At 34.7% G+C, this 142,881-nt stretch overlaps 16 protein-coding genes and 1 non-coding gene across 20 annotated transcripts; 10 read left to right on the forward strand and 7 right to left on the reverse strand.

The window, feature by feature from the left end:
- Window positions 1–4,658: 4,658 nt before the first annotated feature.
- On the reverse strand, window positions 4,659–5,964 carry LOC125223767 (WUSCHEL-related homeobox 4-like). Its single transcript, XM_048127060.1, has 3 exons — window positions 5,639–5,964; window positions 5,080–5,379; window positions 4,659–4,972 (listed from the first exon to the last, which is right to left on the reverse strand). The coding sequence occupies exons 1-3, from the start codon at window positions 5,876–5,878 to the stop codon at window positions 4,823–4,825; spliced, it is 690 nt and encodes a 229-aa protein (XP_047983017.1). The 5' UTR covers window positions 5,879–5,964; the 3' UTR covers window positions 4,659–4,822.
- A 10,657-nt stretch (window positions 5,965–16,621) lies between these two features.
- On the reverse strand, window positions 16,622–21,121 carry LOC125221948 (eukaryotic translation initiation factor 5B-like). Its single transcript, XM_048124298.1, is given in 11 exon segments — window positions 16,622–16,912; window positions 16,995–17,114; window positions 17,357–17,914; window positions 18,020–18,079; window positions 18,161–18,337; window positions 18,428–18,518; window positions 18,605–18,705; window positions 18,782–18,889; window positions 18,976–19,741; window positions 19,743–20,890; window positions 20,996–21,121. Coding segments are annotated over 10 exon segments (2,952 nt in total). The 5' UTR covers window positions 20,648–20,890; window positions 20,996–21,121; the 3' UTR covers window positions 16,622–16,846.
- A 2,761-nt stretch (window positions 21,122–23,882) lies between these two features.
- Window positions 23,883–24,495, reverse strand: LOC125221949 (ethylene-responsive transcription factor ERF011-like). Its single transcript, XM_048124299.1, has one exon. The coding sequence runs from the start codon at window positions 24,405–24,407 to the stop codon at window positions 24,042–24,044; it is 366 nt and encodes a 121-aa protein (XP_047980256.1). The 5' UTR covers window positions 24,408–24,495; the 3' UTR covers window positions 23,883–24,041.
- A 9,067-nt stretch (window positions 24,496–33,562) lies between these two features.
- On the reverse strand, window positions 33,563–36,122 carry LOC125218548. The gene is made up of 2 exons (XM_048120232.1): window positions 35,079–36,122; window positions 33,563–34,337 (listed from the first exon to the last, which is right to left on the reverse strand). Exons 1-2 carry the CDS (start codon window positions 35,923–35,925, stop codon window positions 33,844–33,846), a joined length of 1,341 nt encoding a protein of 446 aa, XP_047976189.1. The 5' UTR covers window positions 35,926–36,122; the 3' UTR covers window positions 33,563–33,843.
- Window positions 36,123–37,299: 1,177 nt separating this feature from the next.
- On the forward strand, window positions 37,300–38,617 carry LOC125218627 (30S ribosomal protein S20, chloroplastic). The gene is made up of 3 exons (XM_048120338.1): window positions 37,300–37,497; window positions 37,584–37,750; window positions 38,256–38,617. Exons 1-3 carry the CDS (start codon window positions 37,353–37,355, stop codon window positions 38,490–38,492), a joined length of 549 nt encoding a protein of 182 aa, XP_047976295.1. The 5' UTR covers window positions 37,300–37,352; the 3' UTR covers window positions 38,493–38,617.
- An 11,489-nt stretch (window positions 38,618–50,106) lies between these two features.
- On the forward strand, window positions 50,107–57,142 carry LOC125223090 (kinesin-like protein KIN-4A). The gene is made up of 26 exons (XM_048126063.1): window positions 50,107–50,510; window positions 51,155–51,301; window positions 51,418–51,567; window positions 51,654–51,907; window positions 52,100–52,287; window positions 52,367–52,491; window positions 52,599–52,635; window positions 52,742–52,833; window positions 52,957–53,067; window positions 53,222–53,335; window positions 53,435–53,522; window positions 53,604–53,716; window positions 53,800–53,898; window positions 53,990–54,103; window positions 54,217–54,333; window positions 54,416–54,496; window positions 54,598–54,669; window positions 54,839–54,932; window positions 55,020–55,051; window positions 55,138–55,235; window positions 55,359–55,457; window positions 55,532–55,753; window positions 55,842–56,004; window positions 56,084–56,230; window positions 56,311–56,619; window positions 56,703–57,142. Exons 1-25 carry the CDS (start codon window positions 50,385–50,387, stop codon window positions 56,536–56,538), a joined length of 3,111 nt encoding a protein of 1,036 aa, XP_047982020.1. The 5' UTR covers window positions 50,107–50,384; the 3' UTR covers window positions 56,539–56,619; window positions 56,703–57,142.
- A 488-nt stretch (window positions 57,143–57,630) lies between these two features.
- On the forward strand, window positions 57,631–59,144 carry LOC125219682 (uncharacterized protein At4g06744-like). Its single transcript, XM_048121726.1, has one exon. The coding sequence runs from the start codon at window positions 57,855–57,857 to the stop codon at window positions 59,040–59,042; it is 1,188 nt and encodes a 395-aa protein (XP_047977683.1). The 5' UTR covers window positions 57,631–57,854; the 3' UTR covers window positions 59,043–59,144.
- A 6,755-nt stretch (window positions 59,145–65,899) lies between these two features.
- On the reverse strand, window positions 65,900–67,428 carry LOC125217830 (probable WRKY transcription factor 7). Its single transcript, XM_048119379.1, has 3 exons — window positions 66,770–67,428; window positions 66,569–66,694; window positions 65,900–66,300 (listed from the first exon to the last, which is right to left on the reverse strand). Exons 1-3 carry the CDS (start codon window positions 67,387–67,389, stop codon window positions 66,147–66,149), a joined length of 900 nt encoding a protein of 299 aa, XP_047975336.1. The 5' UTR covers window positions 67,390–67,428; the 3' UTR covers window positions 65,900–66,146.
- A 7,715-nt stretch (window positions 67,429–75,143) lies between these two features.
- On the forward strand, window positions 75,144–78,917 carry LOC125218504 (phosphoacetylglucosamine mutase-like). The gene is made up of 9 exons (XM_048120183.1): window positions 75,144–75,256; window positions 75,350–75,693; window positions 76,146–76,265; window positions 76,547–76,689; window positions 76,795–77,037; window positions 77,453–77,868; window positions 77,954–78,129; window positions 78,205–78,301; window positions 78,499–78,917. Exons 2-9 carry the CDS (start codon window positions 75,370–75,372, stop codon window positions 78,651–78,653), a joined length of 1,674 nt encoding a protein of 557 aa, XP_047976140.1. The 5' UTR covers window positions 75,144–75,256; window positions 75,350–75,369; the 3' UTR covers window positions 78,654–78,917.
- A 5,081-nt stretch (window positions 78,918–83,998) lies between these two features.
- LOC125222345 (low-temperature-induced cysteine proteinase-like) lies at window positions 83,999–86,537 on the forward strand. Its single transcript, XM_048124877.1, has 5 exons — window positions 83,999–84,480; window positions 85,028–85,263; window positions 85,333–85,473; window positions 85,564–86,013; window positions 86,134–86,537. Exons 1-5 carry the CDS (start codon window positions 84,039–84,041, stop codon window positions 86,233–86,235), a joined length of 1,371 nt encoding a protein of 456 aa, XP_047980834.1. The 5' UTR covers window positions 83,999–84,038; the 3' UTR covers window positions 86,236–86,537.
- A 3,403-nt stretch (window positions 86,538–89,940) lies between these two features.
- LOC125224512 (extensin-like) lies at window positions 89,941–91,438 on the forward strand. The gene is made up of 3 exons (XM_048127921.1): window positions 89,941–90,093; window positions 90,228–90,668; window positions 91,186–91,438. The coding sequence occupies exons 1-3, from the start codon at window positions 90,036–90,038 to the stop codon at window positions 91,293–91,295; spliced, it is 609 nt and encodes a 202-aa protein (XP_047983878.1). The 5' UTR covers window positions 89,941–90,035; the 3' UTR covers window positions 91,296–91,438.
- A 3,691-nt stretch (window positions 91,439–95,129) lies between these two features.
- On the forward strand, window positions 95,130–96,928 carry LOC125223417 (mannose-P-dolichol utilization defect 1 protein homolog 2-like). 3 transcript variants are annotated; one of them, XM_048126551.1, is made up of 8 exons: window positions 95,130–95,392; window positions 95,553–95,706; window positions 95,799–95,871; window positions 95,964–96,030; window positions 96,138–96,197; window positions 96,290–96,350; window positions 96,432–96,473; window positions 96,633–96,928. In XM_048126551.1, the coding sequence occupies exons 1-8, from the start codon at window positions 95,252–95,254 to the stop codon at window positions 96,734–96,736; spliced, it is 702 nt and encodes a 233-aa protein (XP_047982508.1). In that variant the 5' UTR covers window positions 95,130–95,251; the 3' UTR covers window positions 96,737–96,928. The 3 variants fall into 3 exon arrangements, with proteins under 3 accessions (XP_047982508.1, XP_047982509.1, XP_047982510.1); XM_048126552.1 differs by having other exon boundaries at window positions 95,799–95,865; XM_048126553.1 differs by lacking the exon at window positions 95,799–95,871 and having other exon boundaries at window positions 95,954–96,030.
- A 569-nt stretch (window positions 96,929–97,497) lies between these two features.
- Window positions 97,498–101,501, forward strand: LOC125219457 (pentatricopeptide repeat-containing protein At5g16860). 2 transcript variants are annotated; one of them, XM_048121433.1, is made up of 4 exons: window positions 97,498–100,135; window positions 100,783–100,845; window positions 100,964–101,107; window positions 101,410–101,501. In XM_048121433.1, exon 1 carries the CDS (start codon window positions 97,510–97,512, stop codon window positions 100,051–100,053), a length of 2,544 nt encoding a protein of 847 aa, XP_047977390.1. In that variant the 5' UTR covers window positions 97,498–97,509; the 3' UTR covers window positions 100,054–100,135; window positions 100,783–100,845; window positions 100,964–101,107; window positions 101,410–101,501. The 2 variants fall into 2 exon arrangements, with proteins under 2 accessions (XP_047977390.1, XP_047977389.1); XM_048121432.1 differs by lacking the exon at window positions 101,410–101,501 and having other exon boundaries at window positions 100,964–101,247.
- Window positions 101,502–101,813: 312 nt separating this feature from the next.
- On the reverse strand, window positions 101,814–103,871 carry LOC125223834 (F-box protein At1g47056-like). The gene has a single exon (XM_048127130.1). The coding sequence runs from the start codon at window positions 103,670–103,672 to the stop codon at window positions 102,104–102,106; it is 1,569 nt and encodes a 522-aa protein (XP_047983087.1). The 5' UTR covers window positions 103,673–103,871; the 3' UTR covers window positions 101,814–102,103.
- A 2,013-nt stretch (window positions 103,872–105,884) lies between these two features.
- LOC125185772 lies at window positions 105,885–106,023 on the forward strand. The gene has a single exon (XR_007170271.1). It is a non-coding gene; the product is annotated as a small nucleolar RNA Z247 (small nucleolar RNA).
- Window positions 106,024–121,759: 15,736 nt separating this feature from the next.
- On the forward strand, window positions 121,760–123,234 carry LOC125219927 (cyclin-D3-1-like). The gene is made up of 4 exons (XM_048122020.1): window positions 121,760–122,256; window positions 122,345–122,546; window positions 122,631–122,761; window positions 122,847–123,234. Exons 1-4 carry the CDS (start codon window positions 121,852–121,854, stop codon window positions 123,066–123,068), a joined length of 960 nt encoding a protein of 319 aa, XP_047977977.1. The 5' UTR covers window positions 121,760–121,851; the 3' UTR covers window positions 123,069–123,234.
- Window positions 123,235–128,269: 5,035 nt separating this feature from the next.
- LOC125218280 (probable carbohydrate esterase At4g34215) lies at window positions 128,270–129,343 on the reverse strand. The gene is made up of 2 exons (XM_048119917.1): window positions 128,688–129,343; window positions 128,270–128,598 (listed from the first exon to the last, which is right to left on the reverse strand). Exons 1-2 carry the CDS (start codon window positions 129,255–129,257, stop codon window positions 128,410–128,412), a joined length of 759 nt encoding a protein of 252 aa, XP_047975874.1. The 5' UTR covers window positions 129,258–129,343; the 3' UTR covers window positions 128,270–128,409.
- Between the last annotated feature and the right edge of the window lie 13,538 nt (window positions 129,344–142,881).

Here is a 142,881-nt window from a genome sequence, read left to right on the forward strand (position 1 = left end):
TTCATTAATTCACTCGATGTTTGGGGCCCAGCACCTTTTTGCGGGCGGGATCTTAGATCTTGCTTAGTTTTGTTGATATTTTTTCATGACTTAGGTATATTTCATGAAACAAAAATGCAGAGGTTTACATATACATTTTCACACTTTTTTAACCTTATCAAAACTCGGTACGATCTTCTATAAAAATCTTGAGATCGGATAATGGAAGGGAATTCGTTAATTCGGCCGCCAAAACAATTTTTTCAAGAAAATGGTCGGTGCATCAAACTAGTTGTGCCTACACTCTGAACGAATGGTGTGAAGAAAAAATCGTTCCCTGCACAGAAATGACCCATTTTCCCCATGCTCATTGAATCAAAAGCCCCAAAACACTTCGGCCCAAAGCCATTGCCACACCGGCCCCCATCTCTTGAAACGAGATTACCTGAAGTATCTCGAAACACACCAAACGCCACTCCAAGCCCTATCCTCATCTTCACAAAATTCCACCACCTTTAACTCTTGAGCCGCGAGTCTTTGGGTGCTAGTTTTTGTTCATACCCCAAAACATGAACGAACCAAACTTTCTCCTTGTGCAATTAAGTGTGTCTTCGTGGAATATGGGATAAACCAAAGGGGTATAGGTGCTTTGATTAAAACGATTGAATGTTTGTTACGATGAATTGCAATTTCCTTGAAACCGAATACTTTTATACCCACCTTAGTAAGTACGGGGAGAATAGTAGTAAGGATCCGCTAAGTTGGATATCGCGCCGTACGACGCCAAGTAATCGAAGTGGGCCTAACGACGGCGATAGCGGTCCCGTGAGCAAGTCTCGAAGTAGAACGTCTAGTTCTGAAGGTGACACTCTGACCAACTACTTCCCGTTGAGGAGGCTATCCAATGTAAGTATTGATAACCTTGTTCCTCCGATTTCCTTTACTGCGATGGTGTAAGTGTGGAGGAAAAAAAGAAGACCACTGTTGTAAAAAAACACGAGATGGAGACCTTAGTGAAGAAGTCGGGAAGGGATTGACCAGGCACGGGGGTACATTCTTCCACATCGGGAGAATAGGGGAGTTCCACCAAAAAGATATACACACGAGAGGATTAGCAAGGGAAGGCTCGCTACGGTTTGTTGCTTGCCTGATTACGAGCCGTCTGTGAAATGGCTCAAGCATTTGAGAAGGCCTTTGTATGAGGAGGAAGAGATCCACGGTCATGGGAAGAGGTATGCGGCATAAGCCTTTGGAGAGAGGCAATGCAAAAAGAAATAGATGCCAGCGTCAGGAACAACACTTGGGAAACGTGCATCTTACCTATTAGGAGACGACTGTAGGATGCAGGTGGGTCTTCACTATCAGAGAGGAACCCAGGGCGGCTCCGGTTAAGGGCGTACAAAGCACGGCTGGTCGCGAAGGGATATACTCGAGACATATGGGGTAGATTATTCGGAAACTTTCTCCCCGGTGGCCAAGATGAACACAATTCGAGTCTTATTGTACGCTGGTGGCAAATAAAGATTGGCCCTTTTGCATCGATTCGATGTGACGAATGCCTTTCTTCATGGTGAGCTAAAGAATAAGAGGTGTATATGGAGGCCCCTCGGGGATTCGCGACGAGACTTCAAGATAGGAGAAGGATGTGAAATTTGAGGAAAACTTTATATGGGTTGAAGCCGGTCCCCAAGAGTATGGTTTGGGAAATTCGCGGAGAATGATGATTAGTTATGGATATAAACGAGCAACTCAGAATCATACTAATAAGCATCTCAGAGAATCCAGTTCAACATGATCGAACCAAACATGTTGAGGTGGATAGACACTTTATCAAGGAAAACATTGAAGGAGACATTGTAGAGCTGCCATTTGTTCGCTCTTCTGAAGATCAGCTTGCTGACATTTTGACAAAGGCAGTCAACAAGAGGTTTTTTGAAGATGCTCTTTGCAAATTGAGTATTGGAGACCCCACTACTCAATTTGAGGGGGAGTGTTATAAAAGGAAAAGATATTAACTTGGAGGATAAGAAACACATTAGCTTGGTGCCTAAGAAATATATTAGCTTGGTGCCCAAGAATACTTGGAGCACAAGTTCCACCATATTTAAACCAAATACTCTTCATTAACTCTATTTATACGTCTCCTCCCACAATCTCAGCAATCCATCGTTACTGCAGTCTTCTTCCCTTCAGTGAAGGTAATTCTTTCTTCTTCCATTGAATTTGAAAATCTGCATAACCGTAATCAAAATTCTCGAAATCTCAGTGTGGAGGAGAAACCCAGAGAGTTGTGATCTTTTTCAATACCTTCTCTTCTGCAAGTTTTGCTTCTTCTGCGAAAGTAATTTCTTCTCCTTCCATTAAATTTGAAAACCTCCATAGCTGTTGATTCCAAAAAAATTCGACATTTACAGTGGGAAGGCGAAATCGAGAAGGAGTGATTTTGTTAATACCTTTTACTGTGCAAACTTTCTTCCTCCCAAAGGTATTTTCTTTTCTTCAATTCCATGGCATGAATGCACAATCACGGTAGCTCACTCACAGAAAATAATACAACTCTTAGAAACCTTTTGAGAGACCCTTTCATGTTCAAGCCCCGATCTTTAGTGCAGTAGAAGATTTAGTTTCCCAATTCCTTTGAGTAACTCTGTATTTAAATAAGTTGGTTGAATAAAAAGAGAGAGGGACAGAAAGAATATATATATATATATATATATATGTGCGTGATGTTGAAAGTTTTGTTCAAATCTTTTAAATTTTTATATATACTGTGATGGATGGAATAGGCATGTACAGTTGAGTATGCATATTTATAAATCCTTTATTTGGTTTTGCAATGGAGAAATGATTTTTTTTTCTGTGGGAATGAATTTTGGGGAAGACGACTTGTACTGTGTAATGTGTTTTTTGTTTCCTTTTGAAAATGTGTGGAATTGAGTATATTCTAATTAGTATATATATGCTAAGGCCTTTTAGTTAGGAATTAGGATACCTTAATTAATTGGTTTGGGTTAGGAGTATTTTTTTTTATAGTTCATTTGTTTAATGGCTTGGGCCATTTAATTCACTTACAAGTGCCTTTAATTAAATAGATTTGTGTTGGTGTTCGGAATATAGTGTAGGTACGTGGATTTGCTGGGAGTATATGTACTGCCTTCATATTTTCTTTGTTTTGAGTAATTTGGGAAATATGCGTAGGTGGTAGGAAGTATATGTACCTTGTTTTAATCCTTGTGTTATGTATTTGGCTATACTTGATTTGAGCAAATTGGATTTAATTTGAGAAAGTAGAATTAGTCTTGGGTATGTACGCGTATGGTGGCTGGAAGCACATTTTTTTTAAGCTACTGTTTCTTTATTTTGTTTGCATGTGTTTGTTTGGAACAGTGAATTGATTGGAATGAGTTTGGCTTTTTAAGAAAGAATGAAGGATAAATTGAGCATACACTTTTAGGATGCGCTAAGTTTATTATTTTGCAAAGTCTAATTTTGCGTGTCATGGTATTTTAAAAAAGGGTGAACTTATGCACGTTGTTGCGGTTGGAACAGAAAGGGATTGAAGAGTAAGCTTTCGAGGTGGGCTTTACTTTTAAATAAGGACTCTATCCTAAATATTTTTACTATGTGAAAGGAGGTGAAAAATGTTTATCTTGCCATGTTTTGTATTTGAATGAACCATATGTCGTGTCTTCATACTCGGCATTTTCCGTGTCTTGAACGCTTCTGCTAAGTGTCTTTTCTTTAGAATTGTTTTAGAATTGTTTTAGTATTGAGAACCTAACTCTTTTCAAAATTGTTTACTTTCTAGTCTTTATTTCTTTAGAGTTTAGTTGTAATGATACTATGTTGTTTTCTAAGTCATTTCAATTTATTAAATATTTTGGTTAAAGATGTGTGTTTTCCCCTTTCTTACCCACTTCTTTAATCGTCCCCTAGTCGCGATCAACCGTGTTTTCTATCCTTAGAAAATACTGGCGTGACAAATCGTTCAAAATTTAAATAAACCAAAATATTGAAATTTAAGAGAAAGTTAAAAATTGGTAATGGATGCTTAATTTGGGATAGGGAATATCAGGCCCATTAATTTATGGGCCTTTGCCGCCGAAAACACATTTATAATTGTTTCTTTCCACAATATAGTTTCCCATAAATTAATTTATGCATTATAAGAAATCATCATTTCTTGGATAATCAAGGATAATAGGAATAAACATATTGGCTTTTATTATGTTTTAATTATTAAATAAAAATTTATAATAATGTATTTTGAAAATTATATATAAAATACTCCAGATATACTATCACGGAAGATAATTTGTATTGTATGGTTACACTTACATCTAAAGCAATTTTCAAGTGCGTATTATTTTAGACTCATTTTGTGACTTATATATACAAAATGCATGTTGTCACCATATTGCTTGGAGAAAAATCAGGATCGACTAAAAATTCCCCACAATAATATTAGTGAAAATACAAAAATCGTCCTCAATTTATAGTTAGAATAATTTAATCATGTACTTATAATATGTGCAAGTTTTAATAATTTAGTTGACTTAGTAAAACGGGGTCCATTTTTTTATTGAGTTTAAATGTTAAAATGCTACTACTATAGAAAGATGAGACAAGTACGTTGTAGACAGATGAAAAGAATTGTGACAAATTGTTGACAGACGAACGGAGTAATTATTCATAATTGATCATCACAAAGAGAAGATTTCCTTCATATTCAAAGAAAATCAGAGATAAAGAAGCTACACAGATACCATCACCAATAGAAACTGGATCAATCGAAAGCAAGTTACAAAAAAAGAAGATTAAATTAAGTTAAATTCAACACTAATTAATCCGAACAATAATCCCTGAATGAAGATCTCCCTTCGGGGTGCAAAGGAAAAAGCTTCAATGTCCTATCTCCCTTTTCCTCTTCTCTACAATATTTGCTCACTTCATCGAAAACGCACTTCCTCTTATAACGATTATTCTCCTCTTCCTACATCAATAGTATTTCATTTCATCAGTACACGTCACATTTAAATAAAACTTATTAAATATTTCATTTCATCAGTACACGTCATGTTTATAATTAATTCGACGTACCTTATTTATTGGCGACGATAGGAAGAGGGAAGAAGCGGGAGGCGGGGGCGGTGTTCGGGTAGAAGGAGAGAGGCCGAGGCTAGTGCGCTTTTGCTTCTGCCGCTCGCGCGCTTTATGGTTTTGAAACCAATAAAACACGTTTTTGCCTTCGATCTTGCCGTATTTGCCGAGTTGCGCTGTGATCTGCTCGATTTGCTGTGTGTTCGGAGTTCTCATGCCGCTCCGGTATAGCATCTCGAGTATTCCGATCTGCTCCTGCGTCGGATTCCACCGCGTTCCGCCTGGCTGCGCCGCCTCTACCTGTACACATATATGCCTTAGTTTTCAACATGCTTTTGAAATATTGTTTTTTGTTTTTTTTTCACAATATTTCATGCCATATAAATTAGTACTCCTACCTTTAATTTTAATCAATTATTGAAATGAAAAAGGTATTGGGATTGAATTATTAATTAATTTATTTAAAGTGTTAGTGGATACTACCAAATTAGCAATGATGGGAGATTTGCCATGCACAATATTATAAGTGGACAATTTGATTAAATTAATTAATTACTACCTGAGATGATTCTTTCTTGTGAACTTCAACGTTTCTTGGACTACATTGATCGGGTTTTATGAAGCTTTTGAGGTCGAAGGAGGAGGCGGTGGTGGTGGAGGAGAGCGTGTCGGCAGCGGTGGTGGAGAGTTTGGGGGCGAGGGAGCGGAAGCGCTTGCAGCCGAGGGAGAGGGAAGGGGGGTCGTGATCCCAAATGAGTCCACGTGGCAGTTGATGAACCTTCATGGCTTGAATTCCCATGGAAAATTGAATTTTGAGGTATGAATTTTGATGCCAAATTGTGTTATGGTTATATAGAAGAAGGTGGTGTGAGAGAAGGTGAGGGGGAGGGAGAGAAAAAAGCAAAAAAATAAACAAAGGCTAAGAAGAGAAAAAAAAGTGGAGTGATGGTACTACTAGATAGATAATTAACCAAGACCAAATGATGAGGTGAGGTTGACTTATGATTTCCATGTTTAAAAAGAGAGATGGAAAAGTTGGGCTCTAGAGATAAAAAGGGGTTGATGGAAATTAATCCTTTTTCTAAAAGGTTGGGTAATTTACTAAAATATAAAGATTTAAAAAGTAAATTTGTCATAAGGATTCATGTGGTGTGGATGTACTAAAGAAAAGTGTCCATTATGTTAAAAGAAAATTAACAAATTCAAATATTTTTTTAACTAGCTAACCCCGCATACGAATTCATCTTCGAATGTATTAGACTTATGAATGTACGATTCAAGATTATATACATAGAAATATATCGATTATATATACTAATGAAGATTAATAATATCACATATGTGTGATGAGTCCATCTCCGATCATACTAGATTCATGCATGTACAACTCAAGATATACACATTACATACACTATTTTACTCACACAAGACACAACTAAACTATTGATTGATGGGGTTGGGTTCATTATTGAAGAGGCGTGCGTGTGGTGAATGAAAGGGGTATATGTAATGTGCGTGTGGTTGGATAGTCCAATCCAAGTTTAATTTTCTTGCTTTCATGATGAGGTGCCTCTCCCTCTCTTTTTTCTTTTCCTTTCTCTTTTTTTCAAACTTTTATCAGTGTAAAGTTGGAGGGAATGTGCTAAAGTGAATCCCACAATCCCAATAACTTGAAAATGCAAATGCCTTTGTTTTATTTCTAGTTGCCTTTTCGAGATACCAATATGTGTGTGTTTCAACAGTTAAATGCCGTCTTTTTAGTGTTAAAATTTGAAAATTATTTATCTTGGCTCTACAAACAATTTTTATTGGACCCAAATTCCCAATCAATTATATATCAACCTGCACCGTCAATGAATCCATTATATCTATTCACGTTGATCAAGAAATATATTTAATATTCCTAAAAAATAGATGGGCAGTTATAAAATATTTTCAAATTATTCATATTTCAAATGCCAATAGGCAATAAGCAGATATATGTTTAAAAAATAACAAAAAAAAAAAGTGGTTTGAGACACATAAATGTGACATGATTAGACAATTGTTGGAAAATGGTTGGATTAAATAAATAGAATGTGGAAAGAAAGGGACTATGTAAATTAATACTGCATGCACAAAAAACCATATAATCCAAAAAGTTGTGTATTTGTATCTTTCATCAGTCTGTTATTTATTGGGAACTGTTAGTTCCCCAAATAGTTTAAATCCACCAACTCACTTTCACAAGAAAAATACTAAAAAATGTCTTTCATTTTAGTACTAGTATATTAGAGAATAAGATCTTGCATGATTTTGTACATCTGGGTTCAACCTTCATGTACACAGTCGAACATAAATTATTTGATAAAGTATTGTGGATGATAGCAAACGCAAGTATCAACTATATAATCTATCAACAAAGTGTTATTAGTAATTTATTATACACTAAAAAAATTGTTAAAAATAGTACTTTTAATACAACTAAGAACACTAATTTGTATTTTTAAATATACTTCCAATGCTTGAAAACATTAAACACATCCTTATTATTGGTGTCCCAACTAAAATTTGAGAACGTAAATAGAAGCGTCCTAAAAAAAGAAATATTAAGTTTTAATTTAGGAATAATTTCTTTTGCATTCTAAATTGGTGCTATTTATTAAGATTTTCTATATAAATAATTGCATCTCTATTACATATCATACGTATGGTGTTAAAATGACAACCCCTCTTAAAGTGACACTGTGACACCACTTATACAAGAATATTATAAACGCTTCTACACAGCAATATTACAAACACTACACATCAATCTATAGATTGTTGTATAGTGTGTCGGATATTGCTGGACAAGAAAAATTGTTGTATAAAGAGCAACAAATTGTTGGCTGTCTTTTTCAGATTTTTTTTGCCACGTGACAACTTATTATTTGCCCACGTATATAAATAATTGGTCAGGAATGGTGGTATGATGTTATTTTAAGGGACGGTGACACCCTAAGATGCCCCTCGTACGATATTTTACCGAACAATGTGATGAGAATGATTAAGATAGTATGCTAGTTTGCGTAATATACATATTTTCAAATAATGTCAAATTCAAGTATTACTATAAATGCGCAAACGAACTTTTTAATTTTTGGAGGTGAATGCGGAAACGAGCCTTACTCTCTTAATCATATATCTATAATGAAATTATGCTATAGCTTTTTGCCGACTACCCAAATTGTGGTGTGCATTCGTTATTTTCCTTTTCATAACAATAACTAGTTTCCAATAAAAATTATACTGAAATTGCATAAACGAATCTAGTTTTTCTTGATCATGTGTCATTCCAAAATTATACTGAAATTGCATAAACGAATCTAATTTTTCTTGATCATGTGTCATTCCAAAAGGTTAATTTTTTCTCATCAAACCGAATATTAAAATCATGATGTTCATTTGACGATTTCCCTCAACAAACACCATTTTTTTTTAAATATTCAAATATGACTTTTCCGCATCGAAAATATGAAATAAAAAAAATCAAATTAAAGACTTCTGTTTGTAATATTCCATTATTTTCTATAAGTTTGATATATTCGTGTCATGTTTATAGACTCGTAAACATGTACTTCCCCTTTATATATTAAGAATCGAGGTGAAAAGCAGAGTTAAGACATAGTTTGTGTAGAAATTCATACGGTTCCACACTGAAGCCAATTGGTGACGGGTGGAGGTTCATAAAACTTATATAATAGTTTCAGTTTTATCTTTTTAAGCCAACTGCTTTTTCAAAATTTAGGCTTGGAAAGCCTTCAATTAATTTAGAACTTTTGAGCTCGATTGACATCTAAATTTTCTAATCTCGTACAAATTGAATATGCCTCAATTGCAAATAATGTTAAATGTGTCTGTATTGCTGAAGTGCAAAGATACAAAAAAGATTCGATATTAAAAAAACAATCATTTCTTTAATTATAACAAGAATTTGAAGAACGATGCTTGTGTTAAAATTATAATATCTTGTCCCACATCGGCTTGGTGATGATCCTAGCTTCTCTATATAAGTGTGGATAACCCTCCCCCTTATGAGGCCTTTTAAGGGGTGAGTGGCCCATTTCTAATATGGTATCAGAGCAGGGCCCAAGTCGATGATGGTTTATCTCTTTATCTCTTCTCTTGCCTACCCACGTGATGGAAGTCCGATGTGTCATTCCGGCCCACACGTGAGGGGGCGTGTTAAAATTCTAATATCTTGTCCCACATCGGCCCACATTGGTGATGATCCTAAACTTCTCTATATAAGTGTGGATAACCCTCCCCCTTATGAGGCCTTTTAAGGGATGAGTTGAAATTAGCTAGTGTGAGATGTCTAAAAACTAGGAGTGTGATTTAGAGGAATAATAATGAGTCAAAGATAAAGTGGGGCTGTAAGTTGGATGGCATGATAAATTGCCCCACTCAGTGGAACAAACGGTGGGATTCCATCATTACAAAAACAAACAAATTTTGCCATCATTTCTATCTCTCCATTTTTCTCCATTTCTATTTCATTACAGTATAAAATATAGTGAAGTTAAGAATTACGGATTAGCAATTATAAAAGCAGTTGAAAATATAAAACAAATGTTCTATCTAAAATTATACAAATTAAAAAATATATAAAAAAATAACAGCACACATCAAGACGTTATCCGTCAATCCTCATCCATCATAGTATTAGACACACCGCAGCTAAAAGGTTTGCACTAAAATATTGGAGTTACTACCAGGAGTTCTACCAATGAAGAATTCTCTTGTAATGAATAAAAATAATTTTAACTATGCTCCTTAAATGTTGTAATCATATCTTTTTTCAAGTTGAGCATCGTTAATGAGAATAAAAGGGATTTTTATAAAAAAATAATTCAAATCGTGATGTCATAATAATTAATGAAAATATATTGTTATTAGGTCATATATATACAATTATAGCAAACACATCCATTCTTAATTTTAATAAGAAAGAGATTTTTACTTAGAAGATAATTAGTGGATGAGGATATGGAAAATCTGGTTATAAGTAGTCCTCGTGGGCACAGGGCACTTAATTATATCCTTTTTTGAACCTAATATTACTATCATTAGTAATGACTAATGACATTGATTCATTAACTAATTATAGGGGTGTTATACTCCGTGTGAGTGATAGTTTTGAATTGTAGAGTTTGCTTTTAGGGGTGTTCGGTTGGCAAGACTAAATCTTATGATTAAATATGTATTATGTTTGGTTTATAATATTGACCCTCAACTTAATCTTAGATGGATAGTCTCATAATAATTAGCCATAGCCTCCCCCCTCCAACTAAAATAATCCCACAACTCAATTCTAGATAGATAGTCTCATGATTATTAGTCATGACAACCGAACGCTACCTTAGTATATTCATGAATATAATATAATACTCACTCTGTCTCATGGTACTAAGTGAAACACTACAATTAAACACGAGTTTTAGGAAAATAATAATTAAATTATTAATATAAAGAGAATAAAAAAGGAAGAAAATAAAATAAGAAAGATGTAGAAAAAAAATAAAATATTATTAGTAGAGAATGTGTTGGTCCCATCTTATTAGAGATAATGAGTTTCCAAAATTAGAAAATGAATACCTTTATTAGATGAACTAAAAATGATATAGTGTATGCGCTTATGGAACTGAGGAAATATATTATAGAGTACTTAGTCACACTAATATGAAAAAGAGTAATGCTATGCAGCCATAATGTGGCCAGCCACACAATGACATTTTTGTAAATAAATATAAAAGTCAATGCAATAAATTAATAGTAATAGTTAGTGCTAAGATAATTTTACTTAATTACCCTTTTCTCAATTTTTTACTTCAAATTTTAAATTTACAACATTCTCTCTCCATAATAATTTATGCACAATTTACGTCAAATTATATGCACAATTGTATTGGAAATAATCATATCATAGCTATTAACTAAGAGACATCACGATATATCATAAATAAATTGTGTTAATAAGTACTCCCTCCGTCCCATTGAAGATGACCCACTTTCCTTTTTGGTTTGTCCCAATCAAGATGACCCATTACTTAAAATGGAAACACCTTTATCTCTACTTTATTCCTTCTCTCTTACTTTACTCTCTCCTCTTACCACATAAAATATAACTGCATAAAATCCCATGCCGCCCAAAAAAAGGGTCATCTTCCTTGGAACGGAGGGAGTACTTAGTATGTATGCTTGCAATTTTAACATTAATTGTTTTTAAGTACATCAACAATGGGGATATATACAAAGGATAGCAATTACTGCACGTTAACATATTAATAAAGTTAAAAAAAATCAAAACATCAAATACATACATAAAATATAAATAAAAATTGTAAAATAATGGAGTAGATCATAAGTCTTGGAAAATCAATTAAACATTCTATTTCATCTTTTACGTGTATTTTTTTTTTCTTATTAGTGTCGTTTATTTTTAATTTTATGTTTTTCTTTGATTTTACATTGTGGTGTTATTTAATACGTGAAAATATTTGATCCCAAATTATTAAATAAATTTAAGATCAATAAAAATTCTTCGTCAAATTGAAGATCAATTCAAATCTCCAATCTAATCTAATAGGAGTACTAGATGACACCCAATTAAATCGAAAATCTACTCAGGATCTAAATTACTTAAATGAATGAAAATTAATTTGAATATCAAATTATACAATCGAAGTAATTAATCTTTAGTTACATTAAAGATCAATTAGAAATAAATAATTGAAGTTTAATTATAAGTAGATTAAGCATATTATTAAATTATAAAATATCATACTATAGTTATATAATATAACAAGCTGTTAACAAAATTATAATTATTGATAATACAATTATCATTGATAATTAATCTATAATAGTATCATAAATGTAGGATCATACTATACATGTAAAAATTGACACTGCATATTGTGTATATATTTTCACGTGAGATATCATTTATAGTTGATTCAAATTTTCAATTGTGAATTTCAATTTATATCATATTATATAATATTATATTAGAGAATCAATTGTAGTATATAGTATCATATTAATTGAGTTTGTTTATAACAATAAATATTCTTTGCTTGCAACAGCATATTGTATTCTTATTTTGTAAATGTAATATCACGTGGCTTTAAATGACAATTTACTTGGTACAATCCATTAAAAAAAATTAATTTTTTAAATAAAAATTATATATGATTTTTGAACTTAAGGATTTGATTTCCAAATGTCTTAAAATTTGTCTGACATAGACGACATAGACAAGAGTGCGTACTAGAAAAAAAATACATAAGGCGTAATTGCATGCTTATGTTATGGGCAATTGAAATTTTGGTTGATTTCTACTTAGTATCTCATATGATCTTCGGTTGAGGATTCAAATTGAAAGTAATTGAGTAACTGAGAGTTTCTATTGATTTGTGATTTTATTTTGAACAATTATGAATTTTAATTGATCATATTTCAGTTAATGATTTCAACTGATTGTTGAAGATTTCAACCGAACTTTTTTTTTTGTTATGGACTACACAATAGTACTCCGTGTCACAATTTTTTTATGAACCATTAAAAATTTCAGTTTATTTTATAGATATTTAATAATAAATTTTTATATATATATATATATATATATATATAAATACTTTTGATATTTACAGTCTTTCCCCAAAAAATTTGAATTAATTTTATAAAAAAATTTGTACAATACAATGTTTACACCTATTATTTATGAGTTATTTAAATATTAACTTTAAATACAATACTTTAAATTATTTCATTTATAAGAGAATCTAAATACACCATTACCAATTATCGAATTTATCATCATGAATATTCTAATTTTAAAAGTAATTTTACATATGACTAAATAAAAATTAATAATAGTACTCCACAAAGCAATAAATTAAAGTAAAAGGAAAAACTGAAAAGAAATCGACATAAAATTAAGAATTAAGGTGTTAAGTATTTAAAATTTTATATTTCCAAGAGGATTCAAATCATTTAATGACTTAGTCTCTTCATTGTACTACATTTATATGTAAGGGTATGTTCTCACAAATTTGATACTTTTAAGACTTACTAATTTCGAGTAAATCAGCATTGAGTGTAGAATTTTTTATTAATATTTTATGTTTTATGGCTGGCCACATTATGGCCATTTAGCATCACTCTACGAAAAAAATGTCAAAACCATGCCTTCTTGAATCTAGACCTAGTGTTGGGGAACATTTTTAACCTTGGAAGTTGATGGCTATTTTACTTCCATTGACCCATTTCAATTATGATCAAATTAAAGTGAATCCTCTAAACAATCATTACCTTGATTGAAATTTATCCCAATTAGATTATTACGTACCCTTTTATTTCTCCCAACAATGTAAAGAGGCCTCCTTTTTTCTCTCTTTCCATCTCTTGTTTTTATTTAACAGATAAAAGAAATGGAATGTTTGGTAAGAGAAAAAGAGGATAGCATGTTGCAACAAATTTGTCATGTCGTGTAAGGAAAAGTGGGTGCAAAAACTTGTTGCAGTGAAAAAAGGGGGTTATGTTTTGGGTGGTGTATTTGCAAATGCCTGACAGTCCAAACAAAAGGAATTTCATGAATTGATGGCACTCAAATAATTTCTAATTTTCTTTCGAATTCCAATTTTGTTATTACATTCATCTTTATTTTTTGGCTTTGCTTTTATTTGTTTCTTAATTTTTGGCGGGGATGTGAATCATGTGATGATGTATTTTGAGGTAGTTGGCTAGAAGTATTTAATTAGAATGATTAAGTTCGTGATTATTTGATATATAATGTTCTAAACAAAACTAAAGAAGTATATCATGCATTACTATCTCCGTTCCACAATAAGTGTCATATTTTACTTTTACTATAAGTGGTAAGTAGACCACACATTCCACCAACCAATTCTACTCACATTTTATTATAAAACTAATACTATATATAAGTGGCATCCATAATCCACTAACTTATTCAACTCACTTTTCTTTACATTTCTTAAAATTCGTGCTCACACTAAATGTGACACTTAATATGAGACGAAGGTAGTAATAACAGTTTTATATATAAGAAACAAAACTCTTGAGGTTGAAATAGTTGAAAACGTCAGCGACGGAATAGTATTTGCTGCTGAATATGGACAGATGCAAAGAACGGAAGTGAACCTTGACCATGAACAATTGAAGCGGAGATGACACGCCAAATGCGTAATTCAATAGTCCTCATGGGCCGACTATGGGTTGGTTAGCCCCCAACCCACCGAGACTAGCGAATATAGTAATAGTATAAGTTATAATTGCATTTTCTTTAAATTTTAATTGACTTTTTTCAAAATTCCATGTACGTACACTTTTATGTTATAGGTTATACTCCCTCTATCCCACAAGAATATGCACTCTTTCCTTTTTAGTCTATCTCACAAAAATATGCAATTTTCAATATTGGAAAGTCTTTTCTCTCATTAGATGGGCTCCATTTTCCACTAACAATATTTTAATTACTTTTTCTTTCTACCTCTCATTTACTTTACCAATTTTACATTAAACTCGTGCCGAACCCAAAGTGCATATTTTTTGGGACGAAGAGAGTATCCAGTACTGCACTATTTTTAAAATTTTAATATCCAATTAAAATTGCATATTAATTGACTTTAAAATTCGAAAAACATTTAACGAGGGAATTCTTCTAGGGATTTCAACCCCTTTTGTGGTATTATTGTTCCACTCATTCATTCAAAGAGTTAAATCTTGACCTCACCAAAGTCCAAATTGTTGCTTCTTTTCTCAACCCTTTTTCCTTTCATGTCCACTAACGACATTTAGCATTCCAATGCCTAGCTCTCCTTCTACATTTTCTAAGTGATCGCATGTTTTCTTAAATTATAGTAGGAGTACTACAATTCTCTATTATTTTTATGTACTAGTAGTATTTAATATCGCAATACGTACATCCGTATCAAAGAACATCTGTATCATACTGTAATACTGTATAAATAATTATACTACTCCATATAATCAAGTGAAAATATCATGATTTGAATTTATATGTACTTTCTCATAGCTTTTCTAATAGAATTAAACTCAAAGAAGATTTAATAAAACTAAAGTAAACTCAATTTACAGAAATTTAACAAATAACAAAAATAAGTACACATTTATTAAAGGTTATTACATTAAAATAGATGGGAATGACAAAGATCGAGAAATAAATGAACTAGCTATAAAATTAAAATTATGAGTAATATTTTAAAATACTCCTTCCAAATTTAAATGATGTTTAGGCACATACGCACTACTACTATTTTTTAACCACGAAACAACTTGAAACCCCTTGATTTTAATGCATAAAAAATAGGAGTATTTTATTCAATAAAAAGTAGTAGTAGTATAAAAATACTCATAATCATGTCAAAATATTTGTTATTAGATTAAATAATTATTGAGCTAATAATTGCATGAGATGTAAATGTGAGCCATCGTATGTCATATTCATGTAAAATATGATAAAATATTTGTATGCATATGAAAACTAGAGAGAGAGAGAGAGAGAGAGAGAGAGAGAGAGAGAGAGAGAGAGAGAGAGAGAGAGAGAGAGAGAGAGAGAGAGAGGCAAATAATTGAAGGGTGTGTAGGTTCCTTCCCGCCATGCACGGAGTCACGTGCTTGATGCCAGCTTGTAGCCACGTGCACTGTATCTCATCATTGCCATGTCCACTAATGCTCGAATTCTATGATTGCTAAACTTTGAAAAAAGAAATTCCAATCAATTAATTAATTTTATACTCCTACTGTATTACTCAAAAACATCATCATTACATAATTGCATACGTCCCCCAAATCTTTATTTTAAAAAGAATCATATAACTGGGCACATAACTGAATTCTCAGATATGTCGATCCAATAATTAGATTGTACGAACTTATAAGAATATATACTAAAATATGAAGAATAAATAAAAATGAATGAACGTTGCGTAATTGTATTTGCGCAGATCAAACGCGACCCGGATCTAGCTTTGTCCTGGCAAATGGGGAACGCAGAACATTGTTATAGTAAGAGTTATATATATCTACTAAATTTCTACATTTTTCTCATTTCTCTACATAATTCTTGAAGCTAAATGTTCATCTTGAATCAAGATTACTCAAAACTTGTCAATTCAATACTAAGGTGGTGTTCGATTTCCAAAATAAAATAATATCAAGATACAATCTAAGATTGAGTTGTGAGATTATTTTAGTCGCATGGAGTTAGCTTAGTTATGACTAATTATCCCATAATTATTCATCTAGGATTGAGTTGTGAGGTTGAATCTCATGAACCAAACACACTACAAATTCGATCCTAGATACAATCTTGCAAACCGAACACCTCCTATAAGTACGACGGTATATTTAAATAATGCAAATGGACAACGAGATTAAGAGAAAGATGAGAAGAGAAAACAAATCAATAATTAGTTCTCCATGCATGTATTAAGGCTAAAAACTTTGTAAAACGTCTTAGTTCAAACTTGACTGGTAACTAATTTTTGAAAATTTCCTTTTGAAGATCTAACCACTCTCATATGACCCTAGTCTAGTAAAGTCATTATGATTGAATTTCAATCCAAACAAAATCCATACTTCAAGAGAAAAATGGTGTGGTGAAATAAATGGAAACTCATTTCAACAATAGAATGCGCAATTGTGTAATGTTTGGTCTCGTTCATTCTGGTCGCTATCGAACTCCATTAGATTAAAATCATGGTATCCCGAACTCTTTTTTCAAATCCGTAAGTAATCTCACATCTTCGGGAGACACTTCATCCTGCACGTCAGTGAAAAGGAGTGAGGATATTACTGTTGATGGGGCATCGTGATAAATCTAGTAGGACCGAGAAATATCAGACCTTGTAGTAAGCTTTAAGCACATCAATTGAATGCCTTGAGATCTTGCTTTTAAGCAAGTCTTCCACCTCAAAATGTCTCCCTAACATTTTCTGTTGCTCCTCAGGGTTGCTGCCAATTATCTGCAAACAACATTCTTAATACACTACAAATTCAATATCTCATACCTTAATGGACACCTTTTGCCCTTTCTTGGCAGAATTAACAGGATTATCATTATTTTTAATAGATGCAACCCGACCAATTTCGAGAAATCCTCTCTTAGGGACACATATAGGTGTTCCAATCTGTATGAGTTTGGAAAAATATTGTGTATTAATAAGCAAAATATACTTGAATGCTATGTAAATTATAGTATGACTACCTTAGCAATGCCTTCAGCAACATCAACTCCCAAGATAATCGGATCTTTCGTATTGAAAACACAGTCTGGTATGATCTTGAGGACACAGGGGAAAACCGCATCCTTTGCAGCATCTCTCTTCTTTTCCAACTTGAAACTATCTATGTGTGCCTTGAATTGATCGAAAAGGTGGTATATAATGTCAGCAGTGAAAATTTTGACACCAAGTTCATCAGCATGTTCCTGAGCATCTGTTGCTACTTTAACATCAAAAGCCAGTATAGTCCCATATTCCTTTTTCTTCTCAAGCATGACACTAGCCTTCTTCACGTCCCTCTTGTGTACAGGACCGATACTTATAGTACTCACCGGTATGTTAACTGCCGGCGTCTCCAAGAAGTCCAGCAATGCTTCTAAAGACCCAAGTGTAGATGCCTGAACACACACCCCTTTACCACTTTTGCCAATCCTACTCATCACTTTATTTACATAGGCCATGGAAGATTCTTTGATATCCTCTATGTAATCATTAGGCCCCACAACATATAGACTAGCACCTGCAATAGCATGCTCAAGTCCCTGGAGGAAGAAATAAAGAAAGAGGGCAAATTTAGCAATATTTCAAGGCAACTAACATAACATAAGAACATTATATATTGCAATGAAAATGAGACAGTTAGTTACCTGTGCAGCAATCTTGATACATTGGGCAGCCTTGATTTCTTTGTGATGCAAATATGTTCCCTGAAAAGAAATATTGGAAATTTTAAATATGACAAATTTTGCAAAAATGCAGCAGGAGCAATAAATTACGCCAAGTTCCACCTTGACTCTGAGCTCTGTCATGGGGTGGGGTGTTAGCAATGCTCTAATTGAGGTAACGATTGGTCCCTGCATGCCACCAACAACTATTTGATCTCCTTCACGAAGCACGCCATTCACTAATACAATGTCGATTGTTGTCCCATGTCCTTCATCCACTTTGACCTCCAAAATAGTACACTGGGGGGAATTTTGAGGATAAAGGGTGAGAATTTCCATTTGAGTATCATTCATTCTCATTCTAAAGCAACAGTAGGCTAGGGAACAAACCTGCACTTCCTCGCTATATGTAAGCCTTTTAATCATCGTCTTCTGAGCCCATTGGACTAGCAGCAACAGTAAATCTGGGATGCCCTCTCCACTGTTGCCAATTACCAACAAGTCAGAAATTGCATAAACTTAGTAGTAGTAAACAAGATGGAAACATAAAGTAGCAATTAGAAAAACCTTTTGGCACTTGTTGGTACAATGTTATATGTTTCCCCCATTTCTTTGTTCTTATAATACAACTCGGTATTGAGGCCCAGCTCCTTAAACTGAGTAATAATCTGTAACGAAAACCGCAATAGATAAGAAATAAACCGGTGCTGAGACGTACTAGATAAGGCAAGAGATAAATATGACCTCAGTTAGCCTCCTGTTAAATTCAATCATGACATCTTTTGACTGTTGTTTGATTGCCTTTCCTATTGGTGCATTACGGCAAGTCTTCCACCCATAAAGTCTGTGAACCTACAGAAAATACCAAATGAAAACAGAGGAACAGCATGTGTATAAAGAACTCAACAATGCAAAGATACAAGGTGGTGACTACTCACTTTGTTCAAGGCAATTACAAAGTCTGTATTTCCACTTTTCAAAAGATTGAGTGACTCAATTGTCTGTGGCTGCAAACCATGCATTAGATCAACAATCAAAATTGCAATATCACATAGTCCTGATCCTCTAGAACGCAGCTTGGTGAAAGATTCGTGTCCGGGGGTATCGATCACTAACAAACCGGGGACATTGAGCTTTGCATCAGCTTTCAGGTGCTTTGTCCTCTCCCTTATATTCTCAGCAGGGAAATAGGTTGCTCCAATTTGCTGTGTAATCCCACCCGCCTCGCCTTCTTGGACGTGTGTACCTCTAATAAAATCAAGCAACATCGTCTTTCCAGCATCGACATGGCCCATAATACAACATATAGGAGACCGAAGGTTTTGTCCATTTCGAACAGGCTGATCATCAACAACTTCTGTTTTCTTCTTCTCTGCCACAGAGTTGTTTTGAACATCCACATTCTCCAATTTTGGTGGCATCACTTTCTCAACCAAGCCAATTGGCATATCCTTCTTAGGCAAGGGCTTAGATTCTGAATCAACTTCTTCATCATCAAATACACTTTTTCCTGGTAACATCAAGTCAGCTTCATCCCAACGTTTGGCATCCCACTCTTCATCATCTTCTTCATCATCATCAACTCCATTGTTGTCGACAACATCAGTTACCTCAACATTCTCTGCTTCAACAGAAGCCAACTCCAACACAACATCTTCTCGGATCTCTTTTGCATCAGTGCTCTCCCGATTAGATTGGTTTTTGGGGCTTTGATTTTTTCTTCTGGTACAGAGGTCTCCTGGCAGGCTCTCCAGTGGGTAGTTCCAATTTCGCATTAGCTAATATTTGATTCCTCATTGCCTCCAACCTCCTAGCCTCTTCCTTGTGCTTCCCAGTAAGAAGCTTCCCTTCTTGCCTTTTCTTGAGGAGCTTCTCCTTCTCCCTCTCCTTCTTTAAACGCTTTTTCTCTTCAGCCAATCTATCCAGTTCTTCTTGTCTAAGCCTCTCCTCTTCTTCTTTTCTCAATTTCTCTTCTTCTTCGCGTTTCTTCCTCTCTTCAGCCTCCTTCAGTTTAGCAAGCCTCTCCTGCATCTCCCTCACATGCTTCGAGACTTTCTTCCCACTTACTTTACTATTTGTATCTTCCGGTTTTTCTTCCGCAGCAGACGCCTTCTCCTCTTACTCTTTGCCCTCCTTTTTCTTCTTCTTTGATGTTACAGCCTCCACATGCCCCTCCTCTTCAGCCTTCTCTTGTTCGGCAGGTGGAAGAGGCACGCCAAGCTCAGCCAGGATCTTGTCCAGGTCCTCTTCTTCCTCTTGTAGATTTTTCCCACCTTTCTTCTTCTTCTTCTTCTTCTCTTTGTTTTTCGAAGCTACATCTTCCTTTTTACTCTTACAATCACCACCACATTCAACAATATCAGATGGTGCATCGCTTTCTTCTTCGAGCAATGTGGAACCGAACGATGCCTTCTTCGACTTCTTCTTTTTACCAGTAAAACTAATACCAACATCATCTCCATCTTTATCTCCGCACTCTTCCTCTCCATCAACCAATTCAAATGCGGAAATGTCATCATCTTTTTCCCCTCTTTCAACATCATCATCATCATCATCTTCTCCTAGCAACCCAAAAGCTGAAGCAACAAAACCACTGTTATATCCACTCATTTTTCCCTTTGCCTTCTTTTTTCCACCAAATTGAATTGCAGGAGCATCATCCTCTCTCCCTCCTCTGCAGAGACATTATCCCCTGCTTCTCCATCAACATCATTAAACGCCACATCATCTTCCATCGCCAACCCCTCCTTATTTGATTCAATTGCAGTGGCGCTCTTCCTCCCCATCGAATTACTTCAAATTGGTACTTTAAATTCATGAATCGAAGCCACGCAGGCAGATCAACACAAATCCCTGCATGCAAAAACCATATCACTTTCTGTTTTCAAACCAAAACAATTCCAAAATATCACACACAACAATTTCACAAACAATTATGAATAATCGCATACAACTCACCTCGGTTAATGATTGAGACAGAATGAAGCCAAATCCTCAAAATTAAACTAGGGTTTCTTACGGTGGTGGATCGGATGAGTGTGTTTATAGGCAGTTTAGTAAAATTTGGATTTATTCTTATGGTAACAGAATTTTTATTAAATGTCTCGAATTCAACTTTATAATTTATTAACCACAAGAAACGTAAGATTCACTTAACATGAGTATAAAAATTTTAGAAAAGAAGGAAGGTGAAACTGCAATTTTTATGAATTGGTGTCAATTTGGACTTGCCATTTTACGAAAGTTGCACGGTCCAGTTAAAAAGTGTTAACACATTTTTTATGAAATTTTAAAATTTTCAAAATATATATGGCAAACGCATAATCAATTGTCACTTCCCTACCATGTATCGATAGAATCCCTCCTTTATATTTCCAAATTTAAGACACTTGCATGTGAATTGTTTCCAAATATGCTAAATCTTTTTTAGTAACTTATTTTATATACTTATATTATTGTTATACGCATATATAATATAGTACGTAATAATTATTCTTATGGTTGAATTATTTTTCAAATATTTAATCAATATTCATATTTAATTATAATAATTTTTATGAATGAATTATTGTCATATAAAATATTTCATTCAAAATTGATATTCTATCAGCAAATCAAAAAATATACTCCAACACACAAGTGTAAAACTAATAAAGCCCAAAATTTGTTGGGGACAAGAACACTAACAAATTAGAGCTTATGTTTTAACCTCAAAATTATAATAACCCATTTAATAATCCTAGTCATACCAAGTAATTTTGATTATAATAACCCTTTTAATTATATTGTAATTTATCTTTCTTTCTTAAAATTTAATTTTATACTGTATAATACTATATTACAGGAGTATGATTTGTTCCAGCCAATTAAAATATATAATTATTTTACCATTTAATTTTACTGTTATCTCATTGTAAATTTAAAATTAGATTTCTTAACTGTAAATTTATGTAATCATTCACAATATTAAGAAATTCGTGATTCATAACCCCCCCCCCCCCCCCCCCCCCCCATATTGTCGTTCTGAATATAAAAAATTTAATTAGGATTTATCAATTTTTAACTATAATTTCAAATACGTTTTGCCTAAACTTGTAAACTCCTTGAAACGCAATAAACCTAAAGAACTTATTTGATGATCATGTGAAAATAATAAGACACTGTAAATAATTTTATTTAGTTACGTTATGTAACATAAAATGCCCCGAAATAAAACTTAAAGAATTTAAAGTGAAGAACATGATTGGAATACATTTTCGTACGTGGATAATTAAATATTCCATTTTTCTAGTTACGTGAAGGAAAGCGCCGTCCAAAATTAATTAAGAATAAGTGCCCAACCTAATCGGTCCCCCAAAACTAATATCAACGCATGTAGGAGTATTAATTTATTCATTTGACCCACTAATATTTATTTCATATATTGATTATGAATTAATGATCATAGTGATGGTTGTAAATTTATAATGTTGCTCATAAATAAAAATAGGATAGTGATAAAATTATATAATATAATTGAGATTATAATATACGAAAATAATAGAATCTGTTTTTATTTTAATTAGCTTTTCAATTACAATAAGAAAAATGCTTAGTATTTTTTAATATTTTTTCATATATGGAGATAAATGATTCTATTGTTATTTAAATTTTAATGTATAATATCTCAGGATGATTTGTTTTATGGAGTAAAATTTTTAACAAAAAAAAAAGAAGAAACAAGTGAGATTGAAACAAGCTAGGAAAATGAGTAAAGGAAAATTAGTCATGATATAATATAGGTACTACTGCTACGTGTTTAATTTGACACAGAGCTCGAAGCTTGGGCATGCTACTGTTTTACGTCAAGACCTAATATTAATTTAATCTGACGTACTAATAGATACTTATTCACTCCATAATTGTTTAATTTTGTTGTTATCCTTAAATAAAAGGTGAGATAAAACAAATGTGTATATCAGTAGGACCTAGGATTGGCGTGCAACAGGTGTCAGCTTAATGTTTTATAAATATATCAAATGGCAAAAATCATGTGCTACAACACTTATTTTTTAATTTAGTCAGTTTTATTATTTTTGTTTCTTTTCTATTTTAATTTATTCTGTGTTATTATAAATATATTTGTAGCCATGGTGAGGATAAGGCTCCTGCATATAAGCTTAATTTTATAGATAGGATCTTGATTTGAGCACATTATAATATTTATATGCTAGCATAATTGGACTTGGAGTGTTATAATGTCTAATGTAACATTATTTCCAAAAAACTAATGTTATACTAGTAGATTATTAATTTCCTTCCAAATTGGCATGCTCTTAATTCTTAAATTTGTTTTCGTCTATCCAAAATTGATGTTTCATTTACACAAATTACATTTCCTTGATTACCACTCTCATCTCTCTTACAAAATATTGAAACTCGAATTTCAAAAGTTCTTTATATTCCATCCAACAATAGTACGAAGGATATTCATTCAGAATACGTACTAGTCCACCAAAAAGAAGGATTGTAACTCTCTATCTTGTCAGAAAGCTCATCTCTTAAATACTCACCCTTATACGTAAAGATGTTGCTAAATTCTAAGTACTAATCAAATAGAATTAATTTAAAGAAAAAAAGTCACCGCCCACCTGCCTATCAACCTTCCAACAATCCAACCCATTCATACTCAATCAGGACCACTAATCTTTATTTGTATCTCATTATTTTTTATTGTATACTATTTAGAACATTATTTGAACTCATATCTATCTTCAATTTCTTAAAAAACAGATCTTAAATCTAAAACTGATTGGACCAATTTCTGCCATGCTATTTACTCAATGTAACAGTTTAAATCGAATAATAAGAAAACGACCAAAATCACGACTCACTAAATTAATTTCATCAAGAAACTAAAATTAAAAATACCTTGTCTATAATTAATTAGATTTACATCTTTTTGGTTTAAATCTTAAAACTAAAAACAAAAGAAAAAGAAAAGATGAAAAGCAGATAGCAAAAATCAATTCTCCTCCGATGATTCAGGAGTGGGAAACTCATTCAAATCGGGGCGGGGCGGGGCGGCGGCCTGCATCGCGTCGACTCGAGCGCCGACCTCGGTGGCCTTTTTCCTGATGGCGGCGGCGGAGAGGTCGTGGTGGCCGTACTCGGGGACGCAGTCGGGGAAGTTGAGGCGGGCGGTGGGGCCGCGGAGGAGGAAGACGGCGGTGTCGTAGGCGCGGGCGGCGGCGACGGGGGAGGAGTAGGAGCCCAGCCAGATTCTGGAGCGCTTGTTGGGCTCCCTGATCTCCGCCACCCATTTCCCCCACTTGCGCATCCGAATCCCCCGGTAGGGCTTCTTCTCCGCCGCGCAGCATACCCCTTCCATCGATTGGGGGAGAATTGTGATTTTGGGGGGGGGAATTGATTTAGGTTAGGGGTTAAATTGAGATTTGTGTGAGAATAAAAAGGGTGGGGACTGGGGATTATGATGATGGAGTCTTATTTATATGGAGCTGGAGAAGCTGGATTCGTGAATTACTATGTTTCATTTTTATTATTCATAATATTTTATGCTTTTTTATTTTGTTTTGTCAATCTAGTCCTTACTTTAAAAAGATTTGATGAAATATGCTCCATAACTTATACTATCCTCGAATGAGATTCAGTAAGTTTTAAAAACAGTGTGTATGGAACAATTAAATTATACGGTAACTCTAGAAATGGTAAAGTATAAAATTATGAGAAAGGGATAATTTAGGAGTAATTAGGGCGAATGAAATGAGAGCATGTGTGAAATTATAAATGTCCAATTGAAGAAATTGAATGTGAGAGTAGGCGGCGCAAGATGGTGGCTGACTAGCGGCGCTGCCGCCGCCAAACTATTCATTTCATTATCAAAATTTAACGCCGACATCGTCCTATCTCTCTTCTACTTTAATTTAATTCTTCTACAAAAATTACTACTAGAAGAAAATTGACATAATTTATTTTTGATTTATTTGGTTTACGCGAATATGATGACATGCATAATGCATTTTAACATACATAAATTAGATAAATAATGTAAAAATTTTATTTGAAATTATGACGTGGTGCGTACTACTTGAAATAAAACAGAAACTAGTACTTGGTTTTCAATAACATAGCGTGTCTTTACTTGTTTAGCCGACATGTTACATCCTCATTTGTGCAGTCTTTCTCTTTCACAACAAAACAAACTACTATTGTTCTCATCAACAATGATTTGTCCTTCACTCAAATGATATTTGTGGAATGGATAGATTTTAATGTAAAATTGCTGGAGTATAAAAATTATGATACACAGATTATCAGTTGAAAATATATAAATAAATAGATAGCCGAATATAGGACTGATATTACACATACGTTTAAAATAAATAAATTTTATTGTTAAGCAATAAGTTTTTTTTTTTTAAAGGTGAAAGTTGAGATGTTCGCATGCATTGAAGCAGGTAAAATAAAGATTAAACCATTTCACGTCACATTGAGGAAATCGATTTTGATTTGATCTTATATTAATATAATGTTTTTAACAAATTAATCTCTACCGGCTCTCAGATTCCATTATATTATTATTATTATTGTTTTTGGCTTGTCTTATCGAAAATCTGTTTTGTGGAGTAGGTGGATTCCCTGTTTGAATTGCATGTCATATTTATTTAAAGCTAATAACAATAGTGAACGTAAAATTTGAAATCAAATAAGATATTTTCAAACTACGCGCCACTCCAAGATTGATCGATTCTATGCTGCATGTATCGCTCCGCTGCTCGTCTTGGCGTTGGTCGGGCTCTCTCGAAATGGATGATCCCCAACCTGCACCTTTAGTACAATTAAAAATAATTAGTGATTGTGAGTGGCCTAAGAGCATTTCCACGGTGATAAAATATATGTACCTTTTTAGAATGTAATGGACTTCAATAATTAAAAAAGCAAACATAAATAACTACTACTAACTTTTTACCTTTTGTATCAGGAAAATGTAAAGATAAGTACCTCCTCAAATAAGAAAGCATAAAATTTTATGATAAAAAAAGAAAGATAAGTACCTCCTCAAATAAGAAAGCATAAAATTTTATGATAAAAAAAGAAATATGGTTATTTCTCTTTACCTTTCTATTTATCATTTTCTTTGGAGATGCTCTAACAACCATCATACCACTCATGTTTAGATTGCATGAGTACTCTTGCCCTTATTAAAGTTATTTTTTATAGTATAATTTTTTAAATTTATCCAATCCAAAATTTAATGTTAATTGTTATGTAAAGATCACATTAATTATCTAAATCATCTAAATATACTTTTAAAATGAAATAGTTAAAATTTTAATGTGGATAACCACGCTGTTTTAATGATAAAAAAATTGATTATTTATTTATAACTTGTTGACAATTGTGTGGAAAATCTTTTGAGTCTCGAGAGCAGATCTTACCCCACCACACAGTAATAATCACTTTTGAGTTTTGACTATTATTTTATTTGGCTATATACATAGACAGAAAATTGCTACGGAGGAGTACTATATTTTTGAAACACAACGTTATTTATGAACACAATATTGTCACATGCTGAATTAAGCATTGCTGTTAAATACAAGTACTAGTCAATTACAGATATAGAAATCCAAACTAATACAATTATACAAATATGACCAGTAATTGCAAATATTTGACTCGTTTCGCATACCTCACAAAAAGAAAATGTTACTCCCATTAAATTACTCAATAACCCATGTCAGTTCCATATTCGGCCTATTCCAGCTCCAAAAATAACCAATTCTAAGTTTACAACATCCCACCAATATAAGCCATTTGATATTAGTAATAGACGCCCCAGATTTTCACACGTCACCACTCAAATTGATGTTAAATATTTAGACTTCCATGCACGAAGGGTATAATTGGTATGCATATTAGGTTCGGTTATGGAAACTGCTGAATAGATGGATAATTATCTACTAGTTGGCAAGTTACAGTTTCCTAATTTTTTGGGTTGAAATTATATATTCCACGTTTGATAAGATATTATACAATCGTTATAAAAGTGTAAATGATATCTCATTTTTAATCAATAACAATTTATGTGTTACAATCGAATTATAAGACTTCTTTGATTGATTTTGAATCTTAAAAAAAGTGCTCACCATTTCTACAATTGTATAGGAATTTATGTTTCACAGTATTTTTTTGCAGTTAATGCAACTTTTGAAGGACCAAAGCAATAATATATTACCAACACAAATGCAATTTTGTACAAATGTACGTTATTGTCCTATTGAGCTAAAGCCCGTCAATTAACATTCGTGTTGTGACTTTACAATTTTTCTCAATTTTTATTTTCCGTTGTTATAATATTATGGATCTTTTCAAACAATTCTAAATTGAATTGCAATAAACAAAAGTTGCATTTTATAGTCAAAGCTTGTGGACTAGGAAATATATTCACACTGTCAATGCTTTCCTGATTGAGTCGTTGAATTATTATTTGTATATGTAATACAGTGAATGTACAAATAATTGCATCTTGAGCCACATGTCATTACATTGCATTCTATTATTCGCGAAGTGCATACATATATTTATTGAATGCACAAAGGATTGCATTCGATTCACAAATAACTGCATTGAATGATCAATCTTGCATCTTAAAATTCTACATAATTTTGCACAATAACTCGTCACAAATTACATCAATGTCATTGTACTTTCGCATTGTAAACCAAAAAAAGGATCATTATGCAACTAATAACCAAGTCTAGTAAACGGTAAAACATATCGTCCATTCAAAAACAATTTCAGCTAGCTTACAATACCGGACCAGTCTAGTCAAAACAAAATTGTATCCATCATAAACCGGCTAGCTCAAAAAATTGTGTCCATCATTTTCCCAACATCAATTTGCCCTTTCCTCTTCCCTTCCTCATAGCACCCATGGGTACGATGCATGATGTCCATCACCAGTGCGTTTGATCCCAAATAGCCGCGTTTTATGCTGATTTTCGTTGTAAAGTAGTATTGTAAAGACAACTCACTCTAAAGTATCTCAGTAATTAAGCACACTAGCAGATAGAATAAGCAAAACATTCAACAAATCAAGCAATGTCCACAATAGGTAATAATCAACTTGTCGTACCCAGAATAAGCATACTACAAGCCCTTCTCGTCTTCCTCATGGGGAAAAAGTTCCCGCGCATTCCATGTCCGATTCTTGAAGCGGAGGCGCCGAGCGAGAAATGCCCGTTCCGAATGCTTCTCCGATCCGGAAGTTCTCGCGAAGAGAATAAGATGGGATTGAGTTTCATGAGGGCAATTATGGTCAAAGGAGTTCCTAGTTCCTCAAACCATCGGAAGAAAGTAGAAAAACTCGAAAAATCTTCTAGTTCAAAGTAAGCAATCTTTTGTACTACAAAATAAGCAAACTTTCAGGGTAAAATTGTAAAAATTCTAAAACAAATTGAAAAAAAAGCACATGAGTCAGTCCATGACAGTAAGCAAGTTTCCGAATTCAGCAATGTATCTCAAAAATTAAGCACACTCTTGAATGAAATAAGCAAAGGATTGAACAAATTAAGCAATGTCCACAATAACCAATAATCAAGTTGTGGAACCAGAATAAGCATAGTTTAGCACAAAGTAATCAAACTGTTGTACGAAATAAGCAAATTTTAATAATAAAACTGCAGAATTGAGCAAATGATCAATCAAATTAAGATGCACAAATTAAGCATAGTGTCCAACAAATTAAGCAACATTTTGAATAGCTTATGCAAACTTTTCAATACACAATATTTCAAACAAAATAAGCACATTTAACAAGAAATGCAAAAATAAAAAAATAAAAAAAGTCAGCGGATAAAAAGTTGTAGGTATCAATTAACTAAATCGCACAAAATATGCAAATCATCGGTTGCAATAAGCAAAAAAAATACAGCATTAACCAAATACCACACACCAAGTTGAACAATCTACTTGAATTCTCGCAGAAATTTAAGCAACAACACCACAATATTAAGTGGATAACTAAATAAATTAAGCAATTAAACAACGCTACAAAAAAAAATACTCTTTTTTCACATGAAGTGAAGCAACAAACAGAAATTCAATGAACAAGAACCGAAACAAAGCAGGAAATTACCATTTCGCGAAGTTTCCCCGACATCAGGCGCAGGGGTGTTCGAAATTGCTGGTGGTCGGTAAATGGAAGAGATTCACGCTCTGTTCGCAAAAACGCGAATTTCTGCTTGCCGGAAATGTGGAAAACGGCAGGATTGGGTTAGGGTTTCGAATTGAGAAGGTGTTTTTTGAGGGTTTTTGAAGTGGAAAGCTGCAGAATTGAGAAATTAATGAATTGGAATGAGAGTGGAAATGTGTGATATTAGTTGAATGTGAGAAAAGATCGTGTATTGTTGATTGCAGAAATCCCGCGCATTCAATTTCGGAGAGTGGGTATAACATATGATCTGACTGATATACCCTTCAATGCAACTAAAATATTTCGAAATGCAACTTCAGTTAAGGCAATCATGACCCCACTTCTCTATATCTAACGGTTCATATAAGTAGGATGTTATAACTAGATAAGTATACATGGAGTGTAGTGCTCCCCTAGTGTTTCAATAACAAATCCAAGCTTATTAAGAATATTTATTTAGATTCCTCTGTTTCATCTAGGGACACAAATGGTGTAGTTGTTAATTCAAACCTTTTCATTTCCTCGCTCGAATTTTTAAATTTTGTGTAAAGTATTTTGAGATTTTTTTAATTGATTATCAAAAGTATTGGCATTGGAAGTTGGTTGTTGTTACATAATTATAATAGAATGCACAGCCTATAGAGTATAGATCCTCGTTTTAATCCCACAAATTCTGTTTTCTGAATGAATCACTAAAAATATATGACAAAAGTCATTATGTTTCTAAAATTTCTTCGAAATTATGAAAACTTTTCTAGCTATAATATTTACATGGCAACTTACATTTATGGCTCATTGCTTAAAGTAAAGATGTCGTTTTACGTGGCATAAGACATGTCAGAGAACATCTTTCGATATTGAACATAATCTAGAATATGGGGTTTTGCGGTACATTAGTGGTACAAATTATAAACTAATCAATAGTTTAATAGCATCACATAAAGTTAGATCCGAAATCCACGCATATTTTGGTGGTATTTTGGAGTAATATAGTAATTACTAAGTGTACACATTTTTTCGGAACGTTTATTTTCTTATAATAATGTTTCGGAAAACGTAAATATATTGTTTTTCGTATTTTCTTGTGAGAAGGAGAATATGTTGTTTACGGATTTGTGAGATATCTGCTACACAATATCTACGTATTGAGAATATAAAAATATCGATGAAAATGGGGAAAATGTTTTTTAATTGGATAGAGTAGTTATCGTATTTTTTGAACAATAGCAATACTCATGTCGGCAAGCATATAAAAATGAGAGGTTCACTTATTTTTCTTAATATTAAATGAGAAGAGCACCAATTGATTCTCACTCATGAAAGTAAAATGAAATTAAAAAAATAAATGATAGCCGTAAAACAATGTTGACATTGATGGCCCAATAATAATACAGAAGAAGCTAAGTTGCCAATTTCCTGCTCTATTTTGTGGACCATATATATATATATATATAGATAGATATTAATATGCCAAAGTCTGTATAGTAACAAATCTACTTCTAATTTCAAGTTCAAGAATGTGAATTTAAGTCATATATAGGGGTATCTAAAATAAAAATAATTTTAGAATAAAAATTAAGAATTTTATATATATAGTTCTTAGATAGTGAAGATCTATAATGAATTCATCACCTTATTGCATGTATAAATTTGCTGGAAATTATAAGCATTTTTTGGAAATCGAATCTAGGACCAGGAATTCATTCAAAAAGGTAATGAATCCACCGAATATCACTAGTAGTAATTTTTAATGAAAATGGTTTAAAGTTTATCATAAGATCTAATTTTTGGTACCTGAAAAAATCACGTCGTTCGAACATTAATTTTTTGTGTAAATCTATTTTTAAAAAGGTGTAAAACATTTTAGTATTTAAAAAATGTTGCTAAAAAGTCATGTCACATTCGCCCAAATAATAATAATCTCCTTACGAAAAAGATGAGACAGAAAGTCTTCATAAAGAAAAAAGATATTGAATTTGAAACGAACTAACATATTAAATGAATCTGGTTCGTCGACAAGTTGTACATATCCAAAGTTCTAATAATTTATTTGATGACCTGAATATTACCAAACACATTTCAAATTTTTATATTTTAAAATTAAATACTAGTAGCAGATTATTGCAGCAACAAGTTCAAATGAAAAACGACCATTAATTTTATCTTTTGTTTAAAATCAACAAAATGAAATATATTAAGGAGGGTGTGTTTAATGTCAACAAAATGAGATATGCTTAATCAAATCAAGTTTATTTAACAATAATATACGATCAAACTCAATAAATTTTGAATATTTAAATTTTGAAGACCTGGAATCGAAGTTAGAGACTGTCAGGATTGTCGGCGTCAGCAGTATTAGTTTGATATTGTCCGCTTTGGGTCAAGCCCGCACGGATTTGTTTTTGAGTCACTCCCAAAAGGCCTCAAACTAATTGGGATTAAACAAGAATTATATACACCTTCCAACTTCCTTCAAATGTTCGATGTGGGATAGGTTTGTACTAACAAGACAAATTCAAATGCTTAGAGTTTGAAGCTGATATTCTCTTTTTAATTTTACTATTTTTTCAATTATTTATTTTATTATTTTTCATATTTTTCTCTTTTCCAAACTCAAAAAAACTTACTAATTTTTAATCTTTATGCGTATATGGGATAAAAGATAAAATTGGGTAGGCCTATAAATTCGGGTACTCACGGGTACCCTCACCCGAAAATTCGGATACCCGAATCCGAAATCTCAAAAATATCATACCCAATACCCGACCCGTATGTGAATTCGGGTACCCTAATACCCGATGCGGGTATTCGAACCCAACTAATCGGTACCCATAAACCCGAAGTTATTATATTTCAAATTTATTCTTTTATATAAATTATATTGTAATGAGAATATAAATTATTAAAAATAAAAATAGTACTATAAAATAGACATTAGACAAATAGATACTATTTAATTTTAAAATAATTTTTTTTGGCATAAATTGAAACATAAAAGAGATTTAAATAATTTTAAGACATTAAATGAACATGTAAATGAAAAGGAGAAAGCATAACCATAGATTTTCAAAAGATAACAAGTAAGAACATAAATATTTATCACAAATACATAATTAATCGGGTTTAATCAGATATTAGTCGGGTACCCTAATACGAGTTTCGGATACCCTAAACCCGAAAAATCCTAACAACATTAACTACCCAAACTCGTACTCGAACCCATAATTTCAAATTTCGGGTACCCAAAATTCATCAGGTATTGGGTCGGAGTCGGGTAAACCCGAAACCCGTGGATTAAATTTGCATGCCTAAAATTGGGTGGCTAAAAATGAAATTTGAAGATGACAAAAGACAAAAAAAATGGAAAGGACAAAAAGAGGAGGCAATGTGTCTATCAGGAGAAGTTATGGAACTGCCGTCTTGCTAATTTGAGTCAACTTGGCAATTTAGATATGATGAGTGCGCAATAATTTTTTAGTCAACTCTACTATTAATTGCCATTTTTCTTCTGTTAAATGATTTCTTTATGAAATGGAGTATTACTTGTATTGTTGTTTTTTTTTATTTATATTGAATTGGGGAGGCCGAAAGGGTAGTGGAGATATTTAGACTTCCACATAATATATTATGCAATGTCTAATAAATAAAGAGGTGAATCGTGGTCCATAACATTAATTGATTGTAGTCCACAAAATATTTTACACCATAAAAGCATGAGATGAAAATGGAGGGACCATTAAAATATGATTTTTAAAATTTTTCTATCCTAATTTTTATTTAATGATAAATTTACAACCTAAGTAAACACACATTAATATACTGAAATCACTATCTTGTTTTCGTCAAAAACCAAAGGATAGAGTCTAATGTCATGTGTTACTATCTTGTTTTCTTTAAAAATTAAAAGATAAAGTCAAGTATGTATCATCTACGTATCTGTTATTATCTATCCCTATCCCCCACCTCTATGGATGGGGTACAATACATAAAATAATTATAGCATATATAAATAATATACAAACATAATTATCACATATAAATATTAATTTAAATTAAACATATCATGGATAAAATAATGCATCCATGTAATATTGAAAGCTACTATGGGCTATGGAAAGCAAACTAGTCCTTAATAAGCACACAAGTCCATATCATGGAGTGCTACTATATCAATTTAGAAATACTTATTACTCCTCCAGTCCTCCTTATGTAAAATTAATTAGTCCTGATTAAAAATCATATAGGTTACATCTAAACACTAGTCACAAATGAAAAACTGAATAGCAATTGAAGATAAATCCTAATAATTCATCTAGCTAAACACAAACTATATGGAATTCAAGTATTCAACAAATAATTGTCAGGTGTCTGTCATTTACAAGATCAAAACAAGATTTACAGTGACTAATAAATCCTCAAAAATATCAATCTAACCTTAGCTATTTATAGAACCTATAAAAAAAAAAGGGGGGAGGGTTAAGCACCCCATCAAATTTTCTCTCTTTATTTTTTAAAATTTTAAAATATGTCAAAAAATTTCTCCGCACCTCACCAAACTAATGGCTAACATTTTCTTGATGAGGTGAAGTTTGTGACACTGAAAAATGGGCTAGTGAATATTTGAAGAACTGTAGGGAGATCTTCCAGAACTTTCCAAGACAATCTCAAACAGATCACCCTCAGATTCTTGATCATATTCTTGCAAAGATTTGATGCTACTGACTGTGTTGTTGTTGCTCCTGGCTGCACTCCTCTGCATCCACAGTGAATCAATCCTCCCCATTGAGAAAAGCTCCTTGCTATCTTCATACCCTAGTGCAGGGGATGCCCCCATGAAGCAGGGGTTGGGACTCCGTTGCAGATTCGCGGGCCCGAAACTAAAAGGGCTCTGCCCTAGGTTCACCAGAACCACGGTGTCCCCATTGGCTGCCATGGTTGGGTAGAGGGGGGTGCAGTAGTCCTCGGTCTTGCAGTGGACTTCGTGGACTACTTTTGAGTCGACCGTGAAGAAAACCTTCCTCTGCCCCGGATTGTAGCCACATCCGACCACCTTGTCCTTCCTCCCCCAGTTGCCGGCCTCAGACTCTGCCACGAGTTTCGTTCCTGTATCGAGCCGAACATACATTGGAGATGAGAGGTGATATAAATAATTGATCATGGTGAAATACACATTGAAGTTTAGCATGCTTCATATTTGATTGTCACATTTGGTGGGAACTTGGAACTCGAATTGAAGAAATATGGGATTAGATTGAAGGGGGGCCTCCAAATTAAATACCTTGATAATGGTCAATCAAGAGCTTGAGTCAGGTCTTTAGCCTAAACACAATAACCTATAATCTCAATTGATATATTTATTCTAATTCTTGAAATCTCATTTTGTTTCACGCATAATAACAAGAGGCAACTTGCAGAAAATAAAAACCCATGAAGTTCAGTCAAATTATGGTTTGTCTCCATCTTAAAATATTAATCATAAAAATCATGAATTTTAAATGTGTTCACTATTGGTAAAAAAGTCCAGTTACCTATGTGCAATAAATTGTTAAATCCGTGCAATATATTGTTGCAATCTAGTCACCAATGTTTTCAACAATGCCATTGTCTTCACGACATCCTTTAACTCATTAGTGATGATGTCCACGTCTACAATTACATAAAAAGAATTCATCGTTTGATTTAAACTTGATGATTTTTTCAGTTATATTTCAAATTTGAGCATACTTAAACTATTTTTCTTTCAATATAGGCCGTATAAACATTTGCACATTCTCATTTTCAGAAAAAAGCACGGATTCTATGTTATATGCCTTGAAAAAAAGGTAATCGAGAGAGAGATTTTACCATCTAGAGAGAGAGAGCCGGTGGAATTGAAGGCAATGGAAGTCGGAAAAGTGCCGGGAAATCTAAACGGAAGAGGATTGACCCCTGTGAGCCCCACACACAGCAAAACACCTTCAGTTTTGGCGTCGTTTTTTCCAATTATACCCTCCTCGCCCTTCCTCCTCCTCTGGCTATGGCTGCTCGCGCCACCATTCAACGAGCCCGGACTGTTTTTCGCATTGAAATCCTCGTCGATCAGCTTAACCTTATCATCCCCTTCCGATCCCCCTCTCCTCTCCCTCCCAGCCTGCTGTTCCCGCGCGCCGCACGCCACCACCGTCACCTCGAAATACGCCTCCTGCGGGAACGACGAATTCCCCAAATTCGGCCCCGGCAGCGGCAGCGCCGCCCTCACCACCGCAATCGACGATCCCGCCGGATTCAGCCGAATTTTCTGCACAAAATCAGCCGATCCCTCGCAGACCTCCCACCCGACCTCGACGCCGCCGTTGCCGCACGCGCCGAGCAGCGACTTCACCGACGGAGACGATTTCACCACCGCGGCGAAGGCGAATCGCGACCAGCCGTTCTCGACGGCGTCGGTGACGAGAGAGGGGTGCTCCGACCAGCTGAACGCGCCGCCGCGCCGGAAGAGGTAATTGTTGGCCTTCCCCGCCGCGTCGAGGTGGTGGTGGTGAGGGCTGACTTGGTGAAGCCTGGCTATGCCGTTTTGCAGATTTTGACCTCTCTCAGCTTGATCGTTACGACGCTTTCTGAATCGACTCCATCGTTGAATTATTAAGAATAACAGGAGCGCTACGAATGCTGTAGAGACTGCTATGAGAGCTATGTGTAGCCATCCGATCATCTCGAAGTTCTTCACAGAAAATGAACTGAATTCAATTGATTCGATTCTTCAGTCGCAGATGATTTTGTTTTGGCTTTGATTGAACGCTAGAGCGCGGACTAGGAACGCTTCAACTCAATTCAACAATGAGTCTAGAGAGAGAAAGGAGAAGTAGAATAAATTATGGAAATATGCAAAGGTGGAAATCTTTGTTGTTATGCTGGAAAATGGAAATGGCTTTTATGTTTGTTTGCCTCTCAGAAATTAGGAAAATAAAAGGGAAATTGGTCCCTAATATCATGAACTTTGCCCAGATTTTGGTTTTTTTCATGAATTTTTAAATTAGTACCATAAATCATGAACTTTCAGATTGGTTTGGTATTTCCCCGATAATCCAAGATTTTTTAGGAAATTCCCTAAAATGTGTTCCTAGCGTTTGTGAAAGAGAGAAACAAGGTTTTGTGTTTTAATTTTTGTAGCGTAGCGTCACAGATGTGTGTTTCTAATTAAATTCTTTATGTTTTTATTAAATTTATTTTGTTTTCTTTATTTTTAGAGTCTTGTTTTGTCAAATAAAAGTAGTATTGTGTTTAATATTCTAAATAGTTATGCCAACATGACATGCCATGCCACTTATAAGAATGCTACTAAATAGGATTCAAAATGCTATATAAATTAGCCGGATTTTACACTTGATTCGCCGTGGGAAATACCAAACCAATCTGAAAGTTCATGATTTATGATACTAATTTGAAAGTTCATGGGAGAAACCACAATCTGAGCAAAGTTTATGATATTAGGGACCAATTTCCCAAAATAAAATGAGTAATCTTATTCTTCAAAATTGATAAATCAGCAATATTCGAAGAATTCGATTATTAAATTACCTTATTTTCTTAATATTGAATAAAACACATCAATTTTCATCTCTTTCACTCAGACACGACCTACATTTCTTTATCGACCATCCTACTTAATTAATGTCATAATCTGCATACAACACAGACATTTATTATATAGTCAATTCATTAATTAAAAGATAAGTTAAATTTGAAACTTCAATTTTTTTTTTCAAATATTAAAAATGGAATAGAATGTGAGAATGCGAATACTACTATTATTTGCTTTGCTGATGTGTATATATGTGGGTGATTATGGTTGGATAATTTTGTAGAGTCGTATTTTTATATTGGATTTGGATGGTATTGATTTTGTCAACCGAGTCCATTTTTATATCCAGCACATCTTTAACAATTTATTTATTCATATTGGGACAAAAGGATCAGTATAAAATCGAAGCCCAACATCAATAATTAAGCGAATTGGTTGGGCCGAGCCCAATAACCTTAGAATCAGATGAGAAACCTCATCTTCTTCTTCAAGAGATTTATCCTCTTCTCTCTTTATCTAATCCACAAACATCTTCACACGCGCAATCTCACCTTGGAATGGCTGCATCCATGGCGCATTGCGTTTCCTGCTACGGACTAACGGCCAAGCTGAATACGCTCAACCTCTCTACCGCTCCAAATGCTGCATTCAAGCCACTCAGCTTCTCGTCCAACACTTGTACCCTCAGTCTTTTCTCAAGAGGTGAGAGGTGAAGCACAGAATTCATGTTTTCCTCTCAATATATTGTCGAATCGTCTTTGATTTCCTTTTTCCTTTGATGAAATTAGGTTTGGTGTCGGTCTGCCCGGTGCAATTGAGCCCTAAACGGCGCTCGATTGTGTGCGAAGTGGGGACGAAGAAGGCGGATTCGGCGGCAAAGAGGGCTCGCCAAGCGGAGAAGAGGCGAATTTACCACAAGGCTAAGAAATCCGAAGTTAGGACCAGGATGAAGAAGGTTAGGTTACACTATCTCAATTCACCCCCTTCAATATCTGCTAATTGCTGTCTTGCCATATCTATGATGTGATTCTACTTGCTATGGTGGAATTTACACAAGTGCTGAGTTTTTTCAGCTAATTTCGACTAAATTAGGATATAACCTTGAGATGACTCAAAATTTGAATATTAGCTCAATTAGAATGTAATATAGAGCACAGCCACATCTATGCTTCAGAACTATTTATTGAAATTGAAACTGAAGGTAGAGGAATTGGTTTGTGGAATATGTTGGTTGTGGTCTCATGAGTTGAAGTTACAGGATGAGTATGTACTTTTGAGTTCGTTAGCCGAACCTTTTCATGGTATTGTTTTCGTAGTTTTGATGGTTATTACGTAATTTAAATGGTGGCGTTATCGTGTTCATGCTTAGTGTTTTGCTTATTTCTGCAATAAATTGCATTAGTTAGTTGACTTGGTTTTGGCAAATGTGGTTGTGATGTTGCTGATGCAAATCCTATTAGGTTCTTGAAGCACTTGAAGTTCTGGTGAAGAAGCAAGGGGTTGAGGCCGAGGAAATTCTCCCAATTGAGAAGTTGATCGCTGAAGCATACTCCGCAATTGATAAAGCTGTGAAAGCAGGAACCCTCCACCGGAATACTGGGGCAAGGAGAAAGTCCCGGCTTGCTAGGAGGAAGAAGGCGGTTGAGATCCACCATGGCTGGTACACGCCTTCTCCGTCTGAAGCCACAACGGTGTAATGTCCATTCCTTGTTTAGTTAATTTGTTGTATATCTCCAGCACGAAACAGTAGGTGAACTTTTCTCTGTTCTGCACTGCCTGTGTCTGATATGTGATTTAATATTAATTCCACCATTGTCACTCACGAGAAAATGAAAGTTTTGTAGTACTAATAATCTTTCCAAAGGATAAAAAAGATGAGCTAAATTTATCCATGCCTGTGTTAATTATTATACATGAATAAAATGAAATATAGTAGGAGTAGTACTATATCATTAATAATACTTAGGCAGGCTTTTTGGGCCTTTGGTCCGATTATGTTCCTGGCCTATTGTTTAAAGCTGAACCCAGTCCTAACTTGGGTAGGCTGACCTGCCCATTGGATCATACTCTATTTTAAACTTTTACATGCTCTATTTTATATGTAGGCAAATTTGAGAGCTCAAACTAATGTTTATAAATATAACAAGAATCATGCGATCTTCAATTTAGTTTTAGGGCTTGGCCCGATAACCGGATGAGGTTGGACTGGGTTTTGAATCTACGGCTACAATTTATCGATGGATTTACTGACCGATATTTAGAAGGATTTTGAGTTGGTAATATATCGGACAGATTTAGCAAAGTACCTCGGCTCGAAACATATACAACTAATTTTCCGGCGAATTTATCGATGGACTTGTCCGCCCAAAACAATCGGGCTTGTATAGATATGGATACTCAATATTATTGAGAGGAACGAAAGATAAGGAAAGAATATTGCAAAAGCAATGGATTCTTTTCTTGATTAAAACTCCAAAAGAGAGGAGTGGTGAGGTGAATAACTGGAAAAGGAGAAATGGACAAAAGTCAAAAGAAAATACACATATTTGAATAAATTAATTGCGACCGACCAAGAAAATCCTAGTCGCCTACCCACATGCTAGATGAGTTGTAAAATATTCCTCGGATTATTTTTCATTAATTAGCACTCTTTGGAGATAATCTTGTTTTAATTCTTCACATTTGGATCTATATTATATAGATTTTCTATGATTATATTTTTTGAAGTTTGTTTTAATATGAAGTCAAACTCTTTTAAAGATAAACTTAAATATCATTAGAAAAGGAAAAACCAAAGTTGGGTGACGTTTGATTGATTAAATCTAAATGTTGAGTTAAACTCTACTAGCTAGCCTTTTGACACGTTCAACCGAAAGCACAATTCACATAATTATATAAATAAATAAAAGAAAATTTGTAAAATGTTGCGTATGCAAAAAAGAATATACATTTGCAATATTGAATGAAGCAAGCATGTAAGAAAATCTCGTCATATAATGTTGTACATGCATATTTGTTCGTGAACATGTGCTTCAAGAATAAAATTGAAGTTAGATGCTTAGGGCATGCCTAAAACAGAAATCTTTAGATATGCACATGATATGTCCCTTGTGTGTGTGTGATTGTGTGTGTGAGAGAGAGGAAGATTAAATTAATTAAAGTACCAAAATCAGATTTTTGCATAAGTGGAGGACCACGTGGACATCATTGCAAGATCTTAATTCCTAAATTCCTTTTATTTGGGCACATTAGCTTTGAGATTGAGGGTCCAACATTTCTTATTTTGATAATAATGAATAATAATAATAATAATAATAATAATAATAATAATAATAATAATAATTCACACAATTTATATATTACTAACTTATAAACTTCAATTTATATAGTGAATACTAGTGGTTAATTATCTTAAAAGTAAACTACTAATAAATTAAAATTAAAGAAACGAGTTACTCATCTTTTAATAATGCACTAAAATAATCAAACTGGAATAAGAAAATATAAAACACAATAATATAATATTCACCACAACATTTTCCAAGTAAAGTATGCAAGAACACTCCACAATCCAAGAATTGATGCACTGATTAGCGTAACTGCGGTATTGATCGATGCAAACAAAAAGTATAATTAATTAAGAATAGATCGATCTCATAATCCCAGCTAATTATGATAGTAAGAATGATTTAATTTAGTTTAGTAGTACTAAGATAATGGATGTGGGGTTGATAGAGTAAAAGTAGACAGAAAGAGAGATAAGAATAATGTTAGTAGAGAAAGAAATGTGGGAGCATGTGATCTAAAGGAAATAAGGAAAAAGATGGATTTAGGAATAAAGTAGTGACCAAATACAAACTTAGATGATGAAGAAAAAAAATAAAGCAAATGGCATTGGATAGTGAAGAATTTTTTAGTCCCACAACCATGTGATTTTGTCCTCATCATTCTCTAGTTTCATGGATATTAATTATTTCTAACATAACAATTCGATTTAATCATACAAGGTTATTAGGTGACATGCATATTATTGACATTATGCAAAATTAATAACAACATATGGGGAGCTAAGTCCATTGTCCAATAATATAAGAAAAGTATCCAAGTAAAGAGTCAACATCAAATAAGATGAAATGAAAATGAGATAAACTCCAGAAATTCGGCTATCACACAAAACCTTAAGCTTTACGCATTTAATGAATAAGAAATAAAACTTAGAGAAATTAAATCACCAACTTTCAACCGCAATTAAATTCTTAAATGGCATTCATCATCTAACTAAATTCAGTCATATCCCATCTAATTCTAACCAACAAAATCAGACTTTTGCCCAACCTCTCAAAAAAATGCCAAGTAATGATACTATTATAATTCATTGATTCTTGATGGGCATAAACCACCAAAAATTATTTGTCTTTCTAACCACAATTTAGATAGCTAAGTTGTAACCTGCAAATTAATTTCGAGAAAGCTAATACTCATGGATTTGGGGTTAATTCTTGACTGGGTGCATTTTTTTTGCTTTTCCAAATATGGTGCTTATGTTGATGAGGGACCAATAATGATCTAAGTAAATTAATTAATTATATTAGCTAGGGTTGGAGTAGGCAATAGAGTTGTCAATTTTTGGCTAGGTCTATTATGTTTAGAGTGTTCCCCAATTACACTAATATCTAAATACTATAAGTTATAATTGCATAGTACTTAGCGCTAGTCATACAATTTCCGATTATAAAAAATGGAGACTGACTATGAATGAATCTAGATATTTTTTGATACTACTATAAAATTCAATCATACATGAAGAGTGATCATACATGTATTGATGTATATAGATATTGTAGTTAATTATATCCTCATGAAGAAACATCTATGTGAAGCAAGCAAGAAATATAATCTAACTACCAATGATTGACAAACTATGATCTTGAAGGCATGTAACTAATCAACCAAGTGAAGTGGGGACTCATGAGGTTTGTGGTGAGATTTTATTTACTACACCAAATTAAACTAAAACAATGGGATTAATGGAAAATACAAAGGATTATAATTAGTTAGGTCAAGAAATATGAGTTGGAAAATTTTGAGAAAATTGTGAGTGAAGTAGTTCAAGAATTAGTGCAAAAGAATTCTGGTGTGGGTTGTGACAGTTTTCTTAACTTGTAGTCCAACGTTGCAGTCGTAAAAACAATAAAATATTGATTCATATATTGACATTTATGGAACATTTCTTTTTGATTTGGGTTCAAGTCATGAATTTCATCTTCTTTTTTTGAGTTCAAAGCAATGTCATTGATTTAGTGGTTCTAGTTTTAGTTCACACTAGATAGCACTAGTATCTAGCTCCATTATGTCGCTTCCATGAGTTTCTATTTATTAACATTAAAAAAATAATGTAATATCGAAGGTACATGCAATTTTAATATGGAAAAAGATATAGTAATTTGGATTTCCCTTTTTTTGTAGGGAATAAGTTGAACCAAATCAAAGGAAGTATAGGAAGATGATAATAATATATAAAAAAGTGGTGCAATGATCCAAAGATAATTAAATTAATCATAAAAGACATAGGCTAAAAAAAATGCATTTTCCCTAAAGAAAATATGGTGAATCTATACCGATTATAAAAGATACTTGTTTTCACAAAATTTGATTTGCCTAGTATTTGTGAGTTGTCTATTTTGGAACTATCTCAAAATGAGAATTTGAGAACTATTGTCGGAAGTACAAAATATATCAAATGGTAACATAAAATATATAATTAGTTGGAGCAACTGATATGTTTTGTATAATGATTGTTCAGAAGTTATTATTTTAAGATAGTTCTGAAATAATCCATCTCCTATATTTTATTTAAGAATAATAATGTAATTTGATAGTATAAAAAATTGAATTTGTCTGTTTTCTCCATAGTCTCAAATAAATGAATAAAAAAACAAATAACACTGTGATTATAACGTAATTAGTAAAATTAATCCTATTAGAATAAAAATAAATGTATAAAACAAACACAAATAATGCTAACATGGAGTAAACAATAGACATTGTTTATGAATGATGCTTAGAATATGTATATAATAACAATTTTATATGATGAGAAATGATACGCCTTCTATCCAAAAAAAATAGTCTTATTTGTGGTTGACACGGATTTTAATAAAAAGAGTAGAGAGATAGAGAGAGAAAAAACTTTTTATTTTTAGAAATGAGACTATTTTTTAAAATAAAATGATAAAATGAGTTTTTTTTTTGGACGGATGAAGTATATTACATACCTTATGTAAGCACCACTATTTCAATGTTCAATGTTGATTCTAAATATATAAAACAAATAAACAACGCTAAAAGTGCATTGAACGAGAGTGTTGCTTTTAGTACCAACATATAATTTCCTTCTATTGATAAATTCATATATAAAAACAAATAAATTTTAATTAATTGTTACCTTTTAGTACCACAAGTTTTTTAGAATATATGCTCCCAAACACTAGGTCAAGACTGGATATAAACGGAGACAATTTATAGGGAAGAAAATAGCAATAAATTATTGTTTGGTTTCAATTAAAATGTAGTAAAAACGAAAACAAGAGAAAATAAAATAGTACTAGTATAGATTATGAGCAATATATTTATATCATCATAATCATGCAATGGACCAGTGTTTCTAATCGTTTGACATAAAATAGAACAGAGTCAGTGGACCACTCTATTATTGCAATACTCTTCATATTCACTTATTTGTAGCTAATATTTTTATTGAATTTTGCACTTTATGAAATAGACATTACACATGTAAATCTGAAAATTGATCTGAATCATGAATTAATTACGCGTTCTTTCCTTTTAGATTAGTTTTGGCTCTCATTGATCCTGTATGATAAATCCTTTGTGGAAAAGAAAAGGAAAACAAAGTTGCAAGACAATAGGAGAATATATTCACGACATCATCCACAATGGATGCTCTAGTGGAAGCCCTAGTGGATGTCCTAGTGATTGCCATATCAGCACATCCTATTTTTCTGCAAATGTGAAGTCCTAGTGAAACCCTATCTATTATCCATTTTTCATTTCAATTTTTTAATATTATTTTTTTAATTTTGTTTTTAATTACTACAATACCAAAATATATTATATTAAACACCACAAATGCAAAAAAAAAAAAAAAAAAAAAAAAAAAAAAAAAAAAAAAAAAACTACATTACTTAATTAAAAAAAAAAACTACATCATATAGCTAAAAAAAAACTACTATTAGACCATCTCCAACCATACTCCATAAATGAGTTTTGGTGTAGAAATCTTCTTCAACAATACACCAAACTCAAACTCATTTTTGGTATTTTTTGTGAAACAACACCAAATATGGTGTTACTGCAAAAATTTTGTGAGACAAAAGCCCAAAAATGGTGTAAATTTTGAATTTGGTGTAAATGGTTGGAGTAAAACTACTTTTTGGTGTGTTGTATACTCAAAAATGAGTTTGAGTTTGGTGTAAATGGTTGGAGATGGTCTTAGTATGTCTTGAATCCGTATAGTTTGCCGCTAGACGAACGGGGGTCTCGCTGTATTAGAACTTAATTTTGTATTGGGTTTAATTAGGGTTTCAAGAATAAAAAAAAAATGCAAAAAATGTATTATGGATCAGGCTCGGGCGCTTACCTCCAGTGGATGCCCGATCGGGCTCGAGATCGGGACGACCGATCTCTCGGTCGTCGTCGGACGCGCCCGACGCCTGCAGTGGGTGCCCGACGACGCCCGAGCCCGATCTCAGGCGATCGAGCGTGAGATCGAGCACCCATTGTGGATGCTCTATCTAAGACTAACCTTGTGAAGCCCAGCCGATCGAGCGTGAGATGGAGCACCCATTGTGGATGCTCTATCTAAGACTAACCTTGTGAAGCCCAGCCAACCATAAAGAGGAATTATGAGTGAGATTTTAGTTGTTATTAGTAAAAAATAAAATTGAAGTCTAGATTATGTGTGATTTGTTAAATAATCAAATCAAATCAAACATGTCTCATGAAGATAATATCGTTGGATTGCTATTGGCATTAACGAACGTGTTTGATGTGGTGGATTGGAATATATTTAGGCAATCATGTAGTAATAATACTGTCGTGGATTTGAAATGCAATATTCCAAAAATATATGGAGACTTTAAAAAAAAAAATTATAGTATTTCACAATACAGCTTGATCAAATTCATATTGTACTGTATATATCCACAAACGCTGCACCGACCAACGACTAGCCGTTGATATTTGATTAATTAAATCCACATTATATTAGTATATAAAAAAATGCTTCAATTAAATAATCTCAAATATGGAGTATTAGATAAAAAAAATTCATATAGTCACTAGCTAGTGAATTCCAATAATAGAATGAAATAATATAATTATGTGGCATACAAAATGTTCCTTAGTATTAATTATTATTTTAAATAAATCTTGAAGACAATACTTGTACGGATATAGGAGTCAGGAGATAGTATAACAAAAAAAATATAGCGTGTGACATAATTTGGAGGTGAGCTAGCATTTTTCCAATTATATGTATCATTAATCTATTTTATTTTCTCATTTATCTTGAAAAAGAAGACAAGCATATTCACACATGCATGAAAAGACTTTTAGGGTGGAAGCCACACATTCGATAAGCCAACAAGAAGTTTGGCAAGATCATGTAATGTACTTTCTCGAACAAAATTAAACTCGGAATTTATATTTCAAATAATCAATATTTGAAAATAACCATGACTAGAAATTAATAGAAAATCCATGAATAGAAATTAATAGAAAATCCACGGAGATAAACAACAATTAAACCATAGCCCAAACTATGTCATCATCCATTTTCGAGAATTGAATGTGTCATATGTTGGCAACGGTCGGTAACTCCTAGCGATTTCAAAAGTGAAGATGATTTTGCCAATTCACTAATTGGTACCTACACTGTCATACCAGAGGCGGCCAACGACTAGCACAGATCCATGATGAGAAACGGCGAACACGGAGACAATCAAAGAAGAAAATATCATACATGCAACACACAAAAACAAGCAACAAAAGTACACGGACAATTGAATAAGTGCTAATGTAACAAGAAATTAAAATCCACAAATAAAATGAATTATTTTTATGATGAATGTTAAAAATGAAGTGCCACGTAACTTTTTTGGGGGGTGGTGGTGGGTAGGGTGGGTTAGGTGGGTCCATAGGAGGAAGCCATGTGAGGTAGGAGACCACCAAGGCTGGCTATGTGGGTCTCTGCCCCTTTACTGCACCCCAACCACTATCCCTTTCTTTCTCTCTATTTTTCCTCTTTTCTTCAGCCTTTTTGCTAAACTCCAAATGAATAAATTCTAGTAACTCACATTAACGCATATACCCATCTTTTCTCCTTTCTTACCTTGTTGAGAAAATTATTATTAACTTCTATTCAAGTTATGATTACACATACAAGCTTACTCATCAGAACATCTTTTAGTGCTATATATTTTTATGGGAAAAATACTTATTCCAATAGTACTATTTTTATTAGAAAATGCCATACACATGACACTAAAACAGTCTAATCAAAATTTCGTTAAATCAATAATTTGACTGTTTAAGTACACAATTTTTAATAATGAGTATTAACTCATGTAATTTTCTCAAAAGAAATAAATGGGTTTGTTAATGATAGAATATTTTTACAGCAGGAACATAAAAAAGCGGTGGTAAAGTGAAGTATATAAGGTTATAATGATGTTCAGACTTATACTATTACAGAACCATGTGCCATAAATTGCCAAGAAATAATGACAATCACCATAATAAACACCAAAATAAATGTACTGCGCTTGGCATAATTATAGTTACCAAAACTTTGTGTGGCCACAAAAAAAGAAATAGTTAAATAATACTACTAGTACTAGGACTTATGCAATTGAATCGAATCAGCATCTATTGATTTAGCCATTTAGGTCTGTGTATACGAACCCAAATTTAACAAATGGGTCCACTAATCCATTATAAAAGTCAAATGTATATATAGAAAAAATACAAAATAATCATCTATTTGTAGTATTTGGCATACTATGGTTTGCAAATGATGTATTAGAATTGTTCCGATTTACACATTTGTCTTTTTATTTTTATCGGACAAATATGCCTTTTATTCCATTTTGTTACTTCATTATTAGATTTACAAAAAAATTGCATGTATTCAATTTTAAGAATATAGTTCTCGTCTCTTGAAATCTTGCAACCTTTATGCTAAAGCATCACTACAATAACACTACTACTAGATTTCTTGGTTGATATGTAGCTAGAGTGACTCATAATTTAGCTTATGTTGATAAAAATTTTATCCATAAATGACTTGGTTTTAGTTTCACAAAATTATAAATTAAAAAAATGCTGTAATAATATTTATTTTACTATGCAAAGTTTGATTAATATTTATCTTGCTCGCACCACATACGACCTTCTTCATTTTGTTCTATTTCTCGGGTTTTTTTTCCCGAATAATTATTCCACTAATGTGTATAGCCAAACGTACCCTCTACCTCTAGTCTCTACAAGGGTATACTTGTAATTTCGGCGAGACAGCAACGGGGAAAAGACAACTGTTTTGGGTGCAAAATAAAATAAAAACCGTTGGAAGACGCGCGACCTATTTTGGGAAACACACAGAGGCCCACGCACACTCTCATTTTTTATGTCTTTTTTTATTCAAGAAAATATTTTCTCGTTTTTTGATGTATGGATACTATTAGTACTTTGCAGAATAAATTAAGAGCATATTTGTGAAATCGAAAAATAACCATATTTATTTACCCTTTTTTTTCAAGTTTCGTCTATTCCATTTTTACTTATGGCTATGAATATGATTAATTGATTATGAATACAAACGTAAAAGCTTTTAAATATGTGAGTGACTTCCACCCTTCTTGATGCTAATACTTTAAGCTTTTTTTTTCTTTGTTATACTAAACTTAAAATTTAGGAAAACATAATTACCCTATAAGAAAGAAAATAACGTAATATGAGAGCTTTACACTAGTACTTATTTACAAATTAATGATTTTTTTATCGATGCATCCTATTATTCACTCAAGTACTTATTTACATTTTTTTTTTATTTAGAACAATATTCCTAATTTTTTTTTTGAACAACATTTTTTTTTTGAATTAATGAGAATAAAGAAAAGAAGTCCACCAAAACAATCAAAATTTGCATCTATTCATAAAGATTAAAGAATCTAAAAATACTAAACACAAAATGGACTTTTAGGGCATCCACGGCGGGATGCCCTAAGCGACGCCCTATGCACTATCACGTTAGCATTTTATCCTCCTCTCATTCCATCTGCAGTGGGGCGGACTATAGTCCGCCCTAAGCGACGCCCTAAGCATTTTACTTCTATTTTGTATTTATATTTTTATGTTTGCAAATGTAAATAAAAATAAACAAATAAAAACAACACAATTAAAGGGAAATTCTAAATTTACTTAATTAAAAAAAAGTTACAAAATAAGAAATAAAAAAAGCACTAAATACAAAAAAAAGGAGGCTAGTCTAAACTAGTCCCAACTTGCGGCTGAGGTCATCGATCATCCGCTGGATGCCTTCGATATGAGCCGGGTTGGTCGCCTGCATGAGGGCGGTGTGGGCGTCCAACAACGTCCTGTAGTCGGAGGAGGCCGCCAAATCCGAGTAGGCATGGGCCGCAGTCGAAGTCGCGGACGGCGTCGAACTCGGGGTCGGTGACGGGGCCTCTTCAGGCGGCGCGGCGGAGGAGGATGTGGCCTTGCCCTTGCCCTTGGCAGCCTTGACGCCAGGAAGACGCTGGGAGGACATCGGTGTGCCGGAACTCTCATCCTTGAACACCGGATTGTTGAGGTCCATTGGAGACGCGCCGTTATCGCTACTTGTATAATCAGCAAAGGTGCGCTTCGACGCCCTCCTCCTCGCCGCCGTCGATGGGGGAATCACACCACCAACGAACTTCTGTTTGTCCCTCAAGAGCACTGGTAGTGCTTGAAATCGTCGTACAATGAAATGTACGACTGCATCGCGTTGTCCCGCACATCTGCGAGACTCTCGCCACTGCCCTGCTCCCTCTCGCACTTCTCCTACTCCCCCGCAAACAAATTTACATGCTTCTTTATTTGATCCCAGTGCTTGCGGAGCTGCTCCCTGTGGCGCTTGTAGGTGTACGCCGGCTTGGCCTCGTTGTATTTCTCGGCGATGCGCTCCCAATACGCAGTCACCTTCTGGTTGTTGGCGTACACCGGATCCTCCGAAACATCAATCCAACATCTCGTCAAGACGATGGATTCGGTGTCGGAGTAGTTAGTCCTTCCCGGGGTGAACTCTTCACACACCTCCGTTGAAGGCAACTTCTAGGCTAGGTGGCGGACCCAGACGCGGAGGCGGCGGCGGAGGAGGGAGCGGCGGGCCGGACGCGAGGTGCGGCGGCGGCGGAGGGGCGGTGGGGAGAAGGCTCCATGTCGGACAGCCCGTACGAGTCGGTGCTGAAGTCGGGATCGTACTCGGCACCGTCGAATGGCCGGTATTCGTCGGGTTCTGTACCCGGCCATCGTGCACTACCGAACATCGGACTATTCGGATTTGGGTAACCTCCGGAGTCCATTTTGCTTGAAATGTAGAAAATGTTGTGTGAATGTGAGAGTGAAGAGAGTGAAAAATGAAGTGAAAATGAGAGGTATATATATATTTTGAAAATTAATAAAATTAAAGAAAAAACGGAAACGCGTCCCGTTGCATTGTCCGTGTTGTCCACAGTGGGTCCGTCGCATCGTCCGCACCACTGCGGATGCCCTTCGAAGAAGATAGAGTATTCAAAAGAAGGATGATTTTTTTTTCTAACTGAATTGTATGGTCAGCAAATAGGGATTTTTTCTGCAAGTCAGTGATAATGAAGCATTAAATTACAATAAATTATTCGAATACTGACCTCTACGTATTAAATTAAATTCACCTACAATATAGGCTATATAGATAAGAAACATGACAAACATATACCAATAATTTAACAGCAGCAATAAATTATTTTAATTTGGACTGTAATTGAAGTCCAAACTGCAGCTGTGTAGCAGCAGTCAGTAATGCTACTGACCGTTATAATTAAAATAGGTAAATACTATAAATACTGAAAAAGTAAAAATAAAAACAGAAAAAGCAATTAAATGAATTAAACAATTAAATAATAATAAAAATACTAGAAAAAGTGAAAGTGGTTGTCATTGCAGTTACACACACCACACACACTAATTTACAGATACACACAGCTTCTCCTTCTATTCCCTCAACTACCCTTTACTCTTTACTTCCCTCTCTCTGTCTCTCTCTCTCTCTCCATTGCATATAGTAGTAACAATCTAGATGCATATTGGCTGTCTCCCTAACTTCTCTCTCTAGTTGCAGCATCATTTTCTGCTGCAAGAAATTCTCTTGCTGTCTTTCACCCTTCACTTCTGTGAAAAATAATCAGCTAACTGTTTGTCAAAAATCACACATTTGGCTTTTATTTCCATTTGGGAGGGTGAGTTTCAGCTAAAAATCCAATCTTGCTGTCAAAATGGAAACCAATTCATCTGGTGAAGATTGCTGTGTGAAAGTGGCGGTTCATATAAGGCCACTCATAGGAGATGAGAGGATTCAGGGATGCAAAGATTGCGTCACTGTACAACCTGGGAAGCCCCAGGTACTACCAGCATACACAATGTGACTGAGATGGGGAGACTGTGTTTTGGGCTTCTTGAGATGCTTTTGGATTGGTGTATTTCTCTGATGGGATTGATAATTTGGGAGAAAGATCTGATCCTTGAGTCAGTTTGGTTTCATTACATTGAAATTTTTGGGATTTTTGGAGGCCATGCATGTTGAAGTTTGTGTTGTTGATCTGGAGTTTGAGCAATACAGAGTTCTTTTATTGACTTTTGATCGGGTTTTGCCTTTTTTTTTATTTATGATTTATTTGGATTTTATGGTTTCAAGAATAAGTAAAAAGGACAAAATATGGGCTTGATTCTAACAATTTTGAGAAGGGTGTGACATTTTTTACAATCTGGATTCTTCAAATTACTATACTAATCTGTGAGTGTGAGGAACATTTTTTTTGGGGGTGGTAAAGTTCACTGTTTGATTTTAAAAATTACCTTCTGAATTGATTCATGTGAACATTTCTTTCGTAGATTGTCATATTGACATCTGGATTGTTTTAGCATGATTTTCCTGGTTATTCTGTTGCTTTGTTCACATAGATAAATTGTGTGTTGAATATGCTGTTTTATGCATATGTATACTTTTGTAGTATCTTGTATAGTAATGGTTATGGCTATGATTCAGGTGCAAATTGGGACCCATTCGTTTACCTTCGATCATGTATATGGCAGCAGCGGCTCCCCCTCTACTGCCATGTATGAAGAGTGCGTTGCGCCTCTAGTTGATGGCTTATTTCAAGGATACAATGCCACTGTTCTCGCCTACGGACAGGTATAGCTGAAAATATGTTGAAAGATAGGTGCAGAAAACAGCTGTTCTGTTGGAACAATGGTAGCAAAATTGATGTAGATACTAGCTGAATGATACGAGTTTTCAATGTGATGCAGACGGGGTCAGGGAAAACGTACACCATGGGGACGAGTCTCAAAGATGGAGCACACACCGGGCTCATTCCCAAAGCCATGAATGCTTTGTTTAGCAAGATTGAGACGTTGAAGCATGAAATCGAGTTCCAGTTGAACGTTTCCTTCATTGAGGTTTGCTCTCGCGCCTTAGCTGATACAATTTCTTACATTAGATGCAATTGTTGTTATATGATGTTTTTTTATTTGAACGATTGAAGATTCATAAAGAAGAAGTGAGAGACCTGCTTGATCCAAACCAATCTAACAAACAAGATATAGCAAATGGCAACACTGCGAAAGTGACCAGCCCCGGTAAACCTCCAATACAGATTCGTGAGACATCGAATGGTGTGATCACACTTGCAGGATCTACAGAGCGCAGTGTGAAGACGCTGAAAGAAATGGCCGATTGCCTTGAGCAAGGATCACTGAGCAGGGCAACAGGGAGTACGAACATGAACAATCAGTCGAGGTTGGTGAAACAAATTGCATTTAAGCTTCCTTTTTTTCATTCCAAAAAATTATCAATACTTGACAATATGCAGTTCAAATATTCTGACTTTACTGGAGGAACCTAGTTTTCAAAATACAATCCGATGCAGAAATCATCGTCCTAAATGTGTTTCAGTTATCGATAAATGTGATATTCCTTTTGCTCTTTCAGCCGCTCTCATGCCATCTTCACCATCACAGTGGAGCAGATGCGTAAACTTCACCCTGGTAATCCTAATGATACCAATTATAACGACTGTATGACCGAAGAGTATCTTTGTGCAAAGCTGCATTTGGTGGATCTCGCTGGATCAGAGCGTGCGAAGAGGACAGGATCTGATGGACTACGTTTTAAAGAAGGTATTACAAAAGTTTTCTTGCTGTTGATTCTCTAACCCCCTTCTCGATTGAATGTTTTGTGACACGCCTTTTTGCACAGGAGTTCACATTAACAAGGGGCTTCTTGCCCTTGGGAACGTTATAAGCGCACTTGGTGATGATAAGAAGCGGAAAGAAGGCGTTCACGTGCCATATCGTGATAGTAAACTTACTCGACTATTGCAGGTTCGACATTGACTCAATGAGGAGGACTTTAGCTTCATATTAATGCAGTAAAGTTTTATAGCCAACTTGTTATATTTTTGAAGCTTAACGTCTTTGGGTGTTGACAGGATTCTCTTGGTGGGAACAGCAGAACAGTGATGATAGGTATTGTCTTTAACTGGCTTCGGACTCTGTTATACGTTGAAGATTTCAGTAAAAACTAGAAGACTACAAAGTTCCTTTGTCTTATATTTGAACTCCTTTTCTCCAGCATGCATTAGTCCGGCTGACATAAATGCTGAGGAGACTCTGAACACTCTGAAATATGCGAATCGCGCTCGGAATATCCAGAACAAACCTGTTGTAAGTTGTTCGAGTGTTTGCTCAATCTCCCTTCTGGCTCAGCATGGCATTTCCCTTTTGCTAGATAGCTACTTTTGTCATAAAATCCTTTCAGTGATATCATTTTCCTTACTTGATGACCAGGTTAATAGAGACCCCATATCGAACGAAATGCTGAAGATGCGTCAGCAGTTGGAATTTCTGCAAGCTGAACTTTGCGCCCGAGGTGGAGGTGTTTCATTTGATGAAATACAGGTAAACTCGATTTTTTGTGCTGTGAACCTCCTTAGGGTAGTACGAAGTGTTTCTCAAAGAGCATCCCCGTTTGAAGAAATCGCTTTTTTATGATCCATAGAAAGCTACCAAAGATATTTGTGAGTTGTTAAAAGCAATTACTCCTACTATGCAGGTTCTCAAGGACAGAATTTCCTGGTTGGAGGCTACTAATGAGGAGCTGTGTCGGGAACTAAATGAATTTCGCACAAGAGGCGGTTCCGTTGAGCAATTCACGGACAATGTTAAGGTAATTAACTATATGTAATAGGCCACACTAGTCTCAAAGAGGAAATGGATCTGTAGTAGGAGTATCACATTTTAACACTAAAGGAACTCAATTTTATAGGTTGGAGCCAATGGTGCCGTGAAAAGTGAAGGCCTTAAGAGGGGATTGCAAAGTATCGAGTCGTGCGACTACCAGATGAGTGAAAGCAGTATGTTACTGTGCTCTTACTGAAAATTCACTCAAACTTTACAAGTTATGACTTCATATAATCCAATATCATATTTTGTAGGTGATTCAGGAGATATTGATGAAGATACGGCAAAGGAGTTGGAACATACATATTTGCAGAATACTATGGATAAAGAGTTGAGTGAATTAAATCGACAATTGGAAAAGAAAGAGGTACCATTTAAGTTCTCAAATGCAATCCTTATTGTTGTCAATCCAGAGTACATGTTTAGCTTAACATGAAATAAATCTTGCAGTCAGAGATGAAACTCTTCGGAGGATACGACACCACTGCTCTTAAGCAACATTTTGGAAAGAAATTAATGGAGCTTGAAGAGGAAAAAAGGACTGTGCAGGTGTTTTTCTTAATAGTATAACACTTGGATATACATGAATATAGAATGATTCAATAGTAAAGTTCTGATCTTCATCTGTTTGTTGCTGCAGCTCGAGAGGGATCGGCTGCTGGCAGAAGTTGAAAACCTTTCTGCTAATACCGAGGGGCATACACAAAAAATGCAAGATGTCCATGCACAGAAACTAAAATTTCTCGAATCTCAGGTTCCTTATTTTCCTTTTTTTGTAGAAAGAAAAACATATTCCAGATTAGTATTTCTTTCAATCAATCTGCCAAGATTTATAGTCTTAATTTTTTTTCATTTCTCCAACGCCAGATACAAGATCTTAAGAAGAAACAAGAGAATCAGGTGCAGCTTTTAAAACAGAAACAGAAGAGTGATGAAGCAGCCAAAAAGTTGCAAGATGAAATACAATGCATGAAGGCACAAAAGGTCAAATTTTACATTCTCTTTGCCGACGTATTTCCCACTTCACTCTCTGCGCGTAGCTTCTGATTCGTCTTGGTTCTTGTAGGTTCAACTGCAAAACAAGATAAAGCAAGAAAGTGAACAGTTTCGACAATGGAAGGCATCCCGGGAGAAAGAACTACTACAGGTATATTTTGTTGATAATGAAACCATAAGAAAAGCATTTTTAACTTATAAAACTGAACCAAACAAGGTTACGAGTTACCTTTTTAATGAGTTTTTATACAGTTGAGGAAGGAGGGAAGGAGAAACGAGTATGAAAGACATAAATTGCAAGCACTGAACCAGCGCCAGAAAATGGTGAGATACTTAGCTTTGTCAAGGAAATTTTTACAGATTTATGTTGGTTGCAAGCATGTCTTCGTCTTGTTGAACTTTCCCCTAAGCATGATTTTTGCATTAAACGGAGATGGTGAATAAAATTTACAAGATACTAAATGTTGTGTCCAAAAAATGTATTTCAATTCAGGTTCTCCAAAGGAAGACTGAGGAAGCTGCAATGGCTACCAAGAGGTTGAAAGAATTGCTAGAAGCACGCAAATCTTCAGCTCGTGAAAACTCTGGTAGGTATTATTTGTTGGTTAACATAGTATCTTATTGTCATTTCATTTACACATATTTTATTTGACTCATGTTGCATCTTTTTCCAGTGACAAGCAACGGGAATGGAGTTCATGCGCAGGTAACGCCTTTCTCGTCCTTGTCGATTAGATGTCAATCTTTTCTACCTATTTTATCAAACCAAGTAAAGTTGATTTTAATTTACAGAGCAACGAAAAGTCCTTGCAGCGATGGCTTGAGCATGAGCTTGAAGTTATGGTCAATGTTCATGAAGTTCGTTATGAGTACGAGAAGCAAAGTGAAGTGTAAGTAGCATTTAGTTTGTTTTTTATTTATCGACCTCTCATGCAGGCGAGTGTATGTCTATGTTTACTCTCATCAAATGCTAACCTATATATCTATGTATATTCTTGTGGGATCATGTGCAGACGAGCTGCGTTGGCAGAAGAGTTGGCGGTTTTGAGACAAGTTGATGAATTTGCTTCAAAGGGAGTTAGCCCTCCTCGAGGAAAAAATGGCCTTTCTAGGTAAGCTTATTTCTCGGACCTCTGTTCTACTTACAAATCCATCTTACTCATTTTGTTGTTCGTTCAATGTTTAGGGCATCTTCAATGTCACCAAACGCAAGAATGTCGAGAATTGCTTCCCTTGAGAGCATGTTGAGTATCACATCAAATTCACTTGTCTCAATGGCTTCACAGCTTTCAGAAGCAGAAGAACGAGAGCGTGGTGTCATTAATCGTGGACGCTGGAACCAGCTACGTTCTATGGGAGAGGCAAAAGGCCTGCTTCAGCTTATGTTCAATCATCTTGGCAACGCAAGGTAGGCGAGATGGAACCTTTTTTAACGTATAGTTCGTTGAGGCTTCAATAAACAAGCCATTAGTAAATTGACTCGATTCCATCAACAGGTGTGAACTGTGGGAAAAGGAAATGGAAATCAAAGAGATGAAAGAGCAAATGAAGGAACTCGTGGGATTACTGCGACAAAGTGAAGTCAGAAGGAAGGAAGTTGAGAAAGAGCTCAAAGTGAGAGAGCAGTCTCTTGCTACTGCGTTGTCGACACCACCATCCGTAAGATTTTTTTATTGTTAATTCAAAAAGTTCTTCGTTCTTTACACATTCGAGTGTCTTGACTTTTCTGCTACTACAGGGAAACTCTCACAAACACATTGTTGATGACATGTGTGGTCCATTGTCTCCAATTCCAGTACCAGCACCGAAGCAACTTAAATATACAGCGGGGATTGCTAATGGCTCGTGTGTAGAGTCAGCAGCATTCGCGGACCAGACGAGGAAGGTTTGTTTTATCTTCCCTAGAATTACTGTTTCAGCATAGTGAATTCTCTTTGGCTTAATGCGAGTTTCTGTTACATCCAGATGGTGCCTATTGGCCAGTTATCGATGAAAAAACTAGCCCTCGTTGGACATGGTGGGAAACTCTGGAGATGGAAGAGGAGTTATCATCAATGGTCTTTGCAGTTCAAATGGAAGTGGCAAAAACCGTGGAAACTCTCGGAATTGATTAGACACAGCGATGAAACGATCATGAGATCCAGGCCCCGTCCACAGCCTATTTCGGATGCTATGTACAGAAATGGTCACTAGCTTATACATCTCTGTAATGTATATCCTTTACTCACTCCAGCTCCCAAGAGATGATCCAGGAAATACGTTGAATAAGTGCAGGTGAGTTCGTTAAACGCACTATTTCTTTGTAGATTGAGGTCATGATATAACATACACTTATCACCAAGTATAAATCAACGCAGGTCGAGGTATAAGTGGCGGTTGGAGAATAACATTGTCCGTAGTGTAGCGTATTGGTAGAGATATATATGGTTGTTTAGGAGTGGAGTTTTGTAGCTACGACTCTCAGCAAATCGCGTCTTGTTGGATCGTTCGTCTCTGTGGTACTTGGAGGAGGAATGTGTTTTCATCGAGGACGGGTTTATTTTAGGTCTACATTTATGTTGTATATATTTGTCCAAAGTTGATTTTAGTGCTTGTGATTTCTTCTTTGGGTTTGTTTTTGTGTTTTTCACTCTTCTTTTAGTTTGTATTGTTTTGGCTAATTGGCCTAATTTGTACATTGTGTGTAAGCACAGTATTTGTTTTGTTTAGGAAACAATCAGTGATACTTAGGCAAAGATGTATATCGACTATTGATTTGTTGTGGATTTTTCATTAATATAACTCTGATTCTGATACACATAACACTCTAACTATATCTCATTTCCAACATTAATTGTCCACATCGATGCATCGTGGCCACATAGAAGTGTAGAACAAATGAATACCAACTTAGGCAATTGAAAATTCCGTATATATGATAATTAAAGGTAGACTAAAATATTTGCGCATTGATTCAATCCACTATCAATGGCACTTCACCATTCATGTATATGCGTATTCTAATTTTATTTTATTACTTTGATAGCATTTATTTTAGATGTGATGAGCATGCACTTCACCATTTATGTGGAGTATATCTTTTGTCTCATTTCAAAATATTTTTTTTAGTTTAGTGAAAAATAAGTGACTTTGGTCCCTTGTATATAATTCTCTCTTTTCTTCTAGATTGCATATAATATCATGATTCATATGAAAGTTGGTAATTTGTGAAAGAGTTGTAGCTTAAGTATTAAAGTGCTCTGCCATGATGAGCTTTGGCAACAAAATTCATGAAGTCCATTGAATTCACTTTGCTCATAAAATGTGTCCATTAGCAGAAACACAGTGACATATATCAAGTGTCAACAACAGAAACTACACTTAAATTGAATGCGTCTAATCCACATCAACCATTCCTACCCACCAACCAAAATTGCAACCAAAAAAAAAGAAAAGAAAACCTAACACACACACAACTCCAAGACTATAAAAATGTGATATCCACATAATTCGAAGATGATTAAGTCAAAATGCAGAACATCAAAGTTAAAATTCTGATAGCCACAATCCTACTAGGTGTAGGCCTCAGCGGGGGAATATACGTTCCGGCAGTGACCGACATAATAACCTTGGGCGAGCAGAGGCTAGCCGCCGTATTCCCAATCATTCAGAATTTCAAGAGCATCATAACCTCGGACCCCTTCAACGTCACGGCCACGTGGACAGGCGGGGACGTGTGCGCCTACCGAGGCTTCTACTGCGAGAGCCCGCCCGACAACCAGTCCGCCACCGCAGTCGCCTCGATCGACTTCAACGGGTTCCGCCTCGCCGCCCCGACGCTGGACGGCTTCCTCGACCGGCTCCCGGACCTCGCCCTCTTCCACGCCAACTCGAACGACTTCGGCGGCGCCATCCCCGCGGGGGCCGCGTCGCTCCCGTACCTCTACGAGCTCGACGTCAGCAACAACCGCCTCTCGGGCCCCTTCCCCGAGGCCGTCCTCCGCATGCCGGGCCTCGTGTTCCTCGACCTCCGCTTCAACGCCCTCGCGGGGGCCGTCCCGCCTCAGCTCTTCGCCCGCGCCCGCGCCCTCCGCGCCCTCTTCATCAACAACAACCTACTCGCCACGCGCCTCCCCGACATCCCGGGGGGCCCCACAAGCATCGTGTACCTCACGCTCGCAAATAACCGACTCTTCGGCCCGGTCCCGACCAGCATCTCTACAACCTTCTCGAATGTCTCCGAGATTCTTCTTCTCAACAACCTCCTGAGCGGCTGCCTCCCGTATGAGATCGGGCTGCTCCCGGAGGCGGCCGTCATCGACCTCGGGGGCAACCGCCTCACGGGGCCGGTGCCGTGGTCGCTGGGGTGCCTGCGGAGCCTGGAGGTGCTGAACCTCGCCGGAAACAAGCTGTACGGGCAGGTGCCGGAGGTGATGTGCTGCCTGGGGAAGGCGGCGAACCTGTCGCTGTCGGACAACTATTTCACGCGCCTGGGACCCGCGTGCTGGCGGCTGATGGTCAGCGGGGTTCTGGACGTGAGGAGGAATTGCATACCGGGATTTCCGGCGCAGCGCTCGCTCGCGGAGTGCGCGGCGTTTTTCGGGCGCCCCAGGTTTTGCCCGTACACGCGGATGTACGGGCATATCCCGTGCCGCCTGCCGCCGCGCTACGTGGCCTCCGCCTCTGAGTGGCCTCAGCTTGCTCCGTCGCCGTCGTGATCTTCGTTCCTACTAACACTTTGTTGTTGGATTCATCGTAAATAAATGTGGATATTTGTCATATACACTACTACTTAATTTGCTTGATTTCAGTTTTATAAATTTATTAGTGAAAATTCTTCAATTTTTTATAGAATTTAGGATTATTTAACCAACTAGATTTCACTTATTTTATAATTTATAAATGATCGAAATGTAAAATTTGAAAATATATTAAATTGAAATATTGCTTGTTATGATTGTTTCTTACAATATCATGAAAAATAAGTTATAGACTTAGCAATTTATTTTTTGAGATATCCGTCATTATATATTTTGTCATTGCAAGTTTCACTGACACATTACACACAGATTTTATTATAAAATTAATAATAGAAAAAATATGATTTGCATTTAATAAATATTCCTCACTTACCCTTTCTTCACATTTTTTTTTTAAATTCGTGTGAATCTTAAATGAAATAATTAATGAATCGAGAAGGAAATGTATGTAACTTAGTCCCGTCAAATCATGGCACATGAAAAATCAAGGATTATATTATACTCCATCCGTTCCTTAGTAATAGAGTTATTTTGCCATTTTTTCCTATCTTCGCTTTTGTAACAACAGGATATTCCTTATCTCTTTGTTTTTTAGCTTCAGCAGACTCTTGAAAAAGCTCTTAATACGTTCCATAGTAATGAAGTCATTTTTCTTTTTAGTAAAAGTCAACACATTTTCCCACTCTTATTTTACTCTCATTTTTTTTCTCTTCATCTCTCTCTCGTTTTTATTTTCCACTTTATTCTCCATTTACTTAACTTATCTAACACAATTTTTCTTAATTTGCGTGCCAAAAAGAAACGTCTTCGTTACTAAGGAACGGAGGAAGTAAGTAATTACTACTACTCCATTTGTGACTAATATATGGTGCTTGTTCCAGTGGTTAAGTGACACAAGTTTCCATTTAGAGTAATGGGACGAAAAAAGTCTGGAAAGTTGATGAATTCTTCCAATCGATCGAATTTATTTGAAATTAATCTAAAATATCGAGACAAATGTATTTTTTTCTTTAATTTTTGAAGCTCACAACTTTGTCAGCAAGCACTGTGCTTACAGCTTAGTTTAGTGAAAATGTGAAATTAATGGATAGTAATTGAGGTGGCAGGGACTAAGATTGCGTTATATATTGCAGATTATTGAACTTTTTCAGTGTTAGTGGAAGCCCTTTTTGCCTTTAGATTGTGGCAAAGCCTGATTTTCTTTTGTAAATTGCATAATGTTAGAGCTACTTTTATTGGCTGTTAGATTTGTGGTTTTAGAATATGTGTACAAATAAGACGCGCGTATTATTGGTCGATTCAGAAAAAGGTTTCGATAATTGGTTGGTTGATTTAACGGTGGTACCCCTTAATCAAGGGCCACTTTATGTAATTACTTGTTTTACTAAATATTTTTCTTTTGAGGTCTCTTATGGTTGTTTTCATTATTAGACTTGGGTCGTGCTACTTAAATATGGCAATTCATGACAAGGGAAAGAATCCTTATCAAGTGAAAAAGATAAAGAAAATCACAAAGAAACAATTTCACCGTCGATAATCCGAAATTCTAAATGGAAAATTAAATAAAAGATAAAAGACGATAATTATGATTTTATTGATTGAATAATGAGAATAATAATAGGTCCTATTTATAATACGAATAATCTAACTTGGGAAACAAGATAATAAAGATACGAAAAAGATATACTAATATAACAATAGAGATATGGAAGATATTTCCGAAAATATAATCGTACTCCCTCCGTCCCACAAAAGATGTCACACTTTCCTTTTTAGTTTGTCTCACGAAAGATGTCACATTTCTATTTTTGGAAAAAGTCCTCTCTCACATAAATATAAAAATTATATTTTCTCTCCCCATTTAACACAAAAAATAAAAGGCGTCATATTCCAAGATATGGAAGAGATATGAATATTAAACGTATCAACTGCGAGAGATGGCGGAGAAGATATTGGTTCGTTCACGAAGAGAATCCTGTCAAGCAGCCAATTATCGTTCAACTAGGGTTTTGAGCAAGAAAATAAATTGCAGGAATAAAAGAGTAAACTATGGAGAGATATGATAATTAAATACTAAATAGCTAATAGGATAGTTGGGGATTTTTGGAAGATGTTATCGTATCAATTCACGACGAAGATAAGTTTTGATGTAGTCCAATGAGATGATACTGATAATGCTGAAAATAATGAAAATGATAATTGTTTTATAATGGCTTGAAATTCATAATGGGCTTTGCTAAATGGGTTGATGGATCTCATCAGCTTTGACATAGTGTACGGTAATTTTGGTCATCTAATATCGTTTAAGGAGTAAAATCGTTATTTTATTATTTTTATTGGTATTGATTTATGTAATTTCATTTTTCTTTTTTGGATGTTTGATTTCAAAAACTAGGTTTGATATTCTTGTGCCACGTTTACATCATAGTATTTGATTGAAAATTATCTAATTTAAAGAGTTATTTACGACTAAACATATTCTTGATCGTGAATAGAACTATAGAAGGCTAACTAGTCAAACTTGCGGTTCCTTTTTAAATTTTTTTACTGATTAGTTTTAATTTTACTACCTTAATCTAATCAATTTATAAGTCCGTTGTTCTCTTATTGTTCCACATAATAAATTATAGAAAACTGTTAATTAATTTTAATAGATTTATAATTTATTACCGTTGTGAGTATAATAATCAATCGCCAAATACGGAAAATGTAGGGATGATCGAATATTGCCAGTTCCTAATGGGTTGGGACTACCAAGGCCCACAACAAAAAGACTTGTAAGAATATTAACTTTATACGTACTAATTATCCAACGTTGCAAGACCTCACCAAATTCAGAAGGTTACAATTATACGAGGCCTTCACTTTTCAATAAATTAGTCCATTGTAGCATACAAGTAGGAGTACTAGATTAAAGATAATTAACTAATCCATCATACAATATCTAACTCTCTTTTATACTGCATAAAATATACAAATTTCAACTCTTTTTTCTTATCTAAATAAGCTCGCAGTGCGGTCCTTGGTAAAGTAGTCTCATTTTGTCATTTTGAGATGTCCAAAAAAAATAGTCACATTTCTTAAAATAGAAAGTGTCACACTCATATTTTACGCATTTTTTTTCCTTAGCTATCTTACTTTACCTCTTTTTTCTCCTTGTCTATTTTACTTTACCTTTTTTTTCTCTCTCTCTCTCCTACTTTGTCAATTTCCCATTAAAATTTATATTATCCGCAAATGAGACTATTTTTTGTGGACGGAAGGAGGGTAAAACTTGAAAAACACGTGAAAAGAAAAATTGAAATAATAGGATTATATCTAAGATTCAAAGCATCAGTAACAGAATGTCTCTAAGGATTTCCTTCAACGTTTCTTAGTTGGTTATCACACCACTTCATCTATTACACAATAATAGCACTCAATACTCATTAGTAACATACTCACATCTCTTTTGATGCTTTCTCATTGTTGTGTATATAATTTTGCAGTGTTTTGGTTGTTTGGACGACCCCCTTTTATGTTTTAACATTTAAGTGTTTATGTTAATATTTGCGCCATTGTTATGTGACTTTGTCATTATTTGGTTTTAAAAACATGTTTTTATTTTGATTGTTATTGTTGAACTTTAAGGCTCATCATTACTCTGGCTTCAGACAATCAAATCTCTTATTCATTCTCTGTATTTTCACTATTCCCACACTTTTATTTATTTAATCATTGTATTTCATATAATTGAAAATACAAATTTCGACATAATTTTTTAAAAATAAATATTAAAATATAAATACCATGTTGAATTAATGTGCATAAATCAATAGTTTTGCTATATAGAAAGTGTCATATCAACATGTCCACTAAAATTTACTACTAGTTGTCATTATAAAATGAGTTCAACAGCGGCGGAACTCATGCCTATATAGTAGAGTATATTAGTATTGTTCAACATCTCACTTGTATAAACAACAAAATATTTTATACCTCACTATTTATTTGTTTTTTTACATAATTGTACTCCAACATAGGTGAAATTAGAAATTAGTACTTATATTATTAAATTCAACTTTCATTTCTTGTGCCAACAATCTCGATTGACCAATATATCATAATTCATAAAGTAATTAATTATTTTCTACTTGATCACTATATGTAAAATTGAGTTTTGTGGAGTTGCGACGTCAAAACGGATATTCTAGCTCGAGGATTTTGCTTGTGATGTCAATTGGAAAAATAAAATATAAAATGATGTATGTTCCTAATTAAATAAAATGTTACTACTAGTATAAAAGTATATACACAGAACCCTCTTTTGGACGTCATTCGTGAGGTAAGTATCTAGATATAGTACAATAGCAACATCTAAATATAATGTTACTATATTAATAAGGTCAAGGCGCCGACTGCAATTTTCATAAATAAATTAGTACTAATGTTTAATAAATGAGTAAATTAATGTTAAAAATGGTCCAATCTTTAAAATATTGCACCCTTGAGAATTGAATAGGGGAATGCTTAGTCATATTGCATTGTGATGCAAAATAATAATTCAAAAACAATCTAATCGCACCTGCGCCATTTGTGCATACCAATGGTCAACATTAGATCTTTAAAAAAGTCATTAAATCCGACATCCTTTGATTTTATTCTCACACAAGATCTTTTTTTAACAATCTCTAATCTTTAATTAAATCAATTTGTAATGTGCATCGAAGATTGATGCGGTTTAATATTTTTATACGGTCAAATAATTACTTTAAAGGTTATGTTAAGGTGATTATGTTCATTTTTAATGACAAAGATTAAAAGTTAAAAAGTTTAACGTTAATAGTCTCATGTCCAAGTCGAAAACTACAATCTCAAAACATACGGTAAAACACCAATCAAGCAAATTAAACTGAAAGGAAAAAAAAAATTATGAAGGCCAAAGTGAGCTCAATAATGGGTAATACTAACAATTAAAAGGTCTCACAGCTTAGCTAATTAAGATATTTGCAGGCTTGAAATGGACGCATCAAGCTCGATTAAGATTTTTTTATCAAGATTAAGCTTGTCTCGACAAATAACCATCGAGCTCACGCTCAACTGTTCAATTTACTTGACAATAGTATTGTATTTATGGTTGATCAAGACTCCTTGAAGGTTCGATTTTTTACCTCTCAATACTAGACCTGCCCAAGGTTTATCGAACCGCCGGTTACGGTTCCGAACCGAAACCGTGAGAATTTATCCGAACCAAAACCGTTGATTTTTAAACTGTGGTTTGGTTCAGGTTCAAAAAATTTCGAACCGAAACTGTGCTCAAACCTTGAAAAACCGCCGAAAAACCGTGAAACCAAGCCGGAACCGCAAAAGACCGACCGTCCGGAACCGTGAAAAATCGTAAAAAAAACCGCCGGAAAACCGTCGTTCCGGAACCGAAACCGAAATCGGCAGTTTTGGAACCGGAACCGCGAAACACCCTCGTGGTTCGGTTCCGGTTCGGCAATTTCTAAAACCGGAACCTTAGACACCTCTACTCAATACCCGTAAAGTTATAATTTTTTTTTTTTTTTTACTTAGTACTTAATTCACACCCACATCATTATCTACGCAGATAACATTGGTGATTGGAACTTGGAATGAAAACAATTTGTCAAATCAAAATTATGTTACTATTAAAGTTGTATTAATGGATGCTAGTGGCATTAATTGATAATGGTTTATATTTTTTTACATAGTGACGGAATTAAGATAAAATTTAAACGACGTCCGAAGATTATAAATTTCTCTAAACTTTGAGAGTGCAAAGAAAAACTATAACTACTACTATTACTACTACTACTACTACTACTACTTATTTTAATGTGTTGTTATGAATTAAATTTTTATTACACCATTAAGTATCTATAGCCTTTATCGTCTACAAAGAGGATAGCACTTATGGAGGCATTCATAGTTTTACTCAAGTCAACTTCACATTTATTGCCATTCACAACTAAAGGTAGGTTCATAATGTATTGGAGATTTGAATATCTCTTTTGCTATTTAACAAATTGTTTTTATATAATATATCTGTCTGTCATCCATAATTAATAATCTTATTTTTCAAATATTAATTTATCCATACAAGTTAATCAACTTTTATTTTTTATGGAGCAGGAGTATAGAACTTCACAACACTATTTTATAATCCGGGTTCTCCATTATTAAAATTGATGATGAACATACAATTGGCTAAGCATCAAAGATTTATTCAATTATCAATACATTACGATGGTCCATAATTTGCTCCTTTTTGTTTGATCTTATCGTTACAAATCCTATTTTATCAATATAAATACATTGAGTAGTTAAATTAATAGTGCAGGCCCAAAATAATGAAAAATCTTCTAATTGACTTAATATCAATTAACAAGAGTTTCTTATGGATTATAAGTATTTGTAGCATGTTCATTATATCATGTTGTCGATTATAAAAAATGAGGAATGTTATTATTTTAGCTAATATTTAATTCCCAAAAAATTCCAAGTTTGATCGAGTTGCAATCCTCCACCCACCATCAATTATCTCTACCAAAATAATGGTCAATAATGTCAACTGCAATATATTCATCACTTGATTTTTCTTGGACCACAATTATTTATTTACTCGTTATATCCATTTTCATGCAATAAACATTTGGTGCAAGGAAAAGGAATAAGTGGCCAACTCCAAGACATATACATTGCGTGGGCCTTGCTTTATTAAATATATTCCAATTTTTAGTAGTAGAAATTAATTATTAAACATTAATTTATATATAATTTAATTGTGAGGTGATAATTCTACACACTTGCACTAATTAACAAACAACGTATATTTTGACCAAAATATCCATCCATGATTAAATTTAATCACCCACCAAAGTCCACAATTTCCTCTCCTCACTAAAAAAAAGCAAAGAGAGAGAGTGGCAGTAGTAAATAAAACCAAAATGGGGCCCAATGCTTGTCTTTTTTCCGGCCATCGTTGACCAATATCGATTCTCTCTCCTTTTGGACGGCGGAGATCGCACCTTGCGCGTGCGGTGAGATCTCGACCGTCGATCAAGAGGATTCGAGAACGGGCGCCTCCGCATTGGAATGGGCGTGATTGTGATCTCCTTCATACGTTACTATTAGCATTGTCGGGTCGTCCAAGGCCCGCTCCACGTGCTTTCGGGCCGGGCACCCTTTTAAACTGCTACACTTGTAATATCCCCTGCATTTCCAATTTCCACATAACAAACTTTACATCTATACTATATTTTTATCATTCAACATTAACAAGGAAATAAACACAATTCCTCAGAAAAATCACAAAATTTTGTCAAATTATCACATAACTTTCGATTTCGCATTGTTCGAAATCATCTTGAAACAAAATACAAGTACTATATTCAATGGATATGTGTCGAGAACTGATGATAATATAAGTTTGAGTTGTCCAGAATTTGCGAGAATTTATCCTAAAATACACAGAAAATTACCTAGGGTGAGGAGAGCCTTTGATGGGCTTTTGACCGTATTTTCTCCAAGAGTAATCATCAGGTGGAATATCGGCCATCTTCATGCTTATAGCTGCAACTCTCACGACCTTTTTCAACCTTGATTTTCTGTCACAAGAATTAATGGTAATTAACTTTGAATATTTTCAATTTTTCCTAATTTAGATGAAATATGTTTAGTACCTTTTCTTCGGGCAGTGGCAGCGGCTGCCCGACGACGCGCCGCCGCATTTGGCGCTGGAGTCGTCCATGGAGCTGCACTTCCGCTTGAACGACGAGGTCGACGCCATCGGCCGCCCGGCCGACGACACCTGGGAGAGGTTCGTGATCTGGAACCCCGACTCGCTGTCGCCGGTCACCGACGAGAGGAACGAGTTCGCCGGCGACGAGAAATTGATCGTCGTCGACGACTCCTTCCTCTCGACCGATCCGTTCCGGATCAGCTGGTGGTGGTGGTGGTGGAGGTGCGGCAGCGGCGGCAGCCGCTGGATCGGCGTCGGGTGGTAAATCTTCGAACCCGGTTCTTTCTCCTCGGTCACCGGTTCGGTTTTTGGAATCGGGCCGCGGCGGAAGCGGGCGTGGCCGGTCCGGGTCCGGTCGAGGAGGGAGATGAATTTCTTGAATTTGTCGACGGCGACGTCGGCGGCGGCGCGGTACTCGGCGGAGGGGCTTTGCTGGTGGGAGTGGGAGAGGAGTCTGATTAGCTTCTCGACGCTCTGGAGACCGGCGGCGGCGGCTTCTTGGGCGGCATTCGCTTCCGTTTTGGCTGAGAAATTGTAGCCCGGCATCAATTCTACTGCCATTTTTCTAGAGAGAGAAAGGAGAAATAAAACTATAGTTGACGGATTTCTCGGAGAGGAAGTAAATATAGAGAAAGAGTCAAACATATGTTGCTTTTTCTATTTTTTTTATTTTAAAAAAAGGTGTTATTTTGAAGAGTGTTTTTTTTCACTCTGACCCTGTTTTGCTGTCAATTGGATGAGCCATTGAGATTGCTCCACGTCATCGATTTAGAGAGAGAGAGGGAGACGGCATTGACTAATATTTTTATTGTGTGTGGGGCCACTAGTGGGTGATGATTATAGGAATACAGAAAGTCAAAAGGATTGTAATGAGCCGTTGGATCGGACAAGGGGCGATTAGATTAGAGCATCTCCAATGCAAATAGTTAACTCTCTCTTCCTATCATGTCAACAGCACTAAAAATCAATCTATCATATTAGATTTAGGCCAGACGTAAATCCAGCCGCAATAAAAATAATTCAAAAAATACTATATTTACGGAATTAAAATTACGATTAAATTACGGAATTAAATTTACGAGACATATACGAGAAAATTCATTAATTGCATTAAAAAAGGTACATAGATAAAAAAAATTACATAATAAAGAAAAAAACTATCGTCGTGCATTCCTCCGTGCCCACAACTCTTCAATTATATCCTTTTGGAGTTGAATATGAGCATCCACTTGGCGCATGTTGGCAAATTCCTTGAGGCGGCCGGCTTCATCGAGAGGTACCCCACGTCGTACGCTAGGGGTGGCCGTTCCGTGGCTTGGACCGGCTTCATCGTCACCGGCCCAACTAGTCGGTTGGACGCCTTCGTCTTCGACGATCATGTTGTGCAGGATATGCAGGCGTACATTATTTGGGAAACGCATCCACATCCCACAAACGCGTTGGACCCTTAATTGCCGCCCATCGAGACTGGAGCACACCAAATGCGCGCTCCACGTCCTTGCGCGCTGACTCCTGTCGTTCCGCAAAGTAGGCCTTCCTTTCATCACTTGCGTGCCTGATCGTCTTCACAAAGACAGACCACCTAGGGTATATCTCATCCGCCAAGTAGTAGCCCATATCATGCCGGTTGCCATTGGCCACAAATGAGACGGCTGGACCGACGCCCTGACACTTCTCGTTGAAGAGGGGCGACGAGTTCAGGACGTTGAGGTCGTTGTTCGACCCGGCTATCCCAAAATACGCATGCCGGATCCACAGCCGGTAATCAGCTACGGCCTCGAGGATCATCGTGGGATTCTTTGACTTGTAGCCGGTCGTGTAGGCCCCCTTCCAGGCAGTCGGACAGTTCTTCCATTCCCAATGCATACAATCTATGCTGCCTAACATCCCGGGGAACCCATGCTTCTCCCCGTGCATCCGCATCAAATTCTGACAATCTTCGGGAGTAGGGCTTCGAAGGTACTGCTCACCGAAAAATGTTTATCACGCCCTCACAGAAATACTTCAGACATTCTAGGGCCGTCGACTCACCGATGTGAAGGTACTCATCCCACATGTCTGCCGCGCCTCCGTAGGCCAACTGCCCGATTGCCGCCGTACACTTTTGAATAGGGGTGTGGCCGGGTCTGCCAACCGCATCGTGCCTGAAGCGGAAACACGGATATCGACGCTCCAAAGCGTCAACGATACGCATAAACAACTCCCTGCGCATTCTAAAACGCCGCCGGAACATGTTTGCGGGAAACCGCGGGTTCTCTGAAAAGTAGTCGTCATACAGCCCGCTGATGTGCAGCTACGTGATCCCGATCAATCACTACTCGGCGGTGGATAACCCGTGGAGGGCGAGGTATCGCCTGCTGTTCCACCCTACGCATGTACCGCTCTATCTCGCGGTTCATGTAGGCATTCATAGCCTCGTTCATCCTCTCCGTTCGTACTCCTCAAGATCCCCACCACTACCACCACCGCAACCACCCGCGTTACTCATCGCTCGATGATGCTCTTGTACAGTAAAGTTAGAGAGAGAGAAAACTTGTTAAAACAAGCGGTGCAAATGAAAATGAAACTAAAATCGCGTTTATATAGGTTTTTTTTAAAAAATAATAATAATTAAAAATAGTCGCTGGCCGATCGGGCCGCCACAATGGCGGCCAGCGCATCGGCCAACCACACATAATCGGCTAGCCTTGGCCGATTTTTTCGCCGAAATGCGGGTAGCCTGCTCCAGTAATTCGGCTAGCTGGCATTGGAGATGCTCTTACTGATGCTTGTTCACTTTCATAAATCTATAGCAAATTTCATATGATAGTGAATATATAGTATTTAATTGTTTATGGTAATACTATTAAATTAATAATTCAACATTCTTTTTCAAGTTCCAATTAATTGAAATACAGAGTATAAATAGCTAGAATGGTTCGAATTAACAAAAATAAAGAGGATAAATAGTTAGAATATTATAAAATAGGAGAGTGATCAATTGCTAACTAATTAGCAATCCCAAATTAAGACTAAATCTTAGCCATTAGATTAGAAGATCTAGTGGTTGAAATAATGCCACATGAATTATATTTTTAATTAAGAAAAATAATAAATAAAATTAGAGGGTATTACTGTCAATTCTCTCATTAAAATCATCTTTAAACTTTAAATTTACGTAACTCTCTCGATTTAAATTATTTTTTCACAAAAAATATCAAATTAAAGATAATTTTATAAAGATTCCAACGAGATCTCAATTGCATATGTTCAAACGACGTTCGAATGATGAAATTTAATATTTTTTATTTTAGTTTTCGTAAATGTTGATAACCAGATTTTTATCAACAAATACATCAAAAAATCTCAATAAAACCATGTAAAAATCTCAATAAATATGTGTTGATATTTTTTTGTACTAGTGTTGATATTCTTATGTCATATTGTTGATATAAGAAAACATTCACGAAAATTATCATAGATAACATAATGACGATATTACCCTTTTGTTGATATCTTGTCTACTATTTATTGAGATTCGTAAGATTTAATCTCATCCACTCATTTTAAAATCTAAGGATGGAGATTTGGTCTTAATGTTGGATTAGGGTGCTATAAGCATTAGAATATGACCCTTATAAAATATACTCAAATTTTGGGGCGCGTGTCACACACTTATAAAATCATAAAATTTGAATTTATTTGCAATTATTATATAATAAAATTATGTCTGATACGAAAATAGTAAAATTACACGTGAACATCATCGCAGTCTAATTAAACGATATCAGGTCCTTATATTAAAAATAATGTTGTTTGATTAAAAATAACAACTATATATTACAAGATCATACTCTTTCGTCATGGTAAATTACGAACACATCTAAATTTTATAGTTTTCTAGACAATTTTTTTAATTATGAAAGGAACGAGCACTTGACCAAGGTTTGTGAGTTTTTCGCTAGGAAGACCTTGAGATTTTTTTGTATAGCCTATTAGAGTATGAACTAGGGACCCACAATTATTCACTGTGCCAGTAATTCATTTTATTTCAAGGTTTGAATGAGATATAAGAAAGTTATGATGGGTGTTATCACATGAGATTCCTCTTATGGTTTACAGGGAATAAAATGACTAGTTTCTCATTATTTTGTTTTATCCCTTTTAATTTCTTCCCCAATTAGGGAATTCTTTTGACTTACTTTCTCACCCATAAGGATGACTTGGCTCTATTTTGGGCTCTTATAATAATGTCACAATTGATGTTCGGTTACTACTGGATGTTAATTACAGTACTCCCTGCGTCCCACTCAAGATGGCCACATTCTTGAGTGGCACGAGATTTTAGAAATTATTGTTAGGTGGAATAAAGTAAAGAGGAAAAATATAGTTGAATCTTTTAATGAGGAGAGATGAGAGAGGATGTTATTTCCAAAATTGGAAAGTGATCATCTTGATTGGAAAAAATAAAAAAGGAAATGCGGTCATCTTGAATGGGACAGAGGGAGTACTAGCTTTTACAATATAGAGTTATTTTTTGTTTGGTGAATTAGATGATACAGAATTGTATGAAAATTGTTTAATCCTATAGATGAGCCGAACCATTTGTGGTTCCATCTGCGGGAGTCGGAGAGATGATCGCTGGAGCCGGACATTTTATGCAAGAGTGAAAGAGTGAGAATTTAGATGAGAATTGATGAGAGAATTGTGTTGTGTAGTGTGGTGTAAAATTTTTTGTGTAGAAATGAGGGAATTTATAGATGAAAATGTGAATTTTGGGATAAAAATAATGAAAAATAAATTAAAAATGGAGAAAAAATGGGAAAATAGAAAAATTTTTATTTAAAATCGATATTTTTAATATATTTCATTTTTTTAAATGCTAACCGCTATGCCGTTGGCCAATAAAATGCTGCCACGTCACCTTGCTCATCGGCACGGCGGTGCTCGATGCATCGAGCAGGGCCGTGCCGTCGGCAAGAGCACAACAGCGAGCAGCACCTCGCCACGCCGTCGACACGGCGCCTGCTCAATGCAAGAAGCACCGAATGCAGGTGCTCTTAAAATTATGCTCATACAATTAAGTAAAACATTGTTTAAATAAGTATTACTCTGTTGCAGGTGTTTGCCAATATTGAGGTCAAAAAAATTATACTACTCCATCACAAATTTGTCAATATTGCAGGAGTACTATCTAGAATATGCGTGTGTTAAATTGACCTTTTTCTATAAATTAAAACCAAGCATAAATTTGTGATCTTATCCATCACAATATTACGAACAATATTGCTTAACAATAAAAAAGCAAAGTATAATCAATATTTTAAGGATGAAGATAATCTTATATTTATAAGTTTTTTTACTGTCTTGAATTCTATTTAAGTGTTTTGTCAGTTATTAAGATGTGATTTGAATATTATACATGCCCTTGATTTTATAATAGAACACACTTAAATAGTATTGAACTCATCCTCATTTGTATTTATATTTTTTATAATGCAGTCAATTCCTGTGTGATATGATTTGAATATTATATACTCTCTGATTTTAACATAGAACACGAAAATAATACTCGTATGTTGACTCCATCTTCTTCTAGATGAATTCAACATTATATAAGAAATAGCTAAAAAACCTCTAATTATACACCACTATTTAAAGTTTTGTTTTGAGAGGAAAAAGTAGACAAATTAAATAGTACTACTACATGATTAGTATTGTGGCAATTGAAATTCAACTTTTTTTATTGCCAACTTCTAAAACTGAAATTTTTCCTTATTACTCATTCGAAATTGATAAATCTCACATCAAAGTATTTGTGTTTTCGAAAACACCAACTCTCACAAATGCATTGCACTATATATTTTGGCAGGAAAAAAACATGGAAAGACGATTGTATGTGAAATCAATTTGCACATTGAAAATCACATTTATTAGTGGTTGTTAGAATTAGATTCGACCATCAAACTAGTCTCTATTATTATATAAATCTTTATTATGTATGAAAATTCACACTATTAGAACTATAAAAATAAGTCATAGTTGATTTATTACTCAATTCTCACGAAATGCGTTAAAATGACAACACCTCTTAAAATAACACCATACCACTATTCCTAGTCAATCATTTGTATACGTGGATGAATAATAAGTTGTCATGTGGCAATAAAAAAAATGCTCAAGTGTAAAAATCTCGGCCAGCAATATACAACACTGTATATAGCAATTTTTTCTCGGCCAGCAATATCCAACACGCTATACATCAATCTATAGTTTGTTGTGTAACGTTTATAATATTGTTGTGTAGCGTTTATAATATTGTTGAATATGTGGTATCACGGTGTCACTTTAATAGGGATTGTCAATTTAACACAAACCCAATTCTATATATACGTCATTGGTCTTAACTTAGAAAACAAAAATCATACTCCTTTCTCATTGACTTCGTCTTAGTTAATTAGGCTTTTTTTCCTTAACTATGAAGAATTGCTTTTCTTCTTTTCTTATTTTAGAGAAGAAAATTATTGGTTGTGCTTTTTTGTGTTGTGAATGAGTTGATTTTTGTTAGTAAACGGATAAAAGCAGGATTATGAATGAAGAATAGAATAAGATTCTTCTTATTCAACGATTATTCCATTTTCATACTTTTGGATTATTGATTTTGTCCGATTAATGTCAAGTTATGAAATATCTAGGAAATTTTCTGGATACCTGTAAATTGAGTAGGATTATCATGAATTTGATGTGCTATACTTATATTCTTATATTTTCACGTTAAAACCATGCCAAATAAATTTGCAATGATTCGAAAATTTTGAAATATAATTCAAGTAAATATAACATTTTTTATTACTATTAAATTACAAAAATTTAATAAGAATTCAAAAATGTGTCTATTGATATTAATCTTACAATGTAAACGTAACAGAGATACAAAAGGAATTAGTTGTATAATTAAAGCTAATTTGTTATGAAACACCCTCATCTTTCTCAAATTTACTTATTAAAAAAGATTAATTTGAATATTAAACTACTAATACCCCGTAAAAAAAATTGAATAGCTATCATAGCTTGTGTGCTGATTGGTCAAATTCAATAATAGTAGTATAAATAGGATTATATTTCACTATTTAGTTTATTTTATTTCATTTTCACTATTTAGTTAAATAGGAGTATAAATTTGATGCTCAAATTATCGAATAAGATTTCACCCATTTGACGCTTAAATAGAAGTATTTTTCACCCATTTGATGCTCAAATTATGTTTCTAATTCCATTTCAACTTTGAATAATTTTAAAGCCGAAAGCGGTCATTTATTTCAAAATAATTGAATCAAAAAGCCAAAACCTACATTTGCACCCTCAAAAGTCTAAAAAATAGAAGGCTCAACTTGAATTCAGTGCAACTTTGTTCTTTGCTTCTCATTTTGTTGTATTCTCTTTGCATATTTACTACTTTTTCGTATTTTATTTTTTGGCAACGTCCTTCACCATTCTTTGTGTATGCAAGAATAAAAGTAAACTGAAACAAAGTATAAACTTAATAATCGATATGATAAAGGTATCATATTACTTTGATCCCTCCCACTTATAGTTGAATAAAAAAAATGAGTACTATACGTTTTCCGATTATATACGAAAAGTTCTTGAAACATGACACTTGTAGTCAACAGATTGGATGACAGTATCTAAATGGTCGTGTGCTCACCATCTTACAACGTCGTGCTTTGGTGCTGAGCACGCATGCTCACGTTCAAGATAATAAGGTTATAAATGCCGAGCCAAGTTCCCCTGTTGTGCACAGCAGGGACTGTGCCAAATATGCGCACACATTTAATTATTTATAAACAAAACTAATACTTTAATATTATAATTAAACAGTATTTCTGCTACGCTAACAGCCACAACAGTGGATCCAAACCCTATAAATGCCCCAATTACCTTATTAGAAGACGTAAAAGTAATAATTGTGCACTCGTTGAAAAACATGACACTATAAATGCTAAATGCCCTAAGTTAGTGACATTAAAAATAACACAACAATATTAACCATAAAAGTTATTTCTAGCCCTTTTTAATTTTAGTAGTATTATATTTTTGCTCAAACCATACCATATTTTAATTATTCATGTGACATTTCAACTTTTTATGTATATCATATAAAGATCAATAATAATAGCACAAATCATATTCATAATTTAAATCCTGGTAGTACTAATTATTTTAATATTTAATTTTCTATATTTATTACATTTCGATTATTTCAAAAAATTTAAATAAATATAATTGAAAAGTCAGAAAATACATTGAAATTGAAATAATTACATGGAAATTGTGTTTTTGCGAGGGAAGTAAATTAAACTGATTTGGTAAAATTCATTAATTGGGTCAAATCACCGACGGCCGGCGCAACGCCTCTCCCAACTCCGACCGCCGCCTCCCTGTAAATGTAACTTTCATCATTTCTGATTTTGTTTTCGGATAATTAAGCAATTGAATTTCATTTTACATTCATATGCTGAATTTGATCGGCTTGATTCAGTGGTAGTGAAGGAAGAAGAGATGAACCAACTGCAGCAATCGGCTCTTCGCAACGCCGCGTCTCGCTTCCCCATACCAGCAGGAGCGAAGTTTTCGTACGGCACATCGGGATTTAGGGCGGATGCGTCGTTGCTTGAATCAACGGTGTTTCGCGTGGGGATATTGGCGGCTCTGCGGTCCATCCAGACGAGGTCAGTGATCGGCCTGATGATCACCGCTTCACACAATCAGATTTCTGATAACGGTGTTAAATTAGCTGATCCATCTGGTGGAATGCTTACTCAGAGCTGGGAGCCCTTCGCAGACACCCTTGCTAATGCCTCAGATCCCCATTCCCTCCTCCAGGTTCGATTAGCTTCAATTAAATATACAGTACCTCTCATTGTTGATGATTTTTTGTTTTTGAGACTTCTGTTTGGAGCCTATCCGTTGATTGAATCATAATTGTGATCAATGGACCATAATTGGGGACTGATGAATCCTAATTGGGAATTAATATACCCTAATTGGGGTGGATGCATTTTACATCAAGATTTACAGAAGTTTTTTGCCAAATTTGTCATCTTTTGTGCGTTAGGACGGTTTTAATTTGGGAGAAGCGAAGTTTCGACTTCTATGTGATGATTTTTGCTTTAGTTTTTGGAGCTATGCTTTTGTTTGACTTGGAAATCGAGGTTTGGGCGATTTTGAGATATTGGCTTGGAGCTGTATGTGCTTGTTTTTGATAATTGAAGTTTGATTATGTGGTGGTTTCAGTCCTGGCTGAATAAGAGATCTTCTTTTGCTTATTGAAACAGTTGCTTGGTGATTTCATTAAGAAGGAAAACATTATACTTGAAGGAGCCCCTGCAGGGGAAGTTTTATTGGGAAGAGATACTCGGCCCAGCGGGGAGACTCTACTCGAGGCTGCTAAACTAGTAATGCTCTGTTTTATTGCTACCCTTTTCTTTGTGAGTTACTGAGTATAAACTCATGTCATCTAGTATTTGTTAGCATCTAACATAGTGTTGCATTTTGATACCTATTTATTGTTTTTCATTTGATTTCTTACAGAAATTGGATATCTATAATGCATTCTCTTATCTGAAAAGTTTTTTCAAACCAAACTTGGCCCTTTCATATCCCTTTTGTTTCAATCCTAGGTAGGGTTTTGTTGTTTAAAAGTACTGATGGGGGCAAGCTCATTAACATTTAATAGGGCATAACTTCAATTATGGGCACCACTGCCTCAGATATGGGAATCCTGACAACTCCTCAACTGCACTGGATGGTTCGTGCAAAAAATAAGGGCATTGAAGCAACTGAACTTAATTATTATAACCAGATGTTGACGTCCTTTAGGTTAGTTTTAGCATTATTCTTTTGAATATTTTAACTATGTGATTACCAGTCTGGCATTGAGATTTTTGTCAGAGGTGCCATGTAAATCTATATGTGATATTTCAGGTGCTTGTTGGATTATATTCCCCAAGGAGATAGCAGAAAAAATGTGAGCGATAAACTGATTGTGGATGGCGCTGACGGTGTGGGAGGAGAAAAGCTTGAAAATTTGAAGACAAGGTTAGGTTATTTGACCATTGATGTTCGCAATTGCGGTGAGGGTGTACTTAATGAAGGTGTAGGTGCTGACTATGTGCAGAAAGAGAAGATGGTTCCTCGTAATTTTGGCCCAGCTGATGCTGGCATGAGGTGAGCTATCTTCCTTCCAGATCCTATATTAAATTAGCAATGCGTTTTCATTTAAGGGCTGCATCACTTTAAGGTTTATCTCTAAAATTCATATAAATCGTAAAATTTTACATTTGTTAATTGTTTTGTTGTCTGAGTGATTGTGTACAAGTATCTCCCTTTCATGAAGTTGTTGTCTTTTGATTGGTAAAGGATGCTTTGCACTGTTTTTCTAATGAATGCATGTATAATTATTTTGGAGAAATGTCAAGAAGGCTTCATGAGTTGTAATTTACAACTCAAAATAAAATTAAACAATTTAAGTTATGGTTTTCCTCAGAAACATTTCTTACAAAATATTAATAATTTTCAAGGCTACTCCATCTTTTGTTAATGGGGAACTGAAACCCTGAACTTGTCTGGCTTAGTGTTTCAGGTGTGCCAGTTTGGATGGAGATGCTGACCGGCTTGTATATTTCTATGTAATATCGAATAGTAATAAGATTGACCTTGTCGATGGGGACAAGATATTGTCTCTATTTGCTTTGTTCCTCAAGGAACAATTACACCTTCTTAATGGACCCGAAGATGGAAAGACAAACAATTCCTATAAAGCTTCTCTAGGTGTGGTACAGACGGCTTATGCTAATGGTGCATCCACTGATTACCTGAAGCAGATGGGGCTGGAAGTTGTTATGACTCCAACAGGTGTCAAGCACCTGCACGAAAAAGCTGCCGATTATGATATTGGCATTTATTTCGAGGCCAATGGGCATGGAACTGTCTTGTTTTCAGATGCCTTTCTGTCATGGTTGGAGATAAAAAACCAGGAACTTTCATCAACATCAAAAGGTGAAGTGAGCTCTTCTTATGCTACCTTTTGTTCTGTGACCAACTTGCTTCTGATAAAGCAAATCTTCTGTTCGGTTATCTCTAGATTCGGATCAACACAAGGCTGCTTTGAGGTTATTGGCTGTAAGCAGATTGATTAATCAAGCTGTTGGAGACGCATTAAGCGGGTTGTTTTTAGTGGAAGCTATCTTGAAACATATGGGATGGTCTATCCATAAATGGAATGAACTCTATCAAGATTTACCTAGTAGACAGCTTAAGGTTAATTTCTTCAAATCCTATAACTTTTCATTCATGTGATATCATGTGCCTTACAGTCTCCCTTCGCTTCTTCAGGTAAAGGTTGTTGACAGAACCGCGGTTATTACTGCAAATGCAGAGACTAAAGTTGTGAGCCCGACCGGTATTCAAGAAGCTATTGATGCTGAAACTGGTAAGTTTATCTTGTTACACATGCCGAATTTCACAGTTAAATATGTTTAACTGAAGCATTCGAGTGTACTTGGTTACATGTTCCAATGGAATTGCTCACCTTATACACTTGATGAACATGTATAAACTGCAACACAAAACCTATTTCGCTGGTGTTTATGTTTCTTTGCCAAGTACTGAAGGTGTTTTTTTTGTCAGATAAATACCCGAAAGGAAGATGTTTCATACGGCCATCAGGAACTGAAGATGTGGTAAGAGTGTATGCTGAAGCATCGAACCAAGATGCAGCAGACGACTTAGCTAAATCGGTAGTGAGGCTTGTGGAACAATATCTTGGATTTGGCCGTAGCTAATGAATCCATTATCTGTTGAGGTACGTAGTTTCTGCAATCACGAGCTGATGGGATGGGACGTCTACAACTACTGAGCTTGTAAATCCCGTTCTACACTTGTGCAGATTAATTCCTATTTCATCAAACAAGTACTATTTGACAGTCTTTAACTTGGTTGTTCCAAGAATGATTGAACCGTTGGTATGGAATAAAGGATCTTGACCTCAAATTGTAGAATCTACGCTTTGATCTATTTTTAAGGAGTCTGTTCGAGTTAAATACATATATCTAGATGTTTATTTCTAGTTTTAACAATCCATCAACCTAGTACTCCCTATTACTTCCTTCGTCCGCGAATATAAGTCTCATTGTTAGTTTGATGCGGATTTTAATAAATATATAAAAAAGTGGATAGAAAAAAAAATAGTGGAATATGAGTAATACTTTTATATGGAGTCCTAGTTTTATGAATATGAGTGAAAAAAGTTAGTGGAATATGCGAAGCACTTACCATATATAGTAAAAGTGAATTGGAATTTACTGACAGACGGACTAAAATGGAAAAATGAGACTCTTGATCACGGACACAGATGGAGAAAGTAGTTTGCTAGAAATTATTTATCTAGGGAATAACCATAAAACGAATATTACGTAGTTTGTGTAGATTATAGTGAATGTAAGCTAATTTTTTACATGGATCTATTACTCTGTCCACCATATTTAAAGTGGAATAATTTTCATTCGACATATAATTTTATGTACTATTGTTTTGCGTATTACGTGGAGAAAATAAAGATAAAAGAATTATATTATGTCCTTAGAAAAGATTTACTCTGAGTGGGATATTAAAAAGGAAAAATGTGTCAATATAAATGAGATGAATGAGAAAATTACATTGAGAATATGTGTAGAATTGAAGCTATGAAGGGAAAAAATGATTTATGTATTGTGTAGTTTCGTGCAATAAAGGTGAAGTTGAAATATGAAATGATGGCGCAGCGCAGTTGGCAACGGAGGGGCAGATTTTGCTGTAATGAGCATGGGTTCGAATCCCATGCTGTCGTGTAGTTGCTTGAGGCCTTAGGAGATGGGATTCTGGCAGTCAGCGGGTTAAGGCCTCCCCCTTAACGGGTTACTGCTTACCCTGATTTAATCTTGAGACCTTAGGAGATGGGCTTCTGGCAGTCAGTGGGTTAAGGCCTCCCCTTAACGGGTTACTGCGTACCCTGATTTAATCTACTCACATGATGTCGGGTCGGAGTGTGGGGTCCGCCAAGACGACGGAATCATTTTTTCGCTGCAATGAAATGATAGTTTTATCGTTTCGTTTAACAACACACAGTAGTAATCTCGAATATATACGAAATATTTTAGTACTCCGTATCTGGATATTTGAGTTTTAATTTATTTAACTTGGATGGTGTATACGTATTATTTTCCAATCGACTTAGATCAGCCAATCAAATGCCAAAGATCCATTGTGTGGGACCACTTCTGAGTTCTGACCTTGCAAGTTCAAGTTGAAGAAGCAAACTATCTTTAAATGTTAGAGATAGTTGAAATTTCTTGTTTCAAATTAATTTCATTTTTATATATTTCAATAATGTCTAGATATTTAGATATTTGGTTTGAATATGGAGTTAAGATATAACTAATGTTGATTCTCAAAATTATTTAAGGGGCTTTTGGAACTCGATGTATGGAATATTGTCGTTCTCATCTGTTAATTTTGTCTTCATATTTCTAACTTGGAATAATGTTTAAATATCAACTTTAAGCTAATGCAAAAAATAAGAATGGATAAAGGAAAGGTTGTAATATCATTACAAGGTCTATATGAATCAAAGTAGTAAAAAAAAATAAAACTGTATATAATTCTTCCCTAATTGTAATATCTCTTGTTTTTATTTATTGGAGGGGATAACTAAGCAGACAAATTGAAAATATCAAAGAATCGCATTATTCCGATATATTTTAGACAGTAAAACGTCGCTTTCTACTATTTATTAATGTGTCTTTAGTTAGGTATTGTTTTCTAGAGTAATTTAGTTAGGTATATTGCTAAAACCATTTATACATATGGCATTTGATATCGTGACTTTGCTCTTTCTTGTCCCCAGCTAGACATAAATATTATGATAAATTCTGAGAGTTTAATTAATATGATCACTGAGTTGAAAAAGTTTCGATTAATAAATTGATGCTCGAATCAATTTAATAAAAATTGAACTAAGAAGGTGGTTGAGTTTATGCTCCTTCTAAAGCAACCAATAAATACTTGAAAATTTATGAACAAAGTTGTTATGGAGTTGAAATGTTGTTTCTAAGAAGGTGATAATTTTTAATAATTTCATAAAAAAGTCTAAATCTTATAGAAAACCATTTGTAATTTTAGAGACTTAGAGTAGATCTAGTTTTAGATAAGATTAGATATATCAGACCGCATTTAATTAAATCATCTAAAGTTCTATACAAATTTGAACGGAGGCACTCCGTCCTTGATTAATTGTCACTCTTTTTCATTTCGGGTCTATTCCACTAACTCATTTCACTCACATTTTATTATAAAATCAATATAAAAAAGTGGGTCTCACGTTCCACTAACTTTTTCAACCAACTTTTCTTTACATTTCTTAAAATTCGTGCCCGGTCAAAGAGTGACAATTAATCAAGAACGAAGGGAGTAAATAATAAATATTGATAATTTTTTAAAATAATAGATATAATAATAACCACATGCCATTGATATAAAAAATAAAAAAATGACCTAGTGGTCTGGTCCCTCCATATTATGATATACTAGTTGAATAAAAGCTACTTGCTTCTTTCTTGTAAAAGATAAACTTTTTTAATTCCGAGTAAAATAATAATTTTCTCTTATTTGGACGCAAAACGAGGTTCCCCATGAAGGAAATTAGGTGGTAAATGTTTTTTTATTTAATTATAGCAGTCACCAATAATGGAACGATAAACACTTTAGAGCATGTAAAATGTTAAACGTCATCGACAGTATTATAACTCATTAAATTAAAAGGGTTAAAACTTAAAAGATGCATTCAGCCAAATCGTCCACAATTGGCACGTCTAGTCTTAGATTGATGATAGTCATAACGAAAATGGAAATGGGTACATATGAATTTGAGATGTTGAGCTATAAAAGGGTTTGAGTGGAATGGTTATGTGATAATTAAAAAAAGGAGTTATGATATAATAATACTCGAAATAAGGTTGAGGTGGTAATGGTCCAAGTTGGTATATGAATAATGCAAATAATAAAATAATTACAATATATAAATTGTAAAATGTACAATTCAAATTCCACCTCTCATCTATCTATGTAATCACAAGAATAAAAAGCACTTCACCGCATGTGTATAATCCTCAACGTGGCCTACTATACATCGATCGACAACGGATATAATACCCTCTTAATCAATGATAACTTTATAGGCCATTTAATATAGTCGATTAGGGTTATGATTTATTTATTTTGCACTCTTTTTCTTGAACGATGAAAGATGTAACGAAGATACCACATTTATTAAAGATAAATTAAAGGTGAAATTGTATATTAACAGATAGAATTGCAATCAAGAGGAACTTGATATATTCACATAGAATGGAAAGAAGGATTTGGAATGATACAAAGACAAATGAACGAATTTTCATGAATGTATAAATTTAATGGATTCTATTTATTATTTTCCTTCATCTTCCAATTGCTCTTCCTTTCCTTCCATTCAATTGTAACTTTCGCCATAGCTAACTATCTGATGTGGAATCAATTGGGAGTTAGTTAGTCAGTTGCTTCTCTTATTCAACCTCTTACTTCTTCAATGAACCTCTCTTATTTGTGATCGTAACATTTTGTTTCTTGTTATCTATGATTATTTGATTATTTTTTTATTTTCTTACTTGTGTTGTGTTGTTTGTCATTGTGCTCTTTTTACTTTTAGTTCGCTTAGTTATGTATTGTGTTGAAGTTAATTTTATTGTTTGTTGTAAAATCACTTATTTATAGCGAATAAAAGTTATGAAAAAAGTCATAACATGTGTGGCTCTCTTGCTCTTATTTTATCGTGATTCACACTTTATGATGGAGTATTATCATATCTTACAAATATAATCTACCATAGTTATAGAAAACAACATAATATAGCCATCTTTTATGCGTGTGGATATAGTTGCTATTTGTCCAAATTTACCGAAGGCAAGAATTGAAATATGATTGAGTAGGCTCATCATTTAATTGCTAACTCCAATTAATTTAAGGCTATAAGATTTTATAAAATGTGTGGTCTACAATTTGCCACGTGTAATTTTTTATTTTTATTAATAAAATAAAAAAAGATAAAAAAAACTCCAAATTAAGATTTTTGATGAAAATGTCAATATAGTGTTTCGAAAATATTAACACAATGCTTTGATAATGTCAACACAATGCTTTAAAAATGTTAACCCATTGCTTATATTGACATATTTTATATAGTATGTTGACATTTCTGCTGTAAAAAAAATTAAAAAATTTTGAATTTTTTTTCAAATTTTGAATCTTTTTTCAAATTTTGACGTCGGAACATATGCATGTAGGATATCGTTGGAATCCTTATGAAATTATCTTTAATTTGATATATGTTATATGAATTTAAAGTTTTGGGATTTCTTTTAAAAGTTAGTTATAACTAAACATGTAGTTAATTGACATTAATACCCCTATTGATATTTTTGGGAATTAATTCTATGGCCTTATTGACGTTTTTCTTTGATCGTATTGACATTTAAAGATTGATGATCTAAGCCTTTAATTTAAATATTTAATGGCTATTATTTAATTATAATTAATAATTAAATTATGAGTTAGGAATATAACACTCACGTGATTACTCATGTGATTGAGTATTATCATATCTTACAAATATAGATCAACCAAACCCATGTTACTAACTTTATGGAAATTTGACTTTTTATCCCTACATGGATAATGTGTTTTTATTTTCTCACCCTCCCTCTGCAAGAGATGACGTGTCTATGGATATGAAGGATGATATACATGTAAATATATGGAAAATCATAGATTATTTTATTAAATTATATTTCACCCACCAATTGAACTTCTGCATTTGTCTTCTTCCTACAAGGTCATTTTTGCCCAATACCATCTCACCAAAAACACTATACGCACCCCCAAAATAAATTTCCGCACTCCAAAACTTACCCAGCAAGACAACTCGCACGCCTTCTCCAAAAGAGAGCAGGGCGTGCGAAGCAATTCCGGAGTGTATCTAGCAAAAATCCAATAATTTGAATATTTTAACCAAAAAGAAAAAGAAAAAAATCTAAGTTTCTGCCTTATAAAAAGAGCTTCAATTCTCCCAAACTCAACACACAGTTCCAACACCATCAACAATGGCTTCTCTTCTCACTCTCTTCCTTTCCCTCTCCGTCCTCCTCTCCGCAACAGCTCTGGCTTCCGATATGTCGATCGTGTCCTACGACGACGACCACTTGAGGTCTCTGCACGCGGCGTGGATGGCGAAGCACGGCAAAACCTACAACGCTCTCGGGGAGAGCGAGAGGCGGTTTGAGATCTTCAAGGACAACTTGCGCTACATCGATGAGCAGAACGCGCTGCCCAACCGGAGCTACAAGCTCGGCCCCAATCGGTTCGCCGATCTCACCAACGACGAGTACCGGAAGGCTCATCTCGGAACCAAACCCGACCCCAGCCGCCGCCTCTTCAGTGTGAAGAGCGATCGCTATGCGCCGAAGCTCGGCGACAGCTTGCCGGCCTCAATTGACTGGAGAGAGAAAGGCGCCGTCGTCGATGTCAAGGATCAAGGCAGCTGCGGTAACCTCCCTCTCTCTCTCTCTCACACACACAGTGTTGTTATTTTGTTGCTTTGACTGATGAATTTAACTGAATCCTGATTTAGTATGTCGATCTAATTATAAATTTTGAGTAATTGCAGTTAGATTCTTTGAATTTCCTAATTTTACTCGGATTTGTGGCTTCTGTAAATTAGTAGTGGATCAGCTGCTGTATGTTCGTTAAGTTGCGGAGGTGATAATTTTCATCGAAGTTCCTAATCTGTTTCAATGGCGGTGGATAGATACATTGCGTGTGAACATGAATTTCCCCAATTTGTTTTTTAACCTGGATAAATATCTAGAATTTTTTATATTTGTTTACTAATTACTATGCGGCGGCTACCTACCATTGCCTTGCATACCTCGTGCGTGATAGAATTTATGTTGTGGACCAAACACCTTTAAAATTACCTTTTGATTTAGGGAAAATTATGAAAAAGTTGTTGACTAAATGTTGTTCCTTATGAATTATGATGGTCGATCAAGAAGAATGCCTAATGCTTGTTGAATTGGTTGGAATTGTGCAGGGAGTTGTTGGGCTTTCTCCACTATTGCTGCTGTGGAAGGAGTAAACGCCATTGTAACTGGCGATTTGATCTCACTTTCGGAGCAAGAACTGGTGGATTGTGATACCTCTTACAATCAAGGCTGCAATGGGGGTTTGATGGACTATGCATTCCAGTTCATTATCAAGAACGGCGGGATTGACTCCGAGAAGGACTACCCCTACACCGGCAGGGACGGGAGATGCGATCAGTACAGGGTTAGTTCCTCTCTAACTACTTTGATTGAGAGCAGTCTCTAACTACAGTTGTTGGTTCATTCATTGCAGAAAAACTCCAAGGTTGTGTCAATCGACAGCTACGAAGATGTTCCGGTAAACAATGAGGCCGCGCTGCAGAAGGCTGTCGTCAGCCAACCAATCGCCGTTGCCATCGAAGCCGGAGGGAGGGACTTCCAGCTTTACGAGTCTGTAAGTACACATGACATGAAATTATGTACTAGTATTAGTGAAGTGAAACACAAGAAATGCTGCTGATGCTCTGTTTTATCTTGCTTTCAGGGTATCTTCACAGGGTCATGTGGCTTGGCCTTGGACCATGGCGTGAACGTGGTCGGATACGGAAGCGAGAACGGGATGGACTACTGGATCGTGAGGAACTCGTGGGGCGGCGCGTGGGGGGAGAAAGGGTACCTGAGAATGCAGAGGAATGTGGCAGCGAAAGAAGGCCTGTGCGGGATCGCTGTGGAGCCATCTTACCCTGTCAAGAAGGGTCCCAACCCAGCTCCCACCCCGCCATCCCCACCTTCCCCGGTGGCGCCCCCCAGCGTCTGCAGCAAGTACTACGCTTGCCCTGCCAGCGAGACCTGCTGCTGCATCTTTCAGTTCGTGGGGATGTGCCTCGAGTGGGGCTGCTGCCCCCTCGAGGGTGCCTCGTGCTGCAAGGACCACAGCAGCTGCTGCCCACACGATTACCCTGTGTGCAACACCCGTGCCGGCACCTGCTCCATTGTGAGTCTCTTGCTGTGTTATTTCTGGTTTTTTTATTTTTCTATAAAGAGAGAACTGAAATTGGTTCTAAGCTTTAACTGACCTAGCAATATAACACACTCTGCTTTTGCTATGATACAGAGCGCCAACAGCCCGCTCGGGGTTAAGCCGATGCAGCGGATGCGTGCTAAGCCGATCGCGAGTTATGCTAGGGATGCCACCGCGGCAGTTAGCAGCTTCTGAAGGAGTTCCGACCGAGGACACGACGACGGAGAAGGTGTGATGGCAATGTCGTCGGCGACAGTGGATTTGCTGCAAGGTTAAAGCAGGGTCGTATTTTTTATGTATGATTCTGGATATTTATGGCTTCTCAATTTGGACCCTACAAACTCATTTATCTTTACTTCCATCACACTATGTATATGTGTATGCTAATCAAATCAATAGAACTTTCATTCAGAAGGGAGTTTTCAATTTACAATTGATCTGAATGGCCATTTGAAAATTGAATGCCAATCTATGTTACTCCCTCGGTTTCTCTTTTACTCTTAATTTATTTCATCATCGATCTTACGCTCATTTTATTTTTCATACTTTATTCTTCTTTCATATACTTTTTTTAACACAATTTTTAAATTTCCGTGTCCAAAAGTTTTGATCCGGTACATAAATTAAAGAAAATGTCATTCTCAATAACTGTCCGATTCTTTGAGGTGAAGTGCTCATGACATTTCATAATTTTAATCCTTTCTATTTTATGTTAATTTTAATTTCTCTGTTTTTAAAATATACAAACTGGCTAATTATAAAATACTATTTATTATGTGTATCAAATTGAATATGATAGGTATGAATCAAAGTGACGTTTGGTCTCATAAATAAAATAGTAGTATTCAAATATAATTTATGATTAAGTTGTGAGATTATTTTAATTGGATGTGGTTGACTATGACTAATTATTATATGATTATTCATTTAAAATTGAGTTGTGAGATTCAATCTCATGAACCAAACATACTAGTGATATTTAATCTTGATATACAATTTTACAAATTGAACAGTTTCTAGTATGTAATGATATTTCTAAAAAATATAATTGAAATGTTTGAAAAATAAAGTGTACCCATGGTTAGGTGTGAATGAGATTTTTATATAATATTCTGTTTAATGGTGTATTAATTAAAATTACAAATAATATGATGATGCTTAAATTGCATAGGTATAAATATTATCCTGATGACATTTTTTATAGTAGTACAATATTATTAATATTGTTGTATTAATATTATAAAAAATTCAGGGCATTTTTACCATGTACAGGTCAAATAGGAGTACCTATGGACTATGGAGTGGTAGAATCCAAAATATCCAATAATATCGTTTTGGATATTTAAATTAAGCCCATGTAATCAAACAAATAAAGCGGAAAGTACCAAGAAAGTTCCAGCCGATGACGATATTTGAAACGTGATTTGTGATGTTCGAAGTTGAGCCGTTTGATTTCCCAAATGAATCCTTTTGGGATCTGAAATCATGCCACGAAATAAATAGCCACATAATCATTCAATTGACCCACAAAATCAGCAAGTGCAATTAATGTTCGTACTCTCCTTTTGTCCACAAAAATAATTATACAATTTTATTACTTTATCCCTTAAAAAAATTAATTTAGTTTTTTGGAAATATTTTTGTCAAGATGGAGTTCATTTTCTATTAATAATATTTTCTTTTTTCTTTTTAGATATCTCTTAGTACATTTTAAAGATCATATAGTTTCCCAATTCTCTAATTTAAAGGACAAAATCCAACACCATTTAGCAACATGCTTCCTGACTCATGTAATGCTCGCTTTTATTATGATCTTTTTATGTTAAGATTTTATTTTAAAAACGAGCCAATGATAGACTTTAAGTAAAATACCATCTTTGTTTTGATTGGTTGCGTTTAGATATATTTAATGCTTGAACTGTTGTTGGTTAATCGTGTGGTGAAAGTAGTCGACGAGCGTCGATGGAAAAATTGGGCGTTCGTTTACGAGTACTTGGAAAAACACCAAAGTAGTAAAATAAAACACAACAATTTAATCAATATTCTAAATCAAATATTTGGGCCTATTACTTTTATCTATCTTGTTCTAGTCCATTTCTCCTCATTCAATTGGGCTACTTTTATTGTAGCAATTTATTCCCTATTATTTTCCACTCAATTTTTATCAGTCAATTCTTGGTCAACGTCTCCTCCATTCAATAATACAAGAACACTTTGACCAGACACAAATTTTAAGAGATATAGTAAAAAATGAGTTGAAAAAAATCAATGGAAAATGTGTCCTTATTAGGTTTCAAGTACCATTTGAATGACATATTAATGAAGATACAGTGAACCACTTTGCTCAAAAACTAGCTGAATGGGTAAAAATGTTTCAGGAATAATAAAAATTCTCTCTAACATGATTATATCATGTACTTCCTCCGTATGCTATTAGGAGTCTCATTTCTTGGCAGCATAGATTTTAAAAAATGTTAATAAAAGTGGGTGAAAAAAGTTAGTGGAATAGAAGTCTTTTTTATATATATTAGTTTAAATGAAATGTAAGTGAAATGAGTTACTGGAGGGTGGAACCCTATTAACATTTATGCTAAAAGTGATCCGAGACTCCTATGATCCTACCTATGGACGTACTAAAATGAAAAAAATGGAACTTCTATTTGCGGACGGAGGGAGTACTATTTAGAAACTAAATGATGCTAAAAAGAAATTGTTGAAGAACCGGATCCGGATAGATTAGATTAGATCCCTATTATCCATGAACATGAACCTAAAATGTAATTTCACTCAATATTAATGTTGTAATTTCACTCAATATTAATGTTATCCATTTTCACTCCACTCCAAAATTAGAAATTGTTATAAATCTCCCACAACTCCAACTTGCCATGTGAAATTCAGATTTTATATATTTATTTATTTGCCATTCAACTATGAGAATAATGAAGTTGCAACAAATCAAAAGATCGTGATATTGACATTTTTTAATTTGTAATTCTAATCTAAAAGTAAAACTCAAATTGATTAAATTATACTACTGCTATTATAAAATGTTTAGAAGTCAATACTAAAGCTAATGATAATCTTTTTTTTACTCTTCAATTAGAGATTGAGAGTTTGAATTTCAATAAAATAAAAGAGAACTGTTGGCAATTGAAACTGGAAAAGTAACTTATAACTGTCCCACGTCGGTGTCAAGAGAAAATTAAAACTATTAATGATTTTATTTTTTTTAGAAAATAGAAATAAATAACCACAAACCAATCAGTAATATAGCTTCAAAAGCAGCTGTAATATGAGTTTTCAGATAAATTTTCATTGACAGCTAAATCAATCGTATAATGCATACCAATTAGTACTATATAATTATTTGACTTGTGCCAATACTTATGAATGTGCTCCCCATTATTTTCACATTACAATTGCAACTTGAAGTTTAAATAATTAATCCAGGTCAACCTAATATAAACAATTTCGAAAAACTAATTTGAATTTAGTGAAGCTATTGATGTAGTGGTTGTGATTCAAAGTTTTCGGTTGAAATGAACTATAAAAATATTTATACGTATAACCTTTGTATTTTTCATGAATACGAAAAAAAAACACTTTAATTTATACTAATTTTTTTTCAAGATTTTAGTTTTCTAAAAATGGAAATAAAAACAAATTACTACAATAATTCACTTAAAAAACAAAGTCACGCAAATTATCCATGTCAATGGGATCTGTCGTGTTGCATAGCTTCATTGGACTTGGTCTTGTAATTATAAATTATAGTAGTAAATAATCATTTTCTAAGAAATAGTTTTATTAATAGTTCAGAAAGTCTTGTTTGCAATTTCGATTGCACATGCAGCTAATGTAATCCCAAATTAGAGAGGATGATTTCCCAGTTATAAAAGTAATGCGACTAATGTGACATTTTGAAGTCAACTTGTACACAACTAATCATCATAATCAAATTACATTACTTTCAACTCTCAACTTCAGCAACCATGGTCGGAGCACCGGTCTCTTACTCCGGCAATCAGCCTCCGCCTCCGCCCGCCGCCGGTATGTACCACCCACTATACCAAACCATCTAAAATAATTAAACTCGCGAAGTTTGAATTAAACTAAATAATTTTAATTAATTACTACAACTACTACTACTACTGCTTGCAATTCATTCCTTGCTTTCTTTATAGCCACTAATCCGGCCATGAATCCCGACGCGGCGGCCAAATACGCGCCTCAGCCGTACGCCAACCCAAGCGCGCCCATCTCGTCGCTCCTCCTCCCCTACTCCGGCCAAACGCCGCCGTACGGTGCGGCACCCGCGCCTCCGCCGACGTCGGCGCCAATCGATACGAGCCAACTCTATCCCCCCAATCCGGTTCCTTTCCCGCCAACTTCTTCCTCTTCTTATCCGGCTCCCGCTCAGCCGCCGACGCCTTTCCCGCCAACTTCTTCTCAGCCGCCGCCTCCTTTCCCGCCATTCTCGACTCTTCCAAACAATAATGCTTATTCGCAGAATCCATCCGCACCTTTCCCTCCCTTCACCGCGCCGCCGGCTTATCTTTCTTCGCAGCCCCCGCAACAACCAAACTATCCACCACAGCCGAATAACCTTCCGCCTCCCTATCCAGGTAAATGCCAAAACACGACTTTTATTGGCTCCCTCTTACTTATTTATTTTGTTTTATATATTTAGTTTAATTTTAGTATATTACAATATTATCATAATTAATTTTTTATATTACATAAAAAAACAATTTATCAATTTTCTAAATAATTTTAAAAATTAAATATAAGAACAAATTAATCTTTAATATTTTGTAAAATTGAACAAATCAATCAAAATGTTACAGTATAATTGTATTAGAAGCAATGTAATGGTAATCTAAAACAAACTAATTTGATGGTCATAGAGGTTTCAAAATAAAAAAATTACTAAATCACAGACAATTTTTTGGAAAAGTTGCATAAATTAATTATAAGTAACCCATTGTATTGTTGTATTAGCTAGATTTTCTAAATAAAAATTTCAGTTTTGAATGATTATCCTAGGTGGATTGATAAAAATCATTCATTTACTAAAATATTTCCAATAATTTGTGTTGAAGCTAATGATATACTACTAATGTTATGAAATTAATTATGCAGGTGGAAACTATGCCCCTCCTCCTTATAATCCACAGGCTGCGCCGCCTCCCCCTGGCGGTGCCTATGGTGTGCCTCCGTCCAACGGTGGTGCCTATCCGCCCCAGTATTAATTTGCGAGCACCACGAAAAATTGATTATGAGTTTGAATACAAACTTAAGAAAATTTGATTTTATTACTCCATTAAGAAGTTTGTGTGACAATGCTTATTATTCCTCTTCAGCAAGTTTTATAATTAAATCGTATTTTGTGGAAGGATTTTGTGCTTCTTCGAATGATTTCAGCTTTAGTATGGGTTGGGTTGAAATTCCTTTGAAAAACATAAATTTAAAAATTCCAACAGTAAACTACTTTTATACCAGTACTATATATTACTCCATGATTAAATTTCTTTTTAATAAGTGGTAATTATAACTGTTAACTTTCACAACAAATTAATGTTCTACATTCTTTTGCATCAATCAATACATTTAAATCAGACAATAGCCCACACAGCTATAATAACAAAAAGAAAATGATAAATTTTTCAAAAAATTATAAAGTTTGATCATATTCTGATTTTTGTAATTTTAAAAATAAAATCAAATAACTATAAATTTGAATTTATTACCATTATCTCGTAACAAAAAAATTAAATGAAATTGTATGATATAGATGCCAAAAAATTATATTTAGACGCCACTATCAATAAATTAAATTACATCGTCTATTCATAAATAAAACAGGGGCGTAGCCACCTTAAGGGGATATGGAGCATTTGCCCCTCTTCGTCCACTCATTTCTTTATATATTTATACATGAATTTTTGATTATATACTTCAACCACACTAAATGTCCCTTCTCAAAAGATATAAATTTTTCCTCTGTATTATATTTTTGCCCCTTCTCCAATAAAATCTTAGCTCTGCCCCTGAAATAAAATAACATCATCAATATTACTTATACATTGAATTCTTTGTTTTTGGTACATAAATGCGCCAGCGCCCGAAAAGAGAAACTAACGAATATAATAAACACCTAATCTAGCATGAAGCAACCAACTACCAATACCCACTGGTGGATTTTCTAGAACATGAACTCCTCTAGAAAAGCTATATGCATAGTGCGACAAAAAATCAGCTGCAAAGTTACCTTCTCTGTGCACATGACGAACCACAACAGACTCAAAGTTCCGGAGTAGTTCTCGTACCTTGTGTATAATGGAGCGACAATTGACAGAGATCTCAAAATTTCCTAGAATCATAGCGACTCGGACAAGGCTATCACTCTCCACTTCTAGCTTCCTAATTCCTCGAGACTTAGCCAACTGTAAACCATAGAATAAGCACCAAACTTTAGCTGTCAAAATGGAGCACACTCCGATGTTGACAACAAACCCAAACTTCCATGTTCCAAGCTCATCACGAAATAAACCTCCCCCAAATGCTTTCCCCGACTCTCCTCCAAGAGAGGCATCTGTATTCATTTTAAGAGTATCACTTAAAGGAGGTCTCCAGCATATCAACATAGGCGATCGCGAGGCTCCCATCCTTACACCTTCTGTCGAGTGAGTCTCCTCTATATACTGAGCCATACTAACAATCTGTCTCATAATCACTTCTGGGCATACTTTTTCCTCTTTGAAAACAAAACCACATCGTTTTTTCCCAGATATACCAACAACCAACGCCAAATAACGTACACCACTTAAGACCATTACCCATCACTCTTTTGGAGCTGATATTCAGAATCACCCAGTCAGTCAAGCTTAAGGACTCGTCGAAAAAAATCAAGCGTCGTACCATGCCTTACCAAGCCAGACCATGTTCGCATCGCTTCAGAACAATCACGCAACATATGATGGCCACTCTCAGATATATAACCACACATACCACAAGAACCTGACGAAGAAAGCTGCCATCTGGCCCTTTCCTCATTAATCAATACACCATTATTCAGAAGAAGCTAGAAAAATAACTTGATTCGTTGTGGCCCATACCATTTCCAGATTCGCCACCATGGTATAAAATTTGGCGATCTCTGCCCCGTCACCAACTCCTCATAGGCTGATTTGATAGAGAACTTACCTGATGACGAGGGGCCCCAAAAAGCTTCGTCCTCTCCATGCGACTCCCCTGGAGGCATGATAGCTTCTATGAGATGAACAACATCTTGTGGCAATAAGTGTTGGAATTTTGACCAATCCCATTCTAGGCCTTGAACAAAAAAATCCAGAGTCTTGTATAGTAAATGGTCGGGAATGAGATGTGTAGCTACCTCAGCTAGTGAGCCATCCAGCGTTGGCACCCAGCGATGATTCCAGAATTGCACACTCTTACCCGTCCCAAAATCCTAGTCCGCCATCTTCTTTAGGGCGAGTAATTTTACTCCAAGCCACCTTACTTAGGCGTTGCTTCTCGAGTGTACTCCCCCACACAAAGCCTCCAATAGTCTTCCCCATGTCTTAACACGTGCTCAGTGCAACATTAGATGTCTGCATTGCATATAGTGGCATCGTATTTAATACCGCTTGGGCCAAGGTGACTCTTCCTGCAAAAGAGATTTGCGACGTATTCCAAAGTGCTATCTTCCTCTTCATTTTCTCCAAAACATAGGCATATGTAACTTTACTCGTCTTCTAATGCAAAAGTGGCAACAACCTAGGTTGTCCACCGCTCGCACGCCTAAAACATTAGTAATCTGTTTTCTCGTTTTTGGAGAAGTGTAAGGTAGTTTTTGAAATACTGACCTTCATGCCAGAGCTTGCACAAAAATCTTCCAAAGTATTAGAGAATGCTTCAGCAGTTTTGACATTTGCTTGTCCAAAAAGAAGAAGGTCATCAGCGAAAAAAGGGTGTGTCAAATGTGGCCCATTCTTACAAATTTCCCACTCTCCAACTCGAACCGATTGCTCGATACCATGAGCTAACCACTCTATGCACAACACAAACAAAGTAGGAGATAGTGGACACCCTTGCCGCAATCCTCTACAAGGTTGGAAACAATCAGTCAAAGCCCCATTCCATAACACGTGCATTCAGCTAGTCGAGACACACCTCATGATCACATCAATGAGGCCGGGTGGCAGCCTTGCTTCATTTAAAGTACTCCATCAAATAAAAATGCCCAACTCAAGTGATTATATTTCCTTTTTTAACACGTGGTCATTAAATTACATAATTGTCAATACAGCAACTCATTAACGTTCTACATTCATTTACATTTAATCAATGCACTCAAATCAAGTAATAGGTCCCATAACTACAATCTAAACAAATAAAGAAAATAACATATTATGAAAAGATCATGAGGTTCCATGAAATTTGATATGTTTCGTAATCTTCAGAATCAGTCCAAAAACTATAAATTTTGAATTTATCTTTTGCTATTTCACCGCAAAAAAATTTAGAAAAAAATATATCAGATATAAAAATCGAAAAAATCATATATAGACATAATTGTCTACTATATTAATTAAATGATATCATCTATACATAAATAAAAACAACATCAATACTTTGAAAACATATACTCCATTGAATTCCTTTGGAAAAAGGGAAACTTTAAAAAATTATACTCCATTAAATGATATCAGAGTAAACTATTTATATATAGAAATGAGTAAACTTCTTTTTGAATAAGTGATCATTGATGTTCGATATTCTTCTGTATTAATCAATACATAAAAATTACTGTAGTTTCCCACACCACTATAATCAAAACATAAAGGAAATGGCAAATTGCCATCAATATATTAAAATTAGTTAATAGCCCACACCACTATCTATAATCAGAATAAAAAAGAGAGAACAAATTGCCATAAAAAAAAAACACAAAATTTGGTCAAATTTTAGTACAATATTTGACAATTTCACAAAAAGAAACTTGGAAAATTCTAATAATAAACTGTTTGTATATAAATGATTTAATTTGTTGTGTAATAAGTGGCGTAAAATTGCTACATTAATTGAGTTGATAGGATGATAGGTTCCACTACTAAATTTGGATGCACACGACACGATACAATTCCAGCTCCAGTGTCAACTTGAAGGAGTTTGATACACAAAGATAAATAGAAATTAAGGAGAAATGGTAGAGATGAAGTTTGGCGGAATGGATTTCAGGTGCGCGTTGAGTTCCTTTCCAGAAAAAGATTGTGTGCTTCCGTTGATATCTAAGTTACTGGGTTACTTCCTCGTTGCCGCTTCCACCACCGTTAAACTCCCCCAAGTAAATATTCCAGTTTCTTATTAATGTAGTTCAACAAATTCAGATAATTAATGGCTTTAATGTTTGATGAGTTTCTCATTAAGCCTTTTTTTTATTTATGGAAATTGAATGTTTGATTTGACCTACATATGAAAAATGATTTGTGGATTTTACTTTTCAGATTATGAAAATTGTAGAAAACAGTAGTGTGAAGGGGCTTAGTGTGGTGGGTTTTGAACTTGATGTTGTTGGCTACACAATTGCTCTGGCATACTGTCTTCACAAAGGCCTTCCTTTTTCAGCTTATGGAGAGCTTGCCTTCTTATTGATTCAAGGTATATATATGAATAAGATGGAACAAAAACAGGCCTTCGTTATTGGAACACAGAATTAGATGATTCTTATATTCATTCCTTTTATTTCGCAGCTATAATTCTTGTGGCAATCATCTATTACTTTTCTCAACCTCTGGGAACTAAGACATGGATCACAGGGTTATTGTATCCTGAACTCTACTGAAATGTACTATTAGCATTTTTATTTTAGTGACATGTAACTGTTAATTTGGCTCCATCTCCTCAGCAATTAGCAGATACTGTGCAATAGCCCCAATGGTGTTGGCTGGTAAAATCGATCCTATGCTTTTCGAAGCTCTATATGTAAGTCCCCTTTTGCCACCCCCGCATTCTTTGTCTCTCTTCCTCATAATTTCTTTAGCTGTATTCATCCTATTCCCCTCATTAGTCATTTCAAACAAATGTAACAGGCTTGTCAGCATTTGGTCTTCTTCTGCGCTCGAGTTCCACAAATTTGGGCTAATTTCAAGGTATGTTATTGCTTCTAATTTGAACTGCTCTGCAAGTAGAGCTGCCACTTAAATGCTTATTATGTTAACAAGATTAACGTTATATCGAGCAGAATAAGAGCACCGGGGAGCTTAGCTTTTTGACCTCGCTAATGAATTTTGCTGGATCTATGGGTAAGTAAGTTGATATCGATGTTGTTTTTGATTCGACAAAGTTGGTAGACTTATAGTAGTATAACTTTTGATGCTTGGCAGTGAGAGTCTTTACCAGTATGCAGGAAAAGGCGCCAATGAGCGGTACCCATACAACCTCACTCGTTCTTTATCAACTTGTTTTCGATTGTTTTTGCTCAACAGTCACTCTTATTTCAACATCAAATGATTAAATCCACACATTTTGCATCTTTCTTGCTTCTTGTCTTCCTTTAACTAGTTCCCTTTTCATCCCTTTTTCAGTGGTTCTGGGCTCGATGAAGAGCTTTGTCATGAACGCTGCAATCTTATCGCAGATAATTGTGTACCGGAAACCAGCTGCAAAGAAAGAGAAGAAATGTGACTAGGGTATGATCAACATCTCTATTAGTCTGAATTCAGAGGCCTCTCTGTTTGCAGGCAAGTTCATCGGTAGCCATCACCTCAAGAAGAGGGCAATGAATGATATATATGTATATGTCAGGGAACTGACTCTTCCAATACACATAAATATCAACACACATTTGAGTGTACCAATAAAAAGACCATCTTTGTCTACCTATTCTTAGTTAATATACAAAATCGCAACCAAATTATTTTTTGCGGATGAAATTCACATCATATAATTGAAATTGACATACATTTTGACGATTCGTCCAAGATAACTTGCTTTCTCTTCTTCCCTAACATCATTTGGTTTTCTAATACTACTACAAGAAAAAAGATATTCCATATTTTTTGTGTTCATTTCTGTTAGTACGTTCCTCTTTTTGAATAAAAAAAATTATTCATCATTAGTACTCCACAATAGTAGTAGTGGAGTATTCTTATTTCTTCATTAATACTCCAATTATTAGATTTTAAGATTAATTATATATCGCCTAATGAATATGAAATATTAACTGTGACAGTTTGAAACTGATTTCTTTCAAAAGTATATGTATATTAAAATTCAGGATATTAAAAATTGTGAATTCTCTTATTTGAATAAATTGAAACGAGATTAATCGAGTATTAAATTATGATTAATTTTCCACAAAAATGATGTGTCTTTGAAATTTTGAATTGAAAACGAAGTCAATTTTATATTTAATGTAATTCACACTTGACCGGCGCCGCTATTCTCAAACCGGAAATTGGAATGCTGTTTTCTTCAATTTTCCCGCCAAACCACAGCCGCCACCGCGCCGCCGCTATTGTTCCCAAACTCCGCTTCTCTTCCACGGCAGCTCATCGCTGCGTCTCCTTACCCGAGGACGATCTCATCCAACCGCAGAGCATAGCACCCTCCTCCCCCTCGGATCCAAACCCCACCGCGCAACTTCTCTCCGATGGCAGGCACTCCGACGTGCTCTCCGTCCTCCGCCGCACCCCGCCCTCTCGCTACCTCGTCTTCTACTGGAACAACCTCATCAAGCGGAGCGTCTCCTTGCAAAACCACAGAGATGTCCTCCACCTGTTTGATGAAATGCGGCGCCTCCAATGGAAGCCCGACGGCCATACATATCCTTATGTTCTCAAATCGTGCGGGGACCTTGCCTCGCTGGCAGCGGGGATGTCTATCCACGCGCTCGCGTTTCACTCTGGTTTCACTAGTTGCAATGTGTTTGTGGATAACGCCGCGATTGCTATGTATGGCCGTTGTGGCGCGTTTGACAAAGCGCGCCAGCTGTTCGATGAAATGCTTGAGGGAGGCGTGTTCGATACAGTCTCGTGGAATTCGATTATATCTGTGTATGCACAGTTTGGCGACTGTAGGAATGCTTTGTGGATGTTTAAAGAGATGGTTTCGAGAGGTGATATAGCGTTGCGGGCGGATGCAGTTAGCTTGGTGAATATTTTGCCTGCTTGTGCTTCTCTTAGATCGCAGAGGAGAGGGGCGGAGGTTCATGCTTACTCTGTAAGGAGAGGTTTGATCGATGATGTCTTTGTGGGGAATGCTGTTATGGATATGTATGCAAAGTGTGGTCTAATAGATGATGCGAAGAATTTGTTCGACAGGATGGAGGTCAAGGATGTGGTGTCTTGGAACGCGCTGGTGACAGGGTACTCTCAGATTGGGAAATTTGAGGATGCTTTAGGATTGTTTGATAGAATGAGGGAGAAAAATATTGAATTGAATGTGGTGGCATGGAGTGCTGTGATTGCAGGATACGCACAGAGGGGTCTTGGTAATGAGGCTATTGATATATTCAAGCAGATGATTGTCTCAGGATCACAACCAAACGCGGTTACCCTTGTCTCAGTTTTATCGGGCTGTGCAGCGTCTGGTGCATCGAATCCGGGGAAAGAGACTCACTGTTATGCGATTAAGCAGGTATTAAATTTGGAGGGCAATGACTTGGGGGATGATATGATGGTCATCAATGGTTTGATTGACATGTATGCGAAATGCAAGAACTTGAAAGTGGCTCATGCCCTGTTTGATTCTATTGAGATGAAAAATAGGAGTGTGGTTACTTGGACGGCCTTGATTGGAGGGTATGCTCAACACGGGGAAGCAGGTGATGCCTTAGGGCTTTTTGCTGAAATGCTAAGTGAGGGATGCAGAATGATGCCAAATGGCTTCACTGTATCTTGTGCACTTGTAGCATGTGCTCGTGTGGGTGCACTGAGGCTTGGTCGGGAAATTCATGCCTATGCACTCCGCAATAGATATGGGGAGGCTATGATATTTATCTCGAATTGCCTAATAGATATGTATGTCAAATCTGGTGATGTGGATGCAGCTCGAGCTGTGTTTGATAATATGAGCCAGAAAAATGCAGTCTCGTGGACGTCCATGATGACAGGATATGGAATGCATGGTCGTGGTGAGGAGGCTGTCCAAGTTTTCGAGAGGATGAGAGCTGTCGGTCTTCCAATTGATGGAGTTACTTTTGTGGTATTACTTTATTCGTGTAGCCATTCTGGGATTGTTGACCAGGGTATTAGTTATTTCAATCACATGAAGGATTTTGGCGTAGTTCCTGAAGCTGAACACTATGCTTGCATGGTTGATCTGTTAGGCCGTGCTGGCCGACTGGATGATGCTATGAAGCTCATTAGGGATATGCCGATGCAAGCAAACCCGATCGTTTGGGTGTCATTACTTAGTTCTTGCAGGCTTCATGGAAATGTGGAAATTGGGGAACATGCAGTTAATCAGTTATTAGAGTTAAAATTTGAAGTGGATGGCTTGTACACGCTTCTCTCAAACATATACGCCAGTGCTAAGCAGTGGAAGGATGTTGCAAGGATTCGACTGTTGATGAAACGGGCAGGAATCAGGAAGAGGCCTGGTTGTAGTTGGGTACAAGGAAGAAACGGGACAGCAACCTTTTATGTAGGGGACAAAACTCATCCAATGACTAAAGAGATATATGATCTCCTTTATGATCTGATTTATCGTGCTAAAATCATGGGCTATGTTCCAGAGACTAGCTATGCGCTTCATGATGTAGATGATGAGGAGAAAGGCGATAATCTAGTTGAACACAGTGAGAAATTGGCACTTGCTTATGGTATTCTGACTACAGCCCCTGGGATGCCTATAAGGATTATGAAGAACTTGCGTGTCTGTGGTGATTGTCACACAGCCATTAGTTACATATCAAGAATAATTGAACACGAAGTTATACTCAGGGACTCAAGCCGTTTCCACCATTTCAAGAATGGATCCTGTTCCTGCAAAGGATACTGGTGAATGGAGATTTCTATCTCAATGATTCTTGGGGGCTGAGTCATCCTTACACCATGTCAGCTATATCTGGATGAATGGCATTGAGGTATCAAGATACATTAAGTTTTTTCCTTTCTTTCTTTGTTAGTTTTAATTTTTAAATGAATTCATCTGAAAATTTTGTTAGAGTATATTGATCCATGCTATTGGCTTCCCGTTGCTTTTTTGTAGGGTCCAAATGATGTCTGTTTGCAACAAAAAGGGGTTGATCAATTAGAACTGTACTTTATAGTAGAACTTAGAAACTACAGAAGTTGACATAAAATTAGGAGATGAAAGACTTTTACTTGAGTTTAAAGGTTGAAACGTTACGGAAGAGACGCAATGCATAGGTTATAATCTAAGAGCTTCCTATGTCATCATCCCTTCGCTTTTATCTTGACACACATGCTCTTATATATCTTCCATATCTCTAATGCCCACAATTCACTGTGACATGTTTGACCCTTAAATGCTTGTTAACAATCCTCATTGTTTGCCTGTGGCATGAAGCTTGAGTTCTTTATGACTTTCTAAACGATCCTGGTTGGAAGAACTTGATTTCTTACAGCATAATGCTTGCATAAACAGAATTTGTGTTTTGCAATTTCTTTTCATGAAATAGTGTCAACTAGTCCTAGTAATCTAGTTTCATTGTTAAATACGTAAGAGGTTATGTCATTTTTATCATTCGTTCTTTTGCCTTGTGTGCAGATACGCTCGACTGCCCTATGTTGAAGGAGAGCATCTGAAGTCCATCATGTATCAATAGCTAAGGTGCTGGTTTTATTTATTGTCAATTATTATCACTCCTATCATTTTGTTCTTTTCCAGCCTTCAATGTCATCTTGGCAAGCGACTTCATGATACAGATGTCTAAAGCCTTTGATTTTAGGTTTGTACGGTCGTCTCCTCCTTCTATAAGTTCGTCATAGAGATGTGGACTGTGCACGGAGAAGTTCGAAGAGAAAGCACACAAGCTGGCAGGAAAACTCTAACCCTGGATAAAAGCCTTCAGATTGATCTGAGGTTACTGAGGGTAGGTGCTGTTAAAAATTCATGGTATATTTCGTTTTCATTTCTAACTGTTTGAAAACTGCATTTCATGAATGATTTGCTATAGAGAAGTTTCTAGATTACTTATTTATTCACTTTGAAATTTATAATTTCCAAGGTCTAGTATTTGTGGTAATTTTTTTATCTTTCGAGATAAAATAAAATATGTAGTCTGTACAACTTATTCATTCAAATTTAGAATTTGTAGTCTGTTGCAACGTAAAGGATTGCTATGCAGCTTTCTTAAATCATTTAACTTATTCTATTTACTTTTCATGTTAACAGCCTGTTGATGTTTGAGATGCACAATTTTACAAGGACAATTCATAATTTAATGTATATCGATTTTATATTTTGAATATGAATCTTTGTACAGATGATAGTCTTGAAAATTGTGGTGCACGTACATATATTGATCGTTTACATTTAATATTTTTATATGCCATGCAACTGCAAAATGTCAGTAGATAAAAAGAGATTAATGCCCATTCTGCAATGTTTTTAGATTTGGCGACACAAAATTTGTTGAGATATAGAAAAGTATATCCCAAATATAAAAGAAATACAAGTACTGTCACATTTTCGGCATTCACAGAGAAACGATGAGATTTGAATCCTTAGACCTCTCAGCCATGTGGTGCAAAATATTCCAAACCATTCGATATGTAACCTAAATGAACACAATAGCCTTTAAATTAACAAGACATGGCTAAGTGCATAATTTGTTTTCATGAACAAAACTTACTAAAAACAAACAATCAACAACCAAAACTATAGCAAATAAACAACCACCAATTTCTTACAAAGGTAGTCATTTTCATTGTTTTGCATAAGTCAAATGCAGTAAGGGAATGCAAAGGCCTTTTTCCCTTCCCTAATCAAATCGAATGAACCATTGTTAATACTTTCTCAAAAACACATCAATCCATGAACTTTGAAAATACCCGGTCACACAATCGAACGCAGGGAGTTACCGGCTTCAGCCCCTTCTGGAGCTGCTCCTCAATCTACCACCAAAGCTCCGCCACTTCTTGAATGTGCACATCACCAAGCCTCTCCTTGAGAAAGACCCTAGCCTCGTCTTGAACGAAGTGGACCTCCCGTTGCTGCTGCTTGATGCAATGCTAGGGTCTCCACTTCTCCCACCCAGTGGAGCATCAACATCAGCAGCATCGACAACTTCCTGCTCGCTAATGCTAGCCTCTGGCAATTCAGGCTCGACAGCATCCAAATTCACAGAAAGAGAACCCCTTTTCGCCCTCAGCCAATCCGCTCCCTCAGACGTCACCCCCCTACACTTCTTCACCTTCACCTTCACCAGATTAGGGCACCCACCCGCCAACGCCTCCATGCCATGATCCGACATCGGACAGCTCTTGATGCACAGCTTCTTCAGCGCGAAGCATTTTGCAGCAATGCAAGATATCTCCGTGTCTCCAACAGTTTCACTCCCGCAAAGGGCTAATCTCTCCAAACTCTGGCAATTCGTAGCCAGCTTCTCCAAACTCAATCTTGTCGGATTCACACCGATCAAGACCAATTCTTGCAGACTAGGGCAGTTATTAGCCACAGCAATCAATCCATCATCACCTATCCTATTAGTCTTCCATCCATCAATATGAAGCTTCCTAAGCAACCTACACTTCTTCGCGACAGCCATAAGCCCTATGTCCGTGCATTCGGGCGTCTTCACCAAATGCAGCACCTCAAGATTAGCACAATTAGAGAGGGCAGAAAGCCCTAAATCACTAACCTGAATCCTCTCTAAATGAACCTCAATCAAAGTAGCAACCCTATCAGCAATCAATTCTAACAATTTATCCCACTCTCCAGAGCATCTAAAAAGCTTCAAACTTGTCAAATTCTTAGCCCCAATTATCAAAGGGCCAAAACACTGCCCATTGTAAAGATCTTTCAAACAAATAATTTTCAAAGAATCAGCAGCTTTACCAGGCCCAATTGCTTCAGCTGCCGCAGCATCAGTAATCCCTCGCAATCGCTTCACCGACAGCTCCTCGAGCAATCCGCAATTCTCGATCAACGCATTCATCCCTTTAGCCCCAAAATTGGAAGACCCGCACGAGAATTTCTGCAGATTTCTGCAATTCGCGGCGAAAATCGACATCCCCTCGTCGGTGAGCTCGCGGCAGGCGCGGAGCTTCAGCCTCGTGAGGTTCCTGCAGCTCTGCGAGATCAGAATCAGCGCCTCGTCGCCGATGCTGACGGATCTGCGGTCGCATTTGAGCGCGAGCTTCGTGACGGAATCGAAGCGGGCGAAGAGGCGGGGGATGGCGTCGGAGAGCTCCGCCACCGCCTTCAGCGAGAGGCGGTGGCGGCTCTGCCCCTCCACCGCGAGCCAGCGGCGGCAGACCACCGACGCGCGCTTCCTGTCGCCGGCGGAGAGGGATTGAAATATGCACGCCAGGCATTCGTCGGGGAGGCTCAGAGAGTGATCGATTTCGGCGGGGGGCGGCTCGGGTGGAAACGGTGGGATAGCGGCGGTGGATTTGGAGGATCTGGGCCTCGCGGAGGAGGCGGTTTGGCCCATCGGCGGCGGCGGTAAAGGTGGGGTTTTTCCTCTCTGTGGTCTTCTACTATGTCAGTATTTTTGCTTTCTGGTTGTGAGGGAAATGGGGATTTTAATCGAGAATCAGTGTTGTTTGAAGAAAAAGATTTAATTGTTGTGCTAATTTTGGATTAAACAAGAAATTATTGTAATCAGTTGAGGCGATTAAGGTGGAGGAGTTGGCCATTTCCTTTGCCTTTTCATTTTGGGATCATTATCTTTCGACTTTATTGTAAATTCAAATATTTTTGTCTTTTTGTATATTCGTTGTAAAAATGTGTGTATTGATTAGGGATTGTAAATTCAATTTCTTATCTTGTTCAAATTTAGTATGTTTGAAATTTGAATAGTAAGTTTTTACAACAGAATATTTTAGTAGATTTCAAAATATTTAGTAAGAGACTGGATAAGAGTCGGGTCACAAATTGCTCACAAAGGCAATAATAGGATCTAGGAAATTATATTTGTTAAGTGGAACACAATAAAAAAAAGGTTATTTTTGTTATTGGAAGGCATAGATAATGCAGTGACCAGCCTAGTGATATCTAAAGAACAAACTATAATATTTAGCTAGTGATATAGTTTAACTATGAGAAGAGTCCCAAATCACCACTTGCAGAGAAACAAATTTTTGAAAAATAAAAATAAAATGCGAAAGTTTCATACTATGATGAATCAAAAGATTGGGCAATTAAGTTGAGTTTAATTTTCAATATGACTGAAATTTTGAAATATAATTTGCAATTGACTATTTTTTGTATATGTGTAATAAATAAAAACTACATTTAAAATACGTTATTATGTCATGAATTTAGCTCAAACAAATTGTTTTGAATATAACCGCGTTTGTCTACTGGCTACAGCAACGTTGTCACATTGATGTGTGGATAAGTTTAATCATGGAATTGTAATGTAGGTCCAAATTCACCATGTGATTTCTCAACTATACTTCAACAACATTAACTCATCTTCTTTCATTTATTAATTTTCATATATATATCGCGTTAAAATAAAATCAACCTTCTAATCCAGAACTTAAAACTATCTCAATATTATGTATTAAAATTATCAATACAAAGACAAAACTTTCTCAATAGATTTGTGTTGATAAAATTATATCTTTGTGTTGAGATTTAAATTTACATGTTATGTTGATAAAGTTATATCTATATGTTGAGAAATTTCCAACATAATGTTGAAGTTCTGGGTTCTGGATTGGGAATTAGTTAGCATTTGATTACCTCCTATATATATATATCTTATTTTTTTTTCTTTAAATCTTACTCCATTTTGATACTTTAGTTTTGGGGGTGAAGGATGTGTGAACTTCCACAACCGATAAATATATTTGATTAATATAGCAATAATTAATGAAGGTTGATAGAGTTAAGATTAAAGAAGAGAAAACAAATATGCAAAGTGGTGACGTTGCATAGCCTCTGTGAAGAGATCCTAACAGAATTGGGAATCTCTTGTGGTCCTTCATGGACGATTAGCATTGTTGTCACTTTCTAGATCCTTCTTTCATCTTGTTTAAATTCCTAATGTATTGTTGAACAAATGTGCAATGAAATATCTCTTCTGATAATATTTGTCTCTTACTCTGCTTCCATTTATGGAGTCTATCTCTGAAGCTTTCATGGTATCAGAGCAGGTTTCCTAACCTGGCTCTATACCTATTTTTTTTATCGTTTCTCTCCAGATAGCAATGGCAGATCCACCCTCTTTTTCCCCATCTCCTTATCCCACCATCAACTACAACCATCCTCTCGGAATCAAGCTAACAAATTCTAATTTTCTGATCTGGCAGCAACAGATCCTTGCTATTGTGGAAGGTCATGGTCTTGAAGGTTTCCTCACTAGTGAAGAAGAAACACCTCAACGATTGATCACAGATCCAGAATCCGAATCTGAAATTATAAATCCAAAATTCTCGGCATGGCGTCGGCAGGATCAGCTTCTCTCGGCATGGATTCAATCTTCTCTGTCAGAAAGTATCATGGCTCTAGTCGTTGGGCTCAAGTCAGCCAAAGATGTCTGGAAGGTGCTCGAAAAGAGTTTCGCAAGCCAATCTAAAGCCAAGATTATGCAGTATAGAATGTACCTGCATTCGACGAAGAAACAATCGATGCCCATGCTCGACTACCTCAACAAAATCAAAGCTTGCTGTGATTTTCTCAATGCTGCTGGATGCAAAATCACTGAGGAAGATCATATCCTTTATATCCTCACTGGCCTTGGTCAGGATTATAATCCTGTCATTGTAGCAATTTCCTCAAAAACTGATGCGTACTCTGTTGAAGACACTCGTGCTCTACTGTTGAGTTTTGAATCAAGGCTAGAAGAATCTGCAATGCCTGCTGCAGGGAGCCTTGAGGGATCTCAGCCATCCCTGAATTTTGCTCATACCTCCAACAAAGGGACAAATCAACCTTTCAACAAAGTCAGCAGCATCCGAGAAGAAGTGATGGTGGCAGAGGTGGTTTCCAAGGTGGTAGAAGAGGTCGTGGTGGAAGGAGTTACTATTCTAATCGCATGTCTAGTCAACTTTGTCACAAGCCTGGCCACATGGCCGAGAAATGCTGGTACAGGTTCGACCAAAATTTCACCACACCTCAACAATCCCAGCCTCCAAGACACTATCATCAACCTACTGCTCCTTCTCACTCTAATTTCAACTCCAACCCAGTAGCTCATCTTGCTCAAGTTCGTGGCCCTCCCACCTATTCTCCTCCATCTTTTACCCCTCCATCTGATTTCAGCCTGGATTCTCAGTCAGCCTCTTCCTGGTACCCGGACTCAGGGGCAACCAATCATGTTTCTCATGATCTCTCTAACTTGAACTCAAGCTCAGAAAGTGGTAAGCAACTTCATCTTGGTAATGGCTCCAAAGTTAATATTACTCATATTGGTCATACTGTTCTCAATTCCTCTCAGTCCACCTCTCTGTCTAGACCTCTCATTCTTAAAGATCTATTACATGTTCCTTCCATCACTAAAAATCTTCTTTCCGTATCTCGTTTTGCTAAGGATAATGGGGTATTTTTTGAATTTCACCCATCGTCTTGTTTTGTGAAGGATCTGTCCACCAACCAAGTCATCCTCAAGGGTTCCCTTGACCAAGGACTCTACCGCTTCTGTCTTCACAAACCACCCAAGCATCTCAACTCCATCTCGAAGCCTGCTGTCTCTCCTGCTTTCAATAATCACTCTAGTGGCTTACCCACTGTGTGTTCTGCTACAGTTTCCTCTGTTTCCAAGTCTGTTATTAGTTTAGAGTTATGGCATAGAAGGCTAGGCCATTGTGCTTATGATGTTGTAAAAAAAGCACTCCAAAACTGTAACATCTCTTTTCAAGTAATGAATTCAAGTCTTCTATGTCATCCTTGTTGCATTGCTAAATCACATAGACTTCCTTACATTCCATCCTCCTCCACATGCACTACACCCCTTTCGATTGTTCACATTGACCTCTGGGGTCCTTCTCCCACCAAATCAAGAAATGGTTTCTCCTACTATGTGACTTTTATTGATGAGTACAACAGATTCTCTTGGTTATATTTACTGAAGTCAAAGGCTGAGCTAAAGCACATTTTCCCTCAATTCAAAGCTATGGCTGAAAAACAATTATCACAGCCAATTAAGGTTCTACAATTAGATTGGGGTGGAGAGTTTCAGTCTCTTACTGATTTTCTTAAGGAGCATGGTATTCATCATCGAATATCATGTCCCTACACACCTCAACAGAACGGTCTCGCTGAGAGGAAGCATAGGCACATTATTGAAATGGGACTTGCTATGCTCGGTCAAGCAGCTCTTCCTTCACGCTTTTGGGATGATGCTTTTGTCACTGCTGTGTTTCTCATCAATAGGATACCCTCTAAGGTACTGCAATTTGTTTCTCCCTATCAGAAACTTTTTAATGTGAAACCAGATTATCACATTTTAAAAGTCTTTGGATGTCTTTGTTACCCATTCCTTAGACCTTACAATAAGCACAAGCTGCAATATAGATCTGATGCTGCAACTTTTTTGGGATATAGCAGCTCACATAAAGGCTACAAAGCATTATTTCCTAGTGGAAAAGTTGTTGTTACAAGAGATATTGTCTTTGATGAGCTGCAATTCCCTCAGAGAACTCATTCATCTCCTCCCATCACTAATACACACTCTCTTTTTCACTATCCTCTTTCCCCTTTAGTCACTCTTTCTCTACACTCTACCTCTCTAGCTGTTAGCTTTCCACATCCTCTCACACCTCAAACTTCAGCTCAAAATTCATCTAATGATCATACACTCTCAGCTCAGAACTCACCTACTGATAATCCTCCCACTCAAATCCCACAACCTGATCTCATTCCTCCACAAACTGCTGTCATCCCTGATCCTCCTACTGAGCATCATGATCACCATTCTGATCCACCCTCCACTCACATACCTTCCAGTGATTCCCCGTCAGCTCAAGGCACATCTTCTACTCATCCAATGATTACCAGGGCAAAGGCTGGTGTCTTCAAGCCCAAGCTTCTGATTGCTTTACTCATACCCGTTTGGAAGCGAGCAATGCTAGGTGAATTTCTAGCTTTGCTTAAAAATCATACATGGACTTTGACTGAGTTGCCACCCGACAAAAATCTCATTGGATGTACATGGATTCTCAGAATCAAAAGGTTTTCTGATGGTACTATAGCTCGGCACAAGGCTCGATTGGTTGCTCAAGGGTTCTCCCAACAGCCGGGTTTTAACTACTTCGAGACATTCAGCCCCGTCGTCAAGCCAAACACCATCAGAATTATCTTAAGCTTGGCCACTTCTACCAATTGGAGCATCACACACCTTGATGTAAATAATGCTTTTCTTCATGGTGATCTTGAGCAAGAAATTAAATGAAGCAGCCTCCGGGTTTCGAACAAGGCTCTCCCAACCTTGTTTGCAAATTAAACAAGTCACTCTATGGTTTGAGACAAGCTTCAAGAGCTCGTTTTTTCACAGTACACTCAGTTCTGATCTCTCTTGGCTTCTCACAATCTAAGGCAGATGCCTCCTTCTTTCACCGGTCTTCAAATTGCAAAGTGATCTACCTTTTAATCTATGTTGATGATATATTAATCACTGGGAATTCTCCTTCATGCATACAAGATGTCATTGACAAAATGAGCTCTCATTTTTCTTTGAAGAATCTAGGCGAGGTGCAGACTTTCTTGGGAATTGAAGTGAGCAAAACTGATCAGGGGATTCACCTTAATCAGTCAACATATATAAAAGAGCTCTTGTCCACACTCAAAATGCAAGATGCCAAAGGAATATCCACTCCCATGATTTCCTCTCCTCATCTCAGCAAGTCAGATGGCAATCCCATTCCCGACGAGAAACTCTACAGAAGCACAGTAGGCGCCCTGCAATATGTCACAATTTCTCGTCCTGAAATAAGTTATTCTGTCAACAAAGTGAGGCAATACATGGCCTCTCCTCTTGACACTCATTGGAAGGCTGTGAAATGCATTCTCCGCTATCTGGCTGGCACAATTGACTTCGGCCTTCACATTCGTCGCTCAAATAACATGGTTAGTGCCTTTTGTAACTCAGATTGGGCCTCGGATCTTGATGACAGGAAGTCAGTCACTGGATATTGCACTTTTCTTGGGTCTAATCTTATTTCTTGGTGCTCAAAGAAACAATCTGTCATATCTCGCTCGAGCACTGAAGCTGAATATCGCAGCCTCGCTCACACTGCATCTGAGGTCACTTGGATCATGTCTCTGCTTTCTGAAATTAACATGCTGCCACCCACCATTTGGGTCGACAATTTGAGTGCTATTTCCTTGGCATCCAATCCCGTCCTTCATGCAAGCACCAAACACATTGAATTGGATGTGCATTTCGTCCGAGACAAGGTCCTAGCTAAGCAACTTGACCTACGTCATGTCCCTTCAATTGACCAAGTGGCGGACATACTCACAAAGCCTCTTAGTCTCCAATTCTTCGCTAGATTACGAAACAAACTCGGAATTTGTTCGTTATCTATGCTCGAATTGCGGGGGCGTGATAGAGTTAAGATTAAAGAAGAGAAAACAAATATGCAACGTGGCGACGTTGCATAGCCTCTGTGAAGAGATCCTAATAGAATTGGGAATCTCTTGTGGTCCTTCATGGACGATTAGCATTGCTGTCACTTTCTAGATCCTTCTTTCATCTTGTTTAAATTCTTAATGTATTGTTGAACAAATGTGCAATGAAATATCTATTCTGATAATATTTGTCTCTTACTCTGCTTCCATTTATGGAGTCTATCTCTGAAGCTTTCAAAGGTTACATAGCCATTAACAATTTTTTTCACTGAATAAAATGCATATTTGATTAAAGCTAGAAATTAAATAAATGCACATCAAGACTTATCAACTGAAAATTACCACTGTCATAGTCACTATCCATTTAAATCAATTCGATAATTTTCATATGCGGTTTAAATCAATTCGTCAAAACTAAAAGGTGTGGTTTTCTAGAAGAATAATGAACCACGACACATTTGAACAGAACAACATAGTTAGTTTCGGAGGGACATAGTTACAAGAATGAGTATTAGTTATATTCATATGGTGGTGCTTGGTTCATTAAATAAGATAATAACGAAATATATAATAGATATGAGATAAGTTAAAATAAGATTTATCTAGAATTAAGTTAGTCATGAGGGTGGAGATTAATCACGAGATCTCGTGCAATGTAATCTTGATATTATGGGGTTATTCGATAGTTATAAATTATAATACCTAATTATTTTATCACTTTAATTATTCAATTATTTTTTTTCTCAATAGTTCGGGTTGTGATACTGTATCTTGAGTCGTCTCTATGTATAACGTTCAGTTTATTGGAGAAGATAAAAATATAAGCCTCGTTACTCGACATCATAAAAGGAAGGGCACCAAACAGAATCACTATTTGTTTGATGCGTAGGCCATTACGTCGAGCACTTTAAGCCAGAAAATGTGAAAAGGAAAGCAATATAATAACTAAAGTCACCAAAAGTCCAAATATTCAATTAAATATTCTACTAATGTTGTGGACTTATTAAATTTAATTGGACCATCACAGTTGGAGTCTCATCCTCTAACATCACATGTCTCCTAAATCCATTCTTATAATCTAATGTCCCTTCAAAAGAAAAATCCACAGCCGGCACCAAACAAGAAACATGATAAAAAAAACCCAACCCTTTTCATAATTTAAAATTTATAGTCAAAATTTCCATTTCACACCATCTCTTTCCTCTGCATGCATGCAAGTCTATAAATAGGTCCAAAACCCCCACATATTCTCCAACAACGATAACAAAAAATCACCAAACTCTCAAAGCTTGCAAATCTTTGGATTAAAATTCAAGATTTTGCATAAATTCCTCAGTAATTAATGGCGAAAGGTGCAACATTTTTCTCGAAAATTCTTTTTCTTCTTCTCGTCCTCAGTTCTTTTGTTTTTGGTAACGAAGCACGTATATTGAAGCCTCATGAGAACTCCAATGTTTTGGGTGGTTTCTACGTGGCGGCTGTCAAGGTGCATGGCGGGCCGAGTCGCGGAGGTGAAGGCCATGCAAGAACCAATAGAGGATAAACTCCTGAGGGAATCAAGAAATCTGGACCGAACCTATAAAATATGATTCGGTTTCTGTTTTTCCTATTATTCTACTACTACTATTAATTATTGTAATGTTGATTTGATATTGTAGTGTGTTTTTGCATTTGTGTTCTCGTGAAAAATATAGTATTATTCGTTTTGATATGGAGTACTCTATTTTATAAGTTTCTTGTAATAATCTACTAATATTCCGTGTAAAATGATTTTTTTTATAAGGGCAGTGTAATATTGATTGGTTGGTTTAAAAAAATATTATTCTGAATTACCATTAAATTATTTTCGGAAGAAAAGGTATTTGTGATGTTAGAAGAAATAATGCACAATATACATTTAGTGGGCATATGCTAAACAAATTAGAGTACTCGTTTAGAACAAAAATAGTGAGTATCAGTTATGTGCATATATGTTTTTTATAAGCTGAAATGTTCAAGCCAAAAGCGTGGCGAGCCGAGAGTACATCATAAAAAGTCTCGCATCAAATCAAGCTAACAAAGATTAGCAAAGACAAAAGCTAAACACCGCACAAGGACAAAAGCTACCAACACAGAAAGACCCCTGTAAAACACGCCCCACGCATCATACCCAGACGAGAGGAAAGAGCAACACACGAGTGGAGAGAAAGCAAATATTCGAACATGATCGCACTACCAAGTCAAGCCCCAAAAAATAAGCAAGCACCCAGGAAAAAACTCATCTCATTGCAGTATAACAAAACCAAAGCTAATGAGCAAGAATAAAGCAACACAAAGAAGACCTCCGTCGGACCCAATACCTTCTGATTCAATCAATACGTGTGGATACCAAGGCCTTCCCATCAGTTATGTACATATAAAAAACATACTCCTAAAAATTAATTAAGTTGGTAATTAACATCACTATGTGTCGATATTGGATTGATAACACAACATTGTATCAAGGAAAGGAAGGGCGTCGTGCGCATATGTTAGCTTAGTGGTCTTTGAACGAGACGTCTATATATTTTTTTAATGAATTTATCCAAAATACAAGGAATTCGTGAAGAATAATAATTATTTAATTAAATAAAGAAAAAGTACTCCTTTTAGTTATGTCACAATAATTCATTCCTACTTCATATTATCAAAAGATATTTATGTTTTTTAACATGTAGATAAGGGCGAATTTATTTTATATGAATGAAATGCTCCGGCCAAAAGGGATGGGCGAGTAAAAGAGTCTTCAATATACAAAAGACTAAGCACAAAACAAAAATCATACATCATCTAAACAAACACGATAAAAATTACTCATTGCTAATAGCTCAACCTAGCTACCACCTAATCAACAAATCACTAAATAATTACTCCCTTAGTACTTCTTTTGTCTCATGTTACTCGCACTTTTTTTATTCAGTTCGTCCTAAACTACTTATACTATTTCTATCTTAAACAAGATTTAAGGTATTTATAAATACATTTAAAATACTAGTAATTTAATTACATTAATTTAATTTAATTAATTAATTGATATATTAGAATTAATTAAGTGTTTTCTTATTAAGTGATTTCTTAATACAATTAAAATACAAGTAATTTAATTATATTAAAAAATCAGTCTCAAATTTACGACCTAAAATTAAAAGTGCAAGTAACATGTGACGGTAGGGAGTACGATGCAATGATACCCTCACAATAACACCTCGACCCCGATATTACCCTCAACAAACAACCGTACCAGTCGATAAGAACAAACTTTTATGTATATTATCATACATAATTATTTATATTAATGTATTAAAATTGAATAAAATAATACTCCATATAACAAGCAACCGCACCGGTCGATAAGAACAAACTTTTATGTATATATATAATTATTTATGTGTTAAATGCATTAAAATTGAAAAATATATAAATTCGGTGTGACAAACACCATGAAATAAAGGACACCAAGCAAAATAACTATTTAATACGTAGGCCATTACGTCGAAAACCTTTAAGGTTGAAAATGTGAAATGGAAAGCAATATCACGAAACTCACATAAAGTTATAAACATTGACCTAAAATCCAATTCAATATTCTACTTATGTTTGTGGACTTAATTGAATTTGCACGATTAAAGTTGGACTCTAATTCTCTAACACTGAATTGTCCCCTAAAATCCATTTCAAATCTCTAATTTCATGGACTTTTCATAAATTGAAATTTCCAGTCAAAATTTCCATTTCACACCACCTTTTCCTGCATGCAGTCTATAAATAGGCCAACCCTCTCCAACAACAACATCAAACTCTCATAGCTTACAAATTTTCCAATTAAAATTCAAGATTTTGTCTTAGTAATTGATGGCAAGAGGTGCCACATTTTTCATGAATCTTCTATTTTTTCTTCTTCTGAGTTGTTATATTCTTGGTAACGAAGCGCGGATGATGAAACCTCATAGCTCTTTAGAAATAGAAATGGAGATAATGAAGGTTTTGGATGATTTGTACGTGGAGGCCGTGAAGACCGGTGGCGGGCCGAGCGATCGCGGTGAAGGGCATGCAACAACCAATAGAGCTCTAACTCTTGAGGGAATCAAGAAATCTGGTCCAAGCCCTGGTGCAGGAAATTAATTAAAGTATAATTGTACTCCCTATAAATTATTGTAATGTTGATTTGTTATTTTTTCGTTGGTAATATTGTAAATAAATAAATTATTCGTTTAAATATTTTATGTGGTCTTCTCTAAATACTCAAATTTTGGTGATGTATAGATAAGTTTGTCATATGCTAAAGTAAATCTATGATTATATAAAAAATGAAGGAGTTAGGATTAAATATGAAAAGTTGAATTGGTCGTGTTCAGAATGAATGGCTGCTCCGCTACTCAGAGCTCCGCTGATTCTACTGATAAATCGACCTCTATAGCTCAAGTTTTTCACTCTAACAGGTGTGCTCTCTCTCTGAATCTAGGTTAAATAGCTTCAATTTCTTGGTTATTTCTCGTGGATTATTGATTGGATTATGGATTGTGTACACTTTATGAACATGTAACCTACGTTTCCCGATATTATAGTGGCCTGGAACAGTTTATGAACTACTACCTTGCTCTTGACGATGTACGATGTAATCTTCCAATGTTCTGTTATCTAATCTCCTCGTACCATTTCACTTGTTACTACTTGTTCTTTTTCCCATAGGATCTTGCTGTCCTCCTTTCGCTACATGGGTGATCCTTGGTCTACCTCAAACAAATGCAAAAAGAACTATTTCTAGTTTCTATCATATAGTAGTAATCTTATAGCCATAGATGTTGGTCAAGGGAAACAACGGAATACATGCGAAATAAGTCAACTAGTAGTGTATCATTTTAGGTTTCCTCTTATAATTTCTGATTTGCAATGAAATTCTTTTGCTGGGAACATAATGTCATGGCTTTCACAGAATGAACATGCCATAGTTCCTGCTGACTTGTGCAGTCTTAGAGAAGCTACCTTTTGTCCAGGGAGAGCACTTATGTGAAAAGTCATGATTATCTGAACATATTGATGTAAAATAATTTAGTGAAAGGAGAGGGAACTGCAAATACTCATTTTCATTTGCTTGAGATTTTTTTGAAGTAATCGACTCATTCTTCCATGAATTAGTATAGATTGTTTATGCACAAAAAAGCAAACAAGTCATGATATGATAGTAATATACTTGTAAGATTTCTATTTCTTCATTATTTCAAATTGGATCTACACAACAACCTGGCGTAAGCCTATTTCCAGGTCACTTGTTATATATAATCCTGTGAAGACGGATGATAACAGGTGGCGTCCTGGTTATGATGACAAAAGCCCTTAACATTTCAATATCAAAAAGGCCCTTCTAGATTTTAACCAGAAGCTTTTGGATTCGGATAGTGTGTGTAGAATGTCATCAGTTCGGAATGGTGTGCTTGTGGAATTCCAAATCAGGCCTTTAGTCTGTTCATCAATGCATGACATTCAATGATTGAAGATACTATGTTTTGTTTTGCTTTGCATGATCTGTTATAGTAAATCATATTTTCTCTGAACTGCTGCATCCACCTTGTGTCCTCATCTGTCTTCAATCTCTTATGTTGTGCATGTGCATCCCTTCTCATATTTCTACAACTATGAATTTTTTGTTATACAACATGACACATTGCTATTCCACATTATTGATCTCCTAACATATGTGAGTTGGATGAAGGTTGATCGGCATCCCCATTTCACGAATCCAAGGTGCCTCTTTGCCATAACAAGTATGAACTGAGGGCGGATGTATTGACTTCTCCTACGATTTGAAAAGTGCCCCTCTAATTTAGAAAGATTTGAAAAGAGCACGTCCCTTTGCCTTTTGAGTATGGAGCAGTCACCATATACGTTGGTATAAACAGCAAGAAAATAATGAGAAAAAAGATGGGGGAAAGGGGTGATGGGTCAAAGCCTTTTGAAGGGAGTGATGGGTGTGATTGCGACTTAAGAATCTTGTACCACACGCTGGAAAAGTGGGACACTGCCTCGCATCACATCAGAATCACACAACAGAATTTCCCCAGATTTTCTATTCTGACCCACCACCACCTGCAAAGTCCTTGTTCCAACATATCCTCATTTTTTATTTTAATAATGCCTCAATATTTTATTTTAGAAAGAACATCAGTTAACTTTGAAAATATCATTTGAGGTCCATCAACTATGGAGTAATATCATTTGAAGTACTTTTTTATTATTTCCAAATTTTTTAGACGAAAATACCCTCAATATTTTTAAGGGTATATATTTTTAATAAACTTATGGTATACTCATATTTTTTATAAATATCTTTATTATATATCTTTGATGAATTTTCTAAATATAATTTGGCCTTCAATATTATCACTTAATTTTGTGACATGCAAGAAATAATCCTTATTCAATTTTTTTATTATTAAAGAAGTTCTATATTCAATTTTAAAATTCTTTAATATAAATAATTGAAGAAGCAATTTACCTTGCATGTCACAAAATTAAGTGATAATATTGAAGGACAAATTATATTTAGAAAAATCGTCAAAAAATATATTGTAAAGATATTTATAAAAAAAATATAAGTATATGATAAGTTTATTAAAAATATATACTCATTAAGGTATTGAGGGTATTTTCGTCCAGGAAATAATAAAAGAGTACTTCAAATGATATTATCTCATAATGACCTTCAAACGATATTTTCAAAGTTCACGGACCTAAAATGATACTTTGGCAAAGTTCGTGGACCAAAAAAGAAGTTCCCTCTTTATTTTAATAGGATAGGGGATATGATCATATGAGTAATATTTTCTGAACTTTTGATTGAAAAATTATGAGTTGAGATTTTCTTGAAATTATATGGGCACTCAAATAAGTAATGTAAAGTGAGATGGGCCATGCCCAATGTTAACCACTATTTGGAATGATATGGTGATCTTTTGAATATAGTGACATGCAATTAATAAACAGCCAAAATATCTTGTTGCATATATACATGCATTAGTTCTGTTTCTGTGCGTGGAAATCGTTCCTGCCTTTATATGTTTCCAAAAACAAATAAATACATGAGGAATAGTAGTTAGAATAAAAGTGGGCTTCTCTTAATCCGTTGATTTTTAATGTAGTGCTTTTAAATCTTTTGTTTTGAGTAATTTTTTGTACTACAAATAAATGGATGATTGCTTGAAGCAAGAGTCCTGAAGTTTGTGGAACTTGTGCAGACAAAGCTGAATGTTGCCGGAAAATCGTAGCATATCTTCTGCATTTCTGATACCCAACTGCTGAATTCTTTTTACTTTTCAAAATGCCAAGAATTAATTGATTTCACGGTTAAATCGATTTTTTATAGTATTTATTAATATCTGAAAATCCTAATTGCAATGCTCGATCACCAAACAATTTACTCCATGTTGTAAGGAGTGGAGTGTATTTTTATAAGAAATAATATTAATTAAAATTACGAATTTTGCTTCAATTATGGGTGCTCTCGTAGTATTTGAAAAAGGGATCTTAATTCACACAGTTTCAATTCTTTTGTAATTGTTTCATCTATATATAATATTTTTAGTGATGTTGAAAACGATATTAGTATTTCAATAAATTGATGTTATCTTTTCTTATAAAAATTGTTACATTATCCAGATATTTTTGTATTTCTATTACAATAGCATCAATGATCTGGTCAATTTGTAATAGGAGTACATAAGTAATTGTTTTTTAAAATCTCAATCTCAATATTGTTAATGGAAGACCCAATAGTATACTATGGGGGTGTTTGATTTGAAAGATATGTCGGGATCAAATTTGTAGTGTGTCTGGTTCATGAGATTCAACCCCATAATTCAATCTTATGACTAAAATAATCTCACAATTCAATCCTAGACTGTATGTTAGTATTATTTTATCTTGAAACCGAACACCACTACCTGTATATATATACACGTCACACGTATTAGGGGTATAAGACACTTGACAACAATGATTACAAATTGATTATTGTAATTAATAATGAGACACATCTTTACTCATAATTACTATAACAGACATTATCATTGCACACAAATTACTAATTTCAAGGCTCTTTGTAATTAACTTACTCGGATCCAATTAATGAATGGTGGATATACTTCATTTGTCCCAAATTAACAGTGAATGTTATTATGATTTAAAAAATTAATTAGGATGGATTATTGTGTGTATTAAATAGAAAAAGTGAATAATATGTTTATATTAATGTAAGAGAACTAAAAAATTAATGATGATAATATTTATATTTAAATCATTAAAAACAAAATAAATAGATAAAAAAAATTAATATCAACATGGATTAAACGAGAACAGTGCAATAGTTTTATCTATCCTATGCGAGATTGAATACAATTTGTTTTACATAATCTTTAAACTATAGAGTGAACTACAAAAATGGTCTCTGTACTATGGGTTTATCTCGCCCATAGTCCCTGGACTTTAAAAATATCGTCAGTAGTCCATGGACTAAGGGTTTATCTCGAAATTGGTCCTTTTGGCTTTTTTTGGTACGAAAATACCCTTTGATATTATTTTGGGGGGTTTGGGCAATTTGATCTTTTTACACTTTTAACATTTTAAATCTGATATTATTTCAGCTATGTACTAACTTTGATATTATTTCAAATTTATCACCCGCTTTTCCGTTTGTCATCATTCATTTTGTTTCTTTATTTCAATATTAGATTTAATTTTACAAAATTTTAAATTTTAATTTTTAAATATCAATAAATTTTTTTAATTATAAAAAATATTAAATAGCAAAAATTAATAGTTATAATCAATATTTGATAGTGTATAGTACTATGTAATCAATAAGGTATGACAACGCCTTAGTTTTAATCAATATTTAATAAGTAGCTTTAATTATAAATAGATTATATAACACAATTTATTCTGAAATAAATATGCATCTAATGTAAGACTAATATAATTTTCGTTTATTAATTTGAAAACAATCAAAATTTATTGGAAACTTTCAACAAAAATACTCCTATAAAAAATTTTTAGTAAGATCAAATTTTTAGTCAACTTCATAATATTTAATCACAAGCAATTATAACAACCGAATGGAGGCTAAATAGAATAACTCTTATTTTTCCATCATGATTAATATTATTTTTCTGTACTTCTTCAATTCAATTGAATATTATATTAAATAACAAAAATTAATAGTTTTAATCAATATTTATAGTGTCCATGAATTAATAGTTTTCATTAAAAAATTTATTGATATTTAAATCTAAATATTAAATTTAATTTTATAAAATTAAATTTAATATTGAAATAAAAAAAAACAAATTCAGGGAAGGATAACAAAATGGAAGAAGAATGATAATTTTGAAATAATATCAAAGTTAGTACATAACTAAGATAATATCAGATTTAAAATGTAAAAGTGTAAAAAGACCAAATTGCCCAAACCCCCCAAAATAATATCAAAGGGTATTTTCGTACCAAAAAAAGCCAAAAGGACCAATTTCGAGATAAATCCTTAGTCCAGGGACTACTGGCGATATTTTTAAAGTCCAGGGACTATGGGCAAGATAAACCCATAGTTCAGAGACCATTTCGAGATAAATCCTTAGTCCAGGGACTACTGGCAATATTTTTAAAGTCCAGGGACTATGGGCGAGATAAACCCATAGTTCAGAGACCATTTTTTCCAGTTCACTCTAAACTTTAAGACATGAATTAGGTATGGTAAATTTAAATTGAAAATTGTACGTTCGTGTAATAAAACGGTAAACCCAATAAATACACAAAAACAGAGAGTACATTTAGAGTAAAAACATTAAATAATTGAGTGGAAATAGTGAGTGGGAAAATGAAACCACATTCGTCTGTCATTCCAACGCATCATTCACTTCTCTTTTATGAGCCTGAAACTGGAATCAGTAGTCCTTTTATTTGTCTCTATCTTCTCACTTCAAATAGAGTGAGAGAGATAGCAACTTATCAAACCAAAAGAAACCATGGCACTCTCCCATTCGCCAGAATCAATTAATAAATCTTGTGTACATTACATATTTGTATTGGGCAACCCAATTATTTATTGCTACCTTACATATGTCTGTCTTTTTCTTTTTAAATTATGTCTTCCAAAATTATTCTCTTATTCATTGCTACAACTATAACTACAACTACACTTGTGTATTCATTTTCGGTATAATCGAGGCTTTTTCTTTCTTCCCTACAAAATCTCTATCCTACTACTATTATCAAAAGGGAGTAGTATGTGTATGTGACTTGTATTTTATTTTATTCTTTGAAAGAAAATTAGAATATTTGATTCCCCTTAAATAACAAATATGTTGACAATTTTAGCATAAAATGCACGTTTTAATATTTTTGTTAAATTTTTTCTCTTTTGTTAATTTACAATATTAGCTCGATAATTTAAGTTTTTATTGTTGATATATGGAAGTCGTTAGAATAAGTGATGGCCTCGATTATTTCTGATATTCAGGACTATTCATCGGCGTAACAGTTTATTGAATTGACTTGTCACAAAATTTATAGTATTAATTTGGCTCGTCTACACTTAGTGTGATGATAATACACAATTATTTTTTATATATATAAATTTAATTCACGATTATAGCAAAAAAAAAACAGTTGTCAATAGTACACTACACACAGTTTTAATAGTGGTGTGGAGCTTTAATTGATCACCTTTATAAAAAACTTAAGTAGCGCAAATACAATTCAAATAATGATCATTGTGATGGTAATATAGCATGTCATTATTTTAGATATTATACACAACAGTAGAACAAGCATACCCACAAATATAAATCACATGACATATTATAATTTTACAGAGGTTTGGTGTTTCCAATTAATAGCGTAGGTACTTCATCCAGTTGTTTCCAACTTGAAGGGTTGAAAGCACATACAAAATCAATTGAGAATAGTCATTTTCGATAGGCAAACTGCTATATACATGAAACCATTGTCACACATAACTATTTTATACTCCTATATATTCAATTTAGAAAAATATTGGTGGACTAAATATTCTATAGATTCACCCCTTTTTACATGTTTTCTATTTCGAGTTGTATGTTTTATTCATATTTTTCTCGTTTTATTTTATAATAAGATCATGAGAATTGTTGTGTGGGAGTCCACACCGCCGCAGGCATTGATTAAGTGTTAACTAATTACTGATGAGTTAAAATCAATTGGAAAATGTCCGATTTGTATGTTATTACATTCGTATTACACTTATTTAGTTAGAGAAGAGAACTTTGCCGAAGGAATAAAATATTCCAAAATAAGGGATTTGAATTCTAAATGCGGGAAAGATAATCAATAATCATACATTTGCTAAGAGCATCTCCAATGGCGGACTTTCCGCCGCCCTTCGAAGAGGCTTTCGGGAAGTCCGTCGGGGAAGGGCGCCATTGTGGCACGGAGAGGAGGACACGGACGTCCCGTGAGGACACAGGAAGGGCGAGCGGAAGTCCGCCATTGTGGCGACGCGCGGAAGTTCGGTATTTTAATTAATTAATTTATTTTTTTTTTAAAAAAAACTATAAGTTGAATATTTGTGAATTTGTGAATTTTTTTAATTGTGGGAAGTCCGCGCGGGAAGGGCGATGGGAATGGCGGATTATTCAGTGGGAAGTCTTTATGACATGGCAGGAAGGTGGAAAGTACTTATGACATTGACATGGGGTGTATTTGGGAAGGACATCGGGAAAGTCCGCCCATTAAAGATGCTAACGTGTATGATTTCCTTCGCCTCTATAGTTACTCTATTTTTTTCAAAGTAGGTTTTTCACATTATTATTTACTCCATACTCCTCAAATATAGTAGTACCAAAATACGAAAATTGGAGAGTCAAACAAAGTGTTTACATAGCCAGCTTGACCCATAACCCGGTTCACACACACATCATTAACCACGAAAACAAGCCGCCCCCATCCATAAAAATCCAATCTTTCCCACATTTCACAGATGTCTCGCACCACTCTCCCTATCTCTATTTGACTAGAATGTCTCCTCCCCTTCTCCTCCCCTAACCCACCATGCCTCCGTTCCTCCACCTCGACCCTCTCTTCTGCGACGAAGACCACTTCGACTCCACCCAAAATCAGGAATCCTCCTATTCCTTAAACTCCCATTCTTTCCTCAATCTCGACCTCGGCCACGATGAGGAGCTCACCTCACTACTGCACAAAGAGCAGCAAACCGCACCGCACCAACAAGATCCAACGCCTAACCCCACAAGGGAACAAGTAGTTCAATGGATGCTTCGAGTGGTTGCCTACTATTCCTTCTCCCCTCTCACTGCGCTTCTTGCAGTCGCCTACCTCGATAGATTCCTCCACAGATGCGACAAGCCGTGGATGTTTCAGCTCGCTGCTGTCGCTTCTCTCTCCCTCGCTGCTAAAGTTGACGAAACCGATGTCCCTCTTCTTCTCGATTTTCAAGTATGTCCATAAAAATCCAATCTTTATTAAAAATAAAAATTGGATCTTTTCTTGATTTTGACGAGATGGGCGTGGCTGATTTGTGCAGGTGGAGGAGCCCATTTATGTGTTTCAGCCCAAAAACATCCAGAAAATGGAGATTCTTATCCTGTCTACGCTTGAGTGGAAGATGAATCTCGTCACCCCATTTTCGTTTCTTGATTACCTTGCAAGAAGGCTGGGGTTGAATGATCATCTTTGTGGGGATTTTCTCGCTAGATGCGAGCGATTGATTCTCTCTGTTGTAACTGGTAATCAAAATTTAAAAATCCCATCTTTTTCCCTTTTATTAAAAAATAAATAAAAATCTTGATAGTTTATTCCATTGAATTCAGACAGCGGATTCATGGGGTATCTACCTTCTACAATGGCGACTGCTGCAATGGTGCATGTGATAGCCAGCATTGAACCCTCCATCGATTTGGAACAACAAGATCGACTATTGGGAATTCTTGGAATCAACAAGGTATACTGATTTCTACTTATAAAATATAAAAAAAGGCCCATTTTAATTTTTTTTTACTAAAATTCTTGCAAATGTATGAAATTAGGACAAGGTGAGAGACTGCTGTAGGCTAATTCAAGAAGTGGCAACAAATGCCGGAAACAAGAGAAAGTTGGGATCTTTGCCATGTAGCCCAAAAGGGGTGTTTGATCTCTCATTCATCTCTGATTCCTCTAACGATTCTTGGGCAGTAGCTTCAAATTCTTCCTCAGTTTCGTCCTCGCCGCAGTTCAAGAAAATCAAGACACATCAATTTTCAGAATTCTAATTAATATAATAAATATATTATATATATGTTGAATAACATTTGTATTCAGTTAAATGCCAACCATCCTTGCAAGAAAATCATTTTGTGGGCCATCTGAGAAATGGGGGTAAAGATGGTTGGCATTTTATGCGGATGAAGGTAATAGAAATGCAGAGAAATTAATTTATGTTGATTTTGTGAATATACTTTATTATTTATATATGGGTGTAGTTAAGAAACCTTTTTGTCTATAGCAGAAATTTTTTGTCTTTGCATTAAGATTTCAGAGAAAGAGATGTGTGAGAGAAAAATCAATTGAGGGGAGAAACCATCTGTCGGCCACTGGGCTTAATTCTGATTTGGAATATGAGATTAAATGAAATATTCTATATACACGGGGGGAAAGGTAAATGAAAACGGTATATTAATTTACCTCTTCATTTGCCTCTCTTTTTGGAGATGCTCTTAGGGTGTCTCCGTTGGCGCCCCTCCCACTAACTCAATCCATGCCACGTTAGCATTAGCCCTTTCCATTCCACTGTCACATTCTCCCCTTGAAGAATGATTTTTCATGAAGAAAAGATAAATATGATAGTTATATTAATTTAACTCTCCATTTACCTTTTTCCTTTGGAGATGCTCTAATAGAGCCCGTTTTTAATTAGATTTATAAACATTAATTACAAATACATGGTTAGAATTAAGTTATTGTTAATTCTCTTTTGGTTTCAATTTTGCAAGTAAATTTTACTCTTTTTTTAGGATGAAGTACTTTTGATGATTTCAAATACGTACACTGCTTTTTATGTGTACATGTATTTCGTTTCTTCTTCAACCAAATATCCTAATGAATAAAGATAGATCAAGAAATACGTAATTGGCCTTTTTCCTTTATGTACTTAATTATTAAAATAAGATTAAATTAGAAGTTTTCTTGCAACTTTCACTGCATGCGAACTACTGCAAATTGAAATATGCTGATTTTAGCTCTTAGTTTCAGAGAAAAAGTAAATTGAATGTTGCAAAAGCATATAGTTATCCTTTCCTAGGGGAGCTAAAAGCAACGGCAGGGGAGCTTTGATTTTCTTGGTGGGGTTGTAAAATGAGTTCGACACATATATAAATTTGGTTTAGATTTCTCGATTAAATTCTCGGGCCAAAAGTTGGATCTTGTAAATTAGTATGAGTGACATTTCTTGACAACAAAGAATTCATAAAAACAAAATTCATAGGGTCAGACACAGTGAATAAGGTCGTTGCTGACAACTGAAGACGATGATGTTGCAAATTGATTTAGCAACACCTCTAAAGACCGAATTTAATTATAATTTTCCGATTTCATGGAACGTCGATGGGATCAATTTGAACCATGACCCTTACCCTTGCAATTTTGCAATTACACATATTGATTTATTTGCATAGAATTATAACCAATTCATAGCATCTTTTTGGTGTATATATATGTGCCGTCATATTCTACATTATATTAGGAAAAGAAGAATTGAATACATTATTAATTTACAATAAGTATGTGTGAAACATTACTTGTCCCTACTGAACTTTCCTTCATAGATAATAGATATTATTTATAACCGAAGACATTTTTGCATGTTGGGTTGTGTTGTTATTCAAATTCTAACTAACATTATTTCCAACTACCAAAAAACATTTCTTTCTATATTTTAGCGTGAAAACTTTAATCTATTCATTAAATAAATTTTTATGGACATAGATTTACAGGAAAAAAACTAGGATGCTAATCATGAATCTCTATATACTTTCACTTATATGTATGCATTCATTTTGTAATTTGTATACATAAAACACTTATGAATTATTCGATTGTTTTACAGATTAATCTCATTAAATCATCTGAGCTTCATTGCTACATAGTAATACACATCATCATATTATTCACAGATAACTTGGGAGAAATTAGATAAATAATTTTTAAGTTTTTTACATATCATAGCTTTGATTATCGAGCCAACTAAATAATGCACCTTTGAACTTAAAAGTAGCGTGAATGGCGGTGAGAGCATTTATACACCAACACTACACACACAAAATTTATATGAATATAAATAATATACTTACTCATTAAAGTGAGTTAATTTCCGCTCAATTTGACTGTTTTTGGAGTTGATAGATCTCTATGGAGTGTGGGTTGTATGAAATGAATTATTAAGCAACGTGACACTTTTTTGGATTATTGCATAATTTTCCTCTATAATGTTCCAACTTTAAGCTGGCGTGTGGAAATCATTCATCACCGATTTTTAATTTCCTTTAAATGATAGTGTGTTGTGTGCTGAAATTGTCGACTATGATATTTCATTATAGGTATAAGGTATTAATATGTGTAGAGCATATATAAGGATGATAGATACCTTGAAATAAAGACTCAAGTCACTAATAACGAGTAATTTTAAATATTGAAAAACTGAGTACAACACACAAGAAATAATACTCTTAACACTCTTCACACGAAGTTGTGACTAGTCAAATAACCAAAAAAAAAAAACAATTAGGATTACAAACAACAACACTAAAACATAATAAAAAATAAATATAAAGTTAATAAATGATAAGAATCATATGGGAAAACAGTTAATTGGGTGGATTAAGATTCGATTAAGATTAAAATTGGAATTAAGATTCACCCAAAAAGACACAATAGAAGAGAAAAGAAAAAAGGTGGAAGTGAGAGAATGGGAGACAGTATCTTTTGATTTTGGGTTTAGATGTTTGTTTTGGCTCTTTTGGTCGTCAGGGGCTCAGAGAAAAGACTTTATTATATTTACTCAAACCAAATAATATAAGTAGAAAAAGATACACATTCATTATTTTATTTTGATATTGTGGAGTTGGTTCCAGTTAATATTTTTTCTATTTTTAGACATATTTTCTGCCATGTCGAACCAGCCTTTCTTTTGAGTTTTGACCTTGTCAAGGCTAATGCGCTCTGCCTCTTTTTTCTTTTCCTCCTTTTCAATTTAATTTTTATTTCCTATTTATTTTTATATGAAAGTTTTTTGTCTTCTTCTGATTTTAAAAACCATATATATGTGATTTTACACACATTGAATTGAAACTTGACTTACCAGAATGACTCAGTATTTGGGAATTACAATGGTAAAATTCCATTAATAATAATTAGTACAAGCTTTTACTGAATTGATGCAAATAAAGACTAATTGTTAGAAATTGGGAAGGTTAGGAGAGGCTTAAACTAAAATTTCAATAAGCATTTCTAAACAAATGGATCGAATTCGAGTGCCATCGTAATTTATTTTTAAACTCATCTTGAATCATGCAGTTAGTGGATAATAATTTGATAGTACATTTTACATGTGTATACGATTATCAAAATATACTCCATACAGGAAGAATCTTGCATTATTTTTACCTTTTCCTTTTTGGGCATAAACAAAGCTGACTATAGTACTAAAACTCTGCTTGGTCATCATCATATGTCTCTGCAACAAAATTGAATTCAATAAATGAGTGGCAAGTAATTGTTGAATGATTATTGCTAAAATTTGATGAAGGAACATGCACCCCAATTTTCACATATCTCCATAATTTAGGCATAAAAACCTGACATAATAACACTGTGTACTTGAACAAATTATTGGTGTAGTATAGTGGATTACTAATGATAGACTGAATTCGATCAATTACTCCTTACGATTGAGTAATACTAGATGGATAAAAAGTGACCCGACTCGTTTGGACGGGCCGGGCCACACATATATAATTCCAAAAAGTTCCGGCCCATCTAAATCTCACTCGAGGGACCAATTCGGTTCGAATAAATCTAAATTGACCTAATTTTATCCGTAAACATATCTCAGTATACTCGGCTTGGTTCCACCCAAATCTTTTGACAACTCTAGATTAAGGTCGAATAATATTAGAGGGATAAAAAGTAATCTGGCTGAATTTTGGAGGAGCCGGTCCATGGATACTTAGGTCAAAAGACCAGCCCTTCCAAATTCAAGCCTACAGGGCAATTGGGTTAAAATATATTCCAAACTGACCCAATTTTGTCCATTTGACTCGATATGCTCGGCTTGGTTTGGCCTAAAACTTTCGAGTTATGCTCAACTTTAATGAGAATTGTAAAGTACAATGCAGTAAAAACATTAGTAACAAAATAAATATTTATAAGTTGGTGTTAGTGGACCACATATTGAAATCTTTTCAGTTATTTTCCACCTAATGTTCTTGTCTTGGATGATTTAGTCTCACAAAAATATGCCATCATTGTACACTTGGCTTTTCCTATTCAGGTGATAATGATAGGATCAAGGACATATCTGATATGATTGACATAGTTAACACAAAAATAAAGAAAGTCAGTTAATTTATTTTTCCCCATAAACATTTTTATATACTCCACTAGTTACAACTTAAAAATCCACATATTGTAGTAAGTATCATTTACTATGCCATATTTTATTACCCATATGAATTTTTTTTTTCAAAATTAATTAATTTTAAATTTATTTAATCATCTTATTTTCAAATATTAAATTTTGTGAATATTAATTATCAATTTAATTAATCGCATAACCCCTATTTTTTCTTCTAGAAATTCTAACAAGTACTAAAAGAAAAGTACATGACCAAAGGCGCACGCTTCAGTGAAGCGAAATATACGATAGATTCGTTCCTAATTATGATTAACACACTCTTATTAATAATTAAGGTAATAATTGATAAATTATAATGCAAATTGATGAAATAAAATTTATCATTTCTAAATTTCCTTCTTGGCCCAAAAGTACATTTTTTATAATGTTATAATGGGCTATAATTTGGGCTGTATCCAATTAATACACACCAACTTTGCTTTTATCAGAAATGGAGGCCTTTACATAGTCATCCTTAAAATAATCAATTTTGCCAAAATTAGGAAAATCATATAACAGATCAACATGGTTGGTGATGCTAAAAAAACGACGTCTTTTAATGATTAATGATGCTCAAAACAACATCGTTCAATAGATGTTTGTTCACAAATGGAACTATTGATCTACTAAGTTTAAGATCTGCATATTTAAATGCTGTTTATTTTGATGGGTTAAATAAGAGTTAGAGTTATCATGTATTGTTCAATTTTGATGGATAAAGCCCGATACTTAATCTCTAGACATTATTATATAGGATTATTCATGTTAGCTAGCCTCCTTTATGAGAAAATAAGACTCATATAATTGATGAACATCAAAATGTTTTCTTGATATTTTAGAACGAATCACAACGTATACATAATATGTATAACGTTCGATTACATGTACAAATATTTCAAACAATTCAAGCTCGGACGAGGAGGGTCGAGATGTGCACATTGCGACTAGAACTGGAGGTAGGCGTTGGCCAACATTTGTCCAACCTTGATCTCCGACTCAGTCGTGAGATGCAAGTTGTCCACCTGCAGCTCGAGCCCCTTCGAATCCACTTGCTTCAAGTTTGGCACATTGATTGTTTTCTGGATCTCTCTCATTTCTTTTACGAAATCACCATCACCAGATGTCACTATCACCTGCAACGACATAAAATAAAGTATAATCAAATTATTCATGTCGGTCAAATGTGTCTTGTATAAAATCATACTACTATTTTATAAAATACCTGGACCACTGGCAACGTGGGGGCCTGCAAGTCAGCACGCACATCGGCAATAAATTTTTCAAATTTAACTTTGTACGTCTCGGTATCCTGTAACACTGATGTGTCGGACTCGCCTTGGTACCATAGAAGAGCCCGGAGAGCCCCTCCATCCTTTAGGGCGGCCTTAGTACGATCGATCATATCATTGTACAACTTCATCCCCTTTTTCCACTCATCTATTGTGGTCCCTCCAACGGCGCATGGGACCAGGCCAATCACCCCGATGTTGGGGTCCTTTTCCAGCACTGCGTTGGCAAAGGACATCCCTGGGCCTATCCCGGAGACCCTGTGGTCAATGTCCTTGTGGAGAGGATCATGCGCCTCCTCCCACACAAGCTTGCCACTGAGCCTTTGAATTTGTGGGCTAGGCTTGCACTCGGGAGGGACCTCGTTGCCCCACTTGCCATTTATAATCCCGGCTCGTCCGGCCATGTTGCTTTGTCCGGCAAGTATGAATATGCTTTGGGGTTTGTTTTGGCTGCTTACTAATGTTGAGCAGCACAAAATCGTTAACCAAACAAGACGATTCATATTTTTGCCGGACAAAATGCAACAAAATTGTTTGAGAAAGAGGCCAAAGTTTGAAGTTCAATTCTTTGACCTCTTTTATGGAATGATTGAATGGTTTGGAATGAGAACTATTGGCATTCTTTCCACATATATTAAATAGTATGCCCAATTATTTCGTGTTTCAATCTCGTGTTTTAGTGGTTTCAACACGTGACACGTGTATTTTGATAATATTGTGTTACTGGTAGTCCGAGAAATATTGCAAGATACAAAAGTGATCAAACCTGAGTCAAATATTAATTCGTTATTTTAGGTGATTTTGTCTTCATTAACTATATGTAGATTTGATTAGTTGATATATTAGTTTAATTTTGGGGTTTATCTTGGATTTAAGGGTCCAATCTATAGTGTAATGTGGGCCTGCCTTGCTAGTCGTTGCTAGACCAGATTTTTGGTATTTGAAAACAAACCTAAATATTTTATTATTAATTGGATTATTTAATTCAAAATTGAGTACCAAACAATTTAGATATGATAACTTTATCATATTTTCGGCAAGTACCCTTAAATTGTTTTAATAAATACCGACTAGGACGAAAGAAGTTCTTGCAAAATTAAAGCAAGAGCTACCTCCAGGCTCCATGGCTCCATCCCACATAGGAGTCCACAATCCACATTTGATTTAGCATTAATTGTAAAGAGAAATTGATTGAAAAAATTAGTTTTTTAAGGGCTCAATTAATAGTTTTTCAATTGGCGGCCCAATCTATAGTGTAATGTGGACCTGCGTTGCTAGTCCAGATTTTTGGTATTTGAAAACAAACCCAAATCTTTTTTATTATTAATTGGATTATTTAATCCAAAATTGAGTACCAAATAATTTAGATATGAGAACTTTATCATATTTTCGGCTAGTACCCTTAAATTGTTTTAATAAACAAGTACTAACTCCGGGTTGGCAGAGCGTCGACAAAAATAGTGTATGGATTCAGGAGGCCCATTTCATGTTATGGTCTAATAGGGAGTATAAAATATTTGGAGGCCCAATGCATCAATTCTATTCATTTCTCTCTTAAATTATAACTTATGCTTTTGATTATTACTCAGTACATTTGGAATTTATTAAATAATCTACCATTGTAATTTCAGACGAAACCAATGACTAAGGTATCTAATGGCTTAAGACAATTCATTTTTTTTTAAACAAATAAAAATCATAACTTAACTTATCTTTACTTCAGTAACACTCATCAATAATCCAAAACAAATATTTTACAAAACAAAAAATCGAATTCATGCCTACATTACATTGACTTCAAATAATGTAGCTATTAAACTAATTTAGAGACAAGTTTATATTCATCATATAATAGACCACATATATTAATTCGTATTCCTAAACACTAAACAATAAGTCAAACTACAAAAATCAACCTATAATAAATTAATTAATTTGGGTGTGAAAGTACAAATCAAAATATGTTAAATGTAAAATTGAAACCAGGTACTTACGAGAGAGAATAAGTGGATAAAGTATGGTAAATAAAGAGAAAAAAGTGGATAAAAGTATGAGAGAGAATCCTCCAATTTTTAGAAATGTGGCTATTTTTTTTTTAGAAATTCCACAAAATATGACTATTTCTTGTGGATAGACAAAATATTTTATAATAATTAAAAAAATCTCGTATATAATTTTGTCATATGAAACGCGTGACAAATATAAAAAGAAAAAATCAGGTATGATATGAGGATCACAACGTATAAGAGTGGCGTAGGGTCCATCAAGATTTAACAATTTTCAAAGTCTCATTAAAAAATTAATGAAGTGGCTAAACAAACGGCCGAAAGTGGAGAATAATCCGGCGTTGGGGTCTAAATTCTAATCACTTGCTAATCCAATCCTTTCGCTACCACACAAACATGATTAATAAATACGCTAACCAAACTTATAAATTTAACTAATTATTTGTGTGGATTACAGCTAGCGCCGGTAGCAAGTTACAGCATCAATCAAGATTCTAAGGCTTACGTTTGTTTCTCTGTGCCAAAAAACATTAGTCCCACACGTTTCCACCCATCCAACTGTTTTTCTGCGTCCGTCGTCAGGTAGTCGTTCAACTCAAGTCCACAATTTTAGGTAATGATTCGACATGCTGTGGGTGTTCAGTTACTCAAGATTGACTTTATCCGAGATTTTTTTATTTTGCTATTAAATTGACCCCCTTAATTTGGTCAGATTTTGTTCTGTCTAAGAATTTTTTTAAAATTTGAGTGTGTTACAATTATGCAAGGATGAATAAATCAAATGTGTAGTACATTATTGATAGTTTTTCAGTGTATCTTCACAATAAATAAAATATTGAAAATTTAAGATTATGAGTTGACCAAATAAATTGAATGAGTAATGTGATATTAAGCAGCTGCAAGTGGTTGACCGTCCGATCTCATTTACATAGCTGCTTCCAAATATCAAAATCCGACTTTTTTCATCAATTTTCGTGGAAAATTCCAATTTCACATGCTTAAAGTTAAAGTCTAATTTCGCCATTATAACTGTCATGAAGAAAATTAAGTGCCATTAACTAAATTTAACGTTTTTGTATCTTGTCATTTCATTGGTTTCTTTTAGTAACAAATACTACTATTTTTAAATGGTTTTATTTTTGGTTCGATTTCTGGACAATACTCTATACCAAGATTATATGCATTTGTTATCGACCTTAAGTATAAAATACAGGTAGTGTTTTTTAAACGATTTTATTTTCGGTTCGATTTCTTATCTACAATCTTACTTTTCTTTCCCTCAAATTATTGAAGCTGCCTAAACAGTCAGTCGAATCGACAACAATTTGTAGTCAAATTCCGCCACCATGAATTTGTCATTAAGTGTTTTTCTTGGCTTGTTTTTATTGTAAAACTTTTTCCAAAAATGTGTGTAAATTTTGGATGAAGAAATTTCTCTTCGGCTGCCTGCTAGCTACTTTAGGTAGTAGAAATTATTAATTCCAATAGTTTATTGCATGTGAGGAAAATAATAGGTGCATGTGGATAGATACATAAACTTGGAAATGTAATTAACCCTTAATTAAGAGCTACACCTAATTTTATTACAAACATTGACAATCATAATAGCATATGGAAGATTAAAGTGACAAGTTAAATATTAGTGGCATTTGGTTAATAAAACTCCCTTCACGGTCGACATAGGACATTAGAGTTAGTAAAAATCGATCCTCTTGCAGAACTATTGTCGACCTTGTTAGTCATTATTGTCTTGCTCATGCTACAATTGGGCTCGTAACATTGACCCTCCGTCATGTATAGTACCAATAACGGAACTCTACTTGAAAAATGAACACTTTGAGGTTAGTTGCCAGCTATATTACTTGCCAAAAACAAGTAACTCCTACTTTAGAAATTACATAGGGGCAAAATGGAAGAGTCTTCCGAGTAATAAATGATGCAACTAATTATTTCACTAAATTGTGAAAAGTTGGACTTTTAAATTAATAATTGAAAGAAATGGGACATTGCGGTGCAGAAACTTGTCTAACAAACAACAAAAATATTGGTTGGAATTTGCAAAATGTGGGGTTCTCATTGAATTAAATGCTACACAAAAGTCCACAACCGTTTGGTTTGAGCAGTAGGGTTTAATGGCTGAATATTTTGACTTTTGAACAATGGGTGGTTAATAATTTTGTATTTTTTCTTCATGTTTGTTCTGCAATTATGTTTCATGGGGCCATCTAAATGTACAATCTGATATACCAAATTCATTATATAATACTTCTATATCATTCTTTTTCAAATTCTAGATGGTAGTACTACCTTCTTTTTTAATCATATGTAGTTTCAAAATTTTCTCCAAATTTGATACACATCCAATTATATTCTATCCAATTTAAGCTAAAATTCTTATTATTTTACTTCCATAGTCTTATCCAAAATATATAGTAGTAATCAAGTTGGGCAAAAATACTTTATGAAAGCTCACAAATTGTGGTCGTTTATCCATTCATTTCCTTTCAAGTTCCATATAATATTTTTCCTGTTGATTTTTAAGTCAAATTAACTAGAACAAGAATTGGGAAAATAGTAATATTAATAAAACTTAATCTTGAAGATATCAATCGTAATTGTGGTTTTGGCATTTATTTATTCATGGAATCAAAATTTTCAGTACTTGAATCCACTATTTTGGTATAAATTAACTGTTTTAAAAAGTATGGATAAGATGCCTTGGCCAAGGATTGTCAATTCATGACTTATGAAAAATTTCCCACTTTTAGTTGCTATCGTCGAAGTTGAAATCGATTCTAGAAACTAGTGTAATTAGATAAGGATGAAACATTAACATATACCTACACATTCTTCACAGAATACATGGCTAACATAAGATTTCGAATGAGAAAGTCTCAATTTCATATTCTTATGGCTTCTAGCTACATATCATCCACATATATCACACGTACGATACTAACATGCATACAAAGAGGGACTAGCTGGTAGCATAGTAATACAAAAGCACTTCAAAATATAAAACAACAATAAAATTGGTAACATATAGATACTCATAAAACAAATATTGTACTACTCCCTCCGCTCCATAATAATAGAAATATTTCATTTTGCGCACTTATTTTTTAAAAATAATTATAAATAGTTAAAGTGGATAAAAAGTAAAGTAAGAGAGAGAATATTGTAGATAAGACTTTTCTCTGTATTATTCTCTCTCTTACTTTACTCTCTCTCCACTTTAACTATTTATAATTATTTTTTCAAAATGAGTGTGCAAAATGAAATGCTTCTACTAGTGTAGATCGCTTGGAATACTATTATAAAAGAAAAGCATCTAACAAGGACAAGAAAATTGAGACAAAGAGTCAACAATGCACTGGTCTTATTAAAGATGCTAAATATTAACAATATCTAAAACATCAAAGCCTAAGCGGCAACCAACCCAAGTAGTAACAGAATATCAGAGGTTCAAAAGTTAGGAAATTTCCAAAACTTAAACTACTTGAAAATTGAAACTAGACATGCAAAACCAAAATTAAACGATTGTATCTTCACACTCCAGAGTGGTGAAACGAGCTAAACTAGTTAACAAAAACAAAACCAACGCAACGATGGGACGCCCCTCCTCTCCGAGCTAGGAGGCAGAGAGCATTTTTTGGCGTGTGTGTTCTTCCGTGTTGATTCCGCTTTTATAGGACGACTTTAAGTGCTGATCCCTAGGGATCCTTTGTTGCGGTTTGAGAATTGTTCTCTTGTGAAAAGGTGTCTTCTAAATTCTCGTTATTTTCCTACTCCATGCAGCGCCAACACACTTGAAATGTATTCTCTTGACCACATGGGGCAACACTTCTGCATTCCTTTGGAACATTTTGCACTTCTCTTGATCAAGTGGCATAACTGCACACAAAATTTCACCCATCTTTCGTGCATTATCTCTCCACAAAAATCCGAAAAATTACCACAAATTCGTGCATTAAATCCCCACAAAAATTAGTAAATTATCTCCCCACAAAAATCCGAAACATGACCACAAATTCGTGCATTATCTCCACACCAGTGTTTGTTTTCTTAGGTAAGAAAAATTTTGGACTAATACTGCAACTTCTCACAATAGCTAAACTCTATTTAGGTTATGCTAATGTTTTTCTTCTGCTAGGAACTGACAGAGTCACCTATTGTGATGACCAGTTCCACTACTCGGCCTACATGCAGAAATCTTGGACTTATTTATTTTTATGTGTTTACACATTTATTTATTTAAACAAATATATTTACGGAGTGCAAAAATAAAAAAGATATTATTAATATTATTTAATCTCACTAAGGTTCGAAGTGGATGTAGATTTTATGTATTCAGTCGTTTAAATAACCATACCAGGACGTGCACATCGAAACATCTTTTAGTGTACAAACGCAATCTTTTGCATGTGTTTGATTATTATAAGAGGCTAATAAACTTATGGTCCCAATCATACTCGCGTGGATCAAAAACATTTGCAGAAATAATTTAGGTATCAATTTATAGTCCAATAGCTAAGCAATTCTATTAGGTAAGGTAACTATCTAATCAAAATATCATCTCAACCTCAATTCCAATGGTCCCAATTTTTATATGAAAGGCCAAAAAACTCGTGGACAAGTATAATTTCTTGAGATTTTGTGGCTTAGTGATTAGCTATATTGTTAGATATTTGTAATGATTATGTAGAGAGAGTCATGGCATTGTTGTTTGGAATCAATGAAAGAGAAATTAAAGTTAAAAACAACTTCACGGTTAAGATTACTCAACTTGTTCTTATCCTCAAAGTATTTAGTACTAAGACAGATGTTGACGTCTTCAACTTTTTTATGGGTAGGTTTGGTTTGAAACTCTCCACTTTTGAAAATTGTGGTGTAACTTTTACCATTTGCCAACCTATGTGAAATATCTAAGTAGATCTAGGGACCTCAATAATTATTTTGATTGCTCCTCTTTATGCCTCGTAGATATATGCATGATTGGATTTTTTTTACATTTTTCTACTATATAAGGATGAGAAATTGGTAGACATGTGTAGTGCATTATTATATAATACTAAAGATTTTTAATTTGGGCTATTTTATTAGGATTAGAAATTTCTATTTGAGGCTTGGAGTTGTTGGGAGCTCATTCATCTTTGATGGATGAGAATGAGATAAAGTTAAGACTAATTAGTAGAGTGTTGCTATTTTGCTATTGTTTACTTGTTTTTGCTTATTTTTCTCTTTAGTTTTGAATAAAGTATTTCTTTTGCCTATAAGTTGATTTTGTTACCATCGCCGGTCATATTTTCGGTTTGTTCGTTTTATATCAGAAAGCTAACTATAATTTCTATAAGATTAAAGAGTGGAGTAATTTATAGTGTGAATCTTGACTATCTTTCTGGAATTACTTGAATTTTAATTTTTTTTTTTTAACTTCGAGCTTTATAGAAAATTTAAATGTTGATTGTGATTGAGAGCCCAACACCGGAATGCCAAATTCGGAGTATATTCTTGAATTAGATATACAATAAATGATTGCAGTTACATTGATTTAAATGGAAATAGTGCAATTACAGAGTGCATTTGATTTCGATATATTTGAACCTTATAAATGATCATAATCAATACTCCACATCATAGTGTGTTTTCTAAATCAATTTTCTTATGGTGGGCGTTGAAATTGAGGAGTAAAAAAGCAATGAGAAATTATTTTTTTCAGAGCAATGATTTCATGTTTATTTAAAATATACTATAGTTTTACGATTTTCTCGTGGCAAGGTTATTTCCTTTAAAATAAGTGATGACTATTTATTTAAACAGTATAATCTACATTGTTTTTTTCCATTATAATTTACTATTTCATTAATCCCACCTCGATATACAAATTAAACTATTACCATAAAAGATTGGACTCTTATATAATCAACTAATTAATCACCCACCAATTTATATATAAACAAGGTTCAAATAAAATATTACTATAATGGACGAAATAAATCATTATTCACCGATTTATATATGCTGACTCAGCTGAGTAGCATAATTTCTAGGATTGAGATTATGAAATACTCCTACTATATTATGTAAGTATTTCACTTTCTAGTAGTATTGAATAAGCTTGTATCATCATTTATAAATAACTGCGGTATTAAAACCAAACCAAATCAAACAATCATTATATATATGGCACATCATGAGCAACTTAGTCTTCCATTTTATGCAAAATCATTTTCTCTTTTTTAGTATGGTGCATTTAATTTTTAGTTTTAGGAATAACCACTGTAGTAACGGTGTAAGATTGCTGGATTTAAAATAATGTTTTTATTTAATAATCACAGCAAACGAAATCAACCTAAAAATATACTAATACGCTTTCAATGACCGTAGGTTGTTCCAGAATGTTAACGGAAAATGATTCGGCACCCTGTGTAGAAAAAAATGTCACATTGTTTTTCAATTTTAATTGGCTAATTTAACTCTAACTTTCTAACATTTTAGCCAAACTATAGTTTTAAATACCAAATTTAAAATCTATGCATAAATTATCAAATTATCTATTTACTGATTTTGTATGGTATTCATTTGTTTTGATTTTGCGACCAATCAAGATATTGATATTGCTTTGCATTATTTATTGTTAACAAAAATAACTTCAGACAGTTGAAACACTGTTGTGTTAATACAAAATTAAATAATTTTGTATATATATGCAATTATGATTTATATATTAATAAATATCGAGTTATAAGAGAGAAAAATACTGATCACTCCTCCATAATGGCATACTTGGAGATTGACACAAGATTTTAGGAGATAGTATTGTTTTATGTACTAAGTGATTAAGAGGAAAAATAGTATATTTATACTAATGTGGGAGAGAGTTGTTTTCAAAAAAAATGAAATGTGACATATTTTGTGGGACAAACTAAAAAGAAGAATGTGACGTCTATTATGAGACAAGGGAGTACAATGTTATTTCGCTGCCTATATTACGATGTCAGTATAGTTTAATTCAAATAATTTCATATAAAGTAAGTGATAAAAAAATGTTAGCTTCATAAACTTGATCGATTGCAAAATCAAAGCAAATTATTATTTTTTATTTATATACAAATTTTAAAGTTTGTTTGCAAAACTATAATTTAGGTGAAGTTTATGAACATATAAATAAATATCATACTTTAATTTTTCATATCTTGATTCATCACTCAATTTTTAAAATAACATAGTCATTCATAGATATTATAGGACCATAAGGTATGGATGAACCGAATTCACTCATAGTCAAATTAACTTGATAGCATCAATATGAACAAAAAAATACTAATAAATTGGGAAATATAATGTCTCGGGTCTCCTATCCTTTTCTATTAATTCTATAGTTTATTTTTATTATTTTAATAACATTTAAATTAAAGTGTTTATTTATTAGGGGAAAATATCTTGATAAATGGAGTGCGTGATAGCTGGCAGGAATTAGGATAGAGAGAGATGAATATAAAATAATACTAATAATTGAGAAAGTATGGGGGAATTTTCAAAGCTGCGGTTAGGCCAGTTAGAGCAACAAACGGACAAATCGGCTTTGGGTGGGCCCCGCCTAACAATATACTGACGTGGCCGGATATAGGTCATCATTGAGCTGCGAGCTTGTCGGAACTTCACTCATCATCCCCTCCTGCCTACGTGGCACTTGTCCTCACGCGCCACTCTTTTGTCCGGACTCAATAATTATACGCCGTTGAATCACTGTAGTACTCTGCAATGCTCGCTCATTCATAATTTTTACTTTATTTTGTGTTTGTCTTTCCTACTTCCGACGTTTTCTAAATCTCCGTACCCAAAAATTTTGACAACTTAATTAGCATGGAGGAAGTACTACTAATTCACCATTATTCAATCATAGTTTTTGAGTTTATCCCACAAAATATATACTGGAGTACTTTTTATATTTAAATTTTCTCTCTATATAGGTGAGATTTATTCTCAAAGTAACAAGGATTTAATCATTTTTTTTTCTTTCAACTCCTCTCTTACTCTACCAATTGTGAATTAAACTCATGTTCAACCAAAATTGTATATTTTTGTGGGACGATATAAAACAATTACTACTACAAAATATAATTTTTTTTAATCATTTTATTACATTCCATGTCTACAAAATAACATCTACATTTGACATTTTGATTCGTCTACGAAAATTCTAAATAACGTCCGCATTTGATTTTTTTTTTTTTTTGCAATTTTGGTGAGTGGAACACACTACCCACTAATGCATTAAATTTGATTTCTAACAATATAAAAGTGAGACCAGTATTCCATTAACTTTTACTACTCACATTTTATCAAAATTTTAAACCTGCACTGAAGATGAGACTATAAAACATGGACAAGAGGGAATACTCGAAAAAAAAATATTTTGTTCATTTGTAGTATATATTACTATCATATAGTAGTATTACATAACATATTACTACCCTCATCTCACAAAAATATGAACTCTTTCCTTAGTCCGTTTCACAGGAGCATGAACTTTCTAATTTTGAAAACTTTTTTCCTCTAAGGGGAAAGGTAAATTGGGAATGTATATTTCTCATTTACCTTCTCAAAAAGATAATTATACCTTCTTAAAAAGTAATGGACTACAAGAGAAGAAGGTAAATTAAGAAGACAAACAAAAATAACTAACTTTTTACCTTTTCTTCCAAGAAAAAGTAAAGATACCTTCTTAAAATGAAAGAAAGTATAGTACCTCCCCAAATACCTTTTCCATTAGAACATGAAATTTTATCAAGAAGAGGTAAAAATACCTTCTCAAAATGAAAGAATGTATAATACCTCCCCAAATACTTTTTCTATTGGAGCATGAAATTATATCAATGAGAGTTAAATATGGTTGTTATTTCTCTTTACCTCTCCATTTACCATTTTCCTTGGAGATGCTTTAATAATGTGAGACTCATTATCCACTAACAATACTTCAATCATTTTTGGTTTCTATAACTATTTTACTTCATCAATTGTGCATTAAATATGTGTCCAAACAATAGTGCATACTCTTGTGGGACGGATAAAGTATTTTCAATACATCAATTTATTAATATATTGTGCTAATACTTCATCTGTCCCACCATAAACAAAATGAGTTTCTTTTTTGCGCTCGTTTTAAGAAGTTGATAATAAATTGTCAAAGTATAGATAAGACTGTATCATTTTACATCCACAAGCTATTCATCAATCATTATTCATATTATAGATAAAGTATTAAATTTAAAGATTGTGTCACGATAAATTTAAATTCGAGATTTTTGGCCTCATATATTACCACTCTATCGTGTGTCCAACTCGGGCTATTTTTTTTTAAAACAAGGATAATGATGTGTTATTGCTTCTCTAGGTTTTCCAAGAAATATAAAGAGAATAGTTGGAGTTTTTAACTAGGATAAAACAAAAGTTCTATGTTAATCCCGTCAGAACATAATAGTAGAATATTTTGGGAACTTGACACATAAGTTGAGATTAAATAGAGTTTAGTTTTGGTATTTTTCCTGTTGAAGCCCTATTACAATCATGATTAATTTGCAGTTAAAATTAATTCAAAATACTCCATAAAACACTTCAACTAAAGTGACCGTTTGAAATCATTACAATAGTAATGAGATTTAGGAATCCAATTAGAAGTAACATCTTTCGAAGTCTTAACTTATAAATAAGCGAGACAAACATTTGTTCTAAGTAGTACTCCGTATTTGATAAATGCGTCATATATCAAGAGAAGATTGATTTGTCAGCATTAAGATAATCCACAATTTTAAGGGATTTTTAAAATATTTTAATTAAAATCTTAGAGAATAAAAACTGGATTGTGGCTATATTTATTGGAGCTAAAAATGAAGATGCATTGTACTATCTCCGTCATTTAAAATAAAAACTTTTAAAATGTCACGAATTTTAATGCATAACTAATAAAGTGAGATAGATATAGAAAGAAAAATGAATTCTAATATTATTAGTTGATAATGAGTCTCACTTTGTTAAAAAGAAAAAAAAAAGTATACTATATAAAATTTTAAATTTTAAGCAACAGACTGAAATAAAAATAATTTCTATTTTAATAACAAGAAGTTTTAAAGCTACAAATTGAAACGTTGCGTTGTGTCAAAGTTGAAAATTGAAGATGTGGTTGGATTTGAGACTGCATTGCAACTGACCTGGAGAACTTTACAACAATATGAACAGTATTTAATTAGTTTAAATACTGATATATTCCGTCTCTATGTATATTTTTTATAATTTATACCCAAAAATATATAGTTTAATCTTATACTCACTCCTAATATATTCATCTCAAGAATTATAAGGTGACATTATGACATAAGCCGATACCTGTCTATGTAATGGACTAATTTTCTATGACATGGTATTAAGTGGAGCACAATGTTTTTGTGTGCCCCTAGAAAGCAACAAAATAATTGAATATATTAATCTACTATTGTGATTAGATCCAAATATCGTAGTGATATCTCCATGAACTTTTGCTTCTAGGAAATGTTGTATAAAATTATGTCTAATTACTTAAATATAATTGGTTTCATGTGTATCTGAGTCTATCTATTGGTGTTTAATAAAGACAAAGCTGCTATGAATATTTTTCCAAATAAAAATGTACTCCGTTGGGAGGAAGCATCCTCTATCCTTCCACACCATGTGAATCATTTATTTAAATCTGCCCAAAAATCAACACAAGAATCTTTTAGGAATAAATTATGTTTCGAGAAAATAAATGGAATTATTCCTTGCTTTGTAGTTGATCAAAAGAATAGACAGAATATTTTATACTGCTTGTTTAAATTATATCAAACCATTATTTTTTGCTAAAGTCATGGCCAACTTTATATAGTAAGGCTGGCAGAAAGAGATTTGACATATATATAGGTACAAACTACCGTAAATCCGTATAATAAAGTAGTGGAATCAAATACGGTGCCCAATTTATTATTTTTAATATATCTATCTAAAAGGCAAATATAAAAATCAATGTATAAAAAGATAGTACTAGTATCTTAAATTATTCTTCCCCAATTTTTTATTGTCTCCAACTCCAACAGTAAAATGGCATACATTAGGTTTTGTAACTTTAATCACTATCATAGTCCATAGATCTATACAACATGGAGTAGTAATCGATTACCTAATTCCAACAAATTCCAAATAAGGATCAGAATGTAATAATTATGCTCTCAATTTTTGAAATGGACACTTATTGGGAAATAAGAACTAGTAAAAGTTAATAGAGCATTTGTTTAAAAAAGCTTAATTGTATTATAGATCAAGTCTTCAGTAGTTTACTTTTTAGAGTGAACTTTATACCATTGTTGAGTAAAATATTGACTAATCATATATTCATCTCCAACAATCAGCTCTATAATTGAATAGTAGCTTATTTTTGTAGTAATTTATAGTGTTGATTAATATTCTGTCTATGTTAATGGAGTATATACTGAATGTGTGTGTGTATGATATTAATATTTTATAATATTAGTAATTTTTTTTTACAAAAAAAACATAACTTACATGGTAAAAACTATCTAATTATGACTAATATCGTCATGATATTTAGAAATTGACTCAAAAATAATCTTACTCACACAGGCCCGCATGATTCTAATTGTTGAGTGTACATTAAATGAAATTATGCATGGATTAAAAATTTAGGTACAATTAGATTTAATGTGCCTTGACAGTTTTTAATTATAATTTATAGTTTCGGTTTCAATTTCAGTTTCAAGACTTAATTAATGTAACTCTGCAATTTTTGATGCACCGAACCGTTGTATCAACTGTTATCTACTTTTATTTTGATTTTATGAAAACGAGAGTGTTTTATTTAATGATGGTAAGTTTTAATGTAACTGATACATATGAACTAGGGGTGGCAAAATGGGTAGCGAGTAATGGGTAATTCCCATTTCGACCCGCTACCCACCGGGTATCGGGTACCCTTTATCCGACGATAACGGAAAACGGGGTGGGATCGGGTAGTACTCCCTCCGTCCCATAAAAGATGACACACTTTCCTTTTTAGTTTGTCCCACAAAAGATGTCACATTTCCCTTTTTGG

The sequence above is a fragment of the Salvia hispanica genome, chromosome 4 (assembly GCF_023119035.1).
Source record: "Salvia hispanica cultivar TCC Black 2014 chromosome 4, UniMelb_Shisp_WGS_1.0, whole genome shotgun sequence".
Classification (NCBI taxonomy): Eukaryota; Viridiplantae; Streptophyta; class Magnoliopsida; order Lamiales; family Lamiaceae; genus Salvia; species Salvia hispanica.

What these genes read in the sequence shown, in the direction of transcription:
- LOC125223767 (XM_048127060.1), bottom strand. Translation starts at nt 5,878, where the DNA reads ATGGGAATTCAAGCCATGAAGGTTCATCAACTGCCACGTGGACTCATT. An exon ending in ACAAGAAAGAATCATCTCAG is followed by an intron (nt 5,380 to 5,638) that starts GTAGTAATTAAT and finishes ATATGTGTACAG; the next exon opens with GTAGAGGCGGCGCAGCCAGG. An exon ending in TATCGTCGCCAATAAATAAG is followed by an intron (nt 4,973 to 5,079) that starts GTACGTCGAATT and finishes CTATTGATGTAG; the next exon opens with GAAGAGGAGAATAATCGTTA.
- LOC125221949 (XM_048124299.1), bottom strand. Translation starts at nt 24,407, where the DNA reads ATGGAAGGGGTATGCTGCGCGGCGGAGAAGAAGCCCTACCGGGGGATT.
- LOC125218548 (XM_048120232.1), bottom strand. Translation starts at nt 35,925, where the DNA reads ATGATCGGATGGCTACACATAGCTCTCATAGCAGTCTCTACAGCATTC. An exon ending in CGGCTCTCTCTCTCTAGATG is followed by an intron (nt 34,338 to 35,078) that starts GTAAAATCTCTC and finishes GGCTCGATACAG; the next exon opens with GAACGAAACTCGTGGCAGAG.
- LOC125218627 (XM_048120338.1), top strand. Translation starts at nt 37,353, where the DNA reads ATGGCTGCATCCATGGCGCATTGCGTTTCCTGCTACGGACTAACGGCC. An exon ending in CCTCAGTCTTTTCTCAAGAG is followed by an intron (nt 37,498 to 37,583) that starts GTGAGAGGTGAA and finishes TGATGAAATTAG; the next exon opens with GTTTGGTGTCGGTCTGCCCG. An exon ending in TTAGGACCAGGATGAAGAAG is followed by an intron (nt 37,751 to 38,255) that starts GTTAGGTTACAC and finishes AAATCCTATTAG; the next exon opens with GTTCTTGAAGCACTTGAAGT.
- LOC125223090 (XM_048126063.1), top strand. Translation starts at nt 50,385, where the DNA reads ATGGAAACCAATTCATCTGGTGAAGATTGCTGTGTGAAAGTGGCGGTT. An exon ending in TGAACGTTTCCTTCATTGAG is followed by an intron (nt 51,568 to 51,653) that starts GTTTGCTCTCGC and finishes GAACGATTGAAG; the next exon opens with ATTCATAAAGAAGAAGTGAG. An exon ending in AGGAAAAAAGGACTGTGCAG is followed by an intron (nt 53,899 to 53,989) that starts GTGTTTTTCTTA and finishes TTGTTGCTGCAG; the next exon opens with CTCGAGAGGGATCGGCTGCT.
- LOC125219682 (XM_048121726.1), top strand. Translation starts at nt 57,855, where the DNA reads ATGCAGAACATCAAAGTTAAAATTCTGATAGCCACAATCCTACTAGGT.
- LOC125217830 (XM_048119379.1), bottom strand. Translation starts at nt 67,389, where the DNA reads ATGGCAGTAGAATTGATGCCGGGCTACAATTTCTCAGCCAAAACGGAA. An exon ending in TGCCACTGCCCGAAGAAAAG is followed by an intron (nt 66,695 to 66,769) that starts GTACTAAACATA and finishes TTCTTGTGACAG; the next exon opens with AAAATCAAGGTTGAAAAAGG. An exon ending in AAAGGCTCTCCTCACCCTAG is followed by an intron (nt 66,301 to 66,568) that starts GTAATTTTCTGT and finishes TTGGAAATGCAG; the next exon opens with GGGATATTACAAGTGTAGCA.
- LOC125218504 (XM_048120183.1), top strand. Translation starts at nt 75,370, where the DNA reads ATGAACCAACTGCAGCAATCGGCTCTTCGCAACGCCGCGTCTCGCTTC. An exon ending in CAGATGTTGACGTCCTTTAG is followed by an intron (nt 76,690 to 76,794) that starts GTTAGTTTTAGC and finishes GTGATATTTCAG; the next exon opens with GTGCTTGTTGGATTATATTC. An exon ending in CCAGCTGATGCTGGCATGAG is followed by an intron (nt 77,038 to 77,452) that starts GTGAGCTATCTT and finishes TTAGTGTTTCAG; the next exon opens with GTGTGCCAGTTTGGATGGAG.
- LOC125222345 (XM_048124877.1), top strand. Translation starts at nt 84,039, where the DNA reads ATGGCTTCTCTTCTCACTCTCTTCCTTTCCCTCTCCGTCCTCCTCTCC. An exon ending in ACTTCCAGCTTTACGAGTCT is followed by an intron (nt 85,474 to 85,563) that starts GTAAGTACACAT and finishes TCTTGCTTTCAG; the next exon opens with GGTATCTTCACAGGGTCATG. An exon ending in GTGCCGGCACCTGCTCCATT is followed by an intron (nt 86,014 to 86,133) that starts GTGAGTCTCTTG and finishes GCTATGATACAG; the next exon opens with AGCGCCAACAGCCCGCTCGG.
- LOC125224512 (XM_048127921.1), top strand. Translation starts at nt 90,036, where the DNA reads ATGGTCGGAGCACCGGTCTCTTACTCCGGCAATCAGCCTCCGCCTCCG. An exon ending in TCCGCCTCCGCCCGCCGCCG is followed by an intron (nt 90,094 to 90,227) that starts GTATGTACCACC and finishes CTTTCTTTATAG; the next exon opens with CCACTAATCCGGCCATGAAT. An exon ending in CCTTCCGCCTCCCTATCCAG is followed by an intron (nt 90,669 to 91,185) that starts GTAAATGCCAAA and finishes TTAATTATGCAG; the next exon opens with GTGGAAACTATGCCCCTCCT.
- LOC125223417 (XM_048126551.1), top strand. Translation starts at nt 95,252, where the DNA reads ATGGTAGAGATGAAGTTTGGCGGAATGGATTTCAGGTGCGCGTTGAGT. An exon ending in AAATTTGGGCTAATTTCAAG is followed by an intron (nt 96,198 to 96,289) that starts GTATGTTATTGC and finishes TATATCGAGCAG; the next exon opens with AATAAGAGCACCGGGGAGCT. An exon ending in GAATTTTGCTGGATCTATGG is followed by an intron (nt 96,351 to 96,431) that starts GTAAGTAAGTTG and finishes GATGCTTGGCAG; the next exon opens with TGAGAGTCTTTACCAGTATG.
- LOC125219457 (XM_048121433.1), top strand. Translation starts at nt 97,510, where the DNA reads ATGCTGTTTTCTTCAATTTTCCCGCCAAACCACAGCCGCCACCGCGCC.
- LOC125223834 (XM_048127130.1), bottom strand. Translation starts at nt 103,672, where the DNA reads ATGGGCCAAACCGCCTCCTCCGCGAGGCCCAGATCCTCCAAATCCACC.
- LOC125219927 (XM_048122020.1), top strand. Translation starts at nt 121,852, where the DNA reads ATGCCTCCGTTCCTCCACCTCGACCCTCTCTTCTGCGACGAAGACCAC. An exon ending in GATTCTCTCTGTTGTAACTG is followed by an intron (nt 122,547 to 122,630) that starts GTAATCAAAATT and finishes CATTGAATTCAG; the next exon opens with ACAGCGGATTCATGGGGTAT. An exon ending in GAATTCTTGGAATCAACAAG is followed by an intron (nt 122,762 to 122,846) that starts GTATACTGATTT and finishes GTATGAAATTAG; the next exon opens with GACAAGGTGAGAGACTGCTG.
- LOC125218280 (XM_048119917.1), bottom strand. Translation starts at nt 129,257, where the DNA reads ATGAATCGTCTTGTTTGGTTAACGATTTTGTGCTGCTCAACATTAGTA. An exon ending in CCACGTTGCCAGTGGTCCAG is followed by an intron (nt 128,599 to 128,687) that starts GTATTTTATAAA and finishes ATGTCGTTGCAG; the next exon opens with GTGATAGTGACATCTGGTGA.